The sequence below is a fragment of the Vigna angularis genome, chromosome 10 (assembly GCF_016808095.1).
Source record: "Vigna angularis cultivar LongXiaoDou No.4 chromosome 10, ASM1680809v1, whole genome shotgun sequence".
In the NCBI taxonomy this organism is placed as follows: Eukaryota; Viridiplantae; Streptophyta; class Magnoliopsida; order Fabales; family Fabaceae; genus Vigna; species Vigna angularis.
Window position 1 is genome coordinate 10,435,550 of NC_068979.1, and position 144,179 is coordinate 10,579,728.

A 144,179-nucleotide genomic window follows, 5' to 3' on the forward strand; every position below is an offset into this window, starting at 1 on the left:
ATATATTATATATTATATATATATATATATATATATATATATATATATATATATCCTTCACCATTTCAAAACGACACTCAACAACGAGGCTTCTTCTATGTTCTTCTCTCTTTTTTTCAATGGGTTCATGTAGGTCTAGTTATGAGATACATTAAGAAGTTCTACTGAAAAAAAATGTGAGTTCTTCGAGATGACATATGGAAATGTTTTTCTGATCTTCGGATAAGACATAGAGATATTGATTATTGATCATTAAATAAGAGAAAGAGTTAACTACAAAAAAAAATTCTCTCTAATACTCATATAAGTAAGAATATAAAATATATAAACATACAAAATGAGTATAAGAAAAAGTTAAATAATTACTTCTTACATTGTATTTATAAGTAGAAATGAAAAAAAAAATGCGATTATCAAATAAAGTTAATTAACGGAATATTTGTTATTTGATTTATTATTTTGTGATCAATTATTATTAAATTTATTAAATTTGATGAGATTTGTGTTATATATAATTATATTTGTATAATAAAATATTATATGACATATTATAATTATATTTATTATGTTGAATAAAGTATTATCAGAATAATTATATTGATTTAATATTATTCTTACCTATTAAGTATGTTCTGAAACAAGAAAAAAAATATAACGATATAATATAAATTAGAAGACTAAGATTAAAGTCACTTTAATACATCTTGAATCTGAACCAATTATAAGAAAATATAAAACTATTTGTATTGAATCAATTATGAGAAACTAACAAGGTGTATTTTGTTATAATTTTCATTTCTGACCATATAATTTTGATGGATAAAGACAAAACTCATTTCAATAATTTTTTGAAAGAAATCAATATTAAACCATTACTTAGGAATCATATTTGGAAGAAAAACCAAAACAATAATTTTTAGTTTAGGTCCTGAATATTTTTACAATTATATTAAATATTTTAGAGAATATTTACTATTGATTTGACTCAAACAATATTAATTGTAGAAGAAGATATGGTTGTTTATGAAAAGAATAATATATATGATGCATACATTGAGTACAAGTCTAAAACAGTCTTAATCGATTGTTGATGAGAATCTTGCAGAAAATAATTAATGTTAATGATTTGTGGAAAGAAAAGCAGATAAGCATAGAGAAATAAAGTATGTAGGAGGAGGCAAGGCATATGCAAGATGGAACAAAGTGGCAGCTGAAAAAATTAAGTGCTTCTCATGGGACATGTGATGGCCAAATGCATTTAATATGGAACCACCGGAAGTTGAGAGAGAACGCGGAAAGCGAAAGTGGAAAAGGACTTTTTTGGATAACATGTTATGCAGAGTTTGGCAGAAGAAAGCAATCGCAAAACGTCACTGCTAAACCTAACTCTGCATTTCCTCAAGTAAAAATATATTAATTCAGTTGGTTTAACTAACGGAACAAGCAAGGAAGCCACCAACTGCACCTGCAAGTTATTCAACAATCAGAATAAGCAACGGCTTAACATGCCGAGGAAACGTGCTTCTCAGAATTTCTCTGGTGCCCGTTATGTGTTTATTTAAACCAATTAATGCCATTCACCGCGCTCCATATCTGTCTTTTTTTATGACAACTGTTGTGAAAAGGCCATATACTCTATCAACTTCGTAAAAATCAAATGACAATCATCTTTCTAATACTGATTGACACTATGTCAAAATATTTGACTATTTAAAAATACTTCCATCTTAAAGTATGTTTATTCAAATATTCTAACAATAAATACATAATAAAAACATTTAATTATTTGAATATTAAATTTATATTTAGAGATTTTTTATGAAATAGTATTGACCTAATTACAACCCACTTAGAATTGATGTAATTATTTTTAGTGATAATTTCATGTTAATATGATCAATCGGTCCTTTGACCATTTTATATAGAATCAAAATATTTGTTGATTGTTCACTAAGCATGTCATCACAGTGTACAAATTTACTATGAAAAAAATTAAAAAATCAAACAAATAAAATATTTAGGTGAAAAGAATAAATGAAAAACTTGCGATAAAGTGGAAGAGAAGTGGTAGACGACAAACACTAAGAAATAAGATTGGAAACCATTCTTAAATAAATTTCAGAAAAGAAATTGAAGTGTGGTGGTGATTATGCGATCTTATCGTAATGGATGATAGTGTAACCGTTCAATAATTGGACACTTGAATGGAAAATAGCCATGCGATTTGATTAAAATCAAAATATATATTTTGTTATTTTATAGATATAAAGCCTGAAATACAGTGATGCTATTGGGTTTGAATTTGAAACATAAACATGTTATGATGAAACCAAATTGTCTTCATCAGAAGACATGTCCCACAGAAAAAGCCTTCAATCAATGTGAATGACAATCAAAATCTGGTGCACCAAACGGTTGAAAGTGATAATGAAAAAGAAGATTATGTCCACTGAACTTGTTGCCATTTTATAGAACGAAAATTGAAGACTTGTTTGCCACGCAAGTGGAATCTCAACAATCTAAATTGACGAATGGATTGCTTCAGCTTATCCATAGTCACCACGCTTTCTCACATCCAATAAATTTCATGCTTCCTTATTTTCCATTTATAGGTCCTTTTCATAAAATAACGGTCATTTCTTTATCTACTCCTGTAACTTCCACTTACATCACATAAATTGAAAATTTCTAAATTTTACCTTTATGACTTTTAGTTTTAGTTAAGGATGGTGTCTGGAGAGATTTTTATTATACATAATTAAAAATGTTTAACTGTACTTCTATATTTTGTAATGTACAATTTGTGATAGATATTTATATTTTAAATTGTATATTTTGTAATATAAAACAAAAATACATATCAAATTACACCATTCAGAATTTAAATTTATAAAGCAAAATATATATTTTATTTTATAATATAAATTTTAGATTATACATTTCGAAATATAAAATATATTCATAAAATAAATAAAAAATATTTAGACAATAAAATTTAGAGTGTATTTTTTCAGTATGATAAGTCTCTATAAAAGACAACAAGAGTAATGATTTGGCTTTAATGGAGTCAATAAGACAAATTACACTTGAAAAGGAAGAAACCGCTAGAGATTGACACCCATCCCACCTTATTCCAGATCAAAATTTTCAGAAGCCTGTGATGAGGTGCAGGATGAAAAATGGGGTGCAGGATGAAAAACCCTCAAATCAAAGATTTTGCTAGATTTGATGGGCCGAAAAGGTCCCCTGGGCCCACAGTGAACTAATTTGGGCCTGTATTTAGAATCACGAAAAGCGCCGCCACATTGTTTCTATCGTCTGCAGAGATGCTGAAAGCATTGGGTGCACGTGCAGTGCTATGCTCGAACTCTTCTTCCACTAGGTACTGTGCTTACACATTCAAATCCCATTAACAATCTTTTGGACAAATCTTTGAGTTCCTTTTAACAGTGTATGCTGAATGAATCAATGAATGAAGTGTTGTAAGTAAGATGAGTTCTGCGCCGGCATCTCGCAAGTTCGTTTCCGTGGAAGGCTCAGACATACATTCCAGAAGTAAACCTGATGGTAACGAACCTAACCTTGATTTTTCAATCTCCTTTGAATTTCACGTTGTTCAATTAAGTTACGTTTTTTTGCTTCTCAATTTTTATTATTCAGGCTTCAGATTCAGCCTTGTTTCGTATAACATATTGGCGCAGGTACGCTAATTGTAACAGTTTTGAATTTTGTATGGACGAACATACGCTTACAGTTTTGTTTACTCTTTTTTTTTATATATAAAATGTCTAATTGTAATGTAGGTTTATGTGAAGAGCTCGCTGTTCCCGCATTCTCCATCTTCGTCTCTCAAGTAATTAATGTGCTTTGTAATTATTAAGGTTTCAAATGATGAATGTGAAATTTGCACGCTGATTTGACTGATTGATTTTGCTTCCTGTAGATGGAAACCTCGTTCAAACGCAATTTTGGAAGTTCTCAAGGACTTGAGAGCTGATTTTTTCTGCCTGCAGGTTTTTTATTTTTGTCAAACTGTAGTTGGGCACTGATTATTAGTAGTCAGTACAAGTTACATGCTTATTTTGATATAATTAATAAATAGGTATTTTGAATATGTCAATTATTATTTGATTAAATTCACAATAAACAAATATTGTTGAATGTAAACTATATTTTGGATTTACAACGAGAGTAGTTTACATTTTGATACAAGGTTATTTTTAAGCATTGAAAGCATTGAAGTTTAACATGGAGATAAAAGATGGAATAAGTAAGATAGAAAAGAATTGGTTATTAAGAAGATTACATATACTACACTCAGAAAGTTGGGGATGGCTGAGAAATTTTTGGTTAGTTGTCAAGGTAATTTGTGAATTCTTATCCAAAAGAGTGAACAGGGAGATTGTCGAGAATGTCACTCTAAGTGAGTGAGAAGATTGAATTTCAATCTCCAATTTGTTTATTTTAGTTTATAACTTATGACTAAATTTTAACCCCTTGATTACTTTCTTTCAAGTGACGCTCTTCTTCTTATCATGAATCATTTCAGGAAGTTGATGAATTTGAAAGCTTTTACAAAGGAAACATGCAGAATTTAGGATATTCTTCGATTTATATGAAGAGAAGTGGTCAGAAGCGTGATGGGTGTGGCTTATTTTACAAGCATGAATGGTATGTTCAAATTTTTTCCGGTTGTTTTAGAAGCATAAGCTTGCAGCTATGAAAGTAAGGGAGTGATTTATAATGATTTTAATTTTACCTCGAGTATTGGAGCAGTGGCTGTGAGTGGCTACAGTTTTGCAACTAGAGTGGAGACAAGTATTTTTTAGAAAGTTGAGGAGAACTACAATAACTTTGCTAATCTAATTTCCAAAGTCAGTGTATTACATGCACACACATACCTTGGAACGATTCGAACTTAATTTGCTAGCAATAACCAACATACCTTAGAACGATTCGAACTTAATTTGCTAGTAATAACCATACTCTGCTTGATATTGGTTATTTAATATTTATATTGGAATGGTTCTTTGTTTCTTTTATCTCTCTTCCCCCTCTCATCTTTTGGAGTTAACTATTAGTTACTTTTTTCTCTCCAAAAGAATTTAATATTACAATATTAAAATATTAGCTAGTCCTATTTATCTACTTACATTTATCCTTAAATTTTTTCATTTAGTGCAGAGTTGCTCTTAGAGGAAAAAATTGAATACAATGATCTTGTAAAGTCCATTCCAGATGGGAACTCTTCAAACGATGATGATCACACCAATATTCAGACGGTCCATGCTGATAAACAAAAGGACGTGGCACCCAAAAATGGTAAATGCAAAATGAAATTAAAGATCTGTTTGAAATGTAGATTTTCTTCTCATATTAGGGATACTTAAAGATTTTCGATTTTCTTCTATATACTGTTTAGGTTTTTGTTATTGAATGACTGATGAACTGGCGGAAGCTCAATTGTATTTCTTCAACTTCATTTCTATTGCAGCAGTGTTCCCTGTTTTCCTTTTCTTAGCTATTTCCTTTTGTTATTTTAAGTTCATTGTTTTGATACATAGAATTTGAGGTTACTTGGATGTCTGTACAGATTAGAGTATACTATTTCTTCATTAACTAAATTCTTGATTTAGGTTCTAAATCGAATACAGAAGATCGTGGAGATCCCAATGACCCCCGTGTGAGACTTAAGCGTGATTGTGTTGGAATAATGGCTGCATTCAAATTCAAAGATCCCTCTCGTCATATTGTTATTGTGGCCAACACACATCTTTATTGGTAATGAAGTGACTTATGTGTGTTTTACTTCATTTTTTCAGTTGTTGTCTTCGAATGAAAGTTTAACTCAATTTGGATTGTGTATGGCAACATGGGTTTGCTTAGCTTCGGTGGTGGAATTAATAAATTACATATAATTTTGCCCCAGGGATCCTGAATGGGCTGATGTCAAGCTTGCACAAGCTAAATATCTTCTATCCCGCCTGGCAAAATTTAAAACACTGGTCTCAGATAGATATGAATGCATACCTGAAGTCATTGTGGCTGGTGACTTCAATTCTCAGCCAGGAGACACGGTACTAGCATTCCTTAAATCTCAACTTCTCTATTTTTGTCTAAATTCTAATGTCCCTGTGCTTTTGCTTTAGTCATATCTAGCCCAACTCTCTTCTCTTGGAATTTGAAGAGATCCTGTCTGATAATCTGCTAGCAATTCATAGTCATGGATTAACCTTCAACCTCAGTGGAAAAGAGAAGAATGTCATAAAAAAAGTTATTGGGAAAAGGAAATCACAAAAATGTGTCCTGGGATGTCATAGTTGAGTGTTGCACAGTTTAACTCCTCTCCCTTGAAGAATTACAATATTTTTCAATAAACTCTTGACCAAACTATGCAAGTGATCTGACGCACGAATTCTGAGTTTGACAAAAGATGTTGTACACAATTCAATGTTCATATTCTGAGTTTGACAAAAGATGTTGTACACAATTCAATGTTCATAGCAATTGATTAAAAACTGTTTATTGTTCAAAAATAAATATAAAACTCTTAGTATGACTATAATCGCTAAATCAATTTAACACAGTGAAAAATATTTTACTATATTAAATATAGAAGCTTTCGAGATTTTGTTTAGTTAGCACTAGAATGACCAGTGCAACACTGACTAATTTGTACAGTCATAGTTCTATTCTTGTATGAATTTGTTGTTGTCTGTGTAACATTTAATCGTGCTTGATTACTCGTCATAGCTATGGATGTGCCTTCAAAATACGAGCTGTATTTCCTCTAATGCTTTACTAACTGATCGCATTTTCCCCTTTTTTCTTCAGGTCTACCAGTACCTTGTATCTGGAAATCCTTCATCAAATCTGGTGCTGAACTGTTTAGACGAGTCGCCTCCTATTCCCTTATGTAGTGTCTATGCTTCTACAAGAGGAGAGCCACCATTTACAAACTACACACCTGGCTTCACTGGAACACTCGACTATATTTTATTTTCCCCTTCTGATCACATTAAACCAATTAGTTTTCTTGATCTTCCAGACTCTGATGCAGCCGATATTGTTGGTGGACTGCCAAACTTTAGTTATCCTAGTGATCATCTACCAATTGGTGCTGAGTTCGAAATCATCAAGGAGTAAACATTCTTTAAATCACCAGGCTTCATGTTCCATCTCCTCCCCTTTTTGGAGATGCAAGCAAGGCTCGAGGAGCAAATGTACAATGAATTATGTCTTCAAATCATCACAGGCACTTGGCAAGGTGGCTAACAGTCACCAAAATGCTAATGTTATGCGGGAATCCTTGTTTTGTGATGAAAAATTCGTTTGAGTTTTATTCTCAGCCAGTCAATTTCAGAAATTTTGAGAACATATGTATCATTTTAAGACAATATTTTGTTTTGTATTTTTTTGGAGATAAAGATTTTTTTGATTAAATGTCATTATTTATTTCAAAGGAATACTGGAAAAAGTGTCTATTCCAAATTTCTTTGTTAATCTTGAAACCAAAGTGATTAATTTTGGCTGTCGGATGTCTTTTCAGGCCATCATCAGTTACCGGCCCCTTCAGCCTTATGACCATGATCTTTTTCGTTGGATATTATTATTTTATGATTGTGGTGCAAGTTTTGAACCTGTCCATACGAGACAGAAATTTGATGTTCATGATTGTGGCATGCTTTGATGGCCCAACGATAACGACTGGCAGTTAAACACTACCCAATTGATTTACAAAGTCAATGTTTGCCTATACCCTATCAGATTTCACATATCACTGTTTTCCCATAACACACATTACCTTGCGAGAATGCACTTCCTATTGGCTATAAATTCCAGACATCACTTTTGTCTTTATTTCCTACCTATTCCCATCACTTTTTTTCTCTATTTTCATCTTTTATATTTCTCCTCTTTTTTTTATCAAACAAATAATTTAAACTCATTAGCTAACTATCTATTGTTGAGCAGTTTTTCCTGCATCTCTAAAATGTCAAAAATACATCAATCAAACGCATTAAGATTTTTTTTTTAAGTTTACTTTTTTGTTTTCATTTAATAATAATAATAATAAAACATATTAAAAAAACTAAAAATTTAATATTTAAATTGGAAAACTAAATTAAAAAAATTATTTATTTAAATTTGATAATCAATTTTTTTTAATATAATAAATATTTAATTAATTTAATATTTTTTAAATAATTAAATATATATTAATATTTTAATTTATAAATATTATTTATTAAAAAATATAAAATATATTATAAAATTAAAAACAAAAAAAACTTTAAAAAAATATGTTAACAGTAAAATATGATTAACATGTGTAATTTGAATATTTTAATATGTTAATCGTATTTTCAAATACGGTTAACATATTTTTTTTAATTTTGTTATATATTTTATTTATTTTTGTTTAATAAATAAGATTTTAATGATTTTTTAAATTTTATATATTTTATTTATTTTAATATTATTATTATTATTTCTATTATTATTATTATTAAATAAAAACAAAAAAGTAAACTTTTAAAATGTCCGTAAATTTTTTAAATTTATGGTGCAGAAGGAAGATTGAGAAGTGGATGCAGAACTGCTCTCTATATTTTTACATTGTGAGTGCAATAATGACACCAATTTACTTGTTTTGCTGGTGTAGGGAATTCTGAAATTTCAGATGTTCCATAGCTAATTTGCTCTGTTGTGTATAATCGTTGGACGGCTCTCATCTGTCTATTCGCGTGATGCTTAGCACAGTGTACTGTTATCACCAATGGCATAGATTGCAGCAGGGCCCTTACAAATTGACACCAACAGTTATGATTGGCGCGTTTCGTTTGGGACCACCAACATTGCAAGTTGCAAGTTGGGGAGCGGGTGTTGTAGGTGTTGTGTTCTCAGTTTTCATGTTTTAAAGGTTGGTTCATTTTAATCACTCATGTTGCTTCGTATCAATTAAGGTAAACTACATAATCTGAAGTGTGCAGAGTAGTTATTCTTCAGATGCATTAACGCGAGCTTCATTCTAAAATGCTTAGATTTAATACCAAATGAAATCATCATGACTTTGTTTGAGGAAAGTTCATATCTTTAAAAAAATTAGATCGTCACATGGTCATATAAGCCTTTAGATAGATAGCATTTACCTGTCTCCGAAATCTGAACCAGACCCGAAGGAAAGTGAGGAAGTGGGGCTCATGGCGATTAACAAAAATCCTTGCATTTTTGTCTTTGGATGGAACATAAAGGAAAGTTTTCCCTCGTGAATTGGGAAACAGTGTGTACAGATAGAGGTACCTTTTTTGGCTATATATCGCAGGTCACCATCAGAAACTTTAATTGGGATGCCGTGTGCGGTACATCAAATATTTGACATTTCAACTAACTCTTCCATGAACTACAATCGAGCTCGACCTAGATTCTTGAGGTAACCAAAATAAATGCTCAATAAATTCTCATATTTGATGAAATTTTTATATTTACGGGAACTTGATCTAGTAAATGCTGTGCTCATGCATATGAAAATCTTATCAAATTTCTCAAATTCATCCTTATATTCTCTACAAGAAGCTTTAAAGAAAGGTTTTGTCATCCATAATACTATGTTTATCGTTAAAATAAAATAGTTTCAAGGAATGCCTTAAAAAGTTAAACAAGTTTATCCTAACTTTTAACGACCATCTCTTTCACATCCTTGTTCTCTGCCTGTCTTTTTTTAGTCACATTAAATCTCATGTAAATATATAACTTTTCTCTCTGATTTTTCATAACATAGTTTCACGTTTTGAGTTTTGAGTGCTCATCAACCGTTATCTATACGGCAAACAAGGCACCCAAATTTTAATCTTCACTTTTAACACATTCATGATTCAAACATTTCAATTTCATCTTTTTTGCTGGGGTGTGTTTCCCACATGTGCTGTTATTAGTCTTACACTGCTCTTTCTTTCTCCTATTGGATGATGAGAATCGACATCCATCTCATACATTAATTACTGTTAAATTCATTTTTGTATTAGTTTTTCTTTTTTATGTCATGCTTCCTTCTCTTCCGAAAGCTTCACTGCTGAAGAAGCCAGACAAATCCATCAAGTAGAGTGGTGACAAATTCATGACTCGTCTCATAGTGGGAAATGGCATATGTTAGTCCATGTTCTGGAATTTTCTACAAATTCTGGTGAACTTATTCTGATCTCACAGAAATAGAATATATGTGGGCTAGCTAATATCACATTCAAGTTTAGTTGGAACAATGTAAATGTGTCTCTGAATCTTCTGGAATAACGTTTGCTGGTCTAATCAAATCATAGTCTCTGAGCTTGAAACGATTCTTAAAAATATAGTCTTAGTTCAAATATCTCGACTTTGTCAGAACTTTCAAAATGTAACATATTTGTATTCAATGTTTTAGTGGTGCAATTAGTTCATCTTAATTAACACACATATACTGATGTAGTTAATTAGCACATCAGCAACTTTTTGGCAAAAAAAAGTCACCAATATGTAGAACAACATAACATTTGCTCAACTTTTATTTATTACATCATTACAATTAGTTCCCTAAAAATGTATTTTTACTTCATAATCCAGCAGGGAACTTCTCAAGAAACCTGCCCATAGAAGTGCAACTCCAGTCAGAACCCGCTTACAAATTTCTACTCAATTTTAATAATATAAACGCTCGGGACATTTTTTATTTTCTGCTTTATGTGCTCCAACATAGTAGTGAACCAGACATGAGAACATGCATGTTGCCCCTACTGAGGGAGGAACTGTATTAATTTGGAAGAACTGGCACTGAGAAGTATGTCTCAGTAGTCATTGGTGCTTCAATGCTCATTGTTTTTGCCTCACCAGAAACTTCTCCAAGGAATCCATTGTAGAAGGCTTTAACCTTTATGACTATGTAAAGAAAAGAAGATGCAAGGTATGAGAAGCCCAACCTGTGAAGCTTTTGTGCTTGTTGTCTACCTCGGTTTGTGCCACGTTTTGTACCCTTTTCACGTCCCATGTTGTTAGTATGATGTTCTTTGAAGTTACCTTGGGGTTGGATTCGGAGATATTCATAGTTTTGGAGATGAGATAGTGAGCAAAGGCTCCCTCTTTCTCCATAAGAGGCTGCACGGTGCATCAGTCTCTTGGATCTTACAACACTATGGGAAGCCATGTACGTGGCCAGGAATTAGTTTCACAAGAGTGTTGCTGTGATATGGGTGGAGCTCAAGGAGTGTTCTCTCTCTCACCTCTCTTCTAAATTCTAATTGAGATTTGTAATGATGAGGACCTTTATATAGAGAAGGCCAGCATTGGCCTGAAGTTATACTGGTGTGATTTTTTAGGCCAATATTTATCTTTTCACATCCTTTGTTGTGTTGCACACACTAACTGACAAGCATAAGAAATTGTGATAGAAAGTGACATGAATAGCTCATAAGTTTAGGTAAACTCATCATTTACCAAGTTTCTTTTTCCAAAAAGTATGTGTTCATTTTTCTTTCACAAAAGCTAAACTGCTTAATATTGTGGGAGATTTTTGGAAAGTATATCTGCTTATCTTCACCTTCAGAAGAGGAACATTAAGAAAAGAACTGAGTCTAAAAGTGCCTGATAAAATTAACTTAATATCAGCTTGTTCAAGTTAAATAATAAGCCTATGATGAGTGTGACATCAGAGTTTGAATACAAATTGAGGCCTAGCAACAGTTAGTGTTACTGGTTTAAAAGCAATGGGAGAAATAAAAGAGGGTCCCATAGAATTAGGAACAAGTACGTGGCACGTGAAGTGTAGGACCTATTAGAACAAGCTGGATAGCACTGTCATATTCATTCAACTTCAATGAAATGCAAGTTGGGGTTCGAATGAATCATGGATCACTTGGGGCACAAATTTTGTTACTTCTGTAAGGCTGCCAAATTAGAAATCAGTTTCTGGCAGATAAATATACAAAAGGGTGTTTTTAATTTAATTTAATTGAAGTATATTTTTTATCATAAAAATTGCAGCTCAAATATGAACTTGTCCTTACCTATTTGCTGTATGAACAAATTCACTTCACAGAAAATCCTTATTCCTAGATTTTTAATATGTCTTAAGCTAAGTTCACATAAATAATTTAACTAAATACTTATTTAACATATAAAACTTATCACATCATTTAGCTTGTAACTTATTTTGACAAGTTTCATGGTAAAATATACTGACAAATTTCGTAGCTGTTCTGTCTGCAAGTACTTTCTAGAGACGTAGTTAATTTGTTGAAGGATTATTCCATATACTATAAAAAACTTAAGTAAACAAACCTGCATGGATCAGATTTCTGTAGGTTTATTCATTATTTTCTGATTTTATCTTTAAAATATGTTTTCACTATAAACTCTCACTATCTCTCAATCACATGAATAGGTATTAGTTATTGTCCATGAAAATGTGGAACCAAGCTATATGAAAGTTTGTCATTAGATAAAACTGGAAGCTAGGATGAAACAGTAATGTCCTTCTTCTTTGTTGATTGATAATGACTTTTAAGTAGCAGAAAACTCTAGAAAAATATATTTAAACATAACCCAATCATACCAAACTTATTTGTAACATAAAGTTTCGTTCTTTTTATATAAACTTTACATCCTAAACATGAAACCAATATTTGTAAGCAATCAACAATGATTAAAATAAGTTCAAATATCATCTTAAAATTTGAATTTGGATAGAATCAATCTTACAAAAACTGAAATTGGTGAGAGTCAATTAATTGAAAGACAAGTTAAATGACACAAAGAAGCTATATTTGGAAATAAAAATGGGGTTGAAACGAAAGAGCACAAATACATTATGGCGGTGTTGTGCTCGTGGCAGTGTATTTGTCTTTACTTCATTCCATTTGGAAAAGTTTTAAATTATCTTTTGCCTTTGTCTGTGTGTATGGTTTGAATATTAATGCACATGCTGTGCTGCACGGTATGGAGTTACAGTTTTGGACAACCAGTTCACGTGAAATTGAGCTGACCAATGCATCCTTTTCTTCAGCTCTTTTCATTATATGAGAAATCATTCTCATTAGAAGAGTGGAGAATAAAGTGCATGTGTAATCATGAAGGGTTATTCAAGCTGTATGGATATTGCAGTTTGGTGTAATAATCCTGTATATACAGTAAAAAAAGAATACTGACTAAGCTTGATATATTTGTTAGATAATTATACACAAAGTGTGTGTTATGCTATTGGCATATTTATATATTAGTGTCCTGTATATTCAGACTCTATTAGGGCTAATGTGAAAAATTATATTCCTCTTCTTTTTCATGTTTCTTATACTTTGTTTTAATGTTATTATGGTATAAGAGCCTATAGCTCCTCTTAGTAATCACCTAGTTTGGCAGGGCATGTTAGTGCGTGAAGGAGAGTATTGGTAAGGAGAGTATTGGAAAGTCCAATATCGCTTCTCTAAAGCTAAAATCTAACATGGTATTAGAGTCTTTATGTTATTGTCATTGTAAATTATATAGGGAAGAATTCTAATACAGTAAAAATTGTGTAGTTAAACATACCAATCTTAGTGTATTATGACATGTCAACTTAGTTGACATGTCAAAATACATAGTGATACCTAATTGTAGTTTATTAAAAAAATAAGTTTGTCAGTAATGGTTATTGTTTGTGTATGAAGTCTGAGTGTTCACTTCAAACTATTTTTTCCTTTCTTATTCTTCTGTTGTTCTCTTCCTGTTCGAATAGTCTGTTCTCCAACCGATTGGATATACCTGCTAAAGATACTCTGATGTTTAAGTCAGTTCAAGTTTGATCAGTTAAGCAATTAATGTTGTAAAAAGTCCCAACAATCACACTTTTGACCTATATTTATAGTTTTTTCCATGGACTTTAGATTAGGTGGACCTAATCACAATTTAAACTTGATTATTGACTTGTTTAGCTTAACTAGATGATTAGCTGATTCTGATCGTAACCAATAGGTCTCCTCCTAGTTTGGATGATTGATCATGGTATTTCAATCGGTATGTCCCAACCAATACATATACAGTACAGTTGTATAGTTAAACATACCAATATAGTGTACTTTGAGATGTCAGCTTACCAATATTAGTTTGTCAGTAATGGTTGTGTACTTAAACATATCAATAATACTCTTCTAAAAAGAAGAAGATCAATCAAGAAAATATTTTCGTACCAATAATACTCCTGCAAAGAAGAAGACCAATCAAGAAAATATTTTTCTACCAATAGTACTCTTCTGCAGAGAAGAAGATCAATCAAGAAAATATTGTTCTACAACCAGTTCCTAATCAACAATACTAAAAAATGTAGAATTAGATATACTTGGTTCAATATTTAAATATTAGATAACCATAAGCATGAAAAGAGTGAGGACTACTAAATGATTGCTTGTTTAGAGCTTACTCCTTGCAATCGTCATATATATATATATATAAACAATGACAACAACTGTCAAATATATATGACAGGACTCACTTGAATTTGTCGCAAAAAATCACTTTGACCAGTCTTCAAACAGTTAATGGTTTTGTCATGACTTGCACTAGTGTATTTCTAATTCTGAAACTACAACAAAATCAGTGGATGCAGATGAAAAGAATTCATTAATTGACTTTAACAGAGCAAACTCTAAAAGAACTATAAGAGAAGTGGTGTTTCAACTAACCTTGCTGCATAATATTAAGGGTTCACAGGGTTACAAAAGTAAGGGGTTTTGAAAGGACACTAAATTAGTTCAGGCCTCATGAGTACAGAAAAAACTCAGTTATGCTCAGTTTGAGTAACATACAACAAAACTTGAAGTACATTGAAACACCTGATGATATAGAACATAGTGCTCATATTTGATAATAAAAGTACCTGCTGTTTCGCTAAAAACTACGTTTAATGAGAAAGACAAACAACTAAAATTATAATTAAAAAGTGATGGACGAGTAGAAAATGGAATTTGATCGCTACAATGTTTCATAGTCTATATTTTCAGTCACGTTTGCTGATTTGTCTCAAACAGACAGACAATCACTAGATTAAATTGTTTTTTTATTGTATGTATCCTAGAAAAGTTGTTTCTGAATTCATTTATTGTTTTTACAAATTACAAGTACCACTCTTTGGATAGATTGAAAAGTCTCTGCATATATGTTTGACATCTTTTCCTGTTATCTTAATATTTCAACATGATTTTACACAAGAACTTGGACTAGGAAATGTGAAATTCCTTTCGATAGAGAGATTGTCTGTGCAAAGAATACAATCAGTGCATCCTGGGAATTAAAGAAAAGTATATGGACTGCAAAAAATAATACTAAAATTGACCAAATCATGGGAAATAAAAGTACAGAAAGTACATCGAGTCCATTACTCGATGAATTATTACATACATACGCATAAGATAGATAACTTTGAAGGATTGACGAATTCATATGAGCAGATACAAAAACGAAAGCCTTATCCCAAGAGCTGGGTAAATATAATTAAATAGTAAACCTTATTGAAAACACATCAGTTTCTAAAATAACCGTGACTTTTGACCTCATCTTTGATTATTCAAGTGCCAACATCTGAAATCTGAGAAGAAGGTGGTTAACTTTATAGTTCTGGAATTTTGAAATACAGAGAGAAACAGAAAATGAAATTGTAACTTTATGAGCAATTAGTAGGGCATGAGCTGAAGCGAGCGACATATGCAATTAAGGATATATAACTCTCAGTTTTACTATACTGTTAAGTTTGAAAAGGAAAACTTAATCTGTGGGGAAATAGTTTGTAATTGAACTACTATTAAAATTTGGCAGAAGCCAGAATATGATGTATCTACATTTGTTCTCAAGTATTATGGGGAGAATGAAGTCTTTTTCCATTTGTCTTACAAGCTAGAAAGAGTCTCTTGATTTTATTTAGCTCTCTAGTGACATCCATTACATTCATTCTTTCGTTTGGGGACTCTAGTGAACAAGCAAGTCCAATTATAATGAATGAAATGAAGTGCTTTTCAATGGTTGTAGTAAGATTCTGAGTGTTTTCTTCTTCTATTGTTGCTTGGTCTGGTTTTGCTACAAGTGACGGGTCCAAAATCTGCAAAACATTATTAGGAAATGAATTTTTCACAAAAGTATGCAAATTTTGACCATCCTCAAAAATTTCATCTGTGGGTCTCCTTCCTGTAAACATTTCCAACATAAGAATTCCAAAGCTGTACATGTCCCCATGCGTAGACACCTCAGAACTCACTCCATATTCTGACATGTATAGCAAAACTTTCATTAGTAAATAAGTTCTTAACAAAACAGAAGACAAATAAAAAAAAAATCCTATTCAAAAGTTTACATAATACCTGGGGGAGCATAGCAAACCGTGCCTTTTATTCCAGTTGTAGTTGTTTGCTTAGAAGTGGTGCTATTCCAAAATCACTAACATGAGCAACCATGTCATCATCAAGCAAGACATTGCTAGGCTTCAAGTCACAGTGAATGATTGATTGCTCGTATTCATGATATAGATAATGCAATGCAGAAGCAATATTAATCATGATATTTAATCTTTGATCAAGGCCCAATGTTCTAGAGTGCTCTATTTAATGTTGTAGCATGCAGCCATTGCTCCAAGCTTCCATTTCTCACGTACTAAAAACCTAGAGCTTTAAATTCTTGACCTTTGTAATCTGTGCTAGAACATGTCAAAATCTTAACAAGATTTCGATGCCTAAAATTTTTAAGTGCATTGCATTCAACAATGAAACTCTTGTGAGCTCCTTTTCTTTGAAGATTTAGGACCTTTATGGCAACGACTTTGTCTTCTAAATCAAGAGTTCCTCTGTAGACAGAGCTAAAATTTCTAGATCCTATCAAGTTTGTAGTTGAGAAACCATTAGTTCCGTTGTTCAAACTTCGGTATGAAACTCTAGCTAGTTGGTCAATTCTGGTGAATCCACATGGTTTCTTACTTTCTTTCCTCATCTAGCAGATTATTAAAATAAATGACAGTATGAGAAGAAAAACAACTGCACTAACTATGATTGCAATCAACCAAAACTTGTGGTGTTTTGCAAGTTTCTTAGTTTTGACAGGACATTGTGGTAGATGCAGTTCTGAAATACCTCCACAAAGCTTACTATTTCCAGTTACACCTAAAGCACTTGCATTTCTAAAGACACCTTCAGGAAATCTCACTGTCCAACGTATTAAAAGATACATTGAAATATTCTTAGAAAGGAATGTTTTGTGACATGTCTAAACCTCGAAGGCTTTTGAGTTATTCCAAAAAGAGGTACTCCAACATTATGCATTCCCCGATAGTGCTAGGAATGTTACCAGACATATAGTTGTTAGCCAGAGATAGATAATCAACGTGTTTTAGGTTGCCCATTTCTTCTTGTATGCTACCACTCAGAGTTTTGTGTCAAATCAAGAAAGTTTGTTAGAGATGACAGATTGAAAATCTCTAGGGTATGGTTCCTGTAAGGTTGTTTTGATACAGATCCAATTCTTGTCACAGGTCTAAAATGATACAGATCCAATTCTCTAAGGGTATGATTTTGGTGTTGGGACAATGATAGAAGACAAGAAGCAAGAACTTTGATGGTTGTGATGGAATAAGGAAAGACCTCTGTATTCGAGGACAGAGAGAACTCCTGAACAGAAAAGGGAAGGAGAAAAATACTTTTTTTATTCCCCTCAAAACAGAAATTACAATCGTATATAACCACACTCCAACACTATTCCCTAATGGGTAACAAACATGCACAACGCAACAGTTTCTAGAAGTTTGCTGACTCAATATCTAATAATGAATAAAATCATCCCAGCCTGTGGGCTTGTGAGTCACACGTTTGGGCCTCTCCCTGTTAATGATACTAGTGCCTGGAGGAGTTACTGCAACAATACCCTCCCCATGAGATTCAACCTTGTCCTCAAGGTTGTACAAAGACTTCAGATCATCCCAATTTTCCCAAGATGTGTCGTCAGGGGACAGACCCAGCCACTGAACCAACGCCAAGCGGGATGGCTTGTTATTAACGTCCTCAATTTTGAAGTCAAGGATAGCTAGTGGAGTGATGAGGGGGTGACTGTCAACGAAATTAGGTGGAAGGTGATCCACCTCAACCGGGGGAGGACCGACATGGGACTTCAGACGAGAACAGTGGAAGACATCATGTATTTTGGCATATGAAGGCAGCTCTAATTTATAAGCTACTGGGCCAATACGCATCAAAACCTTGTATGGACCATAGTAGCGTTTGGCTAATTTATGGTACTTGGAACCTGAGAGGGAAATATGTTTGTGGGGTTGTAACTTGACATACACCCAAGAACCCACTTCATAAATCACGTCTCTGCGGTGTTTATCTGCGTACTCTTTCATGCGATTTTGTGCCTTGAGTAGTTTTTGTTGCAGCAGCTGAAGGATGGCCTCACGAGATGACAATGTTTCGTCTACGGCAGCAATTGATGATGACCCAACAATATAAGAGGGCAAGGAGGGAGGAGGCTTCCCGTAAATAACTTGATATGGGGAAAGGCCAGAACGAGAATGAACTGAGGTGTTATAATGGTACTCTGCCCAGGGTAAAAATTTGTACCAAAGAGAAGGTTTGTGAAAAATGAAAGCCCTCAAATATTGCTCAATAGTTCGGTTCATCACCTCCGTTTGTCCATCGGTTTGCGGATGGTAGGAAGAACTCATCCAGAGTTTAGTGCCACTAAGCTTGAATAAATCAGTCCAAAATCTGCTAAGAAAGATGGGTCCCGATCAGACACAATACTCTTTGGAATGCCATGAAGCTTGCAAACCATCGAAACAAATAAGTCGGCCACCTTATAAGCAGTGAAGTGGGTAGGTAACGCACCCAAGTGAACCCCTTTAGAAAAACGGTCTACAACCACCAGAATCACAGTGTATCCAAATGAAGGAGGGAGACAAGTAATGAAATCCATAGACACATCTTCCCACACATTAGACGGAACCGGAAGAGGAGTCAAAAGCCCTGCTGGTTTCATAGCTTGGTACTTTGTTTGTTGGCAAACCGTACACTGTGATACATAGTCACAAACATCCTTCTTCATTGAGTCCCAATAAAAATTGGCACTAAGACGTTGCAAGGTCTTGGTGACACCCGCATGTCCCCCTGTATTGGTGTCATGAAACTCTCAGAGTATTGTTGCCTTATAACGAGAATTTGGAGGAAGCCAGATTCTTCCCTGATACAATAAAAATCCATCCACTTTCTTGTACTCGGTATAGGAAGAAGGGTTGGTGTCACATTTTTCCAACAGGGCAATGAAAGATGAATCACTCTGAAGCTCTTTCTTCAATTCGTCCAAGAAGACAAACTGCATAACCGTTAATATTAAACAAGAAGCCGACGTAGGATATTGTGATCGAGACAAAGCATCAGCTACAATATTAGTGTTTCCCGGTTTGTATTGAATTTGGTAATCATATCCAAGCAACTTGGATAAATAATGTTGCTGATCAGGGGTTTGGATTACCTGTGACATTAGATCCTTCAAACTCTTTTGGTCTGTTTGGATTACAAAAAAATGGCCAAGGAGGTATTGTCGCCAACGCTTGACCGCACTAGTAATAGCATGAAGTTCCCTTAAATATGCAGATGCACGAGCCATTCGAGGACAAAATACCTTACTAAAATAAGCGATGGGGTGGCCTCTCTGTAAAAGGACCGCACCCATGGCCGTGCCAGAAGCATCAGTTTGGACAAGAAATGGTTCAGAAAAGTTCGGCAATATTAGAACTGGAGTTGCTGTCAATGCCTTCTTCAACGCATCAAATGAATCCTGTGCTGCTTGTGACCAATGAAAATTATCCTTCTTAAGCAACTCAGTAAGAGGATGAGCAATGGAAGCATAACCCTTCACAAATTTTCGATAAAATCCGGTTAGGCCAAGAAATCCACGAAGCCCTTTAACGGATGTAGGAACTGGCCAATCAATCACAGCTGAAATCTTTAAGGGATCAGGTGATACTCCGCCATCAAAGACAATATGACCTAAATAAGCAATCTTAGGTCTTCCAAACTGGCACTTCTGAGGTTTAAAAAAAAACTTGTGCTCTGATAATATAGAGAAAACTTGTTGTAGATGGGCAACATGATCAGATAGAGAGACACTATAAACCAATATATCGTCGAAAAAAACAATCACAAATCGACGTAACCACGGGCGGAAAACGTCATTCATGGTGGACTGGAACGTGGAAGGAGCATTACATAACCCGAAAGGCATTACACAATATTCGTAGTGACCGTCATGAGTGCGAAAGGCGGTTTTGTGAGTGTCCTTGTGGTTTACGCGGATTTGGTGGAACCCGGAAGTCAGATCAAGCTTAGAAAAACACCGAGCATGACCCAATTCATCAAGAAGTTCATCCACCGTAGGCAGCGGGAAGCGATCCTTGACAGTAATGGCATTAAGGGCCCGGTAATCAACACACATACGCCAAGAGCCATCTTTCTTCTTCAGTAATAAGACCGGGGAAGAGAATGGACTAACACTTGGTTGTATCCACCCATTGGCTAACAGCTTAGAGACTTGAGCTTCAATCTCAATTTTCTGGGATTGTGGGTAGCGGTATGGTCGAACATTGACCGGGGTAGAGTTTGGGAGTAATGGAATGAAGTGATCAGAAAACCTTTTAGGAGGGAGAGAAGAAGGTTCAGTAAAAAGGAAATGGTATTTGTGTAGGAGAAGTTGGAGTGGAATGTGTTCATGTGCGAGGGTAGGGAGGGGTAAAGATGTGTCAAGTTGTGGCGTGACGCTAAGAGAGAAGAATTGTGTTGTAGGGTCTGAATGAAGGACATGTTTTAATTGGTGAAAAGAGATAGGTTCAGGAGGGGAAATAGTCTGGCCCTTCAACACAATAAGACCATTAGGATGGTTAAACTGCATAGTAAGGTTTTGGTAGTCCATGAGAATTGGACCCAGTTGTTTCAGCCATTGGGCCCCTAAAACAATATCAGACCCCATCATTCCCAATATGTATAAGTCCACCTGAAAATTATGCCCCTGTATCATTAATTCCACCCTTGTACATACTTCAGTGCATGGTAGAACTTCACCGCTTCCTACCATAACTTTCAAAACTGAAATTGGGCTACGAGATAGGCCCAAAAAATTAGCCACTGCTTCTTGGATGAAATTATGGGTATTGCCCCCATCAACCAAAACTGTTACCTGAAATTGGTCAGTCTAACCTGAGACCCGCAGCGTTTCGGGAGCCCCAAAGCCCGACAAAGCTTTCAAACTAAGTTGGGCCTGATTCGGATCATCAATGATAACGGGTGAAACAGGATCTGGTGGGTTGGGTTCCAAAATTGGAGCATGCAAAGAAGATTCTCCTGAGTCATCATCCTCTTCAGCAACCAACAGCATGTAACGTGTAGGACAACGATGATTGCGTGAGAATTTTTTGTCACAATTGAAACACAAACCACGCTCTCGTCGATCAGCCATCTCTGCCTCGGCTAATTGCTTAAAGCGTGTGCGCGGAGGGGGAGCCGGTAAGAGAGGTGGCAACTGCTTCAGAGGAACTGAAGGTACCAGAGGAGTAGTGGGTGACCTGGTCAGCAACGGCAACGGTCCGGGACCACTACGCTGTCGAACAAGACGAGTCAGATCCTGAAACTTTTCCTCATGAAGACGAGCTAACCCAGAGGCTTGAGAAAGCGTTTGAGGCTGTTGTGAAAGCACCTCACGGCGGATTTCCGGTTTTAACCCAGAAATAAAACAGCTCAAAAGAAATTGGGGTTGCAACCCAACAATCCGATTAGCAAGAGTCTCGAACTCACTCAGATAAGCAGCAACAGAGGAAGTTTGAGTTAACTTGAAAAGCTTACCTCGAGGATCATCGAAAGCAGTCGGCGCAAAACGGGTCTCTAAAGCTTGCAGTAATTGTGGCCAGGAATGAATCTGTCGATTGCGGTACATCCACTGAAACCACGCAAGAGCAGGTCCGTCGAGGTAGAATGACGCGACAGTGATCCGTTCTTCCTCTAGTGTGGAATGATAGTCAAAGAACTAAGAGATCTTGAAGATCCAACCATGGGGGTCAGAACCATCAAAACGGGGCACATCCAGCTTGAGAAAATGTCGATGATTAACAGGTGAAGAAAATGGAAGAGGAGAAGGAGGTGGAGAAGGGGGATGGTTTTCCAGGGCGGAAAGGCGGAGATTTAGGTCATCCATCTTGGAGATGACAAGAGACATGTTATGGAGCATCTCATCCATTTTTTCCGACTGGGTCTTGCGAACGGATTCCTCCATGGAAGAAAGCAACGAGAGCACCAAATGATGGAATAAGGAAAGACCTCTGTATTCGAGGACAGAGAGAACTCCTGAACAGAAAAGGGAAGGAGAAAAATACTTTTTTTATTCCCCTCAAAACAGAAATTACAATCGTATATAACCACACTCCAACATTATTCCCTAATGGGTAACAAACATGCACAACGCAACAGTTTCTAGAAGTTTGCTGACTCAATATCTAATAATGAATAAAATCATCCCAGCCTGTGGGCTTGTGAGTCACACGTTTGGGCCTCTCCCTGTTAATGATACTAGTGTCTGGAGGAGTTACTGCAACATGTTGTCACAGGTCTAAAATCATGCTAAGAGGCTCTGGACAAGTTGAAAGAGATACAAACTCAAGCATCCAAAGAAGCTAAAAAGGAGTATCAAAGGGTTAAGAAAGCCCATGAGATGTTTGAGACCCTAAGAGACCCACCATGTCCTACCGTCTAGTGTTGTCATTGAGCTCCGTCATGTATTGTCGTCTTCTGTCAAACTTCACTGTGTGTTGTCGCCAGTACTACTGTCGAGCTCCAGTAATGGAGAAATGTTTATGCAGAAGAAAATATACATTTGGGGGTTGACCGATCCTAGTTGAATTGACTTCGCTCTACCAGGTCATAATTCTGCGTAACAGAATTCTACATGCTTATGTCATTTCAATCCTACAAAATAATTTAACACTAATCTTAGATGTCCAAAACAACCAACCATTAGATTAAACACAAATCAATGACTCAATTCACCTCAAATGCAATCTTAATCACATAGTATACCAATATTTCAAAATTCAATCACTAAAAACGATTCAAAGACCTAACTCAACTCAACATGTCATATTTCATCAGCACAAACACCAATACCAGCATTTCAACCAATTTCAAGCAACTCAAACATGCAACTCAGATTATCAACACACCATACACTTAAATAAGGGTAGTTTAGCTTCCCTTACTTGATAAATGACTAAAGTGCTCTAGAAAGCCTAAAATAGTTTCAAATGCACAAGAAGTTTTATCTGCTCCTACTAACCATAAAAGCACAATCAAGATACACTGTTAGGACCATTGATCAGCAGAGAGTCTTATAGAAGCCTCAAACTTTACATGCAAAACAAAAAAGGCTAGCATGCAAGGAAGAAACAACAGACCCAAAAAGAGAAGCAGGAAACCAACTTACTCTATTTGAAAAACTGATCGGTTAGACTTGAAGATTTCGTCGCAAGGATCACTATGGTGGTCTTTGATCTTCAAACACATGAACAAGGGGCGAGAAATTTTAAAGAGAAGTCAGGCAACTCTAGAAAAGTGGTTTTTAAATAGATAATGTGTTTTAAAAGAATGAACGAAACTATTTATATTAAAAATAACCGAGTCTCATTATTTTTAAACCACTGCCACCTCTAAAATGTCATAGCCTAGGTCTTTACATTCTTCCCTAAGAAAAATTTTTGTCCTTGAAAATTCACTTATCAAGTAGGAAGAAAAATATGCTATCTTAATTCTTTCTTATCATAAACACCCATCTTGATCAAAATACTATCACCAACACTTAAGTGACTGAAAACATTACCTTTGCGCTAAATTCTCTACTGTTCAACAGTGTAGATTGGTCCAGTCACTACTCTTAAAACAACTTCTCAACTCCCAAAGCTAGTCTTTTAAGGATCCTTTTTAGCCTGATCAAACAATTTGTATCTGCTAAACTAAACTCACATACCAAATGTCTTCCATTAACTCTTATAAGTTATTTTCAAAACTTTAGCTAGCATTGACTTCAAACTAAAGCATTCCTGATGTCGCTTCAGATAATCTCATATCCTCTTTGAAGTACTACACAACTGACTTGATTACACACAACTTTGATCTATTGTCAAACGCTAATACTCTTGATTCGTCCTTATTCACAACAACTCTTATAACATAACTAACATTTATATAATTAACTAAATATAAATATAAATAAAGTTAATCTTGTTAAAAATATATAATAAAAATATCAATTTTAATAAAAATATTTGTAAAGATTTATATACAAATTAAATTTTGTTTGAATTTGAGGAGGGACAAAATTGTTTATTTTTAAAAAAAATTATGACTAAATTGAAACAAAATAAAAATAGAGAAACAAATTGAAACTAATGCAATGACACGTGGCCTGACAATGACACATGGCACTATCAGTGCCACATCACATTGTCATTGTCACATGACACAAAGTCAGTTTGACATGTGATAATTTTTTTATTAAAAAAAAATAAAAGAATTAAAAATAAAAAATAAAAATAATTCAAATTAATTTTAATTTTTTTTTAAAAATCACGAACTCACACATGACACCATCTTTAACGATGTTAGTGCGAAACTAACAACAAAGACATAATTGCTTTAATTTTTCAAAAATAGAAACCTAGTTGAGATAAAAAAAAAAAGTGATAAATCTTTTAGAGAAAAATCACCAAAAATAGATATCATTTATATGATTAAACTTGTTTTCTAATATTTAGATTGTATAATTGAGAAAAATATATATTACACAATCCAAAATTTATTTTTATGCAATCTGAAAATTAGAAAGTGACTTTTCAATTTTATAATTTAAAAATAAAAATGTATTTTCAAATTATACAAGTTCATCCATAACACAATATATAAATAAAGATGATGGTCATAAAGAGAATGAGAAGACCACAAAAGAGAGACAATGTCATCTTTTTCTTGGGTTTTCTTTTCATTTTTTTTTAAGATATGAGAAACAGAAGAAATATGAGTAATATAAAAGATATGGTATATGAAGAAACTTGTTATTTTAATTTAAAGGAATTTAGTCTTTCCAAGTTTGAGTTTTATAATGTAATTTCCTTTTAAATTAAAGAATATTATGGCTATCGTGAAAAAAAAGAAGTTATTAAAGACATTTTGACTTATTTTCTATCAATCATGAATGGTTGACACTTATTATATTTTATACCACCACTTAACGATAATAAATATTATTTATTTAAAAACTTTATTTATATCTACTTTATTAGTTAAGTATAGTATTTTATATTTAGAAGGAATAAGAAAATAGATTTAAAAAAAAGTGAGTGTTAAATGGTAATTTTCTTTCAATGAAAAAAAGTTGTTTTGGCACCCTGCATTCTTCATTAGCACCATTTAACAATCCTACATAAAATAAAATATTAAAATAAACTATTTAATTAAAATATTAAATAAAATTAATAAAATGTGACAAGGGAGCATAAATCCTGAAGGTATCAACATATTACTTCACTTTTATAATTTATTGTATAGATCGAAATTGGATATTTATGATTTTGTCAAAAGACCGAAAAATAAATAAAGAATGAAGAATTAAATGGAAGATTAGTTTAAAAAAATACAATAATAATAGAATTAGAAGGATCCATAAAAAAGGTTGTCTTTCACACAAAAATATAAGATTGGCCTCTTATAAAAAAAAGTATAATATGTTTCTTTTTTCAGATAAAAATGAGAATCATTAAGGCTTTTAAAATACGATTCAAATATTTGTACATATGACGGTAATGAAATTATGTAATTTTTTTTTAATTTTGTGACCATGAAATTTAGAGATTTTTTTATCACTAATGTTCCTATTTTTTTGTTTGATCTGTGTAACATTTCATTTAAATAATATAACTACTAAAAGAACCTCACACGTCAAAAGAACGTATTATTCCAAAAAATATGTATATAAGACTATTTCACTTATCTTATAAAGTAACTATAGTATCCACTATATACATATATAAGGATCCTATACTAATAAGAATATTATTACACAAGTTAAGAGTCTAATACTGTTTTATAAAAACTAAATAAGATAGGTAATATGACAATCTAACTTTAAATTTTAATACTACTCTCATCCTGTCTTGGACCAACTAAAACATCTTCATCTGCTCACACCGTTAAAGTGATCATTGCATTGCAAATAAGAAGAAATACAGAAAAATAGAAAGGGAATGATAAACTAATGTACCAAAAAGTATCATATATCATTTTTATAAAAGTAAACATATAGCACAGATAAATCAGTCAATCCTAAGACATACGATCATTCATTATAGATTTGACCATCCAGATACATATATTAATATCAAACTCTAGGGGTCGAACGTCCATGTATGGTGGAACAAGTTGTCCACCCAAGCTATCACACACAAAGGTTAATCCGTCAAACATATATGGCCAGGAAACAACCTCTAGACTAACAACCTTTTGGTACTCTTCACAATATACCCAATTAAGGATGGCAATTTTACTCGTGGACACGGGTATCCAAGGGTAAAATCCGCGGCGGGTAGTTAGTCCACGGGTATTTACTACCCGCGGGTAACGGGTATTTACTACCTGCGGGTAACAGGTATTTTAATATCCGCTTCTAAACGGGTCGGGTATGAGTAGTATACTACCCGCCCCGCAGATACCTGTTACCCGCAAAAAATAAAAATAAAATTATATATTTTTTAATTAAATTTAATTAAAAATAAAATAAAATTATATTTTATTAGGTTAAATTTAATTAAAATTAAATTTTAATTTATATTTAATTTAATTTATATTATATTATATATATTTTTTTGTAATTTTATTTTAAAAATGTATTAAATATATTTTTTTTATTTTTTGCGGGTATCCGTGGATTTTAAAATACCCGCAGGTATTTTTTAAACGGGTACCCGGGCAGGTAGCGGGTCGGGTTACGGGTAGGAACTACCCATGCCCGACCCGACCCGTTGTCATCCCTATACCCAACCATTCTCTACTAGAGACTAGATCGTTATTAAGAGTGTCAAGACAACCTCTAATATGAAGTCCCTAGATCGATACATACACTATACATAACCAATATAAGAACTTTTCCTTGAAATTCTTCTCATACCACATGTCAATACATTCACAATCATATCATAGTCAATAAGCGTTCTCAATTTCAAATAAACATATATTTATATTATTGAAACCACTTCAAACAACACAAGATTCATTAAACACAAAAAAAAACTACACAACCTCATCATTACCAGATCATACTTGAATAAACATCATATATACTCACAATCATGTTATTAACCAATCATGGTTTCATCATTCACATAATCATATACATTAAGAACACCATAAGAGGTATGGTAAACTTAGTTAAAATTTTGATATTTTTGCTCAACCACCAAATATACTCGCGACAGTACACTCGCTCAGCGACCGACTCTACTCACTCAACAAGAAAAACACTAGAACTTATAGACTTAAAATTCCCCCAAAAGTTGTCTAGTGAGTATATTCTTTCCCAACAACTATCAAGTCAATGAACTCTATGACTTTGACTTTGCCCAACGAGAATAAGCTCGCCCAATGAGTTTGAATAATTCTACAAAATAGGATTATGTAGATTTATGTCATTCCAACCCTACAAAACCAGTTTAACATTGATCATAAATGCTCAAAACAACCAAACATCAACTTATACATAATTCAATTACTTAAATAACCTTAAATGACATCTCAAATATACAACATATCTCTAATTCAACATACAATCACCAACAACAATTCAACCCGTCTAATCCAACTCAATCGGTCATATTTCATCAATCATCTCAATAACACAAACCAACTATCATGCAAACATACAATCAATAATTCAAAGTTGTCCATTAGTTAAAATCAACAATTAAAAGTTATTTATCAGTTAAAATCAAGGTAATTAGCTTCTCTTTCCTTTTAAAGAATCAAATTGCTTTAAAAATGCTAAGACAGCTCCAACGACTCAATGAACTCTATCTGCTCCTACAAGCCACATAAACATGATAAGGGAATACCATTAGTACTACTGATAAAAAAAGAGTCGTATAAAAGACTTAGATGACATATGCAAAGAACCACAACTCACATGCATATGAAGAACGAAACCAACAAAAGAGAGAAGCAGAAAACCAACTTATTTTATCTAAGAAATTAATCAGTCCAAATTAAAGAGCTCTCCGTTAGAATCAATCCTACGATCTCGATTCTTCAATCAGACGAACAAAAATAAGCACTCCCAATAAAAAGTTAAAGAACTCTACAAAAATTATTCATAAAGAAATGATGTGTTTTAAAATTAAAAAAAAAATCTTTCATAAAAAATATATTTATATTAAAATCTTTTAATTTTAAAATAGTCATGTCTCATTATTTTTAAACCATAATTATTGTTAAGATGTCATTCTTTAAGATTTTACAATTTGTATTTAGGAGAAAAAAAATTACTTTTTAATCTTTTTCTCTTTGCTTTGCCACCACTCATTAGTGCATATTATAGGAAATTATATACTATTTGTAAATTCAGATTACCTTTATGATTAATCTTTATTTTTGGAATTCTTCAATTCACCGTCATTTTTCAATCTTGAATTCGAAAGTAAAATATATGAAAAGATACTCTACTAATACTCTAAGTTAATACGTGTGGATAACACTTAATGCAATACTAGAATAAATAATAATATTTATGTTTTATACTTTGAAATAGTTGTCTATTTATATTATTTTTATTGGACCTTTATTTAAATGGGCTTTGGGATGAACTTATATCATTCTTAATGTTGATTTAATTGTTGTGTAGTCATAATGATTGGTTTTAAATGCATACTATCATTTGGTCACCTAAAACATTGTGTGATTATGTTGAGATGTTCTAAGTTTTATGTTTTATCCAATACTGATGATATATAATATTTCAAAAAAAAATATTTATCTATATAAAGATATTTTATACTCCAAAAAATATTTATTAAAAATTCGCCACTAAACACCAATACTTATTAGTCTTACAAATGCTTCTTAAACTTATTTTATGCTATTCGACGTTACTTAATACTTTCTATCAAGACTATGTTCCTAATTTATAGATTTGTTTAACAATGAGTTTAAACTTTATCAAGATTTGACCTTTGCCGTACAATGGTCCATACTCAAATGTATTCCAATTGTGTTGAAAGAATTTTTTTTTTGTGTTATTAAATGTCATGAAGAATAATATTATATAAATTGTATAAATGGATAGTCTTCATGCACCTATTTGTCCCATCACACATTAGTTGTTATGTCTAATTAAAAAATAAAGTTTCACGGATACTTTAGTGGAATGAAATTAGATGCTATATAGTTAATAACAATAAATATATAAATCAAATATATTTGTTTAGAAATGAAGGTATGATAAATTTTCTTAGCTGCCAAAATTTAAAGTTTGTATGATTCAAATAATTTATATCAATTTTTTTTACAGAATAAAGATGCTAAATTATATATATATATATATATATATATATATATATATATATATATATATATTGTAAAACCCTATATAATTAGCAATAATAATTCTGTGATAAACCAGATTTATGCTCGTTATAATCCATGCTTATCCTATTAAATCCCATTTCAAATCTACTTTTAAAATCCCTCTGCTGTGCAATAACACCGTGCCACAACATTCTCTGAAACGCGCACCACTGCACACATTCAGTGCATTAAAAACGCACCAACCTGTGCATGCACGCACGCCACGTGTCGCAGGAGAAGCTTCCAAAAGCAGAGTTTGGTGTGCAGGTGGCAGGCTAGGAGACGCTCGCCTGTTTGACGTGGAATCCACAAAAATCTGAGTTTTGAGAAACTCTCTCTCTCACCTGCACCATTCATCTTCAATCTCAGAAACTTACCCTTTCATCTTCTCCAACTTCTCACTAAGAACCTTCATCTTCTCTCTACCATTACTCACTTCTCTCAACTCCAAACAATTTTCTGAAACCATAGAAACGTTCACGGGCCAGTAAGCTTCGTTTTGATCCGAACCTCTTTTGATCCTGTAACTGGTAAGTTCCCAAGCCATAACCTAGTTCTAGAATTTCTAGGAACACTGTTTCAGTTGCATGCAAAGAGTAAAATCTGAGTTTCTGAGTTCTCTTTGGTTAAACCTAGTTGAGGAGCGTAAGAAAGAGCTTGTCGGGTAGAAATTCGTAGTTGGAGAGAATCAAGTTACACTGTTAAACGTTCACTGCTATCCAGGTAAGGGAAGCTTATATGTTTAAATTTATACTGTATGTTGTATGATCTGAGTTGTATGAATGAAAAATATAAGGTTTGAGTTGTATGGATGATCACTGTTATTGTGCATGTATGAACTGCATGATGTTTGAGCTGTATGGTTGACCACTGTTATGGAATCTGGTTTTTCTGATTTTGATTTATCTGTCATGAGCGATCACTGTTTGCATGGATTGTATATATATTGTTGGTGGTTTGAAACGCATGTTGATTTGATTATGGATGAATGGAGTATGGTTATGGTAGAGTTGGAATGATTAAAATGTTGAAATCTGTATGAGAACTATGTTAATGTGAAATAAATCTGGAATGAAAGTTATAAAGTTTATAAATTTGAAATCTGGAAAATTCTGCTGAGGTTGAGAAAATCTGAAATTTTATTCATCCCCTTTTATAAATGACGCTCGTCACTGTACGGTCTTAAACCGTTCGGTTTTCCTTAAATAAACTTAGAATGGGATTCCTTCATTTGGAAAGAATTCTGCTCGTGAACGAGCGTCCCCATTTTAATACTGGAGAGCGTTCGTCCTTGATTTGCGTTCGACCTTATGTCGAGCGATTGTCTTTGAGAGCGTTCGACCTCATGTCGAGCGTTCGTCTTTGAGAGCGTTCGACCTCATGTCGAGCGTTCGTCTCTAAGAGCGTTCGACCTCATGTCGAGCGTTCGTCTTTAATTGCGTTCGACCTCATGTCGAGCGTTCGTCTTTGATAACGTACGGCTTCATGTCGAGCGTCCACCATTGATAACGATTCGACCTCATGTCGAGCGTTCGTCTTTAATTGTGTTCGACCTCATGTCGAGCGTTCGTCTTTGATAACGTACGGCTTCATGTCGAGCGTCCACCTTTGATAACGATTCGACCTTATGTCGAGCGTTCGTCTTTAATATCGTTCGGTCTCATATCAAACGTTCGTTCTAAATCGCGCAAGGTCTCCTATCAAGCGCTCGTACAATTGAATAATTATCTGATATCAAATAGCGTTCGTCCATACAGTTAATTAACGTTCGTCTTTTTATGAAAGTGGAACATAGAATGAAAATGTGAATTAATGAAAGAGTTAAGGTGTGAGAACGATTTAAGAAATGAAGTTATGATATTGATATTTGAACGAGCGTTCCAAGGAGGAACGACTCTGATTTCTATATTGGATATTGACTTTGGTAAAGTATGACTGTGGATAAGTTAAGACTCGCTGTCCATCCTGATGTTCCGTGATACGCCTCTTCAAGTAGAAGGGGGTATTCATGTGTGGGAACGGCAGGAGGTCCTTAGTCCATAAGTTAACATGGGCGACGTAAGAACGGACTTACCTCGAGTGGCAGCTGTTTGGTGTATCCCAGTTACTACATCACTCGGGTGCAAGGACGCTTGTAACTACACAGATTCATACAGTCCGGACGGTCTGTTTTTTTATATATGTTTCTATATGATTGTTAATTGACATGCTTACATGTTGTATGTGTGGATTGAAATGTAAACTTATTTGATGGTTGTATAAATTAAATATCATAAGCTTACCCTTGCATTTCCTTGTGTTGTCTACTGTCCATGTATGTTCCGTCTTGTCAAAATGCAATGATCATCCGTTGTGGATGTGAGCAGATGGTGGAGCATCCCTTGAGCAAATGCTGGAAGAAGAAATTTTGGATGAAACAAATCTGGTGGAAGTTGATGTGAAGGCCGAGCCTTAGAGCGCTCGTTAGAATAGATCTGTGAACGTTAGTGTAGTTTAAACGTTCGGCCAAGTATTTTGTAAGGTCGTTCGTCTTAAGCTTCTAAGTTTTGTTTTGTCGTACGTTGTTTTATACATTTAAGAACGTTCGTTTCAGATTCTCATGGCCTGCGTTTATACGCCTTCTTTTGTACTGATGCCGTTCGGCTTTTAAATCCTAATTTTAATGCAAAGACTGTTTATGTTACTGTTAATTGTAATTAATTCTGGATTATGGTAATTACTGTATTTTGGGATGTTACATTAGTGGTATCAGAGCAGTTTTGTTCTCTTAAGGACGTTGTAGGGTTATGAGTGCACTGTGTTTTTGCTGTGTACTTATTGCATGTTTAATGAGTTATTGTTATTTAACTCTTGGACATATCTAACGCTAGTTTTTCTCTGTATCCAGAGAACGAATGGCACCTAGACTCCCTCCTCCCCCGCAGCCTAACGAACCTGATGCGTCCAACAACGCTAGGTTGTTGGAGACGGTGATAGACCGCTTACAGCAACAAAATACGACCCTCATGGAGCAGAACGCCACCCTGATGCAGCAAAATCAAGCTGCTATGCAGAGCTTGGAGTCCTCTCGTGCAAATTCTGAGACCACGCAGAGGCAGTTGATGGAGATACTTGCAGCAACTAGAGGTGCGCCTGGAGCATCCTCTTCAAACGCTGCTCAACCGAATGCTGAATGGAGCTTGGAAAGTTTCCTCCAACACCATCCGGCTAAGTTCAGTGGGAAGGGTCTCCCAGATGAAGCAGATCAATGGTTAAGGGATATAGAGAAAATTTTCAATGCCAAGAGATGCCCAGATGAGAATAGATTAGCGTACGCGGAGTATCTGTTAACGGGAGAAGCGAGTCATTGGTGGACGAGCGCGAGAGCCATTCTCGCAGACGCACGACAGCCAGTCACTTGGGAAGTGTTTAGGGCTAAGTTTTATGAAGAATACTTTCCGGACAGCGTTCGGTTTGCGAAGGAGGTAGAATTTCTACAACTGGTTCAAGGAGGTATGTCTGTTTCCGAATACACCAATAAGTTCAAGCATCTCGTCAGATTCAATACCATGGCCACAAGTGAAGTATGGCAGTGTAGAAAGTTTGAAAACGGATTGCGGAGCGACTTGAAAGTGTTGATATCCAGTTTGTGTATCCGAACGTTCCCTGCTATGGTTGAGAGAGCCAAGGTCTTGGAGAGGAACATGGCAGAAGCGGAACGTCAGAAGAGGTCGCAACAAGTGAGTAGAGGACCAATCGTGTCCAGGGGAGGTGCTGTACAGAGGAGACCTCCTTACGCTCGTCCAAATCAGTCTTCTCAGACGAGCGGATCTCAAGCAGTGGTTCCTGTCGGACAGTCTGGACAGGGAAGTGTAGTTTGTTTCCGATGTGGAGGACCACATTATAGGTCTTCATGCCCTCAGTTGGTGGGAGTGAAACAATGCAATCGTTGCGGAAGAAACGGACACTTGGATCACGAGTGCAACATGGGCGGACGTGCAGTAATGAGGCCGCCGAACGCTGGGAGAAATCAGCAGGGAAGAGGTGGTCGAGCCCAAGCTACTGGACGGGTATATGCAATCACTGGAGCGGAGGCAGCGAGCTCAGGTACGCTCGTCACTGGTACCTGCCTAGTTCATGGAATACCTTGCTGTGTGTTATTTGATTCTGGGGCGACGCACTCCTTCATTTCGAAGGCATGTGTTGAAAAGCTGGGGATTTTAGAGAGAGATATGCAGTTCGACTTGGTGGTATCAACACCAGCGGCTGGAGAGCTTAGGACATCTACTGTATGCATTAGATGTCCTATTGTGGTTGAGGGGCATAGTTATAAGGTGAACTTAATCTGTTTACCTTTGAAGGACTTGGAAATCATTCTAGGGATGGATTGGTTGGCTGCCAATCGCATTCTTATTGATTGTGGAGCGAAGGAATTAATTTTTCCTGATGAAGAAGAAGAAGTACTTTCAGTAACGCTCGGTCAGCTGAAAGAAGATATTATGGAAGGCGCGTCTTGCTTCTTGATCATGACGCATGAAGACCGAGAGGGTGCGGATGAGAAGTTTGAGCGTTCGTCCAATAAGTGCACTGAGGGACGAACGGTTTTGGAGGAATTCCAGGACGTTTTTCCAGAAGAAATACCAGGGTTACCTCCTGTGCGTGAGATTGAATTCTCCATTGACCTGGTGACCACAGCAGCCCCTATATCTGTTCAACCGTACCGTATGGCGCCTGCAGAGTTGGTTGAACTCAAAAAGCAGATTGAAGAGCTAATGGAGAAGCAATTCATAAGACCGAGCGTATCGCCCTGGGGAGCGCCTGTGCTCTTAGTAAAGAAGAAGGATGGCAGCTCTCGGTTATGTATAGACTACAGGCAATTGAACAAGCTGACCATCAAGAACAAATACCCGTTGCCAAGGATTGATGACTTGTTGGATCAACTGCATGGGGCAACGGTGTTCTCTAAGATTGATTTGCGTTCGGGATATCACCAAATCAGAGTGAAGGAGGACGACATCCAGAAGACTGCTTTTAGGTCGCGTTATGGACACTACGAGTACGTAGTGATGCCTTTTGGAGTAACAAACGCTCCTGCAGTGTTCATGGATTATATGAACCGCATTTTCCGGCCATATCTGGATAAGTTCGTGGTCGTTTTTATAGATGATATTCTCATCTACTCTAAGACGCAAGCTGAACATGAAGAACACTTGAGGGCAGTGCTGAGCGTGTTGAGGGAAAAAGAATTGTATGCCAAACTGTCCAAGTGTGAATTCTGGATGAAGGAGGTGCAATTTCTGGGACATATTGTGTCCGCTGGAGGGATCTCGGTAGACCCAGCAAAGGTGCGAGCGGTTATGGAATGGGAACGCCCGCGTTCAGTCACGGAAGTGAGAAGCTTCGTTGGTCTTGCGGGCTACTATAGGCGTTTCATATAGGGGTTTTCTAAGATAGTAGCACCGTTGACGCAACTTACAAGGAAGGATCAGCCGTTCGCTTGGACTGATTTGTGTGAGGAGCGTTTTCAAGAGTTGAAAGTGAAGTTGACGAGTGCTCCTGTACTAATCATTCCGGACACGTCCAAGCCTTTTGAAGTGTACTGCGACGCTTCTCATCAAGGGTTGGGTTGTGTACTCATGCAAGAGAGACGGGCTGTAGCGTACGCGTCTCGTCAATTGAAGATTCATGAACGCAATTATCCAACGCACGACCTGGAATTGGCAGCGGTTGTGTTCGCCTTGAAGATTTGGAGGCATTATTTATACGGATCCACATTCCAAGTCTTCAGTGATCACAAGAGCCTCAAGTATTTATTTGATCAGAAGGAGTTGAACATGAGGCAGAGGCGTTGGTTAGAGTTTTTGAAGGACTATGAGTTTGAATTACTCTATCATCCTGGGAAGGCCAATGTAGTGGCAGACGCTCTAAGCAGGAAGACAGCGCATGTCTCATTGATGATGGTGAAGGAGCTGAATTTGGTGGAGAGCTTCAGGGATCTAAGGTTACAGTTCGAATTAGAACCGAATAGCATCAAGTGTTGTAACCTTAGCATATCTAGCGATGTGTTTGATCGGATTTGGATGAAGCAACGCGAAGATGAAGAACTGGTAAAGATCTTAAGCGCGCTCGGTACGGATCAAGCTAAGTGGTTCAATACGGGAACGGACGGCATGTTGCGTTACATGGGCAGAACGTGCGTTCCGAATGATGGCGAACTGAAGAGGATTATTCTGGAGGAAGGTCATCATAGTCGTCTTAGCATACACCCCGGTATGACTAAGATGTATCAAGATCTTAGACGTTCGTTCTGGTGGCCTGGAATGAAGAGTGATGTCGCTCGTTTTGTGGCATCCTGCTTAACGTGCCAACGGGCAAAGGCCGAACACCAGAGACCGGGTGGTTTACTTCAACCACTGGAAATTCCTGAATGGAAGTGGGACATCATCTCCATGGATTTCGTGACTCATCTACCAAGGACGGTTAGGAATCATGATTCAATTTGGGTGATCGTGGACAGACTAACGAAGAGCGCTCATTTCCTGCCCGTGAATTTGAAGATGTCAATGACAAATTTGGCTAAGTTGTACATCAATGAGATCGTTCGTCTTCATGGAGTGCCTTCAAGCATCATTTCTGATCGAGACACGAGATTCACATCTCGGTTTTGGCAATCATTACAAGGCGAATTGGGAAGCAGGTTGCAGATGAGTTCAGCATATCATCCACAAACGGACGGCCAGTCTGAACGTACCATCCAGACGCTGGAAGATTTACTGAGGACGTGCGTCCTAGACCACTTGGGCGCATGGGATGAAGTCTTGCCACTGGTGGAGTTCACGTATAACAATAGCTATCAGTCGAGCATAGGTATGGCGCCGTTTGAAGCTCTCTATGGGAGGAAATGTCGAACGCCACTTTGCTGGTTCCAAGAAGGAGAGAAAGTGCTGACTGGACCCGAGCTCATCCAACAAACGACCGAGAAAGTCAAGCAAATCCAGGAGAGATTGAAGACGTCCTTGAGCAGACAGAAGTCGTATGCAGATAAGAGGAGAAGACCGTTGGAATTCGCTGCAGGAGACCATGTGTTTCTTCGACTCAATCCAATCACTGGTGTAGGACGAGCCGTTCGACCAAAGAAGCTGTCTCCCAAGTTCATAGGGCCGTATCAGATATTGAAGAAGATTGGACCAGTAGCCTATGAGCTTGCGTTGCCTCCTCAACTATCAAATCTGCATCCAGTTTTCCATGTGTCTCAGCTTAGGAGATACATAGCTAATCCTTCTCATGTCTTGGAGCTGGAAAACATTCAACTGCGTCCAGACCGAACGTTGGAGCTACAACCAGTCCGCATTGAAGATGAACGCACCAAGTTATATAAAGGAAAAGATATTCGTTTGGTGAAGATGGTGTGGGACGCTAAGACTGGAGATTCAACGTGGGAAGTGGAGAGTGCAATGAAGGATTTGTATCCGCACTTATTTGCTTGTAAATTCTGAATTTTCGAGGACGAAAATTTTTGTAGTTAGGGAGAATGTAAAACCCTATATAATTAGCAATAATAATTCTGTGATAAACCAGATTTATGCTCGTTATAATCCATGCTTATCCTATTAAATCCCATTTCAAATCTGCTTTTAAAATCCCTCTGCTGTGCAATAACACCGTGCCACAACATTCTCTGAAACGCGCACCACTGCACACATTCAGTGCATTAAAAACGCACCAACCTGTGCATGCACGCACGCCACGTGTCGCAGGAGAAGCTTCCAAAAGCAGAGTTTGGTGTGCAGGTGGCAGGCTAGGAGACGCTCGCCTGTTTGACGTGGAATCCACAAAAATCTGAGTTTTGAGAAACTCTCTCTCTCACCTGCACCATTCATCTTCAATCTCAGAAACTTACCCTTTCATCTTCTCCAACTTCTCACTAAGAACCTTCATCTTCTCTCTACCATTACTCACTTCTCTCAACTCCAAACAATTTTCTGAAACCATAGAAACGTTCACGGGCCAGTAAGCTTCGTTTTGATCCGAACCTCTTTTGATCCTGTAACTGGTAAGTTCCCAAGCCATAACCTAGTTCTAGAATTTCTAGGAACACTGTTTCAGTTGCATGCAAAGAGTAAAATCTGAGTTTCTGAGTTCTCTTTGGTTAAACCTAGTTGAGGAGCGTAAGAAAGAGCTTGTCGGGTAGAAATTCGTAGTTGGAGAGAATCAAGTTACACTGTTAAACGTTCACTGCTATCCAGGTAAGGGAAGCTTATATGTTTAAATTTATACTGTATGTTGTATGATCTGAGTTGTATGAATGAAAAATATAAGGTTTGAGTTGTATGGATGATCACTGTTATTGTGCATGTATGAACTGCATGATGTTTGAGCTGTATGGTTGACCACTGTTATGGAATCTGGTTTTTCTGATTTTGATTTATCTGTCATGAGCGATCACTGTTTGCATGGATTGTATATATATTGTTGGTGGTTTGAAACGCATGTTGATTTGATTATGGATGAATGGAGTATGGTTATGGTAGAGTTGGAATGATTAAAATGTTGAAATCTGTATGAGAACTATGTTAATGTGAAATAAATCTGGAATGAAAGTTATAAAGTTTATAAATTTGAAATCTGGAAAATTCTGCTGAGGTTGAGAAAATCTGAAATTTTATTCATCCCCTTTTATAAATGACGCTCGTCACTGTACGGTCTTAAACCGTTCGGTTTTCCTTAAATAAACTTAGAATGGGATTCCTTCATTTGGAAAGAATTCTGCTCGTGAACGAGCGTCCCCATTTTAATACTGGAGAGCGTTCGTCCTTGATTTGCGTTCGACCTTATGTCGAGCGATTGTCTTTGAGAGCGTTCGACCTCATGTCGAGCGTTCGTCTTTGAGAGCGTTCGACCTCATGTCGAGCGTTCGTCTCTAAGAGCGTTCGACCTCATGTCGAGCGTTCGTCTTTAATTGCGTTCGACCTCATGTCGAGCGTTCGTCTTTGATAACGTACGGCTTCATGTCGAGCGTCCACCATTGATAACGATTCGACCTCATGTCGAGCGTTCGTCTTTAATTGTGTTCGACCTCATGTCGAGCGTTCGTCTTTGATAACGTACGGCTTCATGTCGAGCGTCCACCTTTGATAACGATTCGACCTTATGTCGAGCGTTCGTCTTTAATATCGTTCGGTCTCATATCAAACGTTCGTTCTAAATCGCGCAAGGTCTCCTATCAAGCGCTCGTACAATTGAATAATTATCTGATATCAAATAGCGTTCGTCCATACAGTTAATTAACGTTCGTCTTTTTATGAAAGTGGAACATAGAATGAAAATGTGAATTAATGAAAGAGTTAAGGTGTGAGAACGATTTAAGAAATGAAGTTATGATATTGATATTTGAACGAGCGTTCCAAGGAGGAACGACTCTGATTTCTATATTGGATATTGACTTTGGTAAAGTATGACTGTGGATAAGTTAAGACTCGCTGTCCATCCTGATGTTCCGTGATACGCCTCTTCAAGTAGAAGGGGGTATTCATGTGTGGGAACGGCAGGAGGTCCTTAGTCCATAAGTTAACATGGGCGACGTAAGAACGGACTTACCTCGAGTGGCAGCTGTTTGGTGTATCCCAGTTACTACATCACTCGGGTGCAAGGACGCTTGTAACTACACAGATTCATACAGTCCGGACGGTCTGTTTTTTATATATGTTTCTATATGATTGTTAATTGACATGCTTACATGTTGTATGTGTGGATTGAAATGTAAACTTATTTGATGGTTGTATAAATTAAATATCATAAGCTTACCCTTGCATTTCCTTGTGTTGTCTACTGTCCATGTATGTTCCGTCTTGTCAAAATGCAATGATCATCCGTTGTGGATGTGAGCAGATGGTGGAGCATCCCTTGAGCAAATGCTGGAAGAAGAAATTTTGGATGAAACAAATCTGGTGGAAGTTGATGTGAAGGCCGAGCCTTAGAGCGCTCGTTAGAATAGATCTGTGAACGTTAGTGTAGTTTAAACGTTCGGCCAAGTATTTTGTAAGGTCGTTCGTCTTAAGCTTCTAAGTTTTGTTTTGTCGTACGTTGTTTTATACATTTAAGAACGTTCGTTTCAGATTCTCATAGCCTGCGTTTATACGCCTTCTTTTGTACTGATGCCGTTCGGCTTTTAAATCCTAATTTTAATGCAAAGACTGTTTATGTTACTGTTAATTGTAATTAATTCTGGATTATGGTAATTACTGTATTTTGGGATGTTACATATATATTAGCATTTTTATTATGTGTAATTTAGAATCTTTATTCTGTAAAAAAAATTGATATAAATTATTATTAAGTTTATTGATATATGGATTAAATTTATTAAAATTTGTTATAAGACAATTATAGCTAAGGTTAACTAATTGTTTGATGAATATAATTGCAGACAATTGTCATGTATTATTAGTTTTATTTATATATAAAAAAGAAGTAGGTAGTTGTGCATATTTTAATTGTCATTTTGTAAGTATGTATCTTATATATAAATGCTTTGTATTGGTGGATTCGAATTTAATGAATCACATGTATTGTTTTTTTTTAAATGGACTTAATTAGAAATAGTTATGGGAATAACTATTAGTAGCTGTAAAGTATGTTGGTGGGACACTAATAATTCACAATGAAGAATGATTAGTAATTTTAATGTGAATTCTATTTTATGTATTTAGTTGTTTGTTCATTTATAACGTTTACTGCTACAGCGGGAGGATATAAATTTTTTTAAGTTTCATCTAAGAGAATATTACTTACTAAGAGACTTAACAAAATAAATAATAAAGAAATGAATGATAACGGGGATTAAATTTTATAAAACTATCCGTTTAAAAAGGGGTTAATGATGATGTGTTCACAACCAACACTTTCTTTCTAGAGTTGTCAAAATCGGTGGATCTGGACTATCACAGGTTACTCACTTAGTGAGTCAACCTAACCCGGCTCATTTATTTGAAAAAATTTGAATCCGTTCTCACTCACTACAGGTTGGTGGGTTAAATAGGTTGACTCATTAGTTCATTTGATTATAAATCATGTTTAAAATAAAAAAATTACAATTTTTTTAATTCAAATTTAAATAAATGACACACTAAAATGATGTTAATCTACAAAGACAATTAAAAAAAAAAGTATCATACAATACAAACGTAATCACTTGTCCATTTATAATATTAGAGTTTTAAATAGATAAATTTATAGTATTTTTCTCTCTTAAAACATCTTCTTTATCACTATCTACAATATAATAAAAAATATTAATTAATAATATTGAAACACAAAATAATAAATAATTAAATTAAATTAGCTGGGTTGGTTACTGATCCAGATTATAAGTGAACCAGGTTGAAAACTAACTCGCATAAAAAAATTACATTTTTTTCAAGTCTAATCCAGCTCAAACCCGTGATGAGCCGGATTGGTTGCGGGTTACAACTCATCTTGCCAGCACTATTTTTTTTCTTTTAAAAGAGAAAAATAGTGAATGAAATAAATTATTTTCTTAATTTTTTAACTCTTTAGAGAAAAACTTAATTAATAATATGTTATTTGTTTCAAAATCATATTAAATATAGACAATTTGGTCTTTTATATATACGTGACAAAATTTGTTTATTTTCTACCTTTGAAATGTTATTGTTTTAAAGTTATTTTATTACTTTGTTGTTTCATTTATTGTTATCAAAATCACCTTTATACTTTTGCAAATAATTTATATTAACTAACTTCAATTACATTAGGCTAGTTCTTTAGTTTCATTTTTTTTCATTGAGTTTTACTAACCATGTTTTTATAAGAGTTAATTTGTTAAGAATAGATTCTGTATTTATTTGAAAAATAACTTATGATTTACTTTATCATATCTAATTTATTAACTATTTACTTGAGAATCCTATAGCTTCTTTTATTAAGTAATATTGATATGTATCAACCACAACTTATGAAACCCTTGATTTTACTTTATTTTTTCTTTTTTTCTTTTTTTATATCTTCTTTCACCTCCCTTTACTCTCTCTACCAAAAGTAATTAAAAAAAATGAAATTAATTCTAAATTATTATTATTATTAGTGGTTGTAGTTAAAAAAAAATAAAGTTGAGATTTTAAAATTTATCACCTGGTCGGGTGAGATTATTGTTTTTGAAATTGCATAAATAGGGTTATTTAATGTTTTTATTCTCTTGAATGGTGCAAAATGAATATACATCATCTAGACTTAAGGGAGTGGTGAGAGAAATGTGAAAAAAGATGGTAGGAAATTTAGAAAAAAAAAAAAGAAAGAACAAAAAATAAAACTAAAAGGATTCCAAATTCTAATATCAAAGATAAACCAAAATTTAAAACATTACACTCTTAAATAGAGTTAATGCTAATTTAACCCAAAAGATCAAAATCTCTATACTTAATAAATATTAAAACTCAATTAAATAAAAATAATATATAAAAACAAAAATAAATTATAAACTTAAATATAAAAATGAAATTATTAATGAAACCTAAACTAACATTAAAAAAACTCAAGAGCACATCTACTTATAAGGAGAAAGATTCATTTAAACATCCTGCTAAGTTCATACCTTCTGCACATTCATTTCCCATACATTCGATACTTTTGAATACTTATTCTTCGGCCTTCAACTTCCTTCAATATCGTTTCTTTCAAGAAAAAAACTCAATCTGAATCATGCTCTTTGTATGAAGAAAGTATGAGTCTACCTTATTTTAAACTCTACTATTTTAAAATAGAGAGTATGAGTCTACCTTATTTTTTACAAAATAAATTTAATAAATTTATTTTCTATTTACACATTATAATTCAGTGATATTTTTATTCTAAAATAGAGATTTTTCTAGATAAAGTTGAGGAGGGAATAAAGAAGTCAGTTTTTTTTTGTTAAGCACATAGTTTTGAGGTTCATGATATCATTTTAAAATTAATATTAAAACAACACAGTGTTACTTTTTAAGACAGAAGAAAATCCGACAGTCAAACAAACAACCAAGAGTCAAACACTTCCATTCCTAGCTGTTAGTTAAACTTTCTAAAACGAACAAATGAATATGTTTTGCCAGAAAAGGAAACCTTATAAAACAAACATAATTGTTTCAAACTGCAAGTGGTTGTTGATTCTTAATTCTTATAGTCTAACATTTATCTTTACATGAAAAATAAAACTAAAATAAATGTAGTGTAGTGTGATGTAATTATTCTAATTATTTTTATTAATCTTGCTCTAAACTCTTTTATGATAAAAATGAGAAACTCCTTTACTCACCTTCAGCCCAGAAATTACGTTTGGCAGAAAAGGAAATAAAATATATGGAGTGAGAAACTGATTCTCGTGTGATTGATAAAATTATAATTAACTATACTTTTTAATTCATCAGCTGTTCTCACTTTCAACATATAAAATGCCATGTTAATATATTTCACTCAATGAAATTAGAATATGAAAATTCTGAAAAAGAAAAGAAATTAATTTTATATTCTTCAAAAAGTTAAAATCAATTTTAGTTTTTTTATTTATTTTTCGTAAATTCTTTTTATAATTTTTTTTTCTGAAATTTTATGTTTAACTATATATTTTTATTTTATTTTTCTTGAAGTGGTTATGGAAAAACTTATCTGGGTATATTTTTAATATATGTAAATATTATTTTAGAGATCAAAATTGTCGGAGACAAAAATTGAAATTTAAGAAAACTAAAACTTAATTATTATTATTATATATAATTAAGAATTATTGGGATTTAAGCGTAAGTCTAAATGAATAGAGAAAGAAAATCCATAAATTTATTTTTCTTGAGATTTTTTATTAAAAATGGTATTAATATTTTATATGGATTTAAGTATTTTCAATGATTTTTTTCTTTTGAAAAATCTATAAATAATGTTAAAGTCGATAATTAATACTAGTGATTGACTCGTACTAATACAATATAATCCTTATATAAATATTTCAAAGTAAGAGTTTTTCAATAAGATAAACATATTTAAAATTTAATAATTAAACTTAACGTTATTCAAAAGTATATTATGATGACAATATAAATAATGCCGGATTGATTATTTATATAAATATTTAAAAATTTATTAAATAATTATGTGTATAATATATACTTCTATGCTAATCTTATTTATTTATTTTTCTTTACATTTTATTTAATATATCTTTTTAGTAATCACCTTTTTAAATTTAAATAATATAATAACAAGATTATTTTATAATTTTATCTTTTTAATAATTACTTTTTTAATTCAAATATTTATTTATTATAAGAATTCATTTAAAATAAAAATTATATAAACTATTTATTTATACAATTATCTGTAATAAAAAATCTTTATAGTTTAATAATTTTTTATTACTATAAAAATAGTGGGCGCGCGCTAAAATATGTATTTTTGCTAGTCAAATCAAAGAAAACTGAATAATAATTTAAAACAACATATTTTTTTTTAAATGTCAAATAACATAAAACAATTTCAAATGAAGTTTTAAAATAAAATATTAAATAAATTAAAAATAATTTAGTAATTTAAAGTAAAAATGACTATAAAGACTATTCGCTTAATTTATATATTTTCCTCTCCCATTTCAAAATTTGAATAATACCAATATTGATACACCTATTCTCTTAATTTGGATATTCTTCAGACGTATTGAAACAATTTTTTTTAATTAAAAATTTCTACGAGTTTATTTTTTGTATGTATCTATATCATTATAAAAAAACATTCTTATAACTGTTTTAAATGACTGTTTAGTTAAAAATTCTATCATTTAACAAATTAAAAAAATCCTTATTTAATAAAATAAATAATTGGACTAAATATGTAACTGCTTGAAAATAACTACACAGTTGCTCTATTAGTAACTATAACTAGAATGAACTATTTGAATGAAGAGCAGCAGTTATTGGGAGAGAATTAATTAATTAATTAATTAATTAACTAATTAGTTAACTATGTTTACAGGGAATTGGAAAGGGATTTAGTTTTTGTGTTGATGATTATTTGTGTGGCGGAGCGGTTCCTATATAAGAGAGCAATTGCACACAAACAAACATAGTCTTACGTTGTGACGACGATGACCGGACAATCTAGGAAGTGGATGGTCCTGGTGGCGACCATCTGGATTCAGGCCTTCACCGGTACAAACTTCGACTTCTCCGACTACTCCTCTTCCCTCAAATCCCTTCTCAACATCTCTCAGATCAAACTCAACTACCTGGCCACGGCCAATGACATGGGCAAAGTCTTCGGCTGGTCCTCCGGCCTCGCCCTCTCTCGTCTCCCGCTCTCCGTCGTCATCTTCATCGCCTCCGCCATGGGACTCCTCGGCTACGGCCTACAGTGGCTCGCCATCAAAAATCTCATCGCCTTGCCTTATTACCTGGTTTTCTCTTTTTCCCTCTTTGCTTTTCCCTCACCTTCATGCATACAACAAATATGCTTCTATTTTTCTTTCTTTTCATCAACATCCTATGACCTAATGTCTATACATTATTTTGCCTTATTCCAAGGTTTTCATAGACTTCCCTCCCATTAAACAAAAAACGAATATTTTTTTCCCAATTGGGGTAAACAAAATTTACTTCTATCTATTGTTCAAAATATTTATCTACATAATACTATTTATTCATTAGGGTCAGACTTCGACTTTTAAATAATCCAACTTTCGTTTCTAACTTGATTTTAGTTTTTCTTTTCAAACTAAAGCCGTGAGATTTTTTTTAAAATTATTTATTTAATAATAATTGTATATAAACTATTAAACTAAATTGACCAATATTAATTAAATGATTAATATGTTTTTTATTATTAATGAATTTATTTATGGACTTCGTATTTGTTATTTATTGGTTTCTTAATATGAATTGATGCTTATTATTTTAATAAATAATATTTACGTTTTTAATATTTATTTTAAATTTATTTCAATGTTGAGAGATAATGGTTGTCATATTCAAAAGGTTTTCATAGATATTTACAGCATCAAATTAAACCATCAATTCAAATTATAACTTAAATTTCCAATTTTTATTTTCAACTAAACTTTTTTATTACAACTTAAAATATTATATTTTTCAAAATTACTGTAGTGCTTAAAAGTAATAATTGTAACATGTCATCTTATTAAAAACACATTACAACTTAATTTAATATATAATTGCTTATATTACATAATTAAATTAATAATATTTAATTCATTAAAATATTTTGTAAACATTCTTTATTATTTTACTTCTATGAAATATTTTACAAATATCATTAAACCAAAACTAAATCTATTTGTTGGATTTTTAAAACATTTATTACACTTAAAAAATATATATCCTACCTCAATTAATTACTAGATACAAGATATTACAATAAATTTAATATCTTAAATATGTATATGTTAAATAATTAAGTAAATAAATAGATTTAATTATAAACACAATGCAATTATTAAGTAATTTGATTTTTTTTTAATTATAAACAGAATGTCAATATTAATTTCATTTTAAAATTTACTTAAATTATTGTAAAAATAAATTTCAAATACTATTAATATTGCAAACTATTAACTATTTTAAGTATTCTAATTTTAACTTTTAAAATTTCTCAAACCTCATTTTCAAAAAAAATAAAGTAAGAATTCAGTTTTTAAAAATGAAGAATTTGGTTATAAATATGCTATCTATAATCTTTTGGCAACAGTGTTACCTGAGAAAAACAAAATTAAAGAAAAAAAATACTATTTTGAAAATGTATTTTTTAGCAGTCAAAAAACAAGTAACGATCTTTGAATTCTTGGCATGGAGAGAATTAGAGTTATGGCCTTGACTGACAAGTAGCATTTTGTTATGGATGATGGCCTTGTGGTGCTCACCTTCCTTACGTCCATACACTTCAATAACTCTTCTGGGGTCCCTTCTCATGCCACCAAACCTTCGCTTTTCTATCTTCTATCCCTTTTTTTCTCTATTTTCACACATCACAATAAATTGTGTTCAAATCCTATGTTGTCTTTTACTAATTAACGCTAACTATTATCATCAATGACCGATTTTAATGAATAGTAACTTACATAAAAATTAATGAAACTTGTTGAAGGGTACCTACCAGGAATCTGCTGGAACGATTTTTATCACTACAGTACAAAACACTCATTTCCCAAGGAAACGTCTAATAGAGATTGTAGTTTTGGCAAGTTTGAAAGGTTCGTCATAGTTTTGAATGGACTTCACAAAGAACAACTTTGAACGGACCACATATTTCTTTCTGAAAAGGACAGAAGCTATCATATTTGTCTCCATGAATCTTTTATATTATCGTTGTTATGTTTAGTTGTGTTTTGTGGTCGTCTTTTCCAAACACGTCCTTTCATTTCACAACTTCTCAACTGTAACTCCGCCCGTTCTGCTGGTCCCAATGGCCAAAACTTTAAATCATACCCGTTTGACGTGGTGCTTTTCTGGACGCCACTTCGTCTGCATGTACCACACACCAGAAAATATTACAAAAATGATGCTTTTACAATCTCTTTCTCCTGTACAATGATAACGATTTTACATTACTTATGATAATAACACTATTTATTCGTATCTATATTGTTATACTACTAAAATAAGATTATCAAATACTAAGATAAAGGGTGTGAAAATATGTTAGTGGAACATATATACCTGCACAAGAAATTACTCACATAAACGAGAAATGAAAACAACTTTGGAAATTTTCTTTAACCAAACTATTGTTGATCAATTACAAAGGAACATTAAACCTCACGAAATTGTAAAGTTGTGATGTTACTATACAGAAAGTTGCTTGTATTGATATTTGGTCAGGTTAATTAGCTATTTGCTTTGTGTGTGGCAGTTCTTTCTTCTGAGTTTGTTGAGTGGCTGTAGCATCTGTTGGTTCAACACAGTTTGCTTTGTTCTCTGCATTAGGAATTTTCCAGTGAACAGACCCCTTGCATTGTCTCTCACAGTGAGTTTCAATGGCGTGAGTGCTGCACTCTACACACTTGCTGCCAATTCAATAGACCCTTCATCTGATTCACTCTACCTTCTCTTGAATGCCGTTGTGCCTCTTCTCACTTCCCTTGCAGCACTAATCCCAATTCTTCTCCAACCTCCTTTAGACTCTCTCTCTAGATCTGCAGATGCTGCTCGCAGAAACTCAGTGATATTTCTAGTACTAAACTTTCTCGCCATTTTCACTGGCATTTACCTCCTCCTCTTTGCCTCATCAACTTCTGACGAAGCCACATCGAGGATCTACTTTGGTGGGGCCATTTTTCTCCTCGTATCCCCACTATGCATCCCTGGCACCATCTATGCTCGAGGTTGGTTTCACAATGCCATCCATTCCAGCTTTCAGGTGGAAGGCTCTGGCTTCATTCTTGTTCATGTTGATGATCTTGAGCTTCATAAAGAACTCCTCACCCGTCAGAACAGTGCTCTCAATCTCAGCAATGGAGATGATCACGGCCTGTTGGGTGAGAATGGATCCGTGCATGGAGGTCAGAGGGCAAAAACCAGTGACGTGGGCTGTGACAAGGTGCTTGGTCAGGATCAGTTGACAATGCTAGGAGAAGAGCACACCGCTGCAGAGGTAGTCCAGAGGGTGGATTTCTGGCTCTATTATATTGCATACTTCTGTGGTGGCACAATTGGTCTTGTCTACAGCAACAATCTGGGACAGATAGCTCAATCTTTAGGCCTGAGTTCAAGTATATCTACCCTTGTCACGCTATACTCATCATTTTCTTTCTTTGGTCGCTTGCTTTCAGCTGTACCAGACTACATTCGAAAGTAAGTGTTTTCTCACCATTATCTATCGTATCTATCATGTTTTGGGTGAACTCTTTCTCTGAATACATACTTTGTTAGCATTCTCTTTATTAAGTAGTGAATATTTTTATGTAATATAAATTTGTAGCAGTTATGATGATAGTATTTTTTCCAAAATGCAGCAAATTCTACTTTGCAAGAACCGGATGGCTAGCCATTGGGCTTTTCCCAACCCCAGTTGCATTTATATTGCTTGCTGTATCAGACAGTGAAGCTGCACTTAAAGTTAGCACTGCACTGATTGGTCTGAGTTCCGGTTTCATCTTCGCAGCAGCAGTGGCAGTTACATCGGAACTATTTGGACCCAACAGTGTGAGTGTCAATCACAACATTCTTATAACGAACATTCCAATTGGGTCTCTTCTGTATGGTTTTCTGGCTGCAGCGATCTACGATGCCAATGCTTACTCAGTCACAACAGGTGACTTTATGGGTGACACACTGGTGTGCATGGGAAGGAAGTGCTACTTCTGGACATTTGTGTGGTGGGGAGGAATATCTGTACTAGGACTAGCTTCTAGTGTGCTGTTGTTCTTGAGAACCAAACACGCCTATGATCATTTTGAGAGACATCGTTCGAGGATTTCGGCGCAGTCACTTGTGTCTTAGCATATTACACCGGTGAAAGGTGGAAATCATAGAATTGTTGATGGCAAATCCTATGGTGCCCTCTTGGTTAAAGGGTTTTGTTGAACTGTGATTCAGACCAATTCAGTCACAGTGAGTAACTTCATTTAGCTGACTCAACCTCGTGGTGATTGTGCTTTGGAAGTTCATAGTATCCTTGGGGGCATAATTATGTTCTTGCATAGTTCCTCTGATACGCCAACTACTAATGATTGAAGGTTTGAAACAAAGACAGACTCTTCAAACCAGACAAGTACCTGCGACTTTTCCTTCTGACTTGATTATCAGAAAGTATATATAGCTCCCTTTTTAAGCCTACTGTAATATCGTGTACAGGTAGGTAAAAAGTTCACTGTAACATTATAATCATATATAGAATATGGTCTTCCAAACCACAACGCGGATGAAGTGATACAGGAAATTTTAATCACCAAAACAATATCTCAAATTGACAAATATTAAATTTTTTTGTTACTGATGTCTGAACAACATAAGCAGATAAGGCAATGATGGAAAGAAAAAGATTACACCTCAATGATAGTTACAAAATTTATCTTCTTTTATGCACAGGAATAGTCTCTCATAGGCCAACGCCATCTTTGTTGCTGTAAACATAGAAATTGCATATTCACGGCATGCCTTTCCCCTCCTTGCAAGCCTTGCCTTTCCTTCCTTCACCACTGCTTCAAGTGCCTCCATGAGGGATTCCACGTTGGGAGAGAACATAAAGCCAAATTCATCATCCACCACAACACTACCTTTGATGCTTGGAAATCTTGATGCCAAAAGGGGTTTCCCACTCATCATGGCTTCCATCAGAGTAAGATCAAGGCCTTGTGGCCTAAGTGTAGGATTGACAAAAATGTCAATGGCATTGTAGAATGCTCGTAGCATGGAAAGACTCAGGGATCCAAGAACAAGAACTTGATTTCCTAAATCCCTATATCGATTCTCCCATGGTCCTGAGCCAGCTACAATCAAATACACATTAGGATGTTTTGTTATTAGCCTAGAGTATGCTTCATGAAGGAGAGGGTGGCCTTTGTCCCTAACTAATCTTCCAGCGACACCAAGCACTAATCTAGCATTGCTTGGAATGCCAATTTTTGTTCTAAATTCGTTTCCCAATTCCACATCTTCTCTGAAGTCACCCTCATCAACTCCATTGAGAATCACATGCACTCTTCTGCTGGGGATTTGGTACACATCTCTTAACATTTCACCACAACTATCACTTATAGCAACATGGTGTGCATAGTTTCTGAAGAACCTTATCTCATTTAGAAGCTTAGGGAGAACCCCGTATAAGCCTTTGTCAAAATCCGGGGATTTAGGTTCATCAGTTCTACGAGCTAAGTCTTGGAAAAGGCTAGATTGCAAACTCTCAAGTGCTATGCCATGCCACGAAACTGCAAGGTTTGGAAGGTCGCGAGCGAGCCAGTGAGGAAGTGCTACACTTTCTGAGTGAACAACATCGAAGGGTTCTTTCTGGTTTTGTTCCAGAAACTGTTCCCATGCTTTATTGTAGCGCCACTTGCCTGGCTCCCCTTCATGGCAATGGATGAAGGGTGAAGAAGGAGCATTAACATCTTCTTGGTGATTTGTTGTGTCTGAACAAAAGGTCGAAGTGGTTTCTTCTTGTGGAGGAGAGGTGAATATATGAACCTTGTGGCCCCGCTGAGCTAGAGCAGTGTGAAGTGTGTATGCATGGCGCTCCATGCCACCAGGAGTGGTTCCAATAGGCCATTTTCTAGAGAAGACAGCGATTTTGAGAGCTACGGGTGAAGGGTTCTGTTCCAGAAATGGGAGTTTGTTCCATGCAAATTCGGCTAAAAGAAGATCACCTGACCAGGTTTTGGATAGGGTGGTGCATGTGATGGGTGTGTGGAGGAGGAAAAATGTTGGTATGGTGAAGAGAACAAGAAAGAAAAGGGTGACACAGAAAGTAAAATTAGAAGGGGAACTGGACTTCTTGGATTTGTTGTTGAAGGCCATTTGTTAAAGGAATTCTGAAAATTTGGACATAGATTTTGTTTTTATGTTTTGAATACTGTGGTCTATGAGGTGGAAGGTGGGAACTATCTATGGGGTGGGGGAGGTAGGCATGCAATAAACCTTTTAGTTAGATTTTACTTTAATTGCATTTCTCACGCCCCTTTAGAGGGAAAAAAGGGGATTCACGTGGCCGAGGTTTCGTAGGTTTCCGAATCAAGAACCTTATTTAACATCCACACTCATGCCAGAATGGACTTGAGAGAAATTTAGAGTCATTATTAACATGCTGAATTCCTGGTTAAGTTTTATCTTATGTAGAAAGAAGGAAACCACAACTTGTGATTAATTATAAATTTACAACGTGTTCTTATTGTAATTTAGAACTTTTCATGTTCTGATGCCAAACAAACTGAAGCAGAGTAGCTAGCTTAAGAAATTCACACATTATTTTTTCTACATCACTTGAATAGCATATCCTAGTAAAAAAGTGGGGTGGATCCTGTGTCATAGAAGTTGTTACACGCTTATAATTATCATGATCATTTTAACTTTCTATCATTATCACTCTCAACTCTGTAAAGAAGCCTATTTTTATATTAGATTTCTGACATGTGCTTCCTGGAGAGCCGCTGAGCCTGATGGGGTTATTGCAATTTGCGTACATAATTTGGTCCCTTCTCTCCAATTTTGGAATATATTAATGCTAGTCAAATCATGTGACGTAATTGTAGGATTTGTCCAGTCCTAAAACATTTGAAAATTTACTCGTCTTTCTGGCTTGGTGGTTCTTCTTCTCAAGCATTGCATATAACATTGAGTATATAACATTTACATGCTCTTGGAATCTCCCTTGATCTGTAAATCACATGGAAAAGCTTTAACTTGAAGAAATTAGTTATGTTGTCAGTTGATTTAAAAAGCTAGCTGATATTCATTGTGATGGGCGAGAAGAAATCTGAACTGTCAAAGGAAGATTTCAATCTACACTCAATATATATTGCATTTATGTTTTATACATTTAATTACATATATATAGGGTGGCTTGATAATTACTCTTACACCACATGATACTTCATTAAAAAGCAATCTTCTAAAAGGTAGCAATCAAGTTTTTTTGCTCAGAACTGGTGATGGTTGCTTGTGGTTTGCACCGGCTCTAGTGTTGGCATTCGTCTTATTGTTGGAGACTTTATTCCTAGTAGATTTTTGTGACACTGGCCAGTGTCCGCTGGTAACAGCCATGTCCTTGTACTGTTGTAAGCCTTCAAGAGTTTCAACAATCATTGGCATTCTTGGTCTGTCTTTAGGATTCAAACTTATGCATTGCAATGCCAAACGGGCAATTTCCTTTGCACCCTTCACAGAATATTGGCCTGCAAGCCTTGGATCGACAATGTACCTCAACCTCCTACTGCTACTCAAGTAAGGTTTTGACCAATCCACAAGGTTTTGCTCAGTCTTTGGTCTTGTTTTGTCCGTTGCTCTTCTTCCTGTCAGCAGTTCTAGCAGGACTACCCCAAAGCTGTAGACATCACTTTTGGTTGTTAAATGCCCTGTAAATAATCATATGTTACATTAAAATCTGCAAAACATACCAAATTTGATAATAAACTATTACATGGTTGGTTCCACATAGTTTGACCAATCTCCACATGAAACTTAGTTCTCATCAACAAAAGGCAAATGTCAAACTATGTAAAGAATTGTTGGAGATTTTACATCGATTAGAGATAAACAATATAAAAGTGTATGCAAACCTCATCTTAAAACTAATTTTCTTAAAAATAATGAACATGTAATAGGACTGATTTATCCCACAGATTTTTAAGTGACAAACATTTTCAATTTTCCAAAAAGAATTATCAACATGCCATATGGAGATTGGTCATGATTGTAAATCATATAATAATTTATCCCCAATTGAAATCAGTTATTAGTTGAATTCCTTTTTTTTCCTCCTTATGGAAGTAATAAGCATGCCAGAAAATAGGTACAGATTAGATTTATTAGTCCTACCTGTTGAGATGTATTCTGGTGCTGCATATCCATAAGTGCCCATTACTCTGGTTGAAACATGTGTGTTGGATCCCTCTGGCCCCATTTTAGCAAGTCCAAAATCTGACAATTTTGCTGTGAACTCCTATTTTAAACAGAATCAGATGATGCATAAAAACTCATTGGATTTAGTTTGTTGTGTTATTTTACAGTTTTAATCAATAACAAAGAGAATGATCGGTAGTTGATCACGTACTGAATCAAGCAAAACATTGGAAGTCTTGAAGTCTCTATAAATGACTGGCTTCTCAGCTCCATGCAAGAAGGAAAGGCCTTTAGCAGCTCCTATTGCAATTTTTAATCTTGTCCCCCATGGAATTGATGTTAGCCCTGCAATTACATGCACTGAGTAACTGAGTAACTCATTGTTTGTTTAATGTTAGAAACAAATTTCTACTTTCTCAAATTTCTTTGTTACCTCAACACAATTGCAAGTATTCTGTCATATGAAATGAACACATTTCTGTTTTCTAAGAATTTGTCTCTTCAGCATAAGAACAGAGAGGACTTGAAGAGATTAAAAAACATCTCCCAGTTGTTTCTGTAGTTTTGTTTTTTTAAATACTTGCATTGGAAACAATTTTCATAATTTAACAGAATTTGGATGATAAATTGTTTGCCAAGTAAACTGTTTTAGAACACAGAAAATAGTAACAAGTGAAGATCAAACAAGTTAAAAATGTACAAGGATTTTGATGCATACTTCTGAAGAGGTGATTCTCCAAACTTCCTCGTGGCATGAATTCATAGACAAGTAATCGTTCTTCATCTTCACAACAATACCCAATCAACTTAACCAAATTGGGGTGTCTTAGCTGCCCAAGAAAAATCACTTCTGCCTGCAATCCAATGCAATTATTCATTTATACGTGGTTCATTCCCCAAATTTCAATATAAAAATAAATACAAAACAGTTCATTTCTTTTCACTATTGATGGAAATTTGATAAATTAAAAATAAAAACAAAGAACATAATAAAATTGTCCCATGCATTTCTGACATCTAATAGGATCATCCTTGTTTCTTTACTCTAGTTTCTCTCAGATATAATAAATAAAGGTCATTGCAGACTATTATACATTACAGCATATATACTAATTTAATTAACTTTTCTTGTACTATAAGCGATTGACTTGCATCCATCCTTCAAGAATCAAAATAATAAAATATGAACACAAAAATGATATAATAATAGTGCAGGACAATGCTAAAGTCTTGTAAGCTAGTGTAAAATTCCCTGACTTTTCTCTTTGGATGCCCAATCAAATGAGTTGATGATGGGTTTAGTCAACTCCCACTAGTTGCATCACACTCATTCCTAAAAATAAATAGCCAAGATTCTGATTCCAACAACTACACCACCAAAATTAAACGACCCTGATAATGACTAGTAAATTTAATTACATGAATATATTAAAGGTTTCTTTTTTCCTCAAGCGAGTTAATATTCAAATTGAATCTGGTGAAAGAAAAGATGAAACACCACTAAAAAATAAACTTGTAATTGAAGAATGGTGTTTAAGATAATTATACAATAGTGGTGGGTTAAATATGATTCAGTAATGAACTTTATTAATTCATTTTTAGAATAGGTTAAGGAATAGTAATGAATTAAGTTTAAGAGTGAAAAGAATTCCTGTAAAAACATAATATAATAGTTAATGAAGAATAAATGTGATACTCACCAGCCATTCACGGTGTCCTTGCAAGCCTTCAATGTCAAGAAGCTTGACAGCAACAGGTTGTGCCTTCAAACCAAGCCTGAGATGATCATCTACGTAGCCCTTATGCACAGTTCCAAACCCTCCTTCTCCCAGCAAGAAGTTGCTGCTGAAATTCTGAGTTATGGCACGCAGCTCACTCAGCTGAAAATCAAACAAATCCGACCCAAAAGACTGTGCAAGATCCTCATTGATTCGCACAGACGAGGAACGACTGAGATCAGAGAAGGAGAGCCTCCTGAACGATGGCAAAGGAGCAATGTTCTTTGACAAGTCAGAACGTGAAGGCTTGCACCTGCTGAAGTTCTTGAACACGGTTTGGTCCTCTGTGGAGCAGCAATTTGCAGTGAAGGGTCTCCATGCCTTTGATGGTTCCTTCATTTCCTAAGTTAAGGTCTTGTGAGAAAGAATTCTGATGTTCTGCAAAATATAAGTACCAAGAATATTGTACAATATATGGTAAAGTTTTCCTACATTTGATGGAGACTTAGGAAAAGATATTCTTTCTTCAACTGCTCTAACCACTCTGGTAATTTTTGCAGACATTATTATTTGTTTCCATATGTTTGTTTACTTATGTGTAAGTTGTTTTGTTCTCTAATTTGTCATCTATGTCGTGTCTTCATGCACAATACACCAATGTCTTTTTGTACGTAGTATTACTATATAGGTCCACGCCACACACCTTCCTTTTCCTTTCCTTAATTGTTTCGAGTAATGTAACAAGTATATATATATATATATATATATATATATATATATATATATATATATTTTGGTAAGACCATTTAAATACTTTTTTCTTTTTTATACTCTTTGAAATGTTTTTTTAAAACAAGATCGTGAGGAAGTTTTAAAATTTTTAAACAGACAAAACCTCAAATGTGCGGGATTAATTTTAACTATAATTGTCGATAAAATCTAAAACATATATAATATCTTGGATATATGGTAATTAATTACAATAGTCACTAGTTACTATAATCATAGCTAGGTGGCATAAGGATTCATTTAATTATGGTGTATAATAATTCAGATAATAGAAGCTTATCTGTTCCATGAGGAGAACATTAAGTTTGATGCATAATTTATGTTAACAGGTGTGATTAAGAAAAGTTAATGAATGTAATTGAATAGAGTATATATAATGATTTGGTAACCTAAGTAACGTATAAATGAGAACAGTGTGACGAAGGGAATGACATCAATTTGTGTCTTCATTCAGAAATACAAGAATTAATGTGAAGAGGAGCAGTTGCATGTTGAAGTGCTGGATAAGGTATTCGACAAGCTGGTCCAAAAAGTCAATATTATAGTAAACAGAAAACTAGGTAGTGAATGAGGTATACACATAAGTATATATGCTACGTACTCATCACCACCAATTTCAACTACCAGATAAAAAGTTAAATCATTCATCAGTCTGATGTCAATTTTGTAAAACTTTGAAAACTTGGTCATATCATTTGAATCACTTTCAATGTTGCTTTGTGTTTATACAATTAATCACAAAAACGATGATTTTCTATGCAACCAGATGCGTTATGTATGTGTTTGTATATAGTTAAGAAACTGATTTTTTCTGTTTATATAAAAAAATATATACATATTTTTACACTTTTTTATAACTTTTTGACAAAATATACATGTTATTTTTATACTGATTTATTATTTATTTATTTATTATTATATTGATGTATTTCAAATTTAACGAAAAAATAACATATGTACTGTATTAAAATATTGTTGAAAAACCGATGTTAACATATCATTGTATTTATATAAATTTAACATGTGAATTTATTTTTAAAACTTTTACTAAATTTTAGTTCATCTTTCTTTTGTTAATTATGATATAAACGGGAGTTGCACAATAAAAGATAGCACCCTCCCTTTCCAACAAAAGAGTTAAACACATGTTATCAGCAAAATTATGAGCTTTGAATTTAATATAATACCACATGTTAATCTAGAAGTAACACTAACTCAATTTGTTGGTCTTTGGTATTTGTAAGGTATAATTAAGAAAATTATACCCTTGAAAAAAACTTAAATCAACTTTTTAATCTTATAGTTTTATGATGGTGTTATTTTACTCTCTAAACAAACCCACATTTGAAAATTATTGGAATTTTAATTCTTTTAATAGTTTATAGTCCATTTTCTAAAAAAAATGTATTTGTTTACATCTAATTGATGACATGAGACTTAGTGACAAATTATAAGTTAGAACGATGAATAGGTTATGTTGTCACTCACAATGCATTAACGTGTCAATAAGAACTAAAATTACATTCATCATGACATTTTAAAGATTAAATTTGCACAATTGCTGATTTAAAGGTCAAAATAAAAATTACATACTTAATTTTTTGTCCATTTTATTATTATCAAAATTAAATTTTCAAAAAATCAAATTCAAATTCAAATTCACAAATAAATAAATAAAATTTTAAAAATTTTAAAAAACAAGAAAAGAAAAAACACATGAAGAAAAAGGAATCTTACTTTTTAAATGTGATAACACTCAATTTTATCTCGATAAATCAAAATATTAAAGATAAAGTTTATTATGCCAAGTTGGTAATAGTTTATCAGAGAGGTTCTCACTACACCTTACTCATTTTACCTTGCACTTCCCTTCTTTTTTTATTTACAATTGTACCCTTGTCAGAAAGAATCTTTTTCTTTCAAAACAGTTGACTCATTCAATGATAAAATAAGCATCAACCCTCCTCTGCCTTACGCATTTCAGAATCCTAAACCTACAGTCCTTTCTCCTCCCTTCCTCCTCCTTGTCTCCTTGCCGCATTTCATATCAAGCTTACATTTTTTTTCCTCTGTACTGGTTGTCGTCCTCTCTTCCCTCATCACCAACTTCATTTGTTTTTATGTTCTTCTGGTGGAGTGATCCTCACTTCCTCCCTTACTATTTGATTTGGTGGTTGTGTGATGTTTAGTGCAACAGTGTAAATCTTCTTCTCCTCAAACAGTTCACTATAAGCTTTAGGTGTCTAGGTTGGATTTTTTTTTTTCAGATTTCCTTAAAGTCATTGTATGATATAACAGAGTATATGATGCCTTGAGTTTGATAAAATGCTAGATCTATTGTTATTATAGAATATGTCTTTGATACGCGTTGATCTGTGCTTGTTTCGTTTTTTATCTCTTTGTTTCGTTTTTGATCTGCGTTGATCTAGGATAATGGAAAAATTGGGACCTTAACCGCGCTTGGAATTGCGGATCAGGCCCCGCCGCACATGGAAGTGCGGCTGGGAGGGATGGGAACTGCACTTGGAGCTGCGGTTGATGGGTCATCGCAGTTGGACCTGCGGTTAGTGTTCGACGCTTTTGCATGCAGTCGTACTTGGAAGTGTGGATGAGCGGTTGCGTTTTTAGAGTTTATTTTATTACTTTATTTTCTTTTATTATATTTAATTAAATTTGTATTTAATTTGTTTTAAATTTATAAATTGTATTTCCTTATATTATTTATTATTTTGTATTTTTGATATTTATTTATAGTATTAAACTTATTTAAAAAATATATGTATGAAATATTATGTTAGTATATTTAATTTAGGGTTAAATATGTTTTTCGTCCCTTAAGTATCACTGATTTTTGGTTTTAGTCCCTACTCAAAACATTGATGGCATTTAGTCCTCGTAGTATTAAAACATGTAAAAATAATCCTTAAAAATGGACGGCGTCAACTTTTGGTTGATCTGGCAAACGGGAATGCCACATCCTCTGCCAGCTTTACTGTTCTCTATCTGCCAGATCAAGTCACCAACACATGATGTCGTTCGAACCCGATTGGAGGTGCTACCGGAGATACGGGTCGTCATCGCATGGACGTTGCCGCCTCAGCCACCACTCGAACAACCACCACGCCGCTGTCCACGGTGTTGTTGGTACTTGCACCGAAAAAGCCACCGCCCTTCACGGCAGACCACCACCACTTTGCCCCTTCTCCTTCGCGCGAGAGGAAGATGCATTCACCCTCTACAGCGCATCCAAGCCATTCACGCCGCACCTAGTCGTCGCCTCTCGGACCATGAGTCAAGGTCGCACCGGTGATGCGACTTGCTGCCGAAGCCGTCGCCACCCAATCCAAGGCGTCGCTGGCGAAACCCATCATCAACAGGACTCGTCTGCGCGTGAGAGAGGAGAACTGTTGCTTCTGTGTGACGAGTCTCCACCACCACGAATGAAACCAGCCACTGTCGACAAAGCTGGCTGCCGCTGTTCTCGCCGGAATCGCTCCCTCACCGGCGCCTGAGTGTCGAAGACGAAAGCGCATTCTTTGATTTTTTATTTTTTTTTATCATGCCCTTTATTGGTTAATTCTTCTATCTCATTGTTCACTGGGATTGGAAACGTTGGAGTGTGTTTATGGTTTTCGTTCTATATCTATTGCTTAGAGGTTAACCCCTTTATTGGTGGCTTTGAGGTGAACAGAGGAAAAGATTGGGTTAGGCATTTCTCTCGCAGGAAGATGGCCATAGGGGTTTTCACGATATAAGCAACGTGGCAGATAGAGAACAGTGAAGCTGGCAGAAGATGTAGCATTGTCGTTTGCCAGATCAACTAAAAGTTGACGCCGTCCACTTTTAAGGACTATTTTTACATGTTTTAATACTACGAGACTAAATGCCATCAATGTTTTGAGTAGGGACTAAAACCAAAAATCAGTGATACTTAAGGAACGAAAAACATATTTAACCCTTTAATTTATTTTGGTTAATATTTTATATAATTTTTTCTTAATATTTTATATTTATATATTCTGTAAATTTTATTTATATCTTATATTTTATGGTTAAATAATATTTAATATGTTTTTGGAATATCTTTTCATTTTTTGATTTGTTTGTTATTTTTTTTAAATTGTTGTTTTTTTTTACTTAAAATTATGTTATATATTATTTATTATGTAAATTTTGTTGTTTAATTTTATTTTAGTTGTTTTTTTAATTTGTTTTTAATCTGTAATTTTTTAAAATGATTTATTTAATTAAATAATAATTGTTATGGCTAAATTTTTTATTTTTGAGTTATTATTTGGTTTCCTAATTTATTTTTTATTTTTAATGTTTTTGTTATAATTTTTAATTATTTAAGTAATATTTATTAAGTAATTTTTGTTGTTATTAATTTTTTTCTTCATTATTTTATTATTAATTTTTTATTTTATGATTATTTATTATTTGTTTCAATATTTATTATTAATAATTTTTTTATATCATTTGTTAATAATATAATTGGTTAATAAAAATGGTTAGAACGGTGGATCATCTTCTCATGGTGAGGCTTCATCTTCTCGTGGTAAGCCTTCATCTTCATCTCACGATGAAAGGAGACGACCTACGACATTTGCTCGTAGAAGACGCGTAGAAGAATATCGTGGGGATATTATTCATGAGGATGAGTATGAGGAGCATGACGAAATTATACAGCAGAGATATGATGAGGACGACTATGTTGAGCAGGAGGATGTTCAACAACAGGATGACTATAGTAAGGAAGAAGATGAAGAGGAAGATGATGGATTTCCAGGAGGTCCACGTGACACCTCCTTGCTTACACATTATACCCAGCATGTTGCATTTGCTCACATAATAAAAAAATAGAGGTCATGATGTAGAGGCATACTCAAAACGATGAACATAAGCACCAAACATCGACTGGTCGTCACAATCCATCACATTTTCCCACACTTCCATCAACACATCCCATGCCTAAACATTATCCATTAACATCTTGCATTTCGCTTTCACATTCTTCATAATTGGAATGTACAAAGCATCTGATACGTCTCAGGAAAGACATTGCTAATGTCATTTATCAAAGCAAGGTCTCTGTTAGTGACAACAATGCGTGGACCGTCCTCTAATGTCAATAGTAATCCTTTGAACTTTTCCAATGCCCAAGTGAAATTATTTTGGCATTCACTTGAAAGCAATGCAAAGACGGCTATGAATGTCAATCCAGTGGATGTGACTCCTATAATCTCAAGCAACGGAAGACGATATTTGTTTATCTTGTACGTCGTATCCATTAAGAAGACGATATTAAATGAATTTACTAGGTTCACTGAATCGGGATGTGTCCAAAACAGGTCACTTACTATGTCTGAATCGTCCAAACATCTACTTCTCTATATGTATTTGTTTCTATCTAACAACATCATCAATTGCTACATTTCAGTTCTCAACCCTCTCAAAGATCATTTGTAAGTGTATCTCGCGTTATATATTTGTTGTATCGTCGTTACGTTATCTTCATTATGTTCTTTAAGAGTCAAAAGAATATTTGAGGACTTAACTTGACTCTTAGTCATGTCAACAAAAATTGATTATTCAACAACATTTAACCTCCCCGCGAAAGGATGGCCAACCAAAGTCTCTACTAATTCATGGTTGTGATAGTCACACATAACCTTTAACACCCAACCGTGTCCTTTAGGTTTACCCCTCAACCTAAACGGACACTCACATTTTCTTGTGCCAGACACACTAGCTTGAACATCTGGCTTATACTTCCTATACTTCCCACTCCTTTCATAGCCTAACACAATGAATGTCTTTCTTCCAGCTTCACTAGTTGTTGTGTCAGATCTTATAATCACGACAACAAACCCAAGGTTGAATGCAATCTTTCGAACCCATTCAATTAAATCGATGTGTGATGGGAAGATTTGATTAGTGGAAAACTTATTTGTGTAATTACCCTCACCGACTTCATTTAGAAAAGAAGAAAATTCCGACATAAAATAAGAATTTATTTGAGAATTGAGAAATAGATAGTTATTCATCTTATATAATTAAATACGACCTACAATAAACATTACAATATTAAAATTTAACAACTAATAATTAAAAATTTAAGGAAAACATTTAAAATTTAAATAAAAATTACCAAATTAAACTTATTCTAAATTAAATATAACTTCAAATAATTAACACGTATAAAACATTGAAAAATGAATAACAAAAAAAGTTCATAACAAAATATTAACTATTACATAAAACAAACACTTAAATTATTAACTAATACATAAAAAAGATACAATACAATATAACATAAAATTTTTATAAACTAAATACTAAATAAAAAATTAAATGAAATAATAATTCATTAACACGTATAACAAAATCAAAGTTATATGTGTTAACATATAGTTTAATATAAATATAGTTTAAAATAACTTTAATATGTTAAAAATCTAACAAAATTTGGTAAATGAACTTTTGTTTCTAACTCTACTTAAAAAAAATTAGTTGAAGATTATCTTGCTTAGTTGCTTCAAATTTACCAGTAAGAAATATAATGATGAGTAACCTTATGAAAATGTATTTGTAATATCTAATCTAACATGACAATAGCATGCTATCTAAAGATTAAAGCCATATGAATAGGTATCTCAACATTAGGTAAAGGAGTCTTGGATATGAAGCCAAGATAAAAAATAGTAACAAAACAGTTACACTTAGGTCTCTTTTGAAACTTATTGCTATCACTTATTGTCAATCTAACATTCACATGATGTAAATCAAACTGTATGCCAAACATACTCAAACATACTCAAAGTTAATAGACATTAAGTAAAGGAGTCTTGGATATGAAGCCAAAATAAAAAATGGTAACAAAACAGTTACGCTTAGGTCTTTTTTGAAACGTATTGCTCTCAACTTATTGTCAATCTAACATTCGCATGATGTAAATCAAACTGGATGCCAAACATACTCAAACATACTATAAGCCATAATATGACAATAAACGAACAACAAAAATGAGACATGATTCAAAATGCAATGTGCAAATAAACATCAAATGATCATAAGCAAGCATAAGCTATAATATCACAATAAACGAACAACAAAAATGAGAGATGATTTAGAATGTAATGTGCAAATAAACATCAAATGATCATAAGCAAGCATGTGAAATTGTAGGCCTGGGTAAAAAAAAAGTCCACACAGTGAAACCGCACTTGGAAGTGCGGCACCCCTAAACCGCAGTTCGAAGTGCGGTTGAGGTGAGCTGAAATTCGAATTTCGGCGTTGTGTAACCGGCATTCGGACTGTGCCACACTTAACCGCATCTCCAACGACGATTAAGGTGTTTACTTCAATAATATACTAACCCCGTGAGCTCTCGTTGCCTTCTTCCTCCTCCATCCATAGCACCACCAGCATTGTCTTCTTCCTCTTATAGCACCACCAGCACGGGTACAACCACTATTGTATAATCTTACAATTCTAAACTTAGAAAACAATTTAACAGTACAAGTGAAGAAGTGAATAATGAAAGTCAAAAAAATAAGAAGAGGGGAGAGGATGCATGTAAGATAACCGATGAGATTTAGGATTTATACAATTAATAGACATTTAACGTTGTTGGTGGTTAGGAGGGTTGTTGGTGGTTACAAAATCATTAACTCATCATTAATTTTCATTTGACTTTAATAAATGAAGGATAAATGTATAAAATGGGAAGAGAAATAGGTGAGGGGAGGGAACATTGCTCTAGTTTATCTTTTGCTTTTGTACTTTTCTTTTTCCGTGATGGATTTTCTTTCTTTTTAATCATTATCCAAACAAAATTGGTCGTAGATTTGTCACAGCAATGTGTTGCACTTTTTTTTTCATGACGTGGAATATAGTTAATAGGTATGATGTGTCTGACATACCATAACACAAGGAGAAGTTTACATCTTCATAATGTTCTTTCTTTTCATTTTTTTATATTTTCCAAACAAAATTGAGTGTTAACTAAAATATTATGTCTCCTTTCTTTTTTTTCTATTTTTTCTTTATTTTATTTATAACCATTATTTAAATTTTAAAATGTCTCGTTTTAATAATTATAAAGAAAAAGAAAATTAAAAATAAACAAAAGTCAATTTATACTTTTGATGTTAAAATACAATTAATATATACATTTGAATCATTAATATCATAGACTTAGAGCTTATAAATACAGTTTTCTTTTTCAATCCCAAAATAAGAATTATAAATTTTTTAATTAAAATTTAAATAAAATTTAATAAAAATGTATTAAACTTTAAATATAATCTAAAATCACAAAAATATAATACAATCCAAATACATTTAAACATAAAAAATATTTAAAATTTTTATATTTTAATATAATTTAATATTTAGAATTTATAAATAAATTAACGAACAACAGTTGACCATGAATTCAATTTAAATAAACCGAATTTATATTAGATTAAATTATTTTTGTCCATGCTAAAATTTATAAAAAAAATTTAGCCAATTTAATTTGAATAAAATTGCTGGCAATTTTTAATTTATTTTAAAAATTTATCGTAGACTAACTATAAAATCACAATACTAGCTAGAAAAAGTGGATTTCAAAAGGAGAGAAATTAAGATAGTATCTCTTTTAACCTTTCTTACTTTCACCAATAATTATGTATAAAAGTCTAATTTCAATTCTTCATGCATATAGATTTTTCTCTTGAAAAGTCCAACACAGTCCTTTGTGGACAAAGTCAACAGGCATATCTTCTTCAACAGTTCCTTTTACAATACCAATGATTCATTACTTGAAGCTAAAGAAACCAGAAATTATTAAATGATCCAATTTCAACTTGACAAATCTCAGCTATGTATGACACAAAAATTGATCTAAAATGAAAATTAAGGCACCCAACAAAGAAACCATAATACTATGAAACATGTACAATAATTTCTCAAAAGGAATCAACAAAGAAAGTGACAATTATCTTTTACACAACATTTGATTCTTTTTGGGGTTCATTAAGAACTGTTTTGACTGCAGAAAGATGAATTTTTGCTGATTCCTGCTTGACCCATTGGACAACCCTCTCTGCTTCCTTGCTAACCTTTTCTTCCTCTTCCAAAGCTTTCTTCAATCTCTTTTCTTGTTCCTTTCACAGAAAACGTGCTTCTGTCAGATAGCATCTCATCATTCTTTTCCCACTGAACGTCTTTTGAACTGCTTCTGCCATTCCTTCCAACAACAACACTCTTCTTGCTGGAGAAGAAGCAAAAACAACATGCTGATTCCATCATCAAATTCTTGGGCTGACAGAATTTGTTGAATAACTAATTAAAGTTCAGATGATTGAAGAATGTGAAAATTTGTGGAGTTGTTGAGATGAGGTGTTCTTTGAAGAATGTGTTGGTTTTGGTTGATTCATATGTGGTAGTGGGTGAGATGTTGGGACCCATTTGAAGCAATTTGATTTTTATAAATTGAATAGTACTCTTTGAATGGAATTGGATTACTTTTTAAATTAATGATATTTTAAATTTAAGATGAGGGGCTTAAGTCCTTACAAATATTTATATAATTACATTTAATTTAAATAAATTAAGGTTTAAAGGAAAACTTATAAAAATGTCATTTTTATAAGAATTCGTCAATAAAACATAAGTTATAAGAGTTATATGGATACTATGAAAGGATGAGACCTACTTAAATTAAAATAAAACCTCTACTTAAATAAAAGTGAAATGTATATTTATTTTATTTAAAATAAATAATTAATCTGGTGCTTAAAATTATTTTTTATAATCGTATTTTAGTACGACAAAGTAACTAATATGAAAATAAAGTGTGACAGTCGATCATTTTTAGATATTTAGTTAATTTTTAAGTTAAAAAAATAGTTGAACATTTTTTATTTACTTTTGGTTTTGATGTGAGATATGTGTGAAATTTTCAGTTAAAATTTGAAAAATTAATATATATTTAAAATTAACTAATTTAAAAATGTAGATATTTTTAAGAGAAGAAATAACGTTGAGAAATAGACAATTTACTGTACTAATACTAATTAAAAAGAATTTAAAATAACGTCAAAATTATTAATACCAATTAAATAATGACGGTAAAATTATATTTTTCTTCCTAAAATTAAAGGTTAGAAAGGTATTTTACCTGGTTTATCATTGGGTAATATAATTTTTTAAAATTAGAGGAAAATAATTTAAGAATTTTAAGAAGAAAAAGATCTTTCATGGCAACTTTATTTTGAATTTTGATAGTATTTTGTTTTTTTAAATATGATTAAGAATATTAGAAGAAAATATTTAGAATATCAGTAATAAAGTAAAGGCACCTTTAAAAAAAATAAGGTTGATATTTAATTAATGATAATATTTTAAAATTTGTTCAAATAATTGTTTTAATTTTATGGTATAGATATTTATAAAGGAAGTAAATTGTGATATAGTAAATAACACACTCACTATAATTCTACTTTTATTCTCCATCACCATTTCTATTGTTTTATAACTCTAATTTTACATCCACCCTAATGCTATATTTCCTCTTACTTCCTTCTATACTTGTTATATTTACTATTTTATCTATTTCTTTATTTTACCAAAGAATATATACCATTAATGTCAAATTTTCACTCTTCTAAAATAAATTACATTTTTTTCACCATGAACATTACATTTTTATCTCCAAAAAAGTATACATACTAAAGATTAATATATTTCACACTTTCACTTGAATTGAATTCCTATTTATTAAATTTAAAATTTTAGGAACTTTATTAAATTTAAATTTTTAGGAAATGGAACAAAATATTAGGTTGTAGTAAAACTGTACAGCAATTTCATTATATATATCATCAATTAGAAAACAGTACCAACAATATATAAATGTAAGTTTTGTCAATTAAATCATAACTCATCAATTTAATCACATTAACTCTTCAATGTAATTACTCATTATAACTGTAATTAACATAAATACTTTTTTAATTTCATTACTGTAAGATGTAAAATTAGATAATAATAAAAAGTTATAGTGTTCAGGAGAAAAAAAGGCCACGTATCCGTATCTACAGGCAGTATGTGAAGTAGTGGGTCCCCAAAAATACGCGCGTGGCCCCACTCTCCAAAACGGCCCAATTAGCCGTTGGCAATCGAACCTCGTCACGCTCTTGTTACGGTCTCTCTTCTTCCTCTTTTCCATTTCACACAGACTTTACACAACAACACACACTCACCTTAAGCAACACAGTGCATTCCCAACAAAACATGGGTTTCTACGACTTCTCCGACACCGACAACGAGTCCGCCATAGAAGAAATTATCTCACTGGCCCAAGATGCATGCGTGTTGGACCAACTCTCCGTCATCAACTGCGCCGGAATCACCAACTCCGTCCTCCCTTCCCACCTCGAAACCCGTTTCCGCAACCTCAAATCCTTTCCACCAACCAAAGCTCGCACATTTCCCACCCCCACTTCAAGAAACGAAGCAAGTTTCAATTTTTCGCCCTCCAAACAGAACCCAGATTCTGGGTACACTTCTTCGCATGACAAAAAGGGAGTGGAAGAAAAATCTAAAGATGATTCTGTTTCTTCGCCCCCTTTTACCCCTTCTTCCTCTGAGAAAAGTTCCATGTCTTCCATTTTCAAACCGGCGCAAAAGGACGGTTCCAAAAAGCACTCTCCTTTGCGGTCTTCAAGTTCCCCTTCTCCTTCGCCTCCTCGGAGGAGGGGTTGCTTGTGGTGCTCTCCCAAGAAGAAGGAGCAGAAGAAGAAAAGTAAGGAGAATTGGGGTGACGAGATTTTGTCTTCATTGGGAAGCTTCTCCATCAAGGAGCAGCAGAAGATGCTGAAGAAGGCGATGAAGGAAGAAGAGAAGGTTAGCCGCGAGGCTGAAAAGATCGTGCAGTGGGCCAAGCTAGCATCTGCAAGAATGAACGCTTCTGACATTGATGATGAACTCAGTGATTGAAGCATTGAATTTTGGGGTCTCTATCACTTTACTCTTCTGATGTTCAGATAAAAGAAAAGCAAAATTGTATTTGTTGTCTTGTTTTTATGGGGGGACAGTGGGTCTGTCAATTTCATTTTGCATATTGTTCCCAATATTGCGTTTGTTATACTTTGCATCAATATAAAGATTTTACATAGTTTGTGGATTACCTCATTTGGCTGTATTGAGTTTATACAAATGATAATAGAGATGTTTTTTTTGCAATGTTATTTCGATTTGGTGTATTTTAGATGTTATATTACTCTATTCGTAGCTTTACTATAGTTTGCAGATTGGTAATATGTCGCGGATTAAGTGGTGTAATATTCTTTGTTCCAATTTGATGTTTGTTTTGGACTTCAATCTTATGTGTCAAGGTTATATGATTAACCATAAGCATAATTTAGTTTTCTGAGTCGTTATGAACTTTAAAATATATATTGCACTGATTTTCAATTTAGTTTGTGGGTAGGGGGACTTCGATTATGTACAATTATTTTTTAATACTGTCCTTTGCTATATACATTAAAAAAAATTGTAACGAATAGAAATAAAAGTACAATATTATATGCCTTTCATGACATTCTTAACTTTATCTTATTTATTTCATACTCGATCTCATCTTTGTGCATGCGATGGCAAGTCATGTCACTGTTGCCATACGGCATATTTCGGAGGTGCTGGTTACAAGGAAATTATCTAAACATTCTTGATAGTTTAACTTTGTCCTCTTGGAAGTTAACACGATGAAAAAGAAAACCATATATGAATTTATCAGACTTTCTGCTCTCTTTTTCTGTCCAAAGAGACCTGTTTGGCTAGAAGTACATCAGCCGAAGGCTTTTGGTTGGAATGTGTGTTTAAATTAATTTCAACCACAGTAATTATATTTAGAACTTATGTTATAGCATAAGAAATTGATTTTATAAATGGTACAGATACAATATGTGATATTAAACAACAAGCTGCAAATGAATCCAAATTTATTAGCTGTCTCAGTCCTTCAAGCGCATGTAACTTTATTTGAGTGCTCGAGTATGCAGGTATTGCATACATGTGAGAACATATAGATAGAGAAACTGCTATGCATTTCAGGGCAAAGATAAACCTTTCAGGAACTTATCCTGTAACTTGTAAGCTAACACGTGTGAAATCCAGTTTATTTGAATCTATGATTCTAGTCTTGTCTAAACCTTCATTTAGTTTTCAGATAATCCATTAACACCATTTAAATTTCTGGGTCCCAGTAACATGGCCCATAATTTATTTCTGCCAGACTAGAAAGACATCATGCAACTAAAAAATAATCTACTTTTTCCATATAGATAAATCGGAAGATTTCTTAATACAGTGGTTGTTGTCATGTCTTAAGAATTACAAACAATCCTATAGAATATGGACACATAAAAATAATATTTAGCCACCTCACTAAGCTTTTCATCTCCAAAACTAAGTTCCTTAGAATGACACAAGGGTCTAAGAAAATGCATATAATATATCAATCTACATATTCAAACAGCTATTTCCTATTGCAATTATGCTCACATCACATATACAACACACTGCACAGATGACAGAACCACCCAAAAATAATAGCAAGCATATGCTATGGCTTTTCAAATGCACCTATTCCGTGAGTGTAATATACAATTTTCACCTCACCTAGTCAAAAGACCAATGTTGGTATTGAGTGACGTTATTCTGGTACCTTACTGGCAGGTATCAAGTCCTGTCTCTGTACATAAGCAGTGGGAAACCATCCAGCATTGCCTTGGCATTCTCCTTCTGACCATCCATTCGGACCAACCTGCAAATGTAACATCCGAAAGGACAAGACAAAGGCAGCTCAAATCAGTTAGCCTGGTACTGGCAATATAGACTGTAACTTAATGTCTGAAAAGGTAAAATCGCAATATCTTCTGTAAATACTGAATCAAGTGTGGCAACAAAAGGTCTTAGTCGAAATTAGATTCTGACTCCATAAAACCAACTAGTAAAGTAAGAACTGCCCAAGCTTTTAGACTAAATTAGTTATACTCAATGTGAGATCTCTAAAGTATGAAAATGATGCATATTGTACACTTCGGCACAATAATATATTAAGGAGTAAAGGTGTTGCCAGTATTTGCATGTTACCAACATACAGTGGTGAAAAGCATCAATATTTCCGTAATCTATTTCTTATGTTTAAGTAACAGATATAAGGTATTAGAGCAGTTGAATGTATGAAAATCAAATAAATAAATTAACTTCAAAAGATTATTCACTTTTGGTAATTTTATCTTGGAATAAATATTTTATACAAGTGAATTTTGATTTAATTTGAATGATATCTCTACTTTGCCCCTCTGCTTCTGCATCAAAAGCCAAATGCTTTTATGAATCACAAGTTCAACCAATGGCAAAAAAGGTCCATCTTTAGCTCTTTATACAAGCTTAAAAGTAACCTTACAAAGAATCTGTTTATGTAGAGTACGAGTGAAGATGGATCACAAATAGCTGAACAGTTCTTAAAGAAATACCTGACGAACTATAACAAAATCATCAACTGATAGGCTTAACTCCCCCTCAGCTTGAGCGTCAAATGGATGTACCACCTACAAGACAGATAATGAGGAACATAAATCAGTCAAGAAGATTAACATAAATGGAAGACTGCACGGCACTGAGTTCTAACAAATTTTGGATTATATCATATGACGAGACAAACTTTTATTTTGTACAAGTTTTCTTTGTCCTAGACCTCAGGTGAGACAATTATGCTATAATTGGGAAAGATAAGAACACTATTATTAGCAGAAAAGTTCTACCCAAATACTTTGCACAAAGAATCGTCAATGTTTGTGTATGAACGTGAATGTAATGATCTCATAACATTCATTATTTTACACATCTTGTTTTCAGCAGTACCTTCATCAAAAAGTATATGACAATTTGATAATGAAAAGAGGTATCTGGAGTTAGAAGCCAAATACTTTATGGCTTAAAATATATATAATGTAACAAATATCCATAAATTCAAATATGCTGATACAGGAAAAATCAGTATTAGCCAGTAATAGTAATATGAAGATCTGCATAAGAAATTGGTACCATTTAAAACAAAAATAAATGTAGGTCTCATCTTGAGTTACAGTGAACTGCAAGAATATAGCTGTGCATTATAAGAATATGTAGAGATAGTATTATTCATATGTTCACACATGACTTACCTTCGCAAAAAAGTAGGTGCCTGTTTGACTGTTGTGTTTATAATCAATGCCATTTGAAGCAGTATTCTCATCTGCAGGTTGATTATGTCCATCTCTTGGCAGTGGAATTGATGTAGCCTCTTTTGGTTGTCTCTCCTCAGTTATCTAATTCCACACGACATCCAATATAGGATCCAGATTATTAATTTGGTCGGTAACCTAAATAATGGTTAGAATATATTCCAGAATACAGAATGGGCACAGGAACTAGTATTTATTTATTTTTCTGATTTGAAGGAAGAGTAAGGCTATGTGCCGACTGACCTCAGTATATACTTTCTCTAGAATAATAAGGACATGTTGATGATAGGCTCTCTCTGCATCCACCTGCCATAAGGGGGAACAGATGAAACAAGAATAGGTTTAGGGGAGGAAGATTTCCTCAAGGTTCAAGAACCATACAACACAAAATTTAACCAGAAAACAACATAACCAACATATTCAGTTAAGCAAACATCAGTTACTATAATGAATTTAGATTGTCGTTATGGTTTTAATCATCATCATGTCAAGAAATCTAATTAGTTCATAACCAACCAAACCATAAGTATAGTGTAAAGATGTTTTCTTTTCTTATCCTAGTTTTCATATAGGAAGCAACTTGGTCAATGGCACAGTAAAAAAGAGTACAAGACTCCCACCTAGTGGGATCTGTTGTGGGCAAGTCCTACCCACACAACCACAAGTAGAGATAGTCCTAGGATTTAAACCCATTACCTCTAGGTCACAAGGGCTGCACTAAGGCTCACCCTCTGGTCAATGGCAACAACTTTTGTAAATGTAACATCATCTCTTGTATGAGCAACAAATATTGATGTTAGAATCCTGTGGATATGTTAGAATCCAACAGATATAGTTGATATTAGAATGAATTATTAGGTTGGCTCTATATTTATATTATATATAATAATAATACTATAATACTAAATTTTATTGTCAACCACCAGTCAGGCACATTAAAGTCCAATCAGCAATCACATTGCCAAGAGAGTAACTGCCACAAGGAATTAGAAATACCATTGTACGAAGGCTCTGGAGAGTCATCTGTTGCTGTTGTTCTTCAACGGACAACATCGCAGCGGTAGCTTCTTTACCAAGTGCTGCCAAGGCAGATTTAAGTTCTTTCAACCTTGTTTCTGCATTTTGAAGCCTCACAGAACTCTCTGCAGAAACAGAAGAATTCCTCAACTTTGATCGACGCCTCAAAACTTCCGCAGCCTGATGAGAAGATATCTATGATAAATATCATGCATAGCATACCACCATATGCATGCCATTGTAGCAGTAGATTATTACCTGTGCTTCTACTTCTTGATGAAGTTTATCATACCGGTGAGTGAGATGCCGTGCATCCTCCAAAGGAGCTCCTGTTATCTGTGCCCGCAGTGGTTCAGAGATCTATACAGAACCTGAAGCAGAGTTAGAAGCAAGAAAATTGGGGATGGAACATGATTGCTAGTCTTTATGTTTGTTTTTATCAAACAAAGAAAAAACTAATATCCTAATACAAATATGGAGAAGTTGAATTCCAGACTCCATGTACAATGTATTAATCTTGGCAAAAAGTATATATGCAGAAATGCAACCACCAGTAAATCAGTTAGATATAATGTTACACTAAAAAATATTAATTGAAAAATTAATATATATATATTATATGGTTCACTGAAAGGCTATATTTCACAAAATGACCTCTTCAAGACTACACTTAAGGGTACAAAAGAAAGTCCCCAAAAGATTACCTGATCACCTAAGATCCCGAGCAAAGTCTCCCTCTCATTTTCCATCATATCATACGAGTTACCAAATTGAAGAGAAGCCCTTGCAAGGGGATAACCACTACCAAGATTCTCGGTCCCATACCTACAGCAGTCCCTAGCCAACTTCCTCACTGAATCACAGAAAACAAAATATTAACTGAGGCATAAACCAAAATAACAGAGGTGCAAAAGGCCAAAAGCAAAAGTTACCTATCTCCATCTGCTTGGAGCTAACTGAGATGAACCCTTCAATAGCTCGAACAATATGCCGCTGAAAATGCTGTTGAAAGACACAGGTTAAAAACATGACAAAAAAGTTTGCTGAACCAGTTAAAGAAGATACATGGAGTGAAAATACAAAAGCACCTTAGCTGTCTTTGTGGAAGTGTATAACTTCTGAAGCTGCTGGTGACGTTCAATTTCAGATTCATCAGTCATGAGTGGTTCATTGCTAATTTGACCCAACTGTCTAAGTATGGCCTGCAAAACAACAACATCATGGTAGAAGACCAAAGTCAAATAAATAAAACCACTAGATTGACCAGAAAAACCAAACCCAAATACAACCAATAGAAACAAACACGCAGAATAAATACTTCTTGTTTAAGGTTCCCACTCCCATCACTTCAAATCAAACCAAAAGTAAAAATTATCATTCCTACAAAATCCCACTATTAAAAATTCATGGTGAAATAAAAAAAAATGATATTATGATCCCACGCTACAGAAGCACTCATAACCCAAAGAGTCACAAAAGAAATTTCCAGTTTCATCTAAAAAGATGGATAGGAATGATAATGACCTGCTGTTGCCTTGCAACTTGCTCCCTTAACTTGCTTGCTTGCTTCCTTATAGCATCCATTCTTCACCCTTTATTGACAATAAAAACAGCTACTTTGTTGCAGTCCAAACAGAAAATCATCAGAAAAAGATAGTCTTGTATTGGGTTTTCAATAAGAGGATTGATAATTACCTGTAACTACCTGGCTGGCTGGGTCTTTCTAGATAGAGAGAGGAAGTAAAAAAAAGAAAAAGGTGCCCACTTTGGAATAGTTATGAGAAGAGAACAGAAGAAAACAGAGAAATTGTGATAATAATTGAATGAATGAGTTATGAGTATGAAAGTGAAAACTGAATCATGTTGTAGGAGAAAGGAGAGAGAGAATCTTGGGGCAAAAAAGCGTTCTTTTTAGACTTTCACAGCACCGCACACGGACACGCGCTTGACTTTTCGACGAAAACCTAGTTAAAAAATGTTTCTTTGCTTCTTTTTTTAATTATAGAAATGAAAGATAAAAGAACAAATAAGACCATGTTATAATTTATTACTATAATTTAAAATGTTTTTCTTCGGCCAAACTCGAACTCTATATTTTACAATTCTACCAATTAAATAAATGATTTTCCGTTGACAAGGTTAAATGGATTAAAACGATTTTTTTTCTAATAAAATCAATTACATTCCAAAACAATACTATTTAGCACATGCATTTACTAAAAAGTCGATACATGAATACTTTTTCTCTGTGCTATACACAAAAAATTAAATGATTGGACATTAAAATTATTTTTATTATGTGTATAATAAAAAGAAATTGTTTTTTATTTATAACTTAAAAAACAAAAGTTTATGTAGTTAAACCACTTCTGGATATTACACTTTAAACAATTATTCAAATATATAAAAGATTTTCTTAGTGACAAGGGTTAAATGAAGTAAATAAATTTCTAGGAAAGAATATTACATTGGGATAAAATATGCTTTTAATGTAAAGTTCCATTTTAAAAAAAAAAAACCGTCAAGATTACTTTTTATTCCCAATAAAAAAATTTGCCTTTCTGATTTAAAAATTTCCTGAAAGTAAAAAAAAAAAGTATAGGTATAGTCTTAGTTTATTAAATTCAGACCTTGTGACCATGACAATATATGTTTAATTTAAATCACAAGAAAGGAACTTGACTAGTAATCCATCAAAATAGCCACCATTTAGAAAACTTGATGAGAAAGAGCAACATCTTGCTTTTGTTTATGAAAACATTTTATTTCATTTTAAAAATACTAAAAAAATTTCTTATTTTATATATATCATACACTTGGTTAAATTAATTTCTTATCTATTATTTTTGTAAAAAAATAATGAAAAAATATTTATTTCCCTTATTTTATATAATTTATAATATATCTGTATTTCATATCTTTGATTAAAGTAAAAAAAACATAAATAGTATTTAAATGATAAGATTAAAAAAAACATAAATAGTATTTAAACAGAATAAAAATAAAATTAAAAACCAATCTGCTAAGATTAAAAATCTTAAAAAAAAAATACCGGTGTACAAGAACAGGGGAAAATGCATTAAGTGGGACAAAAGATTTTATAAAAGTTTTAACATAATATATCCTTCACTTTTACTTTCAATCATTTTCCTTATGACACTCAAAAGAAATACTATTCTAAAATTTTTTCTCTTTCACGACTTAAAAAATTAACTCAGATCTTTATAACATAAATTTGATAAAAACAATTACCTTCTTTTTTTTAAAATAAAGTTACTCTCATAGTTATATATAACTGCATAAATACATGTACTTCCACACGTCACCAATTATGTTTTATATTAAAAATATAAAAATAAAATTTAAGAAAATATACAAGTATTTGTAAATTAAGAGGCATTCCATTATTTTCTTAGACAAAAAATGTGTAAATTAAGAGGCATTCCATTATTATCTAATTAAAAGTGAAAAAAAAACGCTTATAAAAGTTTATATTGTTTATGTAACCTTTTTTATATATATATATATATATATATATATATATATATATATATATATATATATATATATATATATATATATATATATATATATATATATATATATATATATATATATATATATATATATATATATATATATATATATATAAAAGTTTACATCGCATTAATAACAATTTGGCCTATTCTTGACAATTATCGTAAAAAATTAAGGGATCCGTAATCTAATTTGATTAAGAAATAGTATTGCATATCTTCTTTCACGGTGTGAATGAATATTAGTTTAAATAGCTTTACTGTAAATAAATAATTTGTTCTTTTTGAACGCCTCTAGTGTATATGTATTCCTTAAAAAATTCATTTAAGTTCCTAAAAGTATAACAAATTAGTAATTACTTCGCATTATTAAGTTTTATAAAAGTATTTCATTGTTAAAATATAATTTTAAAAACTAATTTAACAGAAACAGGTATACTATTTTATTATTAAACTATAATAATTAGGAATCATTTTTGTAAATTTTACATAGTCAGATACTAAGATGTTTTATTATTTCACTAAATTAACAATGTACCACACATTTAAGAATCAATTGATAATTTACCTTTTGTTTTAATCAATAGAGAGTGAACGTTGGTCCAAAGCAGTAAGTTTAAGACAAGCACAAGTCGATAAAAAAAATGTAAAACACTAGACCAACCTGAAAGGTGAGAAGCACAGTAGTTAGATGAATTCTTTTATGGGACATATATTACAAAAATAAATCACAAGAATCACCTGCAATTGTAAGCCATCTGCACTTGTACACATTCATATACACTTAAATTGGAGTGAACAAATAGTAACAAAGATTACAATGCTAGCAAATAGAAAGGGGAAAAATAAAAAGGTAAAAGAACAACACAAGGGGGAAGACTGGAACGGCAACCGATCGAGTAACACAAGCAACTCCATTCACAAAGACTTAGAAATGTTTGAACATGTCCAATGATGACATGTGACAGGGAACCACAACTTCTATCGTGACGTGGTGTAATGAAGGACCTCTTTCACTAAATTCCAGTTAAGAATGAATGCAACCGAGATGAAAAGTGACACTGCAGACTCCGAGCCTCTTTCATAGCTTCTGACTTTCAAGTAATTTGCAGTGACATGGATGCAATCACAATAGCATGCTTTTAGTTTGTTTTTGCAAGCTTTCTAATCGGAGTTGGAATCATAGAAGTCACTAGGGCATGGAGTTACGACCTCTGATTCAAACAATTGCACTACTCGATGCATAGTGGGTCGATCTTCTGGACTTGAGGAGACACACTGAATAGCCACAGAGAGCAAGGCATCTAGGCTCTCCACTTGCACCCCATCACATAGTGGGTCAACAATTTCCCTCGGCCTATTTTCTGTAATTAGAAAATTCAACTGCAAAGATAGAAAATATGTTGAATTGGAGTGGTGATCCATTACATTGGAATAGCAACATGATCGGCTTGCTTAATAATCACCTAAAAACTACGCAGCAGCTGTATATACTAAAACATAAAATTTGGCTCCTCTGAAGTGCACTGCACTATAAAGCGTATTGTGCGGAGTGATAACCATTTATTAGAAAACAATGCGTTGGTAGTGGTAAAATTTATGCATATGCTGAACAAATTATGAAATTGTTAAAACCCTCAGTTATTGATTTTCCAGTGAATTATTATCACTCTACACTTTACTCTCTAAGTGTGGGATACCTTTTAAGAGAGCCAAGCCCAACAAGATGACAATAAATTTCAATTACTCACTCAACCCACTGTATGCTGATTATATTGGCAGCCACAAGGAAACCCATTGAACAACATAACGTGTTATACTATCTAAGTTAACAATAGATACCTTAATGGGTGTTTATATAAAAAAAAGAATTAAAATATTTAGTTATTAAAAAACAAAAAAAAAATGGAGATCAGAACTCGTACTAAAATCTAATATTTAGGTAAATGACATACCCAACCAACAATATTGAGACCCTTTTCAATGAATGCTGCATCTGTTGGCCGCTTTCCACTCAGCACTTCGAGTGTCAACACACCAAAACTATACACATCAGACTTCTCAGTTGCTCTGCCACTTTGCATATACTCTGCCATGAAATAACACATGCTTGGTTAGACAACCATGGAGTTAAAAGGAGTGAAAACTGAAAGAAAAATTGAAAATAACTTCTCCATAGATAAAATTAGTTTACGCAAAAACTAATTTCTAGGAGTTTTCTTATGTAATTTTTCTAATTTTTACTTTTAACTTGCACTATTATTAGCCTATAGAGAAAGTCCATGTTATTTTTTATTTTCACTTTTTCCCCCACAACTATGGAGCTTATGTGAATTCAATCCTATGCACTACTTTATTCAAATTATTTTCTAAACAGAGTAGGAACAAAATTTGATTGTTTGACACCCATATTCTAATAACAGAAGCAACATTTTAACACTAAGGCCCATAAACCCCATCATATAGAGTTTCGCATCCACTTACTACAGAAAGATAGTCATGTGAATTATTATGTTATATGAACTGGCAACCTCTCTTCATACAAATGCTACATGACAAAAGAGATAACGGAGTACACGTCCATGCAGTTTAAAACATCCTAGTGACTAGTTATACACATACATTAAACAACAAAAGAACTTCATTAATAGTTTAAATGCTAAATACCACCAACCATGCCCCCAGTGGTGATCAGAACTTCTACATTGCTTACCTGGAGCAAGATAACCAAATGTTCCAGCAACAATAGTGGTGATGTGCGATTCTTCATCCTCCAGAAGTTTGGCAAGTCCAAAATCAGATACTCGAGCATCCAAGTTTCCATCAAGTAAAATGTTACTAGATTTTATGTCTCGGTGTATAATCCTAGGGGAGCAATCATGGTGCAAGTAAGCAAGCCCTTTTGCAGCACCCATGATTATATTTAAGCGTGAATCCCAGTCTAGTTGCTCAGCCCTTTCTGTGTGATGCATCAAAAACATCATTATCGCACCAAAATGATTTAATCAAAGATAAGATCAAGTGAAAATGTAAGTTCAAAATGAAAACTCGTTTTCTGAAATGATTATAGTTGATATCGATACACAACACAACGTAACATCCACTTCAAACATATTAGTATCTGTATGACACTTCAGCAATGAACAAAGCTTTAGAAATATATCCAATTAAACAAACTAAAAAGAATAATGCATTGTATTGGAAACCAAGGAAAGCCACATTGAGCAATATTTAATACCTTTAAGAAATACCGCTTTTAGGCTCAAATATATGTAAAAATACATAATTTAACACTAATTAAAGAAATTACTTAAGTTCATTTGATTTTCTTGATATCTTATAATAAAAGAACTACATGCTCTAAACTATCCATAATCAAATTTATTTTGAAGATGCTGCTCACATTTGAATTAACTTAAGAGTATTTTTTGAATAATGACATTAAATAGGGTTCAACTAGTTTAAAATTGCTTATATTTAAGTCCACCAAACCTTTTACTTATATTTTTCAGTCCAAAGGAATGACTATTAAATAAAATGGAACTTCCTTTTTAGGACAGATCGAAGGACAGATCGTGCTTCCTGTAAATGAACCCTTTTCCAGGAAAACTAGTTATAAAGCATTTCCCATTTGGAGTAAACACTATTATACAGAATATAAATTCACAAATAATATTTTCAGATTATTGATGTCTACTTATATCCACTATTTAATCTGATATTGTGCTCCTGGAACTAGAAAGAATGTCATCTAGGTTGAGCAACAATGGCTGCTGTACTAGCTTCCATTTTAATTGAATTTGTACCAACTAGTGCAGCATAAATAAAAAGACCTTATTTAACAACCAAACAACCAAAGCATGATATCCCAAGCAAATATAAGCTATAATAACCAAATCCTGATTCATAAAAAACGTTCCACATAAAATAATCATCAGTTGAGTAGGTATTTCATATCCAAAAAGCATTGAAGATTCACATGAGCTGCTTTGGTGAAACAATGGTTGCCATATTTGGTTAATAATGAATGCTCATAACAAATTACATAGATATTTATGTTTTGACCTATTTTCAGAGAGTTACTAAGCGTTCTTAAGTGATCAGTTAGTTTATAAGGAGAACTAAATGATAACTACCACATGAACCATTTACTCTGTAAGTACCAGATGCCCACCTTAAAGTTCCATACTTCTACCCAAAAATACAGGAACTAGAGATCTTACCATGAAGAGCTTCATCAAGACTACCACCTGATAGGTAGTCATATATTAACAACTTCGATGTTGGTGAATTGCAATATCCTCGTAAGTTCACTAGATAACGATGTTTGATGCTACCAAGAATTTCAAGCTCCCTCTCAAAAAAACGATCAAACCCCTCATTCAACTTTACAATCCTTTTCAAAGCAAAGACATTCCCATCATCCATTGCAAGCTTGTATACAGTTCCAAATCCCCCAATTCCTATTATGTGTTCTTCATTCAAAGTCTCTAGTTTCTTAATGATGTCTTTTGAAGAATATGGAAGGTCTCCGTGAAACATCACAATTGATGCACCTACAAGACATTTGGACATTTTAATTAGCATATAAATTAGAAAAAAAATAGAAAACTCAAATGGGCCTATGTGCAAGCTAAAGAGAGATAAGGAGTAAACCTGCGCCAACATCCATTGCCAGGCTTATTCTGTCATTTTTACCAAACTTCTTGTAAAGGAAACAGCCCCAGAAGCACATAAGTGCCACCAAAAGTAGAGCTCCCACAGTTGCTGATGCACTGATGAGTAGTCGGCCAGAATATTTCTTCTTTCCCATTTGATTTTGGTCTATAAGTGTAAAATAATAAAAATCAAAATGGCATTTTGACAATGTAATTAAATTGTCTGTATTATATACAACAGAGTCAAAACCATTGTCATGAAGACAAAATTGAGTTAGTAAATCTTTTTCAGGCAGTGACAACAGACAAAAAATGAGACATGATAGGACCTGATAATTATGAAGTGCCTAAGTCCCGTATCAAATAGTATAGGATACTCAGTGGAGTAATTAAATACAACAGAGTCAAAACCATTGTCATGAAGACAAAATTGAGTTAGTAAATCTTTTTCAGGCAGTGACAACAGACAAAAAATGAGACATGATAGGACCTGATAATTATGAAGTGCCTAAGTCCCGCATCAAATAGTATAGGATACTCAGTGGAGTAATTAAATGCTTTGTTCCCTCCCTTACCAGCTAGCTTTCATATTTTACTTAATGTGTCACGTGACTCACACGTGTATCCCCTAGTATGCAATTATTTTGAGCATGTTTTGATTAAAGTTTGTAAACTTAAATTTGAATAAAATTCAATTTGCAAACTGAGTTTGCAAAAGCAGACTCAATACTGAATCTTGTTTTGATGCCTAATAAGTATCCAATCAAATCATATCTCTAACACTATCATTCCCATTTCTTTTGTTACCCCTTTAAAGCTTGCCATTTACTACCATAGAACATAGTTGGTCATATAACAGTACAATAAAACCTCCACTTGAGCTTGGTAGGCTTTGGGGTCACAAATAAACCCCCCCGGATGCCTTTCTCTATTTCAACCACCGTGTATCTACTTGAAATAAATTATATTAAAATAACAATGCATCATTAAACAAAAGAAGGAAAACTTGATCTGAGATCCAATAAACGATAAATACTAGATTAAATAAACACAGCTTTACCTGAGGAAGTAGATTGAGTATTGGTCCCCGGTGAACCATCATCTTTACATGTTGAATTGGTTTTCACTCCGCACAGACCACGATTTCCAACAAAGCTGCAAGAAAGCATAATATGCTTGTCTCAATATTGTAAATGGATTTAATTCCTTTGAAATTGACTGCTATATTCGGAGTGTATAGTATCATTGATCACAAAAGGCAAAGTAAACATTAAAAACATAATTATTGACAATATTAATCTCAAGGCTTAATATATCTATTAAAATACCAACTGGCATAACAACATAAAAATAAAAATTATCATAAAACTAGATTCTCTCTGAAAACAAAATATTGCTTTTAAATTCTCTCTGAAATCTAATAGTGTAAATAGATTAGTATTAATATATTTAATTAAAACTCAACTTTAATAAAAGAAAAAAATCAGCACTTAGCTTACAGAACATCTATAAACAGGAAAGGCCATACTTACGAGCTTCCAGTAAAGTTGCCAAGGACACCATCAGAAGGTATGGGTCCGACCAGAAAATTGGTGGATACATTGCTTCAAAAACACAATCACAATGGTAAAAAATTCATTTTGGTGTAAAATAACAAATTAATAAAATATTCATGGAGAAAGAAGTATCACAGTGGAAAAGAAAAGCCTACATACAAATTTTTGAGATTGTACAACTTCCCAAGTGATGCAGGAATATTCCCACTGAGGGAATTGCTCGATATGTCCCTGTAAAATAGGGAGATATATTGTTAAATATGATGTCTGTATGACTGTAACACCAATATTAAAGAATTTGGATTTGTTTAAAAAAGGACGAACTAGAAAATTTACTAAATAACTAAAAAGATAATCGTCTTAAATATTACTTTTTCTTTCCCTTTATTCTTTCAGTGCCAACTTTTAGGCCATTTATTCTTCAAAAGAAAACAGAATGAATGCACAATACAATACGCCCAAATAATTAAATACAAACAACCAAGAGAAGCAAGAACTAAAAGAAACTCACAAATTTACGAGCAGCGAAAGGTTTCCTATTTCACTTGGAATGATTCCACTAAGGTAATTACCCTGTAAAAATCTGCACAACCAAAATTAGTAGTTATTACCAAGTAGTAATAGAACAATTGGGTTTACCAAATTTAAACATGGACATAAAGAACGAGATATAGTAGTTATATAACTTCTATTAGAGAAATTAGTTTAAGAAAAGTTAGTGTGTGAATAAGATAATAAAGCAAATGTCATACTAGAAGTTAAAATGAAAAATATAATAACTCTAGCATAAATGATAAATAGAATGCAAACACACAGAGACATATACACATATATGTAACAAGCAATCTGAATAAGTATGTAATATGATTTTATAAATTGGCATTATCTTGACATCAACAACTAAGATAAACGCATGTAATTTTCTGAGGTAAATAGGAAAAAAAAAAGGATGGAACAGAACTAGGCAAATGATCCGAACTTAGTACATACATTCCCTCCAATGCAGTGCAATTTCCCAATTCTGAAGGAATTGTCCCATAGAAATTGTTGTTATGCAGAGCACTACAAAAGATACATAATCGTTAATTAAGAAAATACAAAAAAGCACAAATTACTTAAAAGAAAAGATATCTACAATCAAATTTTTAAAATTACGCACAGAACCCTCAGATTCTCGAGCTTCCCAAGGTCAGGTGATATAGACCCGCTTAACTTATGGTGGGATAGACTCCTAGAATATTACCAAGGAAAGCAAAGTTAGATAAAGACTTCATACAAAACTGCCAGCAAGTCTCCTGTCATGTATTGATGAAACTATTTTCTAAAGTTAAGAAGTTCTTGAACCAATATATCACACAGATGCAATCTTTCAAGTAAATTTACACATAAAAACAGTGCATTCTATTCTGATTTAATGAAACCCTACCCCAATGCAAAACCCAGAAAATAAAGGGGTAACTAACTTACTAGGTGTATGAATTTGAGTCTAGCATTGAACTATGACAAGATCATACACTAAAGAAGTAAGAAACTGAAAGTAGCCTAATGGTTCATGAGAAACATCAATCAGCCCTAGCTACAGGAATTAGGTAATAGTTTTGTGTACAAAATCTATAGTCCAAATCAGATTATAAATGATCCAGATGTGGTAAAAATTCGATTAAGCTTAGTATTAGTCTGGTTTTCTGTATTTATCAACACCAAACCAACATAATACGGTATATTTACCTTTTAAATAATAAACGTGACTAATTACACTCATCAATTAAACACTTTCATCGCTAATAAAATGTCAGTAAGTCTAGACAAGAAATATCTCATAATCATTATAAACACTCACAGATGTGTTACTCTTTTGGTTTTGGGATCACATTTCACTCCTTTCCATTTACATGGGTCAGGATCCTCTGGCCTCCACTGTAATAGGATACCATCAGAATTAACAACTGATGTCCTAAAGCTGAGAAGCACCTCACCTACAGATGTCAGAGTATATGATATCAAAATGATCATGTATCAGCCAAATGAAACTAGTAAAATTCTAATTAATCAAGTACCATCAGAGAACAAATACACACAAGATGCTTGTAAAGATCAATAGTAGATTTCGCAAAATGTGTTTTTAGTCCAATAAAATTATTATGGAATCAAAGAGAAAATTAGCACTAGTTTCCATCAACAGAGAGACATAACGGATATATGTAAATACGACGACAACAAAGTTTTATCTCTCGGGATGAAGTCGACTACATAGATCACGCAACGTAATTTAGAGTGATTAAAAACCAAATATATCTATGGTTGTGTCCAGATTGTGATATGCATGATATAAATGTGATAATATTAGAAGCAGAATTATATCCTAATTGACATCAACCTCAAACGCAATAAGTTAAATAGAAGTGTAAGAAATAAATATGATCATACCATCGGGAGTGATAGCATTGCTCTTAATGATTACAACATGTATCAGCACAATCAAAAGAAGCCACGGCCACTGCCATTTCAAAAGACAAATGCCCATAGCAACACTGCTCAGTAATAATATAGCTAATAGAAGTCATATGAGAAAAATGTCTCGCTCCACCATGTAGTTATCTAGTTGGCACGAACATCAACGCCGCAAACAAACGTAGACACCGCCTGCAACAGAACAAAAAAATAAATGTTAACCGTAATGAAACTACTACAAACAGGAATCATAATTGTTATTTATAACAAACATATCAACGGAAATTAAACCTGACAAGAAAAGAAAATATTTCGGCAGTTATGAAAATCAATTGCTTACACTTCCAAACACTTCACAATCAGAATATACATAACCACTGAAACGAATAAATAAATAAATTCAATAAATAAAAAATACTAAATAAGGTTTCTATATTTGAACTTGCACATGAACAAAAGCAGTAACAAGCACTTGCAGCATAGCAAATGCTTCAACCTGAGTTCAAAATTTTCAACTGAAACGCAGTCAAAGAACGGAAAGTAGCACCGAAGCACACTAGGTAAACAGCTAGAAAAGCTTCACAGTTCAGTTATAGAACTAGAGTGAAGAGAAATTGAATTCAGCATTTCAAATCAACAGCACTGAATGTGCAACCATCGAATCGAAGCTGATTAACACACCACGAACAGCGATTGCGAATTTGTAGCGTTTTGAAGTTTTCAGAAAATCGAGGTAACTGAAGATAGAACGAGAGTGAGAGATTGCACGAAATGACCTGGATTTCGATCTGAGATGCGCTAGAGTGAGAGAGAAATGCAGGTTGAGCTGTAAAGGAATAACAAACAAAAACGTTAAAATAAAACCCTCTCTCTCTCTCTCTCTCTCTCTCTTTCTCTCGGTTCGTTGTGTTGTTGTGAGCCTGAGATTTCTGTGATTCGAAAGAGCGAGTGCGAGTGTGCGAGTGAAGGTGTGTGTGCGCGCGTGTGAGTGAGAGTGTGAGTGAGAGTGCTATGTTATACTCGCTCGAGAATTAAAGCAGAACCAATTGAAGCAAGGCTGTTCCGCACGTGACAACATCGACACGCCGCACGTGCGACCGACGCCTTCACTCTAGAACCCCGTCACAGCTCATAGCACACAAAAATGACGCCTGTAAGATTTTTCAACACTTATCCCTTATTTTTCTCAGACATTAATTTCCAAACGTGCTCCTTTTATTAATTAATAAATCGCCAGAGTAACTTAATAGGTACAAAAAAAATCACATTTAATTTTCTAAAATTAAAAAACATGTCTGTTAGAAAGGAAAAACGGTGTTTGAGTATCCAATAATGTATTTCTTTCTCTTACAACGTAAAAGAAAAAAAAGGAATTACGTTCTTTTTCTGTTCAGATAATTAAAACTGGGTAAGATGTAATGTTTATATCTAACATGGATAGGAAGAATTAAGGTAATATTTAATATATTAGTATATAATGTTTTCCCATGTAATATGAGACAATTTTGCTATTTAATTAATATTTTAAAATCATTATTTATTACAGATTTTAAGAAGGGACAAATTTAAATGTATGTCTATAACTTTGTATATGGTATAAATAAACTAGAATGGAGATAAAGTATTGGTGTAACATTTGGGTTATGTTTGGCTTATATGAAAATAGAAAGAAGATAAAATGGTTGAGACGTAAATAAGGAAGGAAACAAAAATGTAATGAGTATCGTGTTAAAGTCTATTTCTTTCCGGTAAAGAAAGAAAAAAAAATTAAGTTAGATTTAAAATATGAAAGTATTCTTGAAATTTGAAATATTGTTAGTAGGATAATCTTGTCTTACATGTTGAGTATTAAGTTTTTGGGTGCACAGAATGATATAGTTCTTTAGCTAAACTTGAAGTAAGATTTTTAAATCTGCGTGTAATGTTCTCTTGTTGTATTTAGAATTTGATGCTAAGGTCCTTCTTTATCTATTTAAATCGGAGAATTCAATTTTATATTAAGTAGTGAAAGTAGGGTACATCCATTTACGGATTTAAGGTGAAAAGTTTAGTGAAAAGATGTGGGAATTTGGTTCAAATAAGCTACGAAGGTAATTATGTTTTCAGAAGTGTATATGTGTTCATGCATAATATATATGTGTGTAAAACCCTTACTTAAATGAACTCGAGTGATATCTTATCGTTGAAATGGATTGGAATTAGTAAGTTAATTTGACTCATTATGAGTTGGGTTAAAAGATGAAAGTTCGATACAAGTCAATTTTAATCTTAATTTACTAAAAATTTGGTCATTTGAGTTGAATATGTGGTGAGTCAGGTTGATTCGTCAACTCAGCTAATTTTATTTTTTGTGTTTTGGATTGTATTATTTTTTTAATTGTTTTTAAAATTTAAAATCATTTTAGATTAAAATTTATTTATATTTGAATTAGAAAAAAATTGTTATTTTTCTAATTAGAGAAAATGTAAATAAGTGAGTTAGTGAGTCAATATGTTTAACCCACCAATCATGTTGTGAGTCGAGTCGGATTGACTCACTAAGTGACCAACCCATGATGGGTAAGATCAAGTTGGGTCACATGGTCTGTTTTGACAACACTAGTCTAGTCACTTCGATGAATGTCTCATTATATACTTTTATTTAGAAAAAATTTCTCACTCAAGTAAATATTGGTTGACATTCCTCTTTATATGAATTTTCTAATATTTTTTGGATATTTAAATTATATATGTATTTGTTATGTATATAAATTTTTAATTAATTGTATGCTTGGTGATTTGTTATTTTAATTAAGAATTTTCTAATTTCATGTGTATCCAAATAATATCATTAATATCAATTATTAAATTTAAAGTATTGTTTATTTTGGAGTATGAAGTTTCATTATCATTTTGTTTTTGGAAAACTTTTGTTAAAGGAAAAATTAGTATTTAAAGTATTATTCACTTTGATTGCTAAGTGATATAAAACTATTAAACAAGTTTCCAATTAGGACTTAAACCAGCTTTATTATTTAAGATTTTCTTTTTGAATTTTAAAAAACTTGTGTAACTCTTTATTTTATTTTTTTATCTGATTTACTATTTTATACCGATGATAATATATATATATATATATATATATATATATATATATATATAACATTGTAAAAATATACAGATATCGAAATGTTAAATAATCAATTGATATTAAATGTAACAATTTTGAGGCTTGCGAAATTCGGGAAAAAAATTAATCTTATTTCTAATAAAAATCCAAAATTTGTGTCTAAATTTTATATATATATATATATATATATATATATATATATATATATATATATATATATAAAGTGTTAACTATATTTAAGTTTTTTATTTAAATATATTTTTATAAGTAAATTGATAAATTATAAAGAAAAAAATACTTTATAAAAATTAAAAAATGATGTTAAGATGTCAACTAGTTTTTATTCCTAAGTTATCTTTGTATAAAATTGTGATCGCAACTTCATAAACTATTGGATTAGGTTGTAATTTTTACATATTATCATAAAAATATAATTTTCCATCATGACAAGTAGGATTTATAGATAATGCTAAGAAAAATTATTCTTGTATTTTAGTATAAAAGTCACATCTTTACATATTGTCTAGTTATAAGTTTTTTTGCTAAAAAATTTATAAGACATAGCACTTTATTCTAATCGTCAAGATTTTCATTTAGAGGTATCTGGTTGGAGAAAATATTTTCATATTTTGAACTACCGTTGCCTATTTCCTCTTTCAAGTTACTTTAATAACAATTAGATTCCAACTTTGTTAACCGTTGAATCAAGTTTAAATTTACACTTTTTACTAGTATTATTATTATTGTTGTTGTTTCTATAATAAGAAATATCATTTTTGCATTTGGGATTGTGACATCTCCAAAATATACGACGTGTGTATATTATAAAGACGTCACCATATTATAATAATAGAAAACAGTTGGAAACATATAGCCAAGTATTAGGATTACAGTCATCCTTAAAATATAGCTTTAGAATTTAAACTTTAACAAAAGAGGTCTAAACTGTAAACTTAAAGAGGAAAAGTATTTCAAAATATCATCAAATGACTAAGAAACCCCTAGGAAGCCTAAACTGCAGCATTGCCGTCTTCTTCCAAAGTTGTCTCCAAAGAAACCTCCTCACCATCTGCTCTCATCCAAGTGGATGATCATCGCAAAAGGAATCATACACAAACAACACAAACAAGCAAGGGTGAGCTAATTATATAAAAAGCATACAATATGACAATATGCATGCAGCAGTTAACTTCAATCAAGCAAGGTAAACACGCATCCTAACATGTTGAATACTAGACTTGACTCGTCCGGACTTTAGAATGATAGTCGAGCTATAGCGGGTCTTGCACTCGTGGTGGCTTATGAAACTTGGGTTCCCCCAACTTACCACACTCACGAGGTTAGCTTGTTCCGGGCCTTGAGGCATACTGGAAGCCCCAAAGACTGAGATCTCCTGCTACTCCTCACCACATGGTTCAATCCTCTCTACGTGAGAAGAAAGACCATTGGAGTTTCAGGATGACCCCCAAGACTGAGCTCCTACTTTTATTCTAAACAACTAAGGGCACCACCATGGATCTTCTCCTTGAAGATCATGGAATTACGTCCATCAACCATACTTTTAAAACCACATACTTTGAATCACCAATCATACCATTAAATCACTCACATTTCCACTTTAACAATATACAACATGTTTGAATCCCATCATACAATATAATTTGCTCCAACACATACTTCACACATCATACAACATTCAACTCTAAGTGAAACAATATAAAAAGGAAAGTAGAGAGTAAAACCCTGAACGTTTCGCACAACGCACCACCCTCGCGAGGTGAAACTAGCGTTATTCGCCTAGCGCACCTACCCAGCTCGCCTTGCGAATTAAGTCTGAATAAGTGTCAGACTTTGGGTCCCTCGCATAGCGCACCCAGGTCACTATGCGAGAACCCAGACAGAGACCAACCCCCCTAAAACTCTCGCCATGCGCCCCACTCGCCTTTCGAATTAAATGGGCAGTGGTTCCAGACCACCACTAGTCGCATAACAACAGGATTCGCCAGGCGAATCCACAAACAGAAGGCAACACCCTCTGGTCATTCGCACAGCGTGCCAGCTCGCACAGCGAATGACTCAGACAGTGAGCACCCTCTACAGGGTCTCGCTATGCGAGACAGCTCGCATAGTGACTCTACATCATCTGCAGAACGCAAATTCTGCATAATCACACACTCACACCAGCCCTTACCATTTCGAGACCTCTTGACCAACTTCTAAGACCTCCAATTCATGTATTAAGCTCAATTACACCTGCCTAGATGATCCTAACCCTTCCCATTACTAATCTAAAGTGTTAAGATCAAGTTGTATCCTTTAAAACATCAATTCCTACAATTTAAGGACTCAATTTCAATTCAACCCCTTTTCACCTGTTTTGACCAGTTTGATGACTCTAACAAGTCACAATTAACCTCCCTATATTGTCCCAACAGACTATAAGAACCCTAGACCCTTAACCCTCAAATTCCCTATCCCACTTCCTCCAAAATAACTCAAACCACTACCAATTCACTATGCTTTCTTTCTAAACAATGTTGTAACAGACTTCGCACCCCGAATCACTCCCAACCTGATCAATCACAGTAAATTAAAAATCATCCACTCAGTTCATAACATCACAGCATAGTTCATAGTTTTCATATATCAACACATATAATACAACATACTAAAAAACGAAACATACCACTCTAAACAGCATACCAATTCAGCATTCAACATGCATACACCTTTATAAAACATATTTAAAACAAACAACTAGCTCCCCTTACCTTGGTGGTTACAAGCACAGTACTACTCAGAATAGTAGCAAAACCTCAACAGTGCCTTACATAGTCAGCACATAGTAAGACCCTACAATCCACTAACAGTGGAGACAGAAACAACTCTTAGAGCTATAATAGGCAAAGAATTAAAAGAGGAATACTACCAGTTGCATGCAACCAGCAAAGTTGCATGCCCTAGGTTCAAGAGATATGGAGAAACTAACTTACGCGTCCAAAGTAGAAACTAATCGGATGGATGGGAAGCTCTCAACTCCGTGAACGAAAGAACATCACCTATTTGACAATGCAACGGTTGAAGTTTGTGAATGGGTAGAGAGAAGGTAGAGCAAGAAGAAGAAGAACAGAGGTTAGAGAGAGAAGAAAAAGTTGGCTAATGAACTCAGATTAGGAAAAGCCCTTCTAAGATCATGGTGTCCTTAGTTTTACGGGCCTGGCTGCCCCAACATAAGGCCCAAAAGCCCTATATTTTTCAGGCCCTTACAGGGATAAGGAACAACTCTTCTAAAAAGTCAATAAGTTTTCTATCAACTATCATAAGTTGTCAAATATGAAATACTATTGTAATATTTAAATAGTAAATGATGATTTTACTATTATATGCTTGTGAATGTATAGGAAAAATAATAATATTAAGATAATATAAATTTTCCATATAATGTTAAGAGAATAAGTGTAACAAGAGAGTTTATTAATTAGGTGTTTATAACATTGTTTTTATTTATTTATTATTATTATTTTATTAGTAATGTGGTGGTAAACCTCATTTTTATTTATGGTTATTGTTTTTATTTTATTAGTAAAGTGTTTATAACCTTTTATTTATTTATTTATTTTTTATTTTATTAATAAGGTGTTTGTTGAGTCTATTAAGGAGGAGGTTTTCTGTGGGTTACACAAACATCAATAACATATGAGTCAACTATATAAGGGATTCACACCACTCTCTACCCAAAACCTTAAGGCAATGGGTTAATGGGTCTTTAATCTTTATATACTGCTATACTTTCTCATTTTTATCCGATGTAAGACTTGGACTCACACTTGGATACCCAACCGTGTTTATACCTCATTTTTATTTATTTATTATTTTTATTATTATTTTATTAGTGAGGTGTTTATAACCTCATTCTTATTTATTTATTGTTATTATTTTATGAATAATGTGTTTATAACTTCACTCTTATTTATTTATTATTATTGTTTTCATTTATCTAGTAAGGTGTCCAAAACCTCATATTCATTTATTTATATTGATATTTATTTATTTATGTGAGATGCTCTTAACTTAATTTTATTGAGTGGGGTGTTAATAACTTCATTCCATTACACAAAATGAGTCTTGTTCATCTATAAAATAAATTAAGAGGTATTGGCAGGAAAAGTGAGAAACCTTCAAAATCGATGTGAGACTTTCAAGCCTATTTCCTGCAGTTGCCCTTCATAAGAATAAGACATAACAACATCTCATGGTGATAATAATTTTAACTCGAAAAGAAAGATTCTAGTCTTAGTTTGGATAATCAGAAGAACATAATTTAGAAGTTCTCAAACTGTTAGGTGAAAGGAGTAACTCAAAGTAAAGGCTACTGGATGGGTGCTATGAGGCGTAATACCTAAATAAAACTTTTTATTTCCAGTAAATAAGATATAGATTAGTTGCTTTGAAATTGAAGTGTGTTGTGTGACTGTTATTATATTAACATATATTGGATGAATTGTATGAATATGGATATTTCTAAGGAGAAATGTTCGTATTGTATAATTTAATGTATACATTGGTGTGGAGATTCCGGTGTGAAGTTATTATGACTTTATTAAATTCTCATACTCATATAGAAAAGAAGATTTAGGCAGTGAGAGTCGAATGAAGTTCATAGTTTGCGGGATTAATACAAAATGATACTGTGAACTTAAAGGATGGAAAGAAACTAACCCTGTCATGATGGTGTTTGTGATAAGGATATTGGTTTTGGGATAAGGGAAAATATTTTTGTTGATGTTGAATATATTGTATTAAATATTTATGACAGATGCAAGACTTTACAAGAACATTGACACCATATGTATATATCTTTGAAACTATAGTCTTATAGGTTTGTTTGTGTCTAATGTTAAAGGATGTGTCAAATGATTAGTATCTAATTGCAACTTGGTTGATATATATGAAATTTTCTATGATGATCTTTTATGACTTAATAAAAATGGATGATATAGAATTCTTGGGATGAGGGTGTGGTGAGAATGAATAAAACTTAAGCTTGAATACCAAAAACTTATGGGATCATGTGATACAAATATATTATGGTTGTGAGCATTTTATTAATATGGTCATTCCTAAGGAGAAGTGTCATATTCAATAAGGTATGGTTGCACTGAGTTTGAATCTAGAGAGTGAAGTCGTCCTGATTCTACCAAACTCTTGTACTCATGTAGAAAATAGGTTAAGGTGGGAAGAGTCAAAGGAGGTTCCTAGTATCCGTAATCAATATTAAATAATATTATGACTTAAAAGAAAAGAAATTAACTTTGTCGTGGTGGTTTAAGATAAGAATGGTGAGCTTTGTATAAGAGAAATGTTGTTGTTGATGTTAAATTTAATGTGGAGAAAATTCATAGCAAGTGCATGACTGACACGAGTATTCAACTCAATGCATGAGTATTTCTGAAATTGAGTCCAGATCACATTAAAGTTTTAATAGATGATTATTACTATATAACTAATATGATCTGATGTATTGATTGATGAAACTCAATTATCCCAAATAGTTACTACAAAAATGATTTAAATCTTTATAAAAATTTATGATATAAATAAGTTTACTTTAATTTCTTTTACGGTGTTTTGATGTCCACTTGTAATGATAGAATAATTATATATGTGAGCAAGGAATCAAATAGATATCTTTGTAGAGAATTTTGTAGATGATAACATGGAACAAATCAAAAACTTCAAATATGAATATGAAATATTAAAATATATGAGGATTCTCTCTTTTATTATATTATTTCCAATTTTATTCTTTAAATAGTTTTAAAAATCAAAACATTTTTTTTATCAATGTTATCTTTTAAGTAATTTTTTAAAATTTAACTATTTTTTATAATTTGTTTGTTTTTCTAAAATTTAACTATTTTTTAAAACTAAAATAATTATAGTAAAAAATTATCTAAAATATAAAAATTACCTACAATAAAATTATAAAAATGATTTAAATTCACTTTTTATAAAATGTAAACACACTTCCCTGCATTTGTTTTCACTAGTATTATATAAGGAGATTCTCTCCTTAATATATACATTTTGTTTCCAATTTTGCCCTTTAAGTATTATTTTAAATCAAACAATTATTTTTTCAATCTATTATATAAATAGGATAAATCTTTTTGTATTCACATATTTTTTCAATTTTACACTTAAGTAACTTTTTAAAAAAAATTAACTATTTTTTATATTAAATATTTAAAAATCATCTATAAAATAATTAAAAACTATTTATAATTATTTATATTTATTTTTATAATAATAAAAAAGTAAACACATATATTTTCAGTAATAAATTTCTTTTATCTTACAACTCATATTTTCTTTAGATATTATAGTTTAATTATATGTCTAATCGAGTGAATCTCTCGAACATAATTTCTCATAATGATAATTTAACATTTCGAACACAGAACAAACTATTTTATAGATAATTTAAAAGTAACAATGACATTTATATCTAATAAATTTCAATAAAATAAACTTTACATAATGACCGAATGTTAAATTTAATTGAATTTCATAAAATTCACTTATAAAATTAAATTCACACCTATTTTTATTTTATCGAATTATATTTCTATTTGATAATAGATATCTTAAACACTAATTATTCATAGCATGTTTTGTAGGATTTGTTAGTCTCTACTTGATATAGGATGTCTCCAACATAATTTAGTTAAGTCATCTGAAATTCCCTTGGTGTCTTAGAAACAACTGTATCAGTTGGCATGTAATAGTAACCAACCACTTACGGTAAAAATTAGAAAGAAAGCTGAAATATTAACAATGCTGTCTGCAACGTTTCAGTATCTGAATATATTTTGAGGAAAAAAAATTGACACAAATAAATTTTTTACCTTCATATGATATTTTTTTTTAAATTATAAAAATTAATTTTTTTATCACTATTTTACTCTGACAATGTAAAAGTGTGTCGTACTATAATTAGTTGAAAAATAATATATACTTGTATTGGATTTAATTTATTTTCCGTTCATATATGTGCATTTATCTTCATATATTTATATTCTATTTTTATATTTATATTCCGTTTATATATTGTTTCAAACAATTATATATATGTAAAATTGTACTCTCTTCTTATGGAATAAGAAATACAATTCCTATCCTTTCTTTTCTCATAACATGGTATCAGAAGAAAATTAATTTTTTATCACGTTCTTCCGCAACCAATTCTTTTCCTGTCCAGATCTTCATTTTCTACCTTTCGTTCTTGGCTTTTCTGCCTTTTTCTTCTCCTTTTATGGCTACTCCCTCTGTTACTCTCGCATCGTTGCAAGATACAACACATGACTATTCCATTCATCCTAATGAGAATCCTTCATTGGTGCTTGTTTCCCCGATTCTTGAAGGTCACAATTATCATGGATGAGCTCGCTCGATGTCTATGGCACTACAAATGAAGAATAAATTTGGCTTTGTTGATGGTTCCATTCCTTGTCCAGCTGGTACAGATCCAATGGTTCAAGCATGGAAGCGTTGCAATAATCTAGTTTTATCTTGGATCAATCATTTTGTTTCTCATGAGATTGCTACAAGTATTATTTGGATTGACTCTGCTGCTACGGCATGGAAGGATCTCAAAGATCGTTTCTCCCAAGGTGATTCTGTTCGAATTTCACAATTGCATCAAGATCTTTATTCAATGCATCAATCTGATCTAAGTGTTACTGCATATTACACTAAAATGAAGATTCTCTGGGATGAACTTTGCAATTTTCGCCCTATTCCTGAATGCCAATCTTCTGCTTCTTGTTGTGTTGTTTCTAAGACAATGAAGGAATATCGTGAAAATGATTGTGTTCTTTGTTTTCTTAGAGGCTTGAATGATAATTACTCTGTTGTTCGCTCTCAGATCCTTCTCATGGATCCCTTGCCTTCTTTACCCAAAATTTTTTCGATGATAATTCAACATGAGCGACAATTACAATCAGGAATTCTTTCTCAACCTCCAGTCATGGCGTCACAAGTTTCTCAATCTAAACCTTCTTTTTCTACCTTCAATGGCAGAGGTAAACCCTCTCCTGCCAATGATTATGGCCGGGGAAGATCTTCATATCAAGGTTCTCAGGCTCGTTATCAAGGTTCTCAGGCTCGTTCCTCAGGGGGAAGGTTTGGTGCACCTCGACAATGCACTCACTGTGGCAGGACAAACCACACCATTGATACTTGCTTTCTAATACATGGATTACCACCTGATCTCAAATCCAAAAGAGTCCACAATGTTACAACAGATTCTTCTACAGTAGTTCCTTCTTATAATAATTCTCCGGCACAGTCACATTCCGCAATTTTGGGACTTTCTCAAGAGCAAATTCATGGTTTATTGGCACTTCTTCCTCAATCTAATCCCACAATCCCACATTCTACTAATCTAGTGAGCTCTCATAATGCTTCCACTTCTTCCCAGGCTCAAGGTAATATCTATTCCAAATGGATTCTAGACACAGGTGCTACTGATCATATATCTAATTCTTTGTCTCATTTTATTTCTTATCATAGAATCTCACCAATTACAGTATCACTACCCAACAAGAACTCTTCATTTGCTCATTTTTCTGGCATTGTTTCACTTAGCCCACACCTTACTTTACATAATGTCTTGTTTATTCCTAATTTTTCTGTCAATCTTATTTCGGTCACAAAGTTAACTAAATCTCTATCTTGTAAACTTAACATTTCTGAATTTTCCTGTGAAATACAGGACAAGTCAACCCTGCAGATGATTGGCAAAGCTGAAGAAAGAGATGGCTTGTATGTCATGATAGTTCCTGCACCCACACCCCTTGGTTCACCGGCTGCTATTACTTCTGAGAATTCTATTGCTTGTTCTACAATAAGACATAACTCTATAGATATTTGGCACTATAGACTAGGGCATCCTTCTTTTTCTTGTTATACCAAATTACGCAACATGTATGCCACTTTACCCAATACAAAATACACGCATTGTGATACTTGTCATTATTCTAAGCAAAGAAAATTACCTTTTCAATTAAGTACTACTGTTTCAAAAGCTCCTTTTGATTTAATTCATGTTGATATTTGGGGGCCCTATAGTACTTCTTCTGTTGATGGTTTCAAATATTTCTTAACTATAGTGGATGATATGTCTAGATACACATGGATTAAATTAATGACAAGTAAATCAGATACAAGATCACAACTTATTGGCTTTGTTTCTTATATAAAAACACAATTTGGCATTGATGTAAAAGCTGTTAGATCAGATAATGGTAATGAGTTTGCAATGACAGATTTTTATAGACAAAAAGGGATACAACATCAATTATCATGTGTTGAAACACCTCAACAAAATGGAGTCGTTGAGAGAAAACATCAACACATTCTCAATGTTGCTAGATCTTTAATGTTTCAATCCCATTTGCCCATAATTTTCTGGTCTTTTGCTGTTCGTTATGCTGTGCAACTCATTAATATTTTACCTTCCAAAGTTTTGACATATTTTTCTCCATCTCAGCTGTTACACAATGTTAAACCTGACATTACTTACTTACGAGTTTTTGGCTCACTTTGCTATGCTTCAACTCTTCAAACTCATAGAACAAAATTTCAACCTCGTGCAAGAAAATGTGTTTTACTGGGTTTTAAAACAGGAGTGAAAGGCTACCTTTTGTTAGATTTCAATTCTAGGGAAATTTTTCTATCAAGGAATGTAGTATTTTATGAAAATATATTTCCTTTTCTTACTAGTGACAAGCACTCACCTATTAATACACAAAATTCCTTGGATTTTGTCACCAAAATTATTTCACCTCCATCACCTCTTTTCTCAGAAGTTACTGATCAACCCTCTTTACCACTTACATCTCCTCCTTCTATTGTTTCCGACCCTGTTATTTTCTCTTCTCAGCCTGTTTCTGTTGAACCTGTCACTGCTACTCCACAAAGGAAATCAATTAGGCCAAAACATACACCATTTTATCTGCAGGACTATCATTGCAACATGTCATCTACTTCTTCCGCCACTCAGTCATCCACAGGTACCTTATATCCTATCTCTTCATATCTATCATATGATGCATTATCATCTCTTCATAAATCATATGTCCTTAATCTTTCCCAAGTTAGTGAACCTAAAACCTATAACCAAGCCATCAAACATGATTGTTGGAGAAATGCCATGGATCAAGAAATTGCAGCTTTAGAAAATACCAAAACTTGGGTTTTGACTGATCTACCTAATGGAAAGCAACCTATCGGATGTAAATGGGTATACAAAATAAAGAGGCATGCTGATGGGAGTATTGAACGATACAAGGCAAGGCTTGTAGCGAAAGGCTACACACAACAACAAGGTTTAGATTACTTTGAGACTTTTTCACCTGTTGTCAAACTCACAACAGTAAGATTGGTTCTAGCTTTAGCAGCTTCCAAACATTGGTATTTACATCAACTAGATGTAACTAATGCCTTTTTACATGGGGATCTAGATGAAGAAGTATACATGTCTCTTCCTCTTGGTTATAAATCTGAAAAACCAGGACAAGTTTGCAAGTTGTTGAAGTCTTTATATGGACTCAAACAAGCCTCTAGACAATGGAATTACAAGTTGACAACTACTTTACTTTCTTTGGGCTACACACAATCAAAATTAGATTATTCACTTTTTGTCAAAAGTGATTCTGCTCATATTACCATCTTACTTGTTTATGTAGATGATATAGTTTTGGCAGGTGATGACATCCAGGAAATCCAAACTGTGAAGGCTCTATTGAATGCAAAGTTCAAGATTAAAGACTTAGGCCAACTCAAGTATTTTCTGGGCTTAGAAATTGCAAGATCTCAACAGGGCATTAATTTGTCACAAAGGAAGTATGCTCTAGAGTTACTAGAAGATGCAGGATTGTTGGGGTGTCAACCTGTTTCTACTCCTATACAGCCAGGCACAAAATTTTCCAAGACAGAAGGGAAACCCTATTCAGATGTGCAGGCCTATAGAAGACTTCTTGGCAGATTACTATATCTAACCAACACAAGACCAGATTTATGTTTCGCTGTTAGTACTCTCAGTCAATTTCTTTCAAATCCTTTGGAAGATCACTATGCAGCAGCAATAAGAATCCTGAGATATATCAAGAACAATCCAGGACAAGGATTATTCTTTCCCTCCAACACAGAACATGCTCTCAAGGCTTTTAGTGATTCTGATTGGGCTGCTTGCCCTGACACTAGAAGGTCTGTGACTGGTTTTAATGTGTTCTATGGTGCATCATTAATTAGCTGGAAATCTAAGAAGCAAGGTACTATATCTAGATCATCAACCGAAGCAGAATATAGAGCTTTAGCTTCCACAACATGTGAAATTCAATGGCTTCTGTATTTGTTCCATGATTTGAAACAACCTCTACCATAACCAGTTTCTCTGTTTTGTGACAATCAATCTGCTATACAAATTGCACAAAATCCAGCCATGCATGAAAGAACAAAGCATATTGAAATTGATTGTCATCTCATAAGAGATAAAGTTCAAGCTGGTGTAATTAAGCTCCTGTTCATTCCTACTTCAGCACAACTTGCAGACATTCATACTAAAGCTTTGCATCCAGCACAATTTCAATCTTTGTTGTCCAAGCTGAGCATTAAGGATATATATGCTGCAGCTTGAGGGGGATATTGGATTTAATTTATTTTCCGTTCATATCTGTGCATTTATCTTCATATATTTATATTCTATTTTTATATTTATATTCCGTTTATATATTGTTTCAAACAATTATATATATGTAAAATTGTACTCTCTTCTTATGGAATAAGAAATACAATTCCTATCCTTTCTTTTCTCATAACAACTTGCGTTCAAGTGATTCTGGGAGACACCATTGGCCTCAATGGATTCTTCATGACAATAGTGAAGGCTTGCTTCTCAGTCATGTCAACCTCACATCCATCTTCAAGACTCCATTTGAAATCCCTAACCAAATTGGCCACAAAGTACTCAAGGTGAAGAGTTGCCATGCTGATTGCAGGACAAACTCTCCTCCCTGCTCCAAAAGGCATCATTTTAATCTCCATTGTCCCTTTCAAATCAAACTTACCATCTCCACCATGCTTCAAAAACCTTTCTGGTTTAAACTCCATAGGATCTTCCCACACGTTAGGATCCCACCCAAATTCAGCCACAAGAAAATTCACCATTGCATTTTTGGGTATCTCATACCCATCCATAACAGTGTCCTCTGTCACTGCCCTTGGCAATATAAAATGCCCCGGAGGATGTCTCCTTAAAGTCTCCAACACCACAGCCTTCAAATAAGGCATCCTTTTCAAATGCTCCTCCTCGATCTCCTCACCACCTCCCACAACATCCTTGATTTCATCAAACAGTTTCTCTTGCACGTCCTGGTACTTCACCAGATTCGCCATGCTCCATACCCAAGTGGTCACTGTTGTATCAGTTCCACCTATCATAAACTCAGCACACATACTCACCAACTCTTCATCCCTCATTTTGCTTCCATTGCTCGGGAGCTTCATATCAAAAAGGGTATCCACATAAGGCCTAAACTCTTCTCCATTCTCATCTTCAACACCAACCTTCCCCTTTATCTTCTCTTGGCGTGCTTTTATGATAGGGAGGAACACATTCACCTGATCTTCACGAATTTTCAATATCTCTCTCCACAGCCCTCTGAACACAATCTTGGACAAGAAAGGTGCAAAATTCAGCACATTGAATTTAATGAAGTTGTGAAGAAAACCATGCTGTACCCTTTGGATATTCCTCACGGTTCTCTCATCAAATTTCTCTCCGAAACATATGTACGAGAATAAAGCATACAATGCATAGTTGAAATGCTCATCCATCGGTACAGCCTTGTTGCCAGACTCGATTTCATCCGTAATGTGTCTCTTTAATATATTCAATGCCCACTTTCGACAATGAGAATATGATTTCAACTGAGAAGGTTGAATCACTTGCATTAAATTTTGGCGCATCATTCTCCAGTTGTGGCCAAATGGAGAAGTGGTGACGGTGAATTGGTTTGGGAAGAAAACTTGTGTGGTTTGAAGAGCCAAAGGTCGACCGGCAAAAACTGTGCCATTCTTAACGAGTGCTCTGTGAGCAGCTTCTTGACATGTTATGAAAATGGAAGGGTTGGAGCCTATGTGAATGGTGACTATGTTACCATATTTGGAACGTAAAGAGCGAAGAACAGGTTCAAGATCAGCGAAATTTTTGGAGGATTTAAGGAGCCAAAATATGTTACCCAAGATGGGTATGGTTGGAGGGCTTGGTGGTAACCTCTTCTTGTGTTTCATTTTCAGAAAAACTTTAACACATATAAGAACACATGCAGCAAGATAGAACCATATTCCCATTTTTTTTTCTCTCTTTTTGTTTTAAGGTGATGATATATTTATATATTGTAAGTTATGTTATATTAAAAGTTCACTTTATAATTCTTACGGTTAGATATACATCACAATTAATGTTTAAAGAGTTTCTAGATTCTAATCAAACGGTTATGACTTACTTAAAACGCTTTAGTTGTTTTCATTCGTAAATTTCTCGAATAATTTTTCCGTTATCAATGCAAAAATTAAATACAGTGAATTAGTTAAAAAAATTAGTTTATATATATATATATATATATATATATATATATATATATATATATATATATATATATATATATATTATAAATGTCTGTCTACCTATTGACCATGCTGGCTAATATGTAATTGAAAACAATAGGCATAAGATAAGAGTGTCTATTTTGCATGTAAATTATTGAGTGGACTAATAATCTCTGACGTTTGGGAAAAGCTTTATCAGATAATAGAAAGCTTTCACATGCCATAAAGATAAAATTTAATAATTTTCAACATATGTATTTCTATATTGGATGAGATATTTTGGTGAATTTAGTTATTTAGAGTAAAATGAGATGTTTAAAATTGTTTTAGAAAATATTTCAAATAATTAAAATAATAAAATTTAGATTTATTTTTTGAAATTTTAAATTTTTATAAATTTAAATGTTATATTTTAAAATAAAATTTTATCTTAAAAATGAATTATTATTTTAAATAGAGAAAATTATTATGCGAAATATTTTAATTTTACATGCCAAATATTTTAAGAAAATTATAATGCAAAATATTTTATTTAAAAAATTATGGTAAATAGTTCAAATATTAAATAGTTTCAAATAAATTCTGACTTTGATATTTTAATTATACTTATTTCAAAGTTTATTAATTATTTGTTATCACATTAAAATTTATCAAAATAAAAATTAATAAATAAATGCAAAATATATAACCACACTAAATAAATAATAAAAAAATTATAATTTATGAAATATAAATAAAATATATCTATGAAAAAAAATCTAAACAAATAAAAAGAAAAAATATTAAATTTAAATTTAAGGTTAAGTTTAAACTTTTTAACTATTCAAAAGAACTTGGATTAAAGTAGTTAAATAAATTTTCATAATCATCTATAAAAAAAAAGTAATTAACTTTGATATATTAAATCATTTTAATTTAATACTTTCAATTACATTTAGTTAGTAGATAATTTCTTTTGTCTGATAAGTTGTTGTCTATATTTCTTTTTAAAATTGCTTCATTATAGGCTTTCCAATATTACCTATAATATAATGACACTTCTTGATATTATATTATTTATATTTGTTATACAAGTACTTTTTAATAAATGCATTAATGTTTAAGTTAATCTTAATTAATATGAGATTTCCATAAAAAATTAGCAATAAAATAACTTAAACATTATAATTATATATATATATATATAAAAGGATTTGTTATGTTATGTAACTATATATCAAAATTTAGTTGAAAAAAATACTTTCATACTATATATTAAAAAAAAGCATATTTCAAATACAGGAGTATTTTAATAATTTTTATTTTAAATTTAAAAGATTTATTTTTATTTTAAATTTAAAATATAAAAAAATATTTAAATTCTTATAACTTTAAAGCTTAGAATCCATAATATATAAAGTATTTTTGTTAACTAAATTTTGATATACATTAAAGAGGTTAGGTAAGTAACACTATATATATTATATCATTAGTGAAAAAGTTAATTAATGTTTTCATTCATTTTCATTACTAGCATCACTCATTAGTACTATTATTATTCATGTTAGAATTTGTTTCTATCTAAACTCTAAGATGAGATATTCTTTATAAATTGTTTTGGGATGGATAGGATCAAGAGACTAACTTTCTGACGTGACTTTGTTGCTTTCAGGTGTTGGAATCGCATGCTTCGCTTGCTCGGTTGTCTTCGTCTGGACCGCTCGGTTGGAAGGTACCTGCAAAAGACGCTCCAAAGCTCAAGTTAGGCATGTGTTTGAAGAACTTATGCTCACAAGTGAATTGTTATCACTATTTGGATAGAGTGTGAGTTTTTCGTAAGTAGAATGTAAGTGGAACCTACCTGGCTTTTGGCCTTGTCATTTTATTTATAAGTGTTTCATAGACCAAATAATAACAAACTTACCTGAAGATTCGGTTAGTTATTCATCAACGGCTTTATCAATATCTCTAATAAGATATATTTGGTTATTTTAACCGTCTGCTGAACTTTTGGCCCAATAATGATTTAAACAATAATAACTTAAACGTCGGCCCAATTATGGCCCAACATTGATGTAGCAGATGGACCGAACAGTACTTAGTGTTAATCGTTCGGTCCTGAGTGTATACCATACATATGTCCCCCAAGTCTGAGTTAACCACAGTTAACTATAGGACTTATGATAAGGTATTTGGGGAGGTTGTGTTCGGTGCTCCTTAAGCTTTCATTTCTCCCTGCATCGAGAAGCAAACTCTAGGAGTTTACTTAGAACATTCCGTAGGTAAATGAATCTTGGGTGAGAGTTCACAGAGAACGTTCCTCACTGAACAGTTTATTCAAACTTTGCGAAGTGGTTCATCCTGCACACCAAATAGAAATCAAATTTGAACTGTTAAAAACAAGAATGTAGACAATTAGACTAACCTGTTTTATAAGGCCGGATTAGATTCCACAAAGAACGTTTGTAACTGTTTGGCTTTGACCTAGGAGTTCCTAGAGAACCTCCTAGTGAACAAGCTTTACCGTTCGACTTTGACCTAGGAGTTCTTGGAGGACTTCCTAATGAGAGGGTTTTACCTCTCGGCTTTGACCTAGGAGTTCTTGAAGAACTTCCCAGTGATAGGGCTTTACTTCTCGGCTTTGACCTAGGGGTTTCTGGAGAATTTCCTAGTGAACGGGCTTTACCGTTCGGCTTTGTCGTAGGAGTTCCTAGAGAACTTCCTAATGAACGAGCTTTATCGTTCGACTTTGACCTAGGAGTTCCTGGAGAACTTTCTAGTGAGAGGGATTTACTTCTCGGCTTTGAGCTAGGAGTTCTTCCTAGTGAACGAGCTTTACCGTTCGACTTTGACCTAAGAGTTCCTGGAGAACTTCCTAGTGAGAAGGGTTTTACCTCTCAGCTTTGAGCTAGGCGTTCTTCCTAGTGAACGGGCTTTACCGTTCGAATTTTACCTAGGAGTTCCTGGAAAACTTCCTAATGAGAGGGCTTTACCTCTCGGCTTTGACCTAGGAGTTCCTGGAGAACTTCCTAGGGAGAGGGCTTTATCTCTCAGCTCTGACCTAGGAGTTCCTGGAGAACTTCTTAGTAAGAGGGCTTTACCTCTCGGCTCTGACCCAGGAGTTCCTGGAGAACTTCCTAGTGAGAGGGCTTTACCTCTCGGCTCTAACCCAGGAGTTCCTGGAGAACTTCCTAGTGAGAGGGCTTTACCTCTCGACTTTTGTACTTTTCTTGGCCAAGTAGTTTGCAGGATCCTATCACCTGTATTGAAAAAATATAACAACTCGAATTTTACATGGTAAGAAAAAGAGTAGCCAAACAAACCAATACATTAATGTCAAAATAAGGCATGTTATAGGGCCGATCGACCAAGCAAATAAGACCGCTCAAATGTTTGCAAGTCAAACTGAGGAAGCCACATTAATATGTGTCTCGGATGAGTTGTAGGTGTTTTATGCTTTGTGATCCTGTATGTAATATTTTTCTGCATAAACTTTTTCCGGACATATGGATAAGAGCGATCGGCGTGAGGCCATGGAAAGCCGAGCAGTTGAGGCCGAAGGACCAAATACCCGATGGTCGAATGGTCGAATACCTGTGAGGCCGAATGACCGAATACCTGTGAGGTTGAATGACCGGATACCTATGAGGCCGGATGACCGAATAGTTGTGAGGCCGAATGACTTAATAGTTGTGAGGCCGAATGACCGAATACCTGTGAGGCCGAGTGGCCGAATACCTGTGAGATCGAGTGACCGAATACCTATGAGGCCGAATGGCCAAATACCTGCGAGGCCGAATGGACAAATACCTGTGAGGTCGAATAACCTAGATCCTGTAAGGTCGAATGACCTAGATCCTATAAGGCCGAATGACCGAATACCTGTGAGGCTGAGTAACCGAATACCTGTGAGGCTGAGTGGCCGAATACCTATGAGGCCGAGTGGCCAAATATCTGTGAGGCCAAATGACCTATATCCTGTGAGACTGAATAACCGAATACATGTAAGGCCGAATGGATCTGTGTTAATTTAAAATTATTTATGTATACCGTACATAAATAATTTTTTTCTTTCAAAACTCTCTTACGGCATTTTTTTTATATGAAAAATTTAACTAAAAATTCAATTTAAATTTTTGTTTTTTGAAAAATGAATTCTTTATTGATTTTTCAGTCAGTTTCCTCTTAATTATAATTTATAATTCAGCACTTTAATAATAGAATTATGGATTTAAAAGTAAAATATGTTGTTTTTATAATTAAAAAAACAGTATGTTATATGAGGAAAATGTTTTTTCCAGTTTTGAAAACAACTTTTATTTTTAAATTTATATTTAATTTTTTACTTATTTATTTTTTAAAATAGGATTAAACTGGTTTATTAACTCATTAATCAAATATAAACTGAATTGAACTACAGTTTAAATCAAATTAATCTAATTTATTAGGTAGATCTGATTGCCATCTCTTCAACCAGTTTCACACCTTTAATTTTAAATAATATTCTAAATCACAATTTTTTTATATTAGGAATATCTTATTGTGATCATTATTATTTTTAGATGCAAATTGTCCAGATTTATAAATATCTGAATTCTTTTTACATCCAAATTATCAATTTAAATAATGATTGCTGGTTACAATGCTTTGATTATTGTTTTTTCAGAATAATTTATTCATAATTTTATATACATCAACAGAGAGCATCACATATATTATTATAAATTTAATTTCTGAATCGAACGTTTCACATTAAATTAAAATAAAAGGAATGAGTAACGTTAAATAAAAATAAAAAATCAAATGATATATACATAAACATTAAATTTTAAAATTTTATGTTAAAAATATTATAAACAACTCATATTTTAGTAATGATAAAGCTTTGGAGTTTATTTCAAAAATTAAATTGAAGATATATCTAATGTTATTTTAACTATATGTTAATTTTAGAAATATAAATAAAAAAAACTATAACAACTGAATACATATTTATATATTTGTATAAAATATATTGGGTTCTGCTAACCATTGTCTAAATAAACACCCGTTCTGTAATAACTAATAAATATTAAATTTCACAAAAATCCATAGTTAATGAAGATATTAAATAAATTCTGACATTAATAATTATTAATGTGTTTTAATTTTGTTTAAAAGACAAAAAAATGTTATAAGTGTTTTGTAATTGTAATTAATGATTTATTTAATACACATGATTTTTCTTAAAATAATTAAATAATAAACTAATTTTATCATTGTTATACTATTTTTCTTTCTTTTTTAACTGTTTATTTTTTATTTTAATGTTGTAAAAAATTAAAATATAACTAAAATTTAAAAACATAAATTAACAAACAAAGTAACAAACAAAGAAAAAAAAGGTAAGTAACTCAAGAAAAAAAACAATTAAAATATAAATTTAAGATTTCATTACAAAAATAATTTTTGCCTTTAGAAAATATATTATATAAATTGATATTATTTTAATTAATAAATTTAATTATTTTATATTTTAATATAAAAGTAATGATCATTAATTATACTTTAAACAGAAGTTTGAACATAAATATAGTTAAGTAAATTATCATTAATTTAGAGAGAAATCTGGTTAAAATTTTCCAAAATTATTTATTAATATGCACTTACTTTAAAAAAACCAAAACAAAAGTAGATTAATAAACTATAGTTATGACATTCATAAAAACACATCCAATTCCTAATTAACTCTCTAATTCTGTCTAAAAAATTTAGATTAACAAATCACACGTATGTCTATATTTGTATCATATCATTGAGAACGTTGGTAAAACAGGTTACTTAACATAATTCCATTTTGATAGGAAGAAAAATAAATATAAAAGATATAATGAATGAAAAAATATTAAATCATCATTTAGTGTTTTGGTGTGATTTAAGAATTTAAAAGAAATTAATGTAACAAGTTTTTTAAGTACAATATTTCTTTTTGTTTTTTATTTCGCACACGCATGTGTGCGTGCGTGGGTGGGTGCGTGCGTGTGTGCGTGTGTATGTGTATGTGTTTGTACGTGTCGTGTGTGTGCGTGTGCGTGTGCGTGTGTGTTCTTTAAATAAATATTATTTTTTTTAAAGTTAACTATTTTATTTTAATTTACCATTTCTTAAATTTAATTATTTTTAATATATCATTTCATTTTAGTAATGTAAAACTACTAAATTGAATATTATAAAGATGATAATCAATTAAGCATATGAGACATATATATAACTGTTATATTATCGTCATCCATAAAACATGTACTAATAGAAAGTTATACATAAATATTCTAACATACATTAGAAGTTTTCAAAATAAAAGGAATTATACAAGACAACACAAATTCAAATGTAAGCGATAATATCTTCCACCCTCTACACTATCTTCCACCCTCTACACTGGATTATCTAGAATATTTTCATTTGTTCACACCAATCACGTGATCATTGCAAACAAGAAAGACATGCAAACAAATAAACAAAAATAAGAGAGTAAGTTAATGTACCAAAAGGTTTAATTTAAACATTTATATTGTACTAATTTATCGATTACACATGTCAAATATAACACAAATTGATACAACAGTTGACACTAAACTCAATTATTCAGATACATGCTTTGATATGACGCTTTACTGTAAGCGTGCATTTGTAATAGTATTTATACTCTACAAAGACATAAACACAAGTGTTATTACACTACTACTCACGAGGTTAAAATTTCACGCTTAAGACCTAAGTCCAAAATATATACCTTATGTGATTCTCTACCCCACTCTATCCATCTCTATATAAGTTGAATGGCGAGTAGTATATTAAAATACATCCTTTATGTACTCTCATATGTGAAACATACATTAACAATCATTAAGACATAGAATTTATCCATAAAATTCTCTCTATAACCAAACCACAACCAACATATATAAAATTGTCTTTTATATATATATATATATATATATATATATATATATATATATATATATATATATATATATATATATATATATATATATATATATATATACAAATATATTAACACATTCATTATATTCTTCAACAACATCAATAATGATACAAATCAATTCCAAACAACTAAAGAATTTAACCTAAAAACATAGAATATTAACTCGCGCTTAGTGTAATTCCACAATATATATATATATATATGTATGTATATATATATATATGTATGTATGTATATATATATATATGTATGTATATATATATATATATATATATATGTATGTATATATATATATATATGTATGTATATATATATATATGTATATATATATATGTATGTATGTATAAATTTTTTTTGACAAATTTCAACACCAACAAAATATTAAGTTCTTTATTACAACACAAGTCTTCTAAAAATAAAATTCCACAGTTCAGAAAATTCTGAAATTTAAAATTCCACACAGTTCGAAAATTCAAACATATAATTACTTAGAAATTCCCCATGTCTCTTTTCCCTGTAGATCTCTCATCTTCTAAGCAAGTCCAGAACCATCTGCTAATTCATCTAAAATAGTTTCAGCTCCAGTATAATATCAAACATTATACAATCATTGCATTCACATACACAAACATAAACAGTAGGGTGAGCTAACCGAATCAAGAAATATACATCATCCACTCTTACTAATATCACAAGTGTGGCAATCAGTCCAATTCATGCATCTCAAACATACTCAAGAACAAACTATTACATTAATACTATATAATATTTCTCAAGTCAAAATCATCAGTCCATTTACTAGAGTCAATACAATATATTATTAACCTGCCTACTTACCAAAACAAAGCAGTCAACAATCATTTTGTCTACTTACCAAAGTAGCATAACCATGTGATACTGACTACTTACCAAAGTAATCTAACAAGGTTATTTTTATCTACTTACCAAAGTAGTACATCAAGGTGATATTGTCTACTTACCAAAGTAGCATAATAAGGTAATATTTGTCTACTTACCAAAGTAGCACAAACAAGTGATATTATCTACTAACCAAAGTAGCACAGGATGGGACATTCCGCCTACTTACCAAAGCAGTACGGTTTATGTCAAACTAACCTCTCATCCTCCCACCTACTTACCAAAGTAGTGTCCGGCTCCGAACCTCTCTCCTCCCGACTTACCAAAGTTGTAGAAAAATAAATGAATAAAATTCGGATTTACAATTATGGCAAGAATACCTATACAACTCATTCAAATTTACCATCAAATGATTTATAGTCCATGATTTAACTCAAATAATGATTACAAACTTAGTAATGTTCAATATAATTTAATTTATAATATAGAATATATCATATTACTCATCTTCCAATCCTTAAAATACAACTACACATATAATTTAAGAATATAATTACTCAAGATTTTACCCAATACAAATAAATTTACTATTTTGTGGAAAGATTACTCTTTACACATATCATTAATTAAAGATCTTAACCAATCAAACTAATTAACAACATGTATAAATCATATGGTAAAATTTTCAGTCTAATCCAACGGTTAATAAGGCGCAAATCTTAATTTTTGTATAAATGATCCAAAAACAGAAATTAAGCAATATTGAGATCCCTGAGAAGATACGAAACTAATACCCCTAAATCTGTACCTCCGATTTAAAATCTGAACGGTCAAAGTAATTCATTATGTGTTATGAACTACATATTAAAATTTCAGGTTAATCTAACGGTTAACTAGATAGATATTGAGGTTTTACCAAGATAACACAAGGACAAGAATTTAAGTGGTTTTCGATTACACTCAAAATGCAGAATAAATTCCTCTAAGCACAAACATCTAATTACAAATTTGAATGGTCAAGATGACTTAATATGTATTATGAACTACACGCTAAAGTTTGGGCTCAATCTAACGGTAAATGAAATATATTTGAAGTTTTTACCATGATAACTTAAGAATAGAAATACAGTGTTCATCAAATGTTTCACAATTTAGAAATTAATTTCTCAAAACATAAACTTCCAATTACAAATCCGAACGGTCAAAATGTAGTAATATATCTTAGGAATCATATATTAAATTTTCAAGTTGATCTAAGGGTCAAATAGGTCAAAATTTATATTTTACCGAGAGGACTCAGTAACAAAATTACAAGGGTAATTAATTTACTCAAACATGCAGGATTTATTTCTAGACTTCTAATTAATGATCCGAACGGTCAAAGTGAAGAAATATGGCTTAAGATTCATATATTAAAATTTTACCTAAATTCAAGGGTACAAAAAATAATTAAAAGGAAGCTTTTACCACAGTAACTCGAAAATAATAAAATTATAATCATGAAAACTAAATTTACACAAGTGAATAGATAACTACCATTACCAAAATTTTAACATGTTCATAGCTCATATTCATGATATAACATGTATAAATATCATATATAAGAAAGGATTAGTTCCCCTACCTCAAGTTTAGTAACTCCAAACGTCTAGATCTAGACTGAGTTTGTCCAACTTCTCTACTCTGTGCACCCTTTTCTTCCTTTCTCAGACCAACCTCACTTCTCTCCTAAGTTTTAATTTGTTTTCTTTAGTTTTATTAAGGCAAAGAACCAATGTATTTATCCTTGAAAACCAACAACCTTAGTGTTGGATGGTTCCTACCACAAAAAGACCACTCTCCCTTAATCTACGCTTAATGTTTTCCACAATATCACTTCAACTTTTGTAGTTTTGTCCTATTTGGTTTCATTGGGCAGAAGTTTGGAGTGGAGTCAAAATTTCAAAGTTTCTAGGTGGAAATAAATGAATTATAGGTGTGTGGGGAAAAGAAGATAAGACCTCGTTATGGAAGAGAGAAAAGTAAGATGTTACATTTTCATTAGCCAAAATAATGAGTATTTCTACTATAGACAACTCATATACTAGATGTATATTCTAACTTAATAAAATATATATATATATATATATATATATATATATATATATATACCCTAGTTATACAATAGACTAAAATAAAATATTAAAATCATATATTCAATACTTTAACATCATATTAGTATCATATAACAATAAATTTTTTATTAATTATGGAACAAAATGAAATAAAACATGTTATCACAATTAATTTGGGTCTAACAACTTTCATTATACATTTTTCACGTCATAAATAATTATTCAAAACCACAACATATATAAATTACTTTTATTTTTTCTATGGGTCTTACACTTAGTGACAGGAATGATGCTCAACATCATTCTTCTCACAAATTGTCTCGCTTAGCAAAACCAACCCGTCGGTCAACAAAACAAGATGAAAGAGGTTCCAAACTTGTAGTGGTAACTGATGCTCAACGAATACAAAGTCATCGCTCAACGCCAGACCATTCACATTTAGGTCACTTAGTAGTGAAACTGGCGCTTAACATCATATCAGAAAACTATACATTTTTAAATCTCAAATTAGGGAACCATAAACCTATTCAAATGACCAAATTAGTGTTCTTGACTCAATTAATGATTCAAACAAAGGTTTAGGTGTTAGAATGAATACAAATTTCCTTAAATTGTCAAATTCTCAATCCTCAAACTCAACATCAAGCAGACAATTTCAAACTACACAAAAACAATTCATTGCATCAGATCATTGAACCACTCAATCACCAATTTCAGACATGCCACGTATGAAATTTCATATTCTCAAAACATTTAAAGCATAAAAAAATGTATTTAGCTTCTCTTACTTGACATACGATTCTATAAAGTCTAAAACAACTATAAACACACATGAAACTTTATCTACTCATGTGAACAACAAATATATGATTAGTGTAGACAACAATGACTTAAAGACACATGTAAAAAGGGCCACATATACAATGGATACAAGAAAAGACCTAGAAAAATTGTTGAAACTCAACTTATCCAAACGAAAAAATTGATCGATCTAATTTGAAGAATTGATCACAATGATAAATCCTACTGTCTAAATTCTTTAATCAAAGAAACATATAATAAAACTCTTAGAAAAGTCAAATAATTCTAAAAAAAGTGAATTATGATGTGTTTTAAAACTATAAAACTAATTAATAACAAATCTCTGTATATAAAAACCTTTTATTATTAAATTAATTAAGTATCACTTATTTTAAATAATTGTTACTTCTCAAATATTATTTTTGTAGTTTTTTATATTTCTATTCATGAAACTATCTAAATAAATAAAAAGTATTTATAATAAAATTATAAAAATTATTTTAATTTTATAATAATAATAATAATTTTTTTTATTTTATCATAAAAAATTGAACAAGCATTCGTGTGGAGCGCTTGTGTACCGTATATATAAATTAACTAAATATTACATAAAAATAATAATAAAATGATTCATGGTTGCTTTTAACTTTAAAATGACCATGGAAATATTTGTTTGAAATAAGGTAGCACTTAAAAAAAGAAATAAGAGAATAGTTACGTGGCAAAAAACATATAATCATAGAAAAGAGGGACCCACGTACGTCTCTGCTATTCGTCTTCATCTTTCTGCGTTCGTCGTCAATTTTCTTTTTAATTTTCGCATTCTACAGTGAAAAAGAAAAGAGAGGGAGAGGAAGACGAAGATGACGCGGGGAAAGCAGAAGATCGAAGCGCAGAAGCGGAACGCAGAGAGGAATCAGAAGTCAAAGGGCTCGCAGCTCGAGGCCAGAGCCGTTGGGCTCAAAGTCATCTGCCCCATCTGCAAGGTTTCCAATTTCGCCTTCTTTTCTTCAAGAAAATTTCCTTTTTCTTCCTCCCATTCATTCTTCTTGTTGTTATTTTCTACCAGTCACAAAAAGAATTGAATTTTGATTGTGGGGTGCCTTTGAATTACCCTATGATCACCTGGTGTTCTTTTTGTGGTGGCTGTGGTAATTGGCTTTGAGTTCTCTCATCGAATCAGCCGATCTGGATTTTGTTTGGTTCCTTTTTTTTTCTAATTTGAAAGTAGTCATTGCTTGACGGATATGATTTAATCAGCTTTGAAAAGGGGGTCTTGTTGATGCAAGGGTTGCTTGGATAATTAATCTGGCTTCCACTGATTCAATTATTGGTTTCCTTACTTATTATGAGCTAGTTGTGTCAATTATATAACAGATGGTGTTTTCTTACACTTTGTGCCTAGTTGGATTTTTTGTCGGGTTACAAACTGGTGGTTTGTTTTTTAGCAAAAAAATTCAACGTGTGATGGAAGGCACGTTACAGCTGCTGGTGTTGTTCCGTGCATGCATTGGTGGGGATGTCGGAGCAAGTTATGGAGTTATGCATTATCTTATTTAGAGGCTCGTGTTAGTCTTCATTGTTTTGATTTATGATACTCTCGCGTGTCTTTGTTTGATGTGTGGTTGAAATAATGGACATGCTAACTTTATAATATGATTGCTTAACTTTATAATATGATTGTTTTTGCAATGGATATTGACATATATTGGGTTTCCTATCCAGTGGCGTGGTCCCAACACAAAGTTAGGTGCCTGTTACATTTGTATTTTGATTGGATTAAATGTGGATGAGTATATGTAGTCTTTTACAAATTAAGGCATTCAAGTTGCTGTTGCTACCATCTACTGTGCCTTTTAACTTTGGCTGACAACCAGATATCCAGAGCATAGCATCAGTGTTTTGAGTTGGAACACAAGTTTGAGATGGGTTTTAGGTTCTTTGGCAAACTATTTTGTGTTTGGCTTCCTACTTGAAGTGAAGAGATAGCTTTATCTATAGCTTTTACTGGTTATACTTGTGCACTTTTTTTGTGTTTTGTAGGACTTGTTAGTCTCCTTTCTTTGCACTGATTGCTTTATTCCTTCCAACTTCAGTATCGGTAATGAAGTGAATTTCATACGTTGATTCTGGTGTTGGTGCAAGTCACATGGTTCATACAAACTGTTGTATTACAGCTTGAGTCTGAACTGTCTTCATTCTTTGGTAGTACTGTGATATTGAAATTGACCTGGTTTTGTGGGGATGGTTTACTCACCTGACAGATTATTTTTCTTCTTGCTTGTGCTTCTTAGATGTATGGGTTTGCAAACAAAACTTATCACTAGGAAATAGAAGTAATGCATGAACTGTAGCCTACAAAAGGTAAAAAAAAAAATTTTTGAGGAAAAGATTATAGCTTCTCCATACATTTTTCAAAACTGATCTGCTGAAGCATCTCCCATGAAGAAGAAAATCAGAAGATCTCTTTGTATAAGTGGTTGAATGTATATGTATTTATACTACTATTAATAATGTGCCTTGTTATATTTATGGATAAGAACTTTGAATATCATTAGAAATTCTAAGTTTAGGAAACTTACATTACACACGATAGAGGTCAAGTAAGAATATTTTAATGCCTGTACTTTGAGTGTCAATGATATCTTTATTAATATCATCATTTCTTCAGTTTGACTAATAGACGCTCTAATCATTTATATCTGGCGTTGATCATTCAGTTAGGGTGACAAGGATACTATAGTTAATTGGTTGATGGGCACATTCAATTTGAACACTGGAATTTTCCTTGTGTAATCTGAATTCTGAAGATCCTTTGCATTCTTAAATATCTTGTATAATGTTTCTTCACACCATTGAACATTATTTTTCAGGTTCAACTTGCAAATCAAAACCAACTTGTTGATCACTTTGCCTCCAAACATCCGAAGGAGAAACCGCCTGCAGAGTCAAGCTAGAGATATTTTTAGCACATGGTACGAAAGGTCCAAAAGAAAGCATACTTTCTAGTTGTACCTTCGTGATTATAATGTAATCCCCTGCTTACGATGCAGGTTGCAACATGTTTTAATTGAATCATGTTAATGTGCATTATTGTGATATCAGAAAGGATGATGAAAACTGCTTCTATCATTATAACAATATTATCATGATGTTGCACCAGTGTTCACTGACTTGGGGTGTTCATAGTGTTTGATGCCAACATGGAAGAGACGGAGCTATTAAAAAAATTATACTTTTTAAATACAGGTGTTTGTAAACTGAACAGTCCAAAATAAGCCACTGATGTTAACCAAAACAAGACTGAAGTACTTAGTAATGTTGATGTCGATTGGATAACAAGTTAAGATGAGTTGTAAGACTTGGAGATCTACTCAAATTAAAATATATGAAGGGCATAAATCTCATTTTACTAGCTCTTGAAGATTTTTATGGCATAATAGATAAAATCCATTTTGGACACGATGAAATGTATGAATTTTAGGCCATTTTTTTTATCAATCTTAAACAGGGATTCATTTTACAAGTTCTCCTTATATATAAATTGGTTATAGTACATCTTATAGCAGTCTAATGAAGTGGGCAGCATCAATGATATACTTTCATGTCTAAAGTTGAGTAGATTTCTTTCAGAGGCAGTTTTGTTCTGTTAGTTTTTAAAATGTCATTAATTGATCTTTCGATCACTGACCAAGTTAAAATATTAGAGTAAAATATAATTCTCAAACCAAAATACTGTCATGGAAATTGTAAAAGAAAGGAGTCAATGAGTTATTTTAAAGATTTCCAAAATCCAAATTCAGATACAGCGGATGCAATAGTATATCAGAAAGTAAGACAAGATCAAACTAACAAATGTTAGTGGTATATCATTCATCTTAGACATATCAGAAGAATGACAATAACTCAATCTTATGTCATGTCAAAATTCAAGAAAAGGTTTATTTTAATGCAGGAGACTATCAAAGGAGCGTTGTAAGAGCGTGCTTTAATCATGATAGACGTTGATGAAAGCTCCAGTGCCAATTTTAAGAGTATATATCCTATCAATTATTGTTGGATTATTTGACTGTTAGTGATATCACTAAATTATAAATAAAAGATAAACTTCATCTTACAAATCTTTTTTACAAGGTTAAACTGGTATAAAAGTAAATCCTAAGCCCGTACAAGAATAGTCTGTAAGCTTGGGGTGATTAATAAAAAAAGTTGATAGAGACAACGCATTTTTATTTTTAAATAAAGATTATAAACTTTGAATAGGAATAAATAAAATACTGAGATTTATGTTGATCTATTATTTTTAAAATACCGTGACATTGACTTATTAAGCATACTGGGGTGAAAATTTTGTGGTACTGTGACACTTGTTTTCTGACATGTAACTGATAAAGACTTTCTCATATAGAAATTTGGAATTAGGATTTTGAAAAAAACAAGTCATATAGAAATTTGGAATTAGGATTTTGAAAAAAACAAGTCACATAGAAATTTGGGATTAGAATTTTAAAAAAAGAGAGTCAGACGTTTAGGAATTAGAGATTCCAACCATGATGAAGAGAAGTGAAATTGAGGATTTTATTGACAACGAAGTAAAAGTGAAAAATTAAACTTTCTTTGACAACAATATGAGTTTCATTGAAGATTGAAAGTTCTATTGAATACTTTTGCACACTACATTTACACATTTTTATTTGTTGCAATGTGTTTTACCACATCACATTGTTTTATCAGATCATCACATAATTAACACTATGAAAAATTAACCGAATAACCTTGACTAATAAACATTAATATATTTGAGAACGAAATTGACATTTTTATAAATATGGAGATTAAATAGACACATTGCCTTGAAAATGTGAATCTGAACAATTAAACCTTTTTAAAATTATCAAATCGGAGGATATTTGTTAAAAATGAACTCTTGCTCTTTTATTTCCCTTCAACTTGAAACTTCTAATCATAACCTAAGATTTAGCTCAAAAGACACTGTAATAGTCTAATAGTACATTCATTTGGTGGGGAGGAAGAAAAGACAGTACGAAGAATGAAAAGGCATTTGACAATGGAGGATGCAATGAAAAAACGGATAACTATTCAAGCAGATTATACAATGATGGCAACCTCCTTGGCTAGGTTGGGCCAAAGCTAGGAGATGTGCATGGAGGGGTGTTCCTTGGATGAATGGTGCAAAAATGTGGTGGTAAATGGTCCAAGGATGATGAGCTAATGTATGAATGGTGTAGAAGCTCAAAGCTTCTAGGAGATATGGTGGCGGTGGTGTAGTGTTTGGTGGCTCCAAGAGAGGTTAGGCCAACTCAAGGAGGAAGGTGACTAGAGGGGCCTCATGGGTTGCTCTAGTCTTGATCTAAGATGAGTAGTATGGTCAAAAATGGACAGCATAATATTACTCAACATCAAAGATGAAATACAAGGGTGGAGACACCTCTATTTATAGGCCAAGGATGTCTCCTTCTAACCCTAAAAGCATGATCTCCCACCTTTGCTCTTATTGGCCAAAAATGAGGCCTTCTAAAGAGTGGACAAGTGTCCACAAATCCTCTCCAATGATGGGAGGACATGTGGCCACTCACAAAACACAATCCTCTCCATTCCTAGGTGTCATGTGGCCACTACTAAAAGCCAAAACTCTCGACTCCTAAGGTGCCATGTGACTACCTTTTAAAAAGTAAATCCTCTCCAATGGAAGCATGACACATGGCACACACTTTCCACTTGGTTTGGATGTCTAACTTTAAGGAAATCCTATGCTACTTAGACATTAATACAAGCCTTAAAGAAACCTACACTACATGGCCGAATACAAGGCCTAACTAAATAAACCTACATTACTCTTCAATCCATGCTTCATGATGGCTCCAATGGTGGTCCACTAGGTAAAGTTGACACCATCTTCAAGGATGACTTTCACTCTCTTGAAAGTGCTTGATCATGGCTAAGGGATTTTCTATCACACAGGAACACACAACTAAACATTCAAAGAGGGACCTATTTCCTCGTAGACGTGCAAATGTCGATAAAAATTGGATAATGATACTTTAACAACATTTTTTTGACAATATGTTAACATCATCTATGTGTTATTCTGTGATTGGTCTAAAATTACTCGACAATCAATAATAATAATCATAAACACCAACATGAACCAATCACAGAATAACATATAAATGGTGTTAAAATGTTGTCAAAAAAATATTGTTAAAGTATCATTATCCATAAAGGTCTGAGGTGTTCTAATGAGTTAGTGTTGCAGAACAATCAATCTCAGTATTTTTTGTTAAAAAATGGGCACCTAAAAGCCTTAGCAGAGGAAACTACGTGAAACACAATACCTGTGAAGTAAAGTCCCTGGATTACATAAAAAATACTCGCTAATAAAATTCAACAAGTGATTGTTAGTTCATTCTCTTTGCCTCTCCAAAATATCAAAACACGTATAAATCACACACTATATATTAATTGAAACAAACATCATAATTCTCTTTAAATTAACGGCACTAATAAAGAATCCATGGCAAAGAGTATTTTTTTTATCACAGTAAACATACTGACGATCATCTTCAGTCACCTTTAATTTACAAATACCCTTAAATAAATTAACAAATATCAACAAAGTCAGCACTCAACAGATACCCTTGCCAAAACTTGCACATTCAATTATTTTCGCAGCACACTGCAGCTCAAAAAGCAATGATGAACAATACAAATCTAGACAGATGTTACGGGCAACGTTAACCAGCACCAAAACTTAGGATGTATTGCTGTTAAACATTGAACGCTAAAACGATATACATTTTCATTATCATCATGTTCAAATCTCATCACAATCACATCGAGGTAATTCAGTAGGAAAAAAATATAAAATTTATCAACTATTATACAAAGTTGTAAACAATACCTGTTTTTAGTTACATGTCCCAGAACGTAATGCCAAACAGAAGTATCCCTAAATAATAGTTCATATAAAAACTTTCTATATCAATTTTCAAGAGAAAATGTTCATATACTCCTATAAATTCTCCATAATCAAAAGCTACTGTAAAATTTAGTCCATTCTGTGCTATACTTAAAATCATATATAAATAGAAACAACAAAGTAATCAGTTATAAGGAACCCAAACCATTTGCTTCAGTTAGTTAGATTCATTAATGAGTTTGTTCAAAAGGGTCGTCAATAAGGCGTCCCTTTTTTCCGCCCTACTCTCTTCTCTCATTCTCCTCTGTTCTTCTCTCTCCCTCCATGCCTGTTCAATAATTAACCTCTCCCGCTCAAGCTTCTCCATCGACTGCCTCCACTCCTGTTCAAACAACTGTCTTTCATGAGCACGTCTCTCCATCATCTCCCTCCACTGCATCTCCATCCTTAACTGGTGCTGGAAAAATTCCTTTAGCATTTCCTGAATACTACTAGTACTACTATTGACAGCATTCGATGGATTGTTTGCCCTTGAAGAAGACTTATCCGTTCCAACTTTGTCAACTTTTCTTTTGCGGGTATTGCTTCTAGAAGGTTTTTCCTCTTCGCTGTCATATTCAACCTCGTCGTCATCTTCTGAGAGTTCCTCTGAAGATCGATCTCCACTTGATCTTTTCACTCCTTTCTTGGTTTGAGCTGAGCGAGTTTCAGATTCAAGAAGCAATCGTTGCATATTATGTGCCCTTTGGGTAAATACTGCATGCAATTCTTCAAAAAATGGACATTGCCTGCTATGCTCTGGGTCAGATGTCTCTTTTCCCTGCAAAAATATTGCTACATAATTTACTGGGTAAAGTGAACACCGCCATCTTTGAGATATTTCTTTTCTGCATTTTTAAAGAAATATTTTTTTGCACCAATGCAGATCAAAATAAAGTCGCTCAACCATACACACAAACTCCCTACAGGAACTTTTTCCACATCAACATAGTTAGAGGGGGGTTTCTTAAGATTTGGCCTATAGCATATTTGGATTTACTTGTATTTCACTGGCTCACATTCCAAACAAGTGTTTACTGGGAAGCACTAAATTGTAGCTTTGAGATGAACACGGGTTGGGACCAGACCAGTTCAACCAGAAAAACAAAAATGCTGCTAGACTCTAGCAAACACATTGCACACCCTATAACCAGATACGCCATAAATTATATTATCAAGAGCGGTTATGACCATACTAAAAGCTTGAACTGTTAGCAAAGACTCAACTCTCGACATATAGCTGCATCAAACACGGTCCATTATATATGGGCCATTCAATTGAATCTAAGCCACAAACCCAACATATTTCCTCCCAACCCTTTGGGCATATGAACAAAGCTTCATATAGATGAACTTAAACAATTCAATGGATCATAGTTAGTGGTCACAAACATCATAGAGTTGTTATAATAAACATATATTTACTTTTTCTTCCATTTTCCTTCTTCATGTCAATCTCATCTTTTCCTATCACAACACAACTATCGGACACTTTGTGTCTCTCTCACTCCTATCTCTCCCTTCCGACCGAAGTCCAATCACATTTTATAATGTCTGAAATTATTCAAATGAATGTCACATACAAAGGTGTATATCACTCATTACTCCAGTTGGCAGAAAAACAGTCAAACTGAACATCAACAAAAAGATTTAACGAGATAACAACAATGCCAAACTCTGCTCCAAAATCATGAACAATGAAAACGCCACAAACAAACAAACAAAATCGGCAACAGACGCTAAATCAAAAAGAAATAGAAAGAGATAAAGACCTTATAGCGATTAACGAGGTTCTTCCACTTGCATTTGCACTGTTCAGGGCTCCTCCTGAACCCTCTCTCCCTCATCTTCGAACTCACCACTTCCCAAAGCGTCTTGTTCCGCTTGGACGCAGTGAAGTCCCTTTCCAGCTCCGCGCGTATCGATATGAACTCCCGCGTCTCCTGCTGGCTCCACTGAGGCTGCGCGGGTCCCCTCTCCTCCCTCACCGCCGCTGACACCTCCCCGGACATCACCAACGACGTCGCGGGGTTCATCAGCGACGGCGTCACCATGCCAAGCCGCGCCGCAAACGCGTCCTCCCCTCCGCCACCGAACATTGACCTCTTCACCACCCCGATGTGGTTTCAATGTGAATTCGTGATTAGGGTTTTGGAAATGCGAAAACTCAAAAAACGGAAGTGGTGCACTGGAGCTGGTGGAAGCCTCGGAAAAAATATCCTTTTTGTTTTTCGTTCTTTTTTTCAATTACTTTTCGGTTTTCCGAGTTTGCTTTGTGGACAAGACAGGAATCGTTGACTATAGCTACCTACGTGTGAAAATCTGCCCCTGAAAACGGTAACGTTATTTCCGGTTTTACTCTTTTGCCCCTTCATTTAATTCACGCCGTTTCCCCCTTCTCCGTTGTCGGTGTAAAAGTTACGCCGTTCCAGGGTGGATGCGCCGGAAATTGGAACAAACCAAATTAAAAATATTACTTAAAAAAACACCTTATCTTTTTTATTTATAGCTATAAATTAAATCTATTACACATCTCACTCTAATTTAATGTATTTTAATTTTTCAACTATTTTTTTATTTATTAAAGATAAAAATATTCTCCCTCCTTTTGCGTGTATTTATCTGCACTGATACGTTGTATTCTGGTATTTAAGAAGTTGAAATTTTGGAAATGATGATTTAATGTTGGAAAGATAGTTTTCCTATTTGGCAGACATGTGCTATGACCGGCAACTCTTGATTTTCTCTGTTACTAGAATGTTCTCTATCTTCAAATAGGAGGATATTAGGTTAGGTAGGGTATTAAAATTCCAATCCTGAAGACTATTTACTCTGCACTTTAATAAATACTTTAAGCTGTTGATTAATGAACAATAATTAACTGGAATTTCTATAATAAATTTAATTCTACGACTTAATATAATAAAGTTTAAATGTGTTATTTTTTACTTTGTATACAATTAATTCAATTTGGGCTTCAGGCCCAATTCAGGTGATGGGCTTCCTTGTCTATGAATAGGGTGTTGTTCCCTCCACCACCACACCTTTCTCCCTCCACCTCTTCTTTACTATTTTGTCCCTCAGTAAAATTTTATTTTTAGAGTTATTATTTTTTTATTTTATCCATTCACAACCTATTTCACTAATAACTTATTCTAGTCCCATACATGAGTAAAATAGTCTCCCTCTCGTGGTGTAGTGTCGCCTCGTGGTGCAGTGCGTGGAGTGGTGCAGTGCGTGTCGTGCTTCCTCTAGGTGCATATTCTAATAAACCTTGAAATAAAACCCTAAAATAAAAAATGTAACCTTTAAACGGAGGTGACATCCTTCAACGGATGTCGACATCCGTTTAAGGAAAAACGGATGTCGACATCTGTTTAAGGAAAAACGGATGTCGACATCCGTTTAAGAAAAAACGGATGTCGACATCCGTGGAAAAATGGATGTCGACATCCGTTTTTAGCTTAAACGGTCTGTTTTATTAGGGGACATCCGTTGAAGGATGTCACCTCCGTTGATGTATACTTCCTCACGCTGGTTGATGCTCTGGACGCTTTCGATGTTCCTCCACACCACGGCGGCGACACTCCTTCACACCACGGCGGTAATGAAAGCTTTCAAACCAAAAAAAAATTGGGAAGAAAAAGGAATGGAAGTGCGGGAGGTGAAACAGAAATGGGAAAAGGGGAAGAGAGTTCCGTGGGTGGGTGCTGGGAAAGTAAAATTAGGATTTCAAATTATTTAAAATAGGATAAAAGTAAAAATCTTTTTAATTTAAAGAATATAATTGTATTTAAAATAATGTGAAGAGGTGAATGAAGTATAGGGTGATAGTAGAAGGAGCAATATCCTTATGAATATTCTTGATCAACGATACGAGATATAATTTTAGATTCCCTCCTATCAGTCAAGTTAAAAATTTGTAGCAGATTAAGTTGGCGTTATGTTTAAATGGATTGTACTTTTTTTTTAATCTTATTCACCTCTGTGTTGCGTTAATGGATTGTACTTTTTTTTTTAATCCAACTTAGCAGATTAAGTTGGATTGTACATTTTGGCCCGTCCAAAGAAATAAAACAATTTAATATTTTTTGTTTTAAACTGACAAACATGCTCACACAACTAAAGGTAACATGAAAAATATCTTAAAGAAAATAACTATATTTTAAATTTGATTGAAATAATACCGAGTATAATAAACCTTTACTCCAATCAGGTTGTACGGAAAAGATAAACTGAGATGAACTTAAGAGAACAAGTGATATCTACTATATCAGTGTCTGCTACCTTTTTATTTGAATAATGGATCTAATTTGACCAAGAGACTAAAGGTGAAAACTGATTAGGTTTGACTTAAGTTGTTTATTCGTATCATTTAAGACTATTAAAATTTGCTGGTATTGCTCTTATGTGAAGTTGGAACTATCAAGTTGTGTGTTTATGACAGTAAAAATGTGTTGTTTTATGTAATGATTCTTAATGAAAATTATGATTTTTTTAAGAATTTAGAAAATCGTTTGAGTACGGGGAAAATCCTTTAAATTAAAGGTTCTATTTTTGCAAGTTTTCTTTCTAAGAACTTCTGAAAACATTATATAAGACAGGCTAAAAGTATAGAAAATTGTGTTTTAAAATTGATAGTATGTTTAGAAAGATAATACTCAATTATTTTAATATTAAAAGTTTAAAATATAAATTAAGTTTTATTATTTAAAAATATATTTTTTCTAAAAACTTTTTCCTAAAGCTCTTTTTTTTTTTAGGTTTTCTCACTTTTTATTCATTTGTTTAAAGATAAAAAACTATTCGAGTGATCTTTGCGACGAGTTGTTCATTTCTGTCTAATCAGTTTCTCTAACATAGTAAGATGATTTCTATACTCCTTTCATTGGTTCATAAGCATATGAATAATCTTGGTTCGCATGTAGCGTTGAAGTCTTCTATATGAGTATCTATTAATTAGTGGTTATAATTATGTGTCATGATCGTTTTTGTGTTGTTCATAGGTATAAATAAGGCATCTTGTGAACTTGAAGAAATTGGAATTTCTTAGAGCAATTTCATTTGTCTTTCAAGTAAAGGAAACTAAATGCATAGTTTTTATGTAATTGTTAATTGTATGATTGTATAATGTTTTGCTTGCATGATTGAGTTGTGTGATGAAATATAATAGGTTGAACTTAGATTAGGATTTTAATTTGGCTTACTTGAACTATATGACGAAATTGAGAATGTTACATGATTGGTATTGTAATAAATATTGTTTGAAATAATGAAAGTTGTGAAATTCAAATTTGGTATGTTTTGGCATAATGTTTGTTGTTGGATTGAATTTGCAAGGTTGAAATGGTATAAATTTGCAGAACTATGCATGATAGACAAAGCCAAAGTCAGAGAGCTACTAACTTGGTGGTCGTTGGGTGAGAATATAGTTGTTGGGTGATGTTAAAGTCAAAGAGCTACTAACTCGGTAGTAGTTGGGCGAGAAAAGTCTCGTTGGGTGACTTTTAAAAAAATTTAAGTTTGTTCAGTGATTGTTTCGCTGAATAAGCTATCTGATCACTAGTGGAGTGGGCTTTCAGGAACTACTCGCTAAGGGAGTAGATATTCTCGTCGAGTGAAATTTTAGAGTCCACTTATATTTTCTTGTATGTTTTATTCTAATAAGTTTAATGTATTATATTGTGAATGTTAGAAATGATAATTGGTTTATGATGTTTATTTGGGAATGGTTGATAAAATTTATGGATAAATATGCATGTGAGTAATAATGTATGAAATGCTAGTGGTGATGAGCTTGTTAATGGATATAAGCATTATATGTGTTTGACATAATTTTAGAGATCTCGTAGGGAGATTTTATGGTGAAGTTTCTTTAGTGTATATATTGATATATGAATCCAATTTTGAGAGTTCTCATGTCGTTCTAATAATCATCCAATCTTTGGTAGATAAGGATGGAGTATGTGGTCATAGGTGCAAGTTGTCCTAGTCTAGGGGTTTTACCTTTGTCAAAGATGTTGATGGACTAACCTTATGTGTGGTAGCTTGGGTGATCGAGCTATTCCACCACAAGTGCATAACTTACTAAAGTTTGATATCAATACATGTATCTGGAAAGGTAAGTCTAATATGAGTTTTTATGTATGTTATGTTTGTTTTATGATCACCTAAATGGTGTGAGACAATAATAATATAGTGGTTGTTGTAGTTTAAAATGTTAGTGGAGCTATAATGTAGTTTCTAGGATGATATTATTATGTATAAACATTTTTTGTTTATAAATTTATTGTACTTTTGATTAGAACAATATTTTCTTAGTTGAAACCTTTGTAAGTAGTGAGATATTATAGTTATATTTTGAATAACTAAAAAAACATTACATATTTGTCAATTATTTGTTCTTAAGTATTAACTATGTGATGCTTTTTTTTAGTTGTGATATATTATTAAATGGAATGTTACAATAAATAATAAATATAAAAATATGTGAAATGATTAAAATTATTAAAGATTATATTTTTACTATTTTTCTTTAAATATGTGAAATGAATTTGTAACATCTTATTTTAATAGTGTAAAACTACTAAAATAAAACGTATATACATGACAACTTATAAAGAACCTGAGATTAATAGAGCAGAAGATTCTATCCTTGAAGAGCAAAAACTATCTGTCATCTTGTTTCTCTCTCAACCAACCGCTGAATCAACTGAAAATATGTCCCTTTCCTAAGCTCACACCAGTTAAAGTGATCATTGCAAAAGAGAAAATAACACACAAACAGACAAAACAAATGCAAGGGTAAGCTAGTGATAAATAACATGAAAAAAATAAAATTCAACATACATTTTCAATAACACAATTAGTAGAACATCTCCCACCATTCACACATATCAAAACATCTTTCTCAATCACATCGTTGACTCGGACTTGGCCAAACCCTTTCCAATATAGTATAAGTGTCGAGCAATGGAAGGTTCTGCACTTGTGTGGTGGAACAACTGACTTACTCAAAGTTGCCACACAAGGTTAGTCCTTAAAATGCCCTTTGCCACCATGAAGAAAGGCCCCGAGGCTAGAACTTCCTACTCCTCTCACGACATGACTCATCACTCTCTAATTGAGCATGGATGATCATTAAAGTGTTAGGATAACCCCATATCGGCTTCTTACAATTTATACTATTTATACACATGAATCCCCTAATAAGATATTCCTCCTTGGAATTCTCTTTTTCCAACCTTGAAAACCATTTGAAATCATACATATGTCCATACACTTTCACATTCGAATAATATCAGTATATGAGAATACTAATCATACATTAAAGAAATAGAAACACTCATACAAGTCAACGGAAATCACCCAATAACCCAATTTTTTCATGGAATCTTGATACTCATATTTAGGTAACTAAAACAACTCTGAAACACTCACAAAAAGCTCCGTAAGGGTCCAAAACCCCCCAACGACGTAAAGATAGTTAAAAACCGATAACTGGAACCCAAACTTGAGATCCCAAAAACTGAAAAAAAAAATTCGAAATTTGTTGAGTTGCGCCCAACGCCCCAAAAAGGGGCGCCCAGGTGCCAGACCCGAATTCTTCTCGCAAAGCTGACGCCCGAGAGCCCCTTGGAAGGCGCCCAACGCTGCACTAGGTTCTAAAGTTCACCTATTTTGACTTTGGTGACCCTCTATACAAATTTAAATGATTCCTAAACACTCTTAGGACTAAGAAACATCTAAAAACATACCTCTTACTTGAATTGACCACTCCAAAGCCAAATTGACCTATGAGAACCCAAATTCACTCCTATAAGCTACCCAAACTCAAATCTACCTCTTATATCACCCATGTTACTAATTTTGCTCCACAACCAATTTTATATTTACTCAATAATGGACTTTAATACAACTCCCACTCCACAGAACCGCCCCTTTTTAAATTCACTACCTAGCACCCTCTTATTGGACTTAAATTCACTTCAACCAAGCCTCACCAACACTTTTCTGCATTATAAACCAAATTTTATTGGTTTGATCCCTCCCACAAGTCCAAATTGACTTTAAACCAACCCCTAAGCATCCATTTTTCCCAACCCACTGCTTACTAACAAATCCACCTACTAAAACCCTAAAACACTCCAAAACAAGTAAGATTTGAACTCCTCTTATCTTCATCCCTTAACCTTTTAAACTTTAATCATTTAATGATGATAATCAATCATAAACCACTCCAAAATAATTAACAAACTGCAGATTCCACAATATGCTTATTATTTCAAAAATTGACACATCCACTTCATCAATTTAAGCTATAAAGTTAGACTTTAGTTTTCATACCTTTCCCACCATTATTATTAATACCCTTACAATACTTCAATTTTTCCTCAAGGACTTCATGTTCTCTCAACTTGGAAATTTCGTCTTCTACTAAACTCTCCTTACTTCTACCCTATGTCATAAACAACTGCTTCTCAAAAATCACTGATATACCAAACCATCTGCCTTCTCAACCATTGCTACTTCATTACTCACCAATACCTTCCTTTCTTCTGACCTGCCACATTACTAATACACTGAACCAAACTAATTTCTCAAACCTTGCTACATCCATGCTTACCCAAAGTTGCTCTTATTCTAGCCTTTGAACTCAACTTTTCTTATGAAACATGTGATATTTAATCTCTTGACTCTGTTCTTGGAAAAGAAAACAACACTTCTACCTCCTCACAACTTAATCCATTCTTGGAAACTCGAAAGCTCTAGTCTTCTAACTCTCTATCTTCGAGACAATAATTTGTCTCTTCAACCAATACTAATGAAGGTATACATGTCAAGTTATCCTTGAAACTGCATTCCTCTATCACTATAAAGCATAGTACACTACCACAAAGGCAAGAACAACACAAGAATCACTATAGACAAAACCACTAGAATCACAATCCTCTTTTTCCCCAAACCTTCAAAACTAAGAAAGGAAAATCATCTCTGATATAGATTCATGAGTGTGCACCATCATTACTCTTATCAAGACGTTTTCTGTTCTCAAAACTTCTAGTTATATACACAACTCTACTATCTAGACTTGGAGAAAATGGTAAATCATACCATTTAGACTAAACTTTTCATAAGAAAGCCACAACAAACCCACAACTCACAGGTTATCCTAAGGACGAATTGCTCTGATACCATTAATGTAACATCCCATTTTAATAGTGTAAAAGTACTAAAATAAAGCGTACATACATGATAACTTATAAGGAACCTTAGACTAATAGAGCAGAAGAGTTTACCCTTGAAGAGCAAAAGTTATCTATCATGTTGCTTCTCTCTCAATCAACTATTGAATCAACTAAAAAGATGTCCCCTTCCTAAGCTCACACCGGTTAAAGTGATCATTGCAAAGGAGAAAATAGCACACAGACAGATAAAACAAATGCAAGGGTAAGCTAGTGATAAAGAAATTTAACATGAAAAAAATAAAATTCAACATACAATTTCAATCACACAATTAGTAGAACATCTCCCACCATTCACACATATCAAAACATCTTTCTCATTCACACCACTGACTCGGACTTGGCCAAACCCTTTACAATATAGTATAAATGTCGAGCCATGAAAGGTTCTGCACTTGTGTGATGGAACAACTAACTCACTCAAAGTTCCCACACAAGGTTAGTCATTAAATGCCCTTTGCCACCATGAAGAAAGGCCCCTAGGCTAGGACCTCCTGCTCCTCTCACGACATGACTCGTCATTCTCTAATTAAGCATGGATGATCATTAGAGTGTCAGGATAATCCCATATCGACTTCTTACAATTTATACTATTTATACACATGAATCCCATAATAAGATATTCCTCCTTGGAATTCTCTTTTTCCAACCTTGAAAACCATTTGAAATCACACATATGTCCATACCCTTTCACATTCGAATAATACACCAATACATGAGAATACTGATCATACATTAAAGAAATAGAAACACCCATAAGTCATCAAAAATCACCCAATAACACAATTTATTCATGGCATCTTGATACTCATATTTAGGTAAGGAAAACAACTCTAAAACCCTCACCAACAGCTCTGGAAGAGTCCAAAACCCCAAAAACAACCTAAAGAACGTCAAAAACTGATAACCGAAAACCCAAACTTGAGATCCCAAAAATTGGAAAAGAAAACCAAAGTCTGCTGAGTTGTGTCCAGTCGCAAAACTGACGCCCAAGAACCCCTTGAAGGGTGCCCAACACTGCACTAGGTTCTAAAGTTCACCTATTTATACTTTGGTGACCCTCTATACAAGTTTAATTGATTCCTAAACACTCTTAGGCGCTGAGAAACATCTAAAAAAATACCTCTTACTTGAATTGACCACTCCAAACCTAAATTGACCTATGAGAACCCAAATTCACTCCTATAAGCTACCCAAACTCAAATCTACCTCTTATATCACCCATGTTACTGATTTTTCTGCACAACCAATTTTATATTGACTCAATAATGGACTCTAATCCAACTCCAACTCCATAGAAGTGTTCCTTTTTAAATTCACTACACAACACCCTCTTATTGGACTTAAATTCACTTCAACCAAGCCTCACCAACACTTTTCTGCATAATAAACCAGATTTTACTAGTTTGATCCCTCTCACAAGTCCAAATGGACTTTAAAACAACCCCTAAACATCCCTTTTTCCCAACCCACTGCTTACTCACAAATCCACCTACCAAAACCCGAAATTTTCACTCCAAAACAAGTAAGATCTGAACTCCTCTTGTCTTCCTCCCTTAACCATCTAAACTTTAACCATCTAATGATGATAATCAATCATAAACCACTCCAAAATAATTAACAAACTGTAGATTCCACAATACGCTCATTATTTCAAAAATTGACACACCCACTTCATCAATTTAAGCTACAAAGCTAGACTTTAGTTTTCATACCTTTCCCACCATTATTGTTAATACCTTTTTATCTCAACCACACATTAAGTTCATCATACAATAAATCATAACAACAATCGTACCTTTATAACTCTTCAAACACATCATAGTGTACAAACATTCAACACTTTTCCAAATTTAACATCATAAATCACCATTTAATCACATACACAAAATTCACAGATTTCAAATATCTTACTATAGCTATAAAAAGCAAATTAACTTCCATTACCTCAAAATAACAGCTCAACCCACGAAAGCGTCTCATCGATCGCTTGAAACGCAAGAAATTCCTAAATGGACCTACGACGCATCGAAATTGAAACGGACAAAGTTCTTAAAACTCTAAATTCACCAAGAGCAAGGAAAGAGAACTAAATGATACATGCATAATAGTTCTGTGCATGATCATTGACCGAAGCAAAGAGGATAGAAAAACGAGTAGAAACTTACTTGCTCTAAAATAGAAATTGATCGGTTGAATTTGTAAATTTGATGTTGTGATCGTCTAGACACCTCCTGATCATCAAAGACATGACTCAGGAGTTAGAACTCTTAGAGAGAAGATAGAGAACTCTAGAAAAGTGATTTCGAAAGAGATGATACGTTTTAAAATAATGAAACTCATTTATAACAAAACTATTTATAATAAAACTATTTAACATTAAAATAATCGAGTCTCACTATTCTTAGACGACCAACCATTCTAAAATACCATTCTTCTAGGGTTTACAGATTTATTTTAGAAAATTAAATTCTCTAAATATTTAAATTTTATTATTTGGTGATAAATTTTAGTTATCAAATATTTAAATAAATTTTGTTATAAATAAATATTACTACTAAATTAAATAAGATGAGGAAAAGAACTTTTGAATATGAGATAAGATTGTATAGTAAATTTAAGATATTGTCTCCTATTGTTTTTTTCTAATATTGAAATAGTAGAGTGATTTCATTTATAAATTTAATATGAAAAGTTTCATATCAATTAGTTTAAGATAAATACAATTATGGGTTGTCTTTGATTTAATTTCACGTGTTGATATTTTAAAGAAAGTCAATCATAAATATGTGAGTAGTTTTTTTTTCATAATAGATATTGTTTTCGTATGTTTTGTGAAATATAATTTTTGTTATGAGTGGATATGGTTTCACATATTTTATATTATTTTATTTTATTTTATTTTTATTTTTAGTAAATTTGAATGTGATAGATTTGATGGATTTTGAAATATTAATATAATTAAAATGTTAGAATTATAATAATATATCACATAACCTTATTTAGAATTCATAACATAAGATTATTTTAAATTCATAAGATAAGATCAAATAATACTTAAAATAAATATATAATATAATAATATTGGATAATACATAAGATAACTACATATATTTTATTTTTTTTATAAATTTAATTTCATACCTAAAACTATTTATATCTTTCAATTATATATAATACAAGTAATTAATGATGAGTTAAATAATTAATTTATAACATTAACTTTCAGTAATTTAAATTATACATTATTTTTTTTATATTTTTTTGTCAAATAATTTTGCTATTATTACTCAACAATTTAAAATATTATTAATTTTAAATCACAAAAAATTATTACACAAATATAAATAATATGTTTCAAAAATACTATATTAGTTAGAGAGAAAAAAATAATAGTTGTAACATAAACACAAATAAATACAATTTTTAATTATTGAATTTATTTAAAAAGTTGAATTATTTAATATAAAAATGTTAGTTTATTTATGATAATTATTATATAATAATTTTTTCACATAAATTATTTGTTCAATTTCAAGGCATGACAGTTATGATAAAAAAATATTCTTAAAAGATATTTAACGGTAATTTGAGTTAATTTGAGTTAATGTATATTAATATATCTATATATAATTTTTGTATTATTTATTTATTGTAATTTTTATTATTTTAATTTAAAATTTAATAAATAAAATTAATTAATTCATAAATTTTGTTTTATCGTTAAATGTTAAATATTGTTATAAAAATACCCTGCCAATATCGGAATAAATAAAAATTTAGAAAGATAACGCAGAATACCGAAATATGTAAATCAAAATTTTCATATCTTTTCATATAATTAAAAATAACAGTGAATTAACTGATGTGTTCTTTAAAAATAAATATATAATTATAATTTTAGTGTAATTTTTTTCAACAATTTTAGTATTCTAATGTTTAATTATATATAATTTTATCTTTAAATACGAAAGCAAAAACAAAGTCTATCCTATTCCGCTAGCAAGAGATTGATTCAACAGTGCGTTTCTTCTGCTAGGGTTTCACGGTCTTCTTCATTAGGTTGAGAGCATCTTCATCTTGCCTTCTCCTTCCTCATTCCAATGAAACCAGGTTTTATTTGATTCCTATTCTTCCACGCTTTTTCTTCTCCTTCCTCTCCCAACCCTCAACCAGGTATGATCATTATCATGAACTCCATCTTCGCCGCTCATAACCTTCGCGTTTTCGGTCCCGGCTTGAATCCTTTCGCCCCCTATTGCATCGCCAATCATTCTCTCAGCTCTCGTTAAGCGGTTCCCCTCCTTTTCCCGCGCGTTCTCTTGATTTCTATTTTTCCCACTTCGAACATGTAAATTTGGAGCACACTGTCCCAGATTCGCTCTATTTTAGGGGTTTGGTTAAGCGTCGTCGTCTTGGTTTTCTTTGCCTTAGTTTTTGCGTTTGGTTGGTTGGTGAGAAAGGAAAAGATATGCTCGAGGAACAACCTGTTTTGTTCAGGAGGAGCCCTTCCCGGAGGCGCTTGAGGCCTCGGTTTGATACCGATGATAGGGGTTGGACTTCGCTTCATGTTCTAGCCAGAAAAGGCGATCTCAAATTGGTAATGTGATTTTTATATCCGCTTTATGTTTTTATTGCTGAATTTTGTAGTTAGAATGGGAGGGACGGATGCTCTTTGTCAGGGAAATTGTAATTTGAGGCTTTCAATTGGGAAAATGTTATGGTTGCACTCGGGTTATTGGTTTATTGAATTTGAATTTAGATTCTTTATGATTGTGTGTGTGGGGGTGTGTGTGTGTATGACGCGGTTGAATTGGGTTTGAGTGGCTTTGCCTTCAAGATTGCTGCCTTTGGTTTCAAACTTGAAGCGTTTTTTTAGTTTGTTTGGGTGTTTCAATTTTGTTATCCTTGTTAGGGTCCTGTCACGTGTTTGCTATAGGCTGATGTCCATGCCGGAATCAGCGAAGGAATCACTGTAGTAAAACTTCCACAATCTTCAGCATCGAAGTTTGACCCCAACTACCTGTTTTTACAGAAGGGTGCTTTTATTTCGAAGTTGCCAAAATTGGTGAGGAATTTGAATAATGTCCCATTTGAATTTACTGTGGAGGGGTAACGACTTACTCTAGTTTTGGAGTATATTTCATTCTACGCCATTTGGTAATTTTGAAGTAAAATTATCCACATCGTTGGGAGCCAAGCCTTGTCCACTGGTTCACCCTTTATATGGATTCTTTGCTGAGTTTCAGTGTTTTCAAATCTTATGATGTTACCGATTCTTCTTTGTAGTACTTGAATATTTTGCCTCGTGTAGTTGATGCTCTAAGAGTTGAATTCGTATCGTACTTGTCGCAAAAGGTTTGTTAATCGTGATAATTTAATCTCACCGGGGCATCTTTTGGTGTGGCTGAACAGGTTAAAAAACTTCTCGATGAAGGAATGAATGTCAATGTATCTGCATGGGGCCCTAAATCGAAAGGGGTGACCCCTCTCCACCTTGCTGCGGAAGGTGGTCACATTGGAGTGATGGATGTGCTACTTGAGCATGGTGCTGACATTGATGCCAGAACCAAGGGTGCTTGTGGCTGTAAGTGATTTATTCTTGCCGTTAGGACTTAAGGCCTGTCTTTTCTCTCTCCCTCTCTCTTTTTCTTTTTCTTAAAAACTACTTTGAAGTAAAAAGAAAAGGTTTTCAGATTTTATGACAGTTTTTTGGTAATTGTTTAAGACTGAAGTGTTGCTGTCAGGTTAAAATTTCCTGTATAGCCTATTATTTTTACTTTTACAATGTGTTTGACGGAGAAGAGGAAGTCAAGATCAGTTGGGTAAAAATTACTGTAATAGTACAATGTCAATACAGATTCAAAGTATGAATCTCTTACATTGATCTCTTCTCTCGAACCAGGGACACCGCTCCACATTGCAGCCAAAGAAAGGAGGAGGGATGCTGTGAAATTCTTGATAGAGAATGGAGCCTTTTTGCCACCCGATATCAATGATTGCAGATTTAATCCTCCGCTTCATTACTGCCCAGGACTAGAGTGGGCCTATGAGGAGATGAAGCGTCATCGACTGCTAGACTTATCTTCTGGAGAGACATCTTACAGCTCTGAAAGCTAATTAACTTTTCATGGATTTGGTTGGGTGTTTGATAGTGTATTTGGATGCCTGTATGTGGAGATCAATGCAATGCGTGTCAGATTTGAAGCTAAGTCCCTTTTATAAATTTGGAATGAAAGTTTGTTAATGTGTGCTTTTAGAAAACGTATCCACACATGCACTGGATCAGTATTGTGGGAATAAATGTAGAATGAAATAAAACAACGCACTGCATGAGTTGCTTAATGTATGGAGATGACCTACGTACTGTTTTATGTGGTTGGAACAATTGTGTATTATTGTTTATTTGATAATGTTGTGTTCTTGATGCTGTCATTTACGTGTTGTAGTTTTGTAGGCGCGCACACAATGCTTTGTTTCACTATAATCTCAGTTTAGAAAGTATTACTACAATTGTCTGTGTTTGATGTGTTATTTCGTGAAAAATAAGCTTTTTTTTAATAAAATTTTTTGACATGTTTGAAGAATTTAGTTATGTTAGCGAATTGAATGAACTTATTGTGTTTGGGTATCAAATGGTTGAATAAAAATTGGGAAAAATGCACTGTTTTTTAATTTTTGAAATAAAAAATAGTGAAGTAATATTTACAGTGAATAAAAGTGTGATGATGACCAAGCACCTTCCTTTCATGAAGAAAAAAAAGTAGAAAAAGTACACGAACACTTCGTTTTAATTTTTTATCAGCATATTTGGATTTTATTTTACCTGTATTTTATTGTTTTCATTTTTGTTTAAACAGAAGAACTTGTCTTAAATAGATCTTAACTGTTTATTCTATTTTTTTTAATTAATATACTGCATTGAAATAAAATCTATTCGCAATTTTCCCACTAAAATAGACATTTATGGTTTTCATTGTTTTATTTGGTCTGTCTTAAAAGAGAACAAATTAGAGATAAATTCAGCACGACATGCTTAGTAGCAACAAATAATAAAGTGAGACGTATAAAATTTGAAATAAAAAATAGTAATTTTATTTTTACTTAGAAGGTGTGGAACGTCAAATGTAGCAGTCAATTTGTTGACTTCAATGCACAGGCGTTTAAGTTCTTGAGACAAAAAAATTGGTATGGAATATCTATCATTATATAGTTTATAAAAAAATGGTAATTGGATGACATAGAAATAAAGAAGAATATGGTGTTCCTTTTGACCATCATTAAAAAGAAGTCAATTCAAAAGAAACAAATTGCCAAATGTATTTGTCAATAAAATAAATCCAAGAAATAATGAATTGATGTTGAACATCAAAAAGAGTGGAAGGTTCTATAGCAGGCCTAGTTATATAATAAATAAATACAAGAAAAAAATTACTGTGAAGCCAAGCAGATAAGAGTGATTTTACATTGCAAGATAAGGTTTTTCTTGATTTAACTTAGCATCCATATTCATTCTTTCTTTTGGTGATTCCATTGAATGATCAACTGTTCACATTCATAATGAAGATAATGTAAAGCAGAAGCAACATCCATCATGATATTTAATCTTTGATCAAGGTTTAATGTTCTTGAATGTTCTTCATGCAACCACTGCTCTAAGCTTCCATTTTTCATGTACTCGAAAACTAGAGTTTTAAATTCCTCACCATTGTAGTCTATTCCAGAACATGTTAAAATTGGAACTATATTTCGATGTTTAATATGTTTTAGTGCATTGCATTCAGTGATGAAACTCTTTTGAGATCCTCTTTTTATAAGGTTCAAGACTTTTATGGCCATAAATTTCTCTTCTGACCTAAGAATTCCTTCGTAGACAAAGCTAAAATTTCAGAGCCTATCAAATTTGTGATTGAGAACCCATTGGTTGCGTTGTGTAGGCTTGCTACCAACATGAATGGATGAAGTTTTACAAGTTTCTTACCATGGATAGGGCGTGGTGGTAGATGCAGTTCTGAAATACATCCACAAAGATTACTGTTCTAAATTGAAGCAGTACCATGTGATCAGTCTCATTTTCTGATGCAGAGGCAACAGGTTTTGGAATGAACCATGGTGATTTTAAAGTAAAAAGAACAAGAAGGTGGACATATTTAGACCAAAATGCAAGTAACATTAAAGAAAAATACTTCATTTTGATGAAATTGGAGGCTGCTTGATGGTGATATTATTACTGTTAGATAACTTGATAATAGAAGAAGCACATATTTTGCATATCATCATTAAAATCAAGAAAATAACCGATTGTCAAATGCAGATCATTTGTGTACATGTCAGAAAATTAAATCCAAGAAATAATGAGTTATCCATATAAAACATCCAACGATTACACAAACAAAATTCTTTCATCGTACCATGGCCACTGCATCTGTCGCAATGTCACATGTAAGAACACATTGAACTTTAAAAGGAGTGGAAGGTTCCATGGCAGGCCCAGTTATTATAAATAAATGCAAGAACATTTAAGTTCTAGCAGATATTGAAGTATTAAACCAACTCTTAATACAATCGCAGGTTATTCAGAGGTACTATGTACATTTCATTTTCTAATTCATGTAATTGCAATGTGTTGGAAAACATTTTGAGTTCTGAGGAGTAGGCTTTTTTATGCCTATCAGGAGTTTCTGTAAGTTAGTTAGTGATTAATTAGATTATTGAAGTATTATCCTTATTCAGTGTCTTCTTTTTTTTCTGCAATCTATATTTCAAGTTGTTGGAAAACAGCGATATTTGTTCCCTTCTCTACTAATTCAAAATGGATACTATGCGTAAGCGTAAAAATAAAAGTGTATGCGTAGGAAAAAAATAATACCGAAAATTTTAACATGAAAAATCTTCTCGGAAAAAACCACGAGACCTTGTCCAGAAAATTATCTCCACTATGAAAGTAGGATTACAGTGTTTCTCTCACTCTCTGAGGATCTCTCAATAAATCTCACCCTCTCGGATGATATACAAAAAAACTCTCTTTTGCACACTCACAGTATCTACTACGCAGTGTTTTTCACCTCTCGGTGATGTTTCTCTATTCACGGTAGTACTCGTGGCTTTCTCTCTTTCTCCTCTTGAATTCTTTCTTCACCGTTTGATTCTTGGTGAGTTGTGTTTTGCTGCATATTTTGCATTCATTTTAGAATGAATGAAGGAAGAAAGAACAAGAAATATGATTGGTACATTGGAGCAATTTACGGAGCTTTAGCAAAGGTGGAAAACATTCTTTCTCAATATATGGTATATGAAAAACATTCACCCTATCCTTCTTTTCAACATGTGGATGGATCCATTTTTGTTTTTATCCATCACAAGTGATTGCTAGAAATTGCATATATAGCATGGTTGCTGCTGCTAACACCGGCAGAAAAAAAATGTTTTGTAAGCAAACATTTTAAATGCTTGTGTCCAATAAATGAGCGCAAAAATGCATTAATTTTTGTTTTTGATTTGGGATTTATCAAGTAATTTATTGTCGAATATTTTCTTTCTACAAACTGATGCAGTGCAATACCAAATTGTACAGCACATTCCTATCAGTCTATTAAAATATGTCAAGGCCTGCACACACAGAATTAAAAACACCTTTGTCTTTGGCAAGGAAATATTAATGATATATTTGTCCAACTTTCTATATAAAATCAATTTCTATTAAAAACTATTATTTTTATCAAAATTAAATTATTTATTTTCATTATTTTTCAGAATATTTGAATATCAAATTATTTATTTTTAATAGCTTAAAGTCACAATTAAATACTACCTGAGTTTGTTAATTAGTCTTTATTAAATATTATAAAAATATATATTTTGGTTTAAATATTTCAAATTTCCAATGGAGTACATAAAAGAAAAGAACTTTTATAAGAATTCATCCCCACTAGTGCTTTGGATGCAATGGCTAAGAGTGATTACAATAAATCAACTTTATTGTAGATTGTAATTATTCTTTTATTAAAATAATATATTTCATTAAAATACTTTTTTTTAGTCTATATGTAATTTATTATGATTCATGCAATCAATACTAACAATCAATTTTCATCTGTCAGCCATAAAGACATTCCAGTTTAATTATTAGTTTTGAATTTGAGTTTTAAGATAATAACATTAAATATTGAAATAACTTATATAACAATTTTATCAAAATCAAATATGACTACCTCTCACATATGACATGATACATGATATTGATAAAAAATATTTTAATAAACTTCTGTAAAATAAAAAAATATATATTGATTGTCGTTTTTTTTTCTTTTTTCTTGCATGGAGCAAGACTTAATTAAGATGGATTTTATATGTTTTATGTGGAAAACGATATAGAAGAAAGTCAAATATTCTAATGTTATACTTTTATCCTATTTAAATATATAATTTTATAAATTTATACTATTATAATGTTATAAATATATAAATTTATAATTTTATGTTTTTATAATTTAATAATTTTATAATGTAAAGTTAATAATTAAAGAAGAGATGATATATGAAAAGGAGAAGAAAATAGTTGAACGAGAAAAAGAAATATTTATAGAAAACAATTTTTTGAATAATTTTTTTTAAATTGTAGAAGAAAATTATTTTTTTGGAAGAGAAAACTCTTCTTCTTTTATTACTAAAATAAGTGTTTTGATAAAATATTTTTGGGTTAAATATGTTTTTAGTCCCTAAATTATTGGTCGTTTCTGGTTTTCGTCCTTCTTTCAAAGTAAGGTACAATTTGGTCCTCATTATTTTCGAAACTTTGGTTTTAGTCCTCAAAAACTAACACCGTTAAAAATGTGCTGACGTGGCTAACGGGAGACTGACACACGACTTTTTTTTTAATGTTTCTCACCTTTTCTCCCCTTCTCTCTCTTGGATCCATCTTCCACCCATAATATTGTATGGTTTCGGATTGGTTTTCTTTGGACTTCAGTTTTTAAAATACCAAAACATATTTCAGAAAATGACATTAGTATAATAAAAATATATATTTCATAATAAAAGAATATATATTTGTTTAGTTTAATAAAATCTTAAAAATATTGTTAAATCAAATATTGTAATTTTTTTAATTTTAAACTAACATAAACAAATGGCTTTGGCCAATATATATTTTAATTTAAGTAGTAATATATATATATATATATATATATATATATATATATGAATAAAGTTATAAAAATACTTATATTTATTTACTGCAAGAAAAAATTAATTAAAAGTTATAAAAAAAATTATCAAAACATTTTACCTTTGCCACTGTAAGCTACAAAGGTGTTATTACAAAGGTGTTATTACCACCATATTACCTTTGCCACTGGATATGTTGTGAAGTTGAGCTTAAAGGTGTTATTACCACCATAACTGTTAAGCTTTCATTGCCTACTATCTCTGTGCCCTTTGGTGCTAAACGTGAATTTTGTTGTTTCTTCAGTGATCTGCAACTATTCTAACCGAAGCAATTGTTTTCAGGTGATTCAAATTCAATTGCTGAAAAGCCAGAGGAGAATGATGACAACAAGAAGCTTTTGCCACCACTTGCGCCTATGCCACCACTGGAAAATGTGGGCGGATACTGTGTAATTAAGGAAAGGAAGAGACTAGGGAGAGAGAGGAAGAAAAACTGATAAACTCTGACAAAAAAAAAATTGTGTCAGTCTCCCGTTAGCCACGTCAGCACATTTTTAACGATGTTAGTTTTTGAGGACTAAAACCAAAGTTTCGAGAAGAATGAGGACCAAATTGTACCTTACTTTGAAAGAGGAACGAAAACCAGAAACGGCCAATAATTTAGAGACTAAAAACATATTTAACCCAATATTTCTCCGTCTATAGCAGTATACTTTCTGTTGAGTTTCTAGTACAAATCTTGTCTCTAAAAGCATTAATTTATTTCTTAATTCTCTATTATTATAAGATTTACAGACAACTTTACCAAACTGTGCGAATAAATTCTCAAAATTATCATAAATGATTAGAATTCATTTATGTGTTAAAAATAATATTTAGTATTCTCTGATACTATTTCAATTTTATCACAATAGTGGGTATTATCTAAACTCAGTAGTAACTTCACTATTATTTACATATATATGGGATAAAACACTAAAAGTAGAAATTTATAAAATAAATGTAGATATAAAAATGAAAGTGTAAAATTTGTTCTTGTAGAAATAAATTAAATAGCTAATTTAGAAAATAAAAAAGAAGAAACAAAGAAGGAAGAAGAAGAAAGATAGGGTTGGCAAAAGAGAAGAAAAAAAAAACAATAGGCACTAATGAGGGAAGATTATTGGTTGTGGAAGACAAGACAACATAGTTGACAAACTCACATCAATCAAGGTATCATATCCTCATTATTTATGTCTTCAGATTTCAACTTCACAATCCTAATGTCATATAAAAACATTACAAAGTTTTGGAAATGCCCAAAATGTTGAAGAAATAGTGTCCACTTGAGGAGTGGATTAAAAGTCCTAAGTCAAGTTCAAACCGAATCACGATGGAAACAAACACACCTAATCATTTATATGTACAATCAACACTATGGTTTCTCAAAGTTAATCAAAGACAAATTGTACTTATCAAATGAAAAAGAAAAAAACAGAACAACTTATACTATTCCCATAAGAGGTCGTGTTGCTAAATATAGATCCATGATATCTTCCCACAGTGGCTGAATTTGTTTAATTTTTAGAAGGGCTTTGACCCCAATTATATTTATATGAAAGTAATTTTTTTCAAATGTTTTATAAGGTCATGTATATTTTTTTTCTCAAAACTACTTTTAAAAATTGTGTTTTGTTTTTAAATTAAATTATATATTTATTTCGTCCCTTCGTCTTGAAGGTTAACTACGTATGAGGATCTAGAAATTTGATCGAAATATTTACAATCTTAAATTATTATTTTGTAATCTTAAGATATTATCTTGGTAAGCTTAGGATATTATTTTGGTAATTTTAGTTTATTATCTTTGTAATATTTAGTTATTATTATTGCAACTGAAATATCCTCCAACTCAAGAGAATATAAATAATTTATGACCGATTTATTAATAAATGAAACGTTAACTTCCGCTATCAATTGAATAAACTAATTTTAGTTTAAAAATAATTATAAACCTTATAAGTCAAGAAATATTCTGATTATTTATATCTTGAGTTTAAGGCATCTCAATTTTTACTAAAACATAAATACAAATTAAAAAAGACTAAGAATAAAAAACATGTTTAACCTATCTATATTAATTATAGACTGTACTAGACTCATCTTATAAATAAATAGTTGAGTTAAATTCAACCATATTTACGTCAATTACTTTCTCTTTGTTCTTCATGTGAAAGAACATAATAAAAATATTAAGAAGAAAAGACAACCTCATCAAAACAAAAATGGAATCTGTACCATGATGAGAAAACTAGGTATTGTCACAAATGTGATGAACTTCAGTTACTTTTAGATAAGACAACACTAAAAAGTAACTGGCACCCTCCATAATATCTTGTCTTATTTGACCAAGCGTTATCGAATACTCTTTCTCTTCATCAGGAAATATCAGTCTTTTCTCACCACAATTTATAAGAATGTGATTGGCAGCCAACCAATCCATCCCTAAAATTACCTCTAAACCTTGAAGAGGTAAACAAATGAGGTTCACCTTAAATCTACGTCCCTCAACCTCAATAGGACATCTAATGCACATAGTAGATGTCCTAACCTCACCAGTCGCTGGGGTTGACACCACCAAGTCGAACTGCATCTCGCTCTCAGCTAAACCCAGTTTCTCAACGCACGCCTTCGAGATGAAGGAATGTGTTGCCCCCGAGTCATACAACACACAGCAAGATTTACCATACAACAAGCAAGCACCGAAAATGAGGTTACCTGAGCTTGTTGCTTCCGCGCCCGTTATAGCATACACGCGCCCAACCGCTTGCGCTCGTCCACCCTTTCCTTGTTGAACTCTCCCAGCATTTGGTGGTCTCATCACCACTCACCTACCCATATTACACTCGCTCTCAAGATGTCCATTTCTTCGACATCGAGCGCAATACTTTCCTCCAACTAGCTGAGGACATGAAGACCAATAGTGTGGTCCTCCACACTGAAAGCAAGTTACGATCCCCGGCTGTCCAGACTGCACGACCGCAACCATAGACTGAGAAGGAGTCCCACTAGAACTGGCAGTTAGTACAGGACGAGTGTATGGGTTCCTCCTTTGACCCAAAGCGTTCCTTGAAATAATTGCTCCTCTGACCGTCTGCTGTTGCTTCTTCTGTTGTTCCACTTCTGCCACGTTCTTCTCCAATACTTTAGCTCTCTCAACCATGGCAGGAAAAGACCTAATACACAGGCTGGATATCAGTAGCTTCAAATCACTCCTCAGCCCATTTTCAAACTTCCGACACTGCCACTCTTCACTGGTAGCCATAGTGTTGAACCTTACTAAGTGCTTGAACTTGTTGGTGTACTCCGATACAGACATCCCACCTTGCACCAACTGGAGAAACTCCACCTCTTTAGCGAAACGTACGCTATTTGGAAAATACTCCTCATAGAACTTGCTTCTGAAGACTTCCCACGAGATGAGACTTTGGGTGTCCGCCATAATCATCTTCATGCTCATCCACCAATAACTAGCCTCTCTAGTCAACAGATACTCTGTAAAGGCCAGCCTCTTGTCATCCGGACACCCCTTAGCATTATAGATTCGTTCCATGTCCCGTAGCCACTGATCGGCCTCATCAGGGAGGCACTTCCTATTGAACTTAGCAGTGTGATGTTGGAGAAAACTCTCCAAACTCCATTCGGTCTGATGATTCCCAGAGGAAGTGGACGCTCCGGCTGTGTTCCCCGTGGTTGCTATGATCTCCATCAGTTGTCTTTGGGTCGCTTCAGAGTTGGCACGTGCGGCTTCCAAACTCTGTAAAGCGGTCGTGTTCTGCTGCACCAAGGCAACGTTCTGTTGTTGAAGAGCCTCTATCACAGACTCTAACAGCCTGGTGTTGTCAGATGGGTTACGCTCGACAGAAACAGTAGGAGGAGGTCTAGAAGCCATCTCTTCTCTGAGAAACAGAGAAAAGAAACCATCAAATTAATTCAGAGTGTTAGAAATACAAAACCGAACATTGAACACACAGCAAAAGCATAGTATACTCATAACCTACAGTGTTCTTTAAGGAACAAAACTGCTCTGATACCACTAATGTAACATCCCAAAAATACAGTTTAAAACTATATAATAGAATAATCACATTCAATAATAATCCAGATCAGTCTTCCACTAAGGAGAGCGTACAGTTATGGTCGAACGGCCTTACAAAGCATTACTAGAAATTAAAGCTATACAAGGGTACCATTCTGACCGAACGGTTTACAAAAGAATTTACCGAACGGTCATACTAAACAAAAAGGGAAGGTAATCGAACGACCACCTTACAAACAACTAAACTACTGACCGAACGTCCTATTGTTCGGTCTTCACTTCAACCTCGGCCAAGTTCTCTTCCTCCAGCGTCTCTTCCAGTAGTACGTCTCCTTCTGCTCACATGCACACAGATGATCATTGCAATGACAAAGACGAACAGACAAAACATGACAAGACAGGAACACAGGGTAAGCTTATGTAATTTAATTCATGTATAAACATACATTTCACACAATCAAACACACAAGATCAATTTCATCATACAATTCATGCAAAGCCTAATACTAGACTGACTGTCCGGACTGTATGAAATCTGTGTAGCTACGACGTTCGTGCACCCGGGTGACGTAGTAATTGGGATACCCTCAACAGCTGCCACCCGAGGTTAGTCCTATCTGTCCAAAGTAACCCTAAGGACTAGGACCTCCTGTCGTTCCCACACATGACCTACCCTCCTCTACGTGAGGACGAGTACTCACGGAACATCAGGATGAACCGCCAGCTTAGCATGCCTACATTCATACATTACAAATCTTAATATTCATCCATGAGTCGTTCCTCCCCGGAATGCTCGTCCATAATCCAACACATATCAATTCATATCATATTCTCTTAACTTTCATTATTATTCATCTCACTTAAACATTTTTCACAAAGATCCGCAAGGGTACCTAATACCGAACGTTCAACACTGATTCAGAACGAGACCGAACACTTGGAGCGAGACCGAGAGGTCTCCAGTTCCAGAATAGATTTAGACTAA

At 33.0% G+C, this 144,179-nt stretch overlaps 14 protein-coding genes and 1 pseudogene across 20 annotated transcripts; 5 read left to right on the forward strand and 10 right to left on the reverse strand.

Moving 5' to 3' along the window:
- Window positions 1-3,233: 3,233 nt before the first annotated feature.
- Window positions 3,234-7,438, forward strand: LOC108334692 (carbon catabolite repressor protein 4 homolog 4). Of its 2 annotated transcripts, none has more exons than XM_017570606.2 (10): window positions 3,234-3,382; window positions 3,451-3,567; window positions 3,661-3,701; window positions 3,804-3,853; window positions 3,944-4,013; window positions 4,550-4,671; window positions 5,180-5,322; window positions 5,637-5,781; window positions 5,930-6,077; window positions 6,835-7,438. In XM_017570606.2, exons 2-10 carry the CDS (start codon window positions 3,492-3,494, stop codon window positions 7,144-7,146), a joined length of 1,107 nt encoding a protein of 368 aa, XP_017426095.1. In that variant the 5' UTR covers window positions 3,234-3,382; window positions 3,451-3,491; the 3' UTR covers window positions 7,147-7,438. The 2 variants fall into 2 exon arrangements, with proteins under 2 accessions (XP_017426095.1, XP_017426093.1); XM_017570604.2 differs by having other exon boundaries at window positions 3,242-3,382; window positions 3,479-3,567.
- Window positions 7,439-10,433: 2,995 nt separating this feature from the next.
- Window positions 10,434-11,274, reverse strand: LOC108335557 (uncharacterized). The gene has a single exon (XM_017571590.2). The coding sequence runs from the start codon at window positions 11,171-11,173 to the stop codon at window positions 10,784-10,786; it is 390 nt and encodes a 129-aa protein (XP_017427079.1). The 5' UTR covers window positions 11,174-11,274; the 3' UTR covers window positions 10,434-10,783.
- A 4,567-nt stretch (window positions 11,275-15,841) lies between these two features.
- Window positions 15,842-17,380, reverse strand: LOC108334854 (probable LRR receptor-like serine/threonine-protein kinase At3g47570; annotated as a pseudogene).
- A 15,189-nt stretch (window positions 17,381-32,569) lies between these two features.
- On the forward strand, window positions 32,570-35,092 carry LOC128194386 (uncharacterized). Its single transcript, XM_052869970.1, has 3 exons — window positions 32,570-33,988; window positions 34,274-34,453; window positions 34,622-35,092. The coding sequence occupies exons 1-3, from the start codon at window positions 32,570-32,572 to the stop codon at window positions 35,090-35,092; spliced, it is 2,070 nt and encodes a 689-aa protein (XP_052725930.1).
- A 9,652-nt stretch (window positions 35,093-44,744) lies between these two features.
- Window positions 44,745-49,636, forward strand: LOC108335847 (protein NUCLEAR FUSION DEFECTIVE 4). Its single transcript, XM_017572024.2, has 3 exons — window positions 44,745-45,087; window positions 47,556-48,496; window positions 48,658-49,636. The coding sequence occupies exons 1-3, from the start codon at window positions 44,779-44,781 to the stop codon at window positions 49,142-49,144; spliced, it is 1,737 nt and encodes a 578-aa protein (XP_017427513.1). The 5' UTR covers window positions 44,745-44,778; the 3' UTR covers window positions 49,145-49,636.
- On the reverse strand, window positions 49,490-51,523 carry LOC108335848 (uncharacterized). The gene has a single exon (XM_017572025.2). The coding sequence runs from the start codon at window positions 51,155-51,157 to the stop codon at window positions 49,694-49,696; it is 1,464 nt and encodes a 487-aa protein (XP_017427514.1). The 5' UTR covers window positions 51,158-51,523; the 3' UTR covers window positions 49,490-49,693.
- Window positions 51,524-52,105: 582 nt separating this feature from the next.
- Window positions 52,106-55,433, reverse strand: LOC108335620 (probable serine/threonine-protein kinase PBL15). Its single transcript, XM_017571650.2, has 5 exons — window positions 54,898-55,433; window positions 53,916-54,051; window positions 53,409-53,542; window positions 53,174-53,297; window positions 52,106-52,710 (listed from the first exon to the last, which is right to left on the reverse strand). The coding sequence occupies exons 1-5, from the start codon at window positions 55,312-55,314 to the stop codon at window positions 52,262-52,264; spliced, it is 1,260 nt and encodes a 419-aa protein (XP_017427139.1). The 5' UTR covers window positions 55,315-55,433; the 3' UTR covers window positions 52,106-52,261.
- Window positions 55,434-64,638: 9,205 nt separating this feature from the next.
- LOC108335623 (uncharacterized) lies at window positions 64,639-65,139 on the reverse strand. The gene is given in 2 exon segments (XM_017571655.2): window positions 64,639-64,862; window positions 64,864-65,139. Coding segments are annotated over 2 exon segments (306 nt in total). The 5' UTR covers window positions 65,005-65,139; the 3' UTR covers window positions 64,639-64,697.
- A 1,524-nt stretch (window positions 65,140-66,663) lies between these two features.
- Window positions 66,664-68,903, forward strand: LOC108335622 (uncharacterized). The gene has a single exon (XM_017571654.2). It carries the CDS (start codon window positions 66,991-66,993, stop codon window positions 67,693-67,695), a length of 705 nt encoding a protein of 234 aa, XP_017427143.1. The 5' UTR covers window positions 66,664-66,990; the 3' UTR covers window positions 67,696-68,903.
- Window positions 68,904-69,013: 110 nt separating this feature from the next.
- Window positions 69,014-73,926, reverse strand: LOC108335621 (SH3 domain-containing protein 1). 3 transcript variants are annotated; one of them, XM_052869497.1, is made up of 11 exons: window positions 73,701-73,926; window positions 73,530-73,597; window positions 73,094-73,207; window positions 72,938-73,007; window positions 72,710-72,858; window positions 72,264-72,365; window positions 71,985-72,185; window positions 71,232-71,294; window positions 70,929-71,072; window positions 70,239-70,313; window positions 69,014-69,523 (listed from the first exon to the last, which is right to left on the reverse strand). In XM_052869497.1, exons 2-11 carry the CDS (start codon window positions 73,587-73,589, stop codon window positions 69,413-69,415), a joined length of 1,089 nt encoding a protein of 362 aa, XP_052725457.1. In that variant the 5' UTR covers window positions 73,590-73,597; window positions 73,701-73,926; the 3' UTR covers window positions 69,014-69,412. The 3 variants fall into 3 exon arrangements, with proteins under 3 accessions (XP_052725457.1, XP_017427141.1, XP_017427140.1); XM_017571652.2 differs by having other exon boundaries at window positions 73,530-73,621; XM_017571651.2 differs by having other exon boundaries at window positions 73,530-73,618; window positions 73,701-73,925.
- A 2,282-nt stretch (window positions 73,927-76,208) lies between these two features.
- LOC108335618 (LRR receptor-like serine/threonine-protein kinase FEI 1) lies at window positions 76,209-85,207 on the reverse strand. 4 transcript variants are annotated; one of them, XM_052869496.1, is made up of 15 exons: window positions 84,703-84,871; window positions 84,547-84,583; window positions 84,183-84,398; window positions 83,596-83,731; window positions 82,915-82,986; window positions 82,746-82,817; window positions 82,267-82,338; window positions 81,915-81,986; window positions 81,732-81,803; window positions 81,260-81,354; window positions 80,198-80,365; window positions 79,765-80,097; window positions 78,255-78,500; window positions 77,497-77,630; window positions 76,209-76,924 (listed from the first exon to the last, which is right to left on the reverse strand). In XM_052869496.1, exons 3-15 carry the CDS (start codon window positions 84,277-84,279, stop codon window positions 76,706-76,708), a joined length of 1,788 nt encoding a protein of 595 aa, XP_052725456.1. In that variant the 5' UTR covers window positions 84,280-84,398; window positions 84,547-84,583; window positions 84,703-84,871; the 3' UTR covers window positions 76,209-76,705. The 4 variants fall into 4 exon arrangements, with proteins under 4 accessions (XP_052725456.1, XP_017427135.1, XP_017427136.1 ...); XM_017571646.2 differs by lacking the exons at window positions 84,547-84,583; window positions 84,703-84,871 and adding an exon at window positions 84,983-85,207; XM_017571647.2 differs by lacking the exons at window positions 84,547-84,583; window positions 84,703-84,871 and adding an exon at window positions 84,888-85,207.
- Window positions 85,208-99,207: 14,000 nt separating this feature from the next.
- Window positions 99,208-100,731, reverse strand: LOC108335613 (cytochrome P450 89A2). The gene has a single exon (XM_017571637.1). The coding sequence runs from the start codon at window positions 100,729-100,731 to the stop codon at window positions 99,208-99,210; it is 1,524 nt and encodes a 507-aa protein (XP_017427126.1).
- A 17,862-nt stretch (window positions 100,732-118,593) lies between these two features.
- LOC108335220 (trihelix transcription factor GT-3b) lies at window positions 118,594-120,992 on the reverse strand. Its single transcript, XM_017571186.2, has 2 exons — window positions 120,478-120,992; window positions 118,594-119,486 (listed from the first exon to the last, which is right to left on the reverse strand). Exons 1-2 carry the CDS (start codon window positions 120,802-120,804, stop codon window positions 118,884-118,886), a joined length of 930 nt encoding a protein of 309 aa, XP_017426675.1. The 5' UTR covers window positions 120,805-120,992; the 3' UTR covers window positions 118,594-118,883.
- Window positions 120,993-131,932: 10,940 nt separating this feature from the next.
- On the forward strand, window positions 131,933-134,385 carry LOC108334638 (phytochrome-interacting ankyrin-repeat protein 2). The gene is made up of 3 exons (XM_017570530.2): window positions 131,933-132,550; window positions 133,366-133,537; window positions 133,856-134,385. The coding sequence occupies exons 1-3, from the start codon at window positions 132,422-132,424 to the stop codon at window positions 134,068-134,070; spliced, it is 516 nt and encodes a 171-aa protein (XP_017426019.1). The 5' UTR covers window positions 131,933-132,421; the 3' UTR covers window positions 134,071-134,385.
- Window positions 134,386-141,982: 7,597 nt separating this feature from the next.
- On the reverse strand, window positions 141,983-143,047 carry LOC108334848 (uncharacterized). The gene has a single exon (XM_017570781.1). The coding sequence runs from the start codon at window positions 143,045-143,047 to the stop codon at window positions 141,983-141,985; it is 1,065 nt and encodes a 354-aa protein (XP_017426270.1).
- Between the last annotated feature and the right edge of the window lie 1,132 nt (window positions 143,048-144,179).

Bases quoted from the DNA above. Each gene is read 5' to 3' on its own strand.
- LOC108335557 (XM_017571590.2), bottom strand. From the start codon at position 11,173: ATGGCTTCCCATAGTGTTGTAAGATCCAAGAGACTGATGCACCGTGCA.
- LOC108334848 (XM_017570781.1), bottom strand. From the start codon at position 143,047: ATGGCTTCTAGACCTCCTCCTACTGTTTCTGTCGAGCGTAACCCATCT.
- LOC108335621 (XM_052869497.1), bottom strand. From the start codon at position 73,589: ATGGATGCTATAAGGAAGCAAGCAAGCAAGTTAAGGGAGCAAGTTGCA. The intron at 71,073-71,231 runs GTCAGTCGGCAC...GTGTGGAATTAG, and splicing joins TAGAGAAAGTATATACTGAG to ATAACTGAGGAGAGACAACC. The intron at 70,314-70,928 runs GTAAGTCATGTG...TCTGTCTTGTAG, and splicing joins GCACCTACTTTTTTGCGAAG to GTGGTACATCCATTTGACGC.
- LOC108334638 (XM_017570530.2), top strand. From the start codon at position 132,422: ATGCTCGAGGAACAACCTGTTTTGTTCAGGAGGAGCCCTTCCCGGAGG. The intron at 132,551-133,365 runs GTAATGTGATTT...GTGGCTGAACAG, and splicing joins GAAAAGGCGATCTCAAATTG to GTTAAAAAACTTCTCGATGA. The intron at 133,538-133,855 runs GTAAGTGATTTA...CTCTCGAACCAG, and splicing joins AACCAAGGGTGCTTGTGGCT to GGACACCGCTCCACATTGCA.
- LOC108335847 (XM_017572024.2), top strand. From the start codon at position 44,779: ATGACCGGACAATCTAGGAAGTGGATGGTCCTGGTGGCGACCATCTGG. The intron at 45,088-47,555 runs GTTTTCTCTTTT...TGTGTGTGGCAG, and splicing joins TCGCCTTGCCTTATTACCTG to TTCTTTCTTCTGAGTTTGTT. The intron at 48,497-48,657 runs GTAAGTGTTTTC...TCCAAAATGCAG, and splicing joins GTACCAGACTACATTCGAAA to CAAATTCTACTTTGCAAGAA.
- LOC108335613 (XM_017571637.1), bottom strand. From the start codon at position 100,731: ATGGGAATATGGTTCTATCTTGCTGCATGTGTTCTTATATGTGTTAAA.
- LOC108335848 (XM_017572025.2), bottom strand. From the start codon at position 51,157: ATGGCCTTCAACAACAAATCCAAGAAGTCCAGTTCCCCTTCTAATTTT.
- LOC108335220 (XM_017571186.2), bottom strand. From the start codon at position 120,804: ATGTTCGGTGGCGGAGGGGAGGACGCGTTTGCGGCGCGGCTTGGCATG. The intron at 119,487-120,477 runs GTCTTTATCTCT...ATATTTTTGCAG, and splicing joins ACCTCGTTAATCGCTATAAG to GGAAAAGAGACATCTGACCC.
- LOC108334692 (XM_017570604.2), top strand. From the start codon at position 3,327: ATGCTGAAAGCATTGGGTGCACGTGCAGTGCTATGCTCGAACTCTTCT. The intron at 3,568-3,660 runs GTAACGAACCTA...TTTATTATTCAG, and splicing joins TTCCAGAAGTAAACCTGATG to GCTTCAGATTCAGCCTTGTT. The intron at 4,672-5,179 runs GTATGTTCAAAT...TTTTTCATTTAG, and splicing joins TTATTTTACAAGCATGAATG to TGCAGAGTTGCTCTTAGAGG.
- LOC108335620 (XM_017571650.2), bottom strand. From the start codon at position 55,314: ATGAAGGAACCATCAAAGGCATGGAGACCCTTCACTGCAAATTGCTGC. The intron at 54,052-54,897 runs GTGAGTATCACA...ATTGGATTGCAG, and splicing joins AAGGACACCGTGAATGGCTG to GCAGAAGTGATTTTTCTTGG. The intron at 53,298-53,408 runs GTACGTGATCAA...TGTTTAAAATAG, and splicing joins CCAATGTTTTGCTTGATTCA to GAGTTCACAGCAAAATTGTC.
- LOC128194386 (XM_052869970.1), top strand. From the start codon at position 32,570: ATGGCACCTAGACTCCCTCCTCCCCCGCAGCCTAACGAACCTGATGCG. The intron at 33,989-34,273 runs GTGAACTTAATC...GAGGAATTCCAG, and splicing joins TTGAGGGGCATAGTTATAAG to GACGTTTTTCCAGAAGAAAT. The intron at 34,454-34,621 runs GTATCGCCCTGG...GTGTTCTCTAAG, and splicing joins AGCAATTCATAAGACCGAGC to ATTGATTTGCGTTCGGGATA.
- LOC108335622 (XM_017571654.2), top strand. From the start codon at position 66,991: ATGGGTTTCTACGACTTCTCCGACACCGACAACGAGTCCGCCATAGAA.
- LOC108335618 (XM_017571646.2), bottom strand. From the start codon at position 84,279: ATGGGCATTTGTCTTTTGAAATGGCAGTGGCCGTGGCTTCTTTTGATT. The intron at 81,804-81,914 runs GTATGTAGGCTT...GTGTTTTTGAAG, and splicing joins TTGTACAATCTCAAAAATTT to CAATGTATCCACCAATTTTC. The intron at 78,501-79,764 runs GTAAGATCTCTA...TGCATCACACAG, and splicing joins TCTTGATGAAGCTCTTCATG to AAAGGGCTGAGCAACTAGAC.